Source organism: Hemiscyllium ocellatum, chromosome 37 (genome assembly GCF_020745735.1).
Source record: "Hemiscyllium ocellatum isolate sHemOce1 chromosome 37, sHemOce1.pat.X.cur, whole genome shotgun sequence".
Taxonomy (NCBI): Eukaryota; Metazoa; Chordata; class Chondrichthyes; order Orectolobiformes; family Hemiscylliidae; genus Hemiscyllium; species Hemiscyllium ocellatum.
In genome coordinates, this window is record NC_083437.1 from 13,041,191 (window position 1) to 13,156,623 (window position 115,433).

General features: G+C 46.1%; 1 protein-coding gene across 1 annotated transcript; it reads right to left on the reverse strand.

Annotated features, from left to right (window-relative positions):
• Positions 1–50,670: 50,670 nt before the first annotated feature.
• Positions 50,671–113,009, reverse strand: exosc10 (exosome component 10). The gene is made up of 25 exons (XM_060851800.1): positions 112,891–113,009; positions 110,492–110,628; positions 109,030–109,153; positions 108,417–108,521; positions 108,058–108,220; positions 99,263–99,371; positions 98,806–98,881; positions 97,751–97,861; positions 95,358–95,501; positions 92,731–92,921; positions 92,118–92,274; positions 89,956–90,104; positions 89,031–89,081; positions 85,418–85,529; positions 78,797–78,847; positions 78,484–78,559; positions 70,642–70,739; positions 69,109–69,204; positions 66,928–67,002; positions 65,413–65,515; positions 62,891–62,964; positions 59,904–60,072; positions 54,825–54,892; positions 52,131–52,201; positions 50,671–50,864 (listed from the first exon to the last, which is right to left on the reverse strand). The coding sequence occupies exons 1-25, from the start codon at positions 112,999–113,001 to the stop codon at positions 50,834–50,836; spliced, it is 2,652 nt and encodes an 883-aa protein (XP_060707783.1). The 5' UTR covers positions 113,002–113,009; the 3' UTR covers positions 50,671–50,833.
• Between the last annotated feature and the right edge of the window lie 2,424 nt (positions 113,010–115,433).

Below are 115,433 nucleotides of genomic sequence, written 5' to 3' on the forward strand. Positions count from 1 at the left end.
GTTGTGGATAGTGAGGAAGGAAGTGGTAGGTTACAGCGGGATATAGATAAGTTGCAGAGCTGGGCGGAAATGTGGCAAATGGAATTCAATGTAGCTAAGTGCGAAGTCGTTCACTTTGGTAGGAATAACAAGATGATGGATTACTGGGCTAATGGTAGGCTACTTGGTAGTGTGGATGAGCAGAGGGATCTTGGTGTCTATGTACACAGATCTCTGAAAGTTGCCACCCAGGTAAATAGTGCTGTGAGGAAGGCATATGGTGTACTGGGCTTTATTGGCAGAGGAATTGAGTTCCGGAGTCCTGAGGTCATGTTGCAGTTGTATAAGACTCTGGTGAGGCCTCATCTGGAGTATTGTGTGCAGTTTTGGTCGCCATACTATAGGAAGGATGTGGAAGCTTTAGAACGAGTGCAGAGGAGGTTTACCAGGATGTTGCCTGGAATGGTAGGAAAATCTTATGAGGAAAGGCTGAGGCACTTGGGGCTGTTCTCATTGGAGAAGAGAAGGTTTAGGGGAGATCTGATAGAAGTGTATAAGATGATTAGGGGTTTGGATAGGGTAGATACTAAGAACCTTTTACCGCTAATGGAGTCAGGTGTTACTAGGGGACATAGCTTTAAATTAAGGGGTGGTAGGTATAGGACAGATGTTAGGGGTAGATTCTTCACACAGCGGGTTGTGAGTTCATGGAATGCCCTGCCCGTATCAGTGGTGAACTCTCCTTCTTTATGGTCATTTAAGCGGGCATTGGATAGGCATTTGGAAGTTATTGGGCTAGTATAGGTTAGGTAGGATTCGGTCGGCGCAACATCGAGGGCCGAAGGGCCTGTACTGCGCTGTATCCTTCTATGTTCTATGTTCTAATGGGTGTGAGAGAGACCGAGGGGGGGAAAGGGGCAACAGTGGGTGTGTGAGAGCGAGTGGTAAGAGAGGGTTAAGGGGGAAAGAGGCAAGAGAGGGTGTGAGAGAGAGAGAGTGAGGGGAGTAACAGCGAGTGAGGGGAGAAGGGGCAAGAGTGGGTGTGAGAGAGTGTGAGGGGGAAAGGGGTGGGTGAGGGGGAAAGGGGTGGGTGAGGGGGGAAGGGGTAAGTGTGGGTGTGAGAGAGTGAGGAGGGAAAGGGGCAAGAGTGGCTGTGGGAGGGTGAGTGGGAAAGGGGCAAGAGTGGGTGTGAGAGAGAGTGAGTAGGGAAAGGTGTCGGAGTGGGTGTGAGAGAGAGAGTGAGGGGGAAAGAGGTGGAGTGGGTGTTAGAATGAGGGGGGGAAACGGGCAAGAGTGGGTATGAGGGGTAAGAGAGAGTGAGGAGAGAAGGGGCAAGAGTGGATGTGAGAGGAGGAGAAGGGGAAGCGTGGGTGTGAGAGAGAGAGGGGGAAAAGGGGCAAGAGTAGGAGCGAGGGGGAAAAGGGGCAAGAATAGGAGTGAGGGGGAAAGGGGCAAGAATAGGAGTGAGGGGGAAAGGGGCAAGAGTGGATGTGAGAGAGAGTGAGGGGGGAAGGGGCTGGAGTGAGGGGAAAGGGGCAAGAGTGGGTGTGAGAGAGAGAGGGGGGGAAGGGGCAAGAGTGGGTGTGAGAGAGAGAGTGGGGTAAAGGGACAAAAATGGGTGTTAGAGTGAAGGCGAAGGGGGCAAGATTGGGTGTGAGAGGGGGAAAGGGGCAAGAATGGGTGAGAGAGAGAGTGAGGGGGGAAAGGGGCAAGAGTGGATGTGAGAGAGAGGGGGGGAAGGGGCAAGAGTGGGTGTGTGAGAGAGAGTGGGGTAAAGGGACAAAAATGGGTGTTAGAGTGAAGGCGAAGGGGGCAAGATTGGGTGTGAGAGGGGGAAAAGGGCAAGAATGGGTGAGAGAGAGACCGAGGGGGGGAAAGGGGCAAGAGTGGGTGTGAGAGTGAGGGGGAAAGGGGCAAGAGTGGGTGTGAGAGAGAGTGAGGGGGGAAAGGGGCAAGAGTGGGTGCGAGAGAGAGTGAGGGGGAAAGGGACTAGAGTGGGTGCGAGAGAGAGTGAGGGGGGAAAGGGGCAAGAGTGGGTGTGAGAGAGAGTGAGGGGGGAAAGGGGCAAGAGTGGGTGTGAGAGAGAGGGGGGAGAAAGGGGCAAGAGTGGGTGTGTGAGAGAGAGGGGGAAAGGGGCAAGAGTGGAGGTGTGAGAGAGGGGGAGAAAGGGGCAAGAGTGAGTGTGAGAGAGCGGGGGGAAGGGGCAAGAGTAGGAGTGAGGGGGAAAGGGGCAAGAGTAGGAGTGAGGGGGGAAAGGGGCAAGAGTAGGATTGAGTGGGAAAAGGGGCAAGAATAGGAGTGGGGGGAAAAGGGGCAAGAGTGGATGTGGGAGATAGTGAGGGGGTAAGGGGCGAGAGTGAGTGGTAAGGGGCAAGAGTGGGTGTGAGAGAGAGAGAAGGGGAAAGGGGCAAGAGTGGGTGTGTGAGAGAGGAGGGGAAAGGGGCAAGAGTAGGAGTGAGGGGGAAAGGGGCAAGAGTAGGAGTGAGGGGGGAAAGGGGCAAGAATAGGAGTGAGGGGGGAAAGGGGCAAGAGTAGGAGTGAGTGGGAAAAGGGGCAAGAATAGGAGTGAGGGGGAAAAGGGACAAGCGTGGATGTGAGAGAGAGTGAGGGGGTAAGGGGCGAGAGTGAGTGGTAAGGGGCAAGAGTGGGTGTGAGAGAGAGAGAAGGGGAAAGGGGCAAGAGTGGGTGTGAGAGTGAGGGGGGAAGGGGCAAGAGTGGGTGTGAGAGAGAGTAAGAGAGAGTGATGGGGAAAGGGGCAACGGTGGGAGTGTGTGAGATAGAGGGGGGGAGAGAGAGTGAGGGGGAAAGCAGCCAGAGTGGGAGTGTGTGAGAGAGAGAGGGTGAAAGGGCAAGAATTGATGTGTGTGTGAGAGGGGGTGGGGGTGGTAAGGGGGCAAGAATGGGTGTGAGAGAGAGTGTGGGGTAAAGGGGCAAAAATGGGTGTTAGAGTGAAGGTGAAGGGGGCAAGATTGGGTGTGAGAGGGGGAAAGGGGCAAGAGTGGGCAAGATTGGGTGTGAGAGGGTGAAAGGGGCAAGAATGGGTGAGAGAGAGACCGAGGGGGGGAAAGGGGCAACAGTGGGTGTGTGAGAGCGAGTGGTAAGAGAAGGTTAAGGGGGAAAGAGGCAAGAGAGGGTGTGAGAGAGAGAGAGGGGAGTAACAGCGAGTGAGGGGAGAAGGGACAAGAGTGGGTGTGAGAGAGAGTGTGGGTGTGAGAGAGTGAGGGGGAAAGGGGCAAGAGTGGGTGTGAGGGGGGAAAGGGGTGGGTGAGGGGGGAAGGGGTAAGTGTGGGTGTGAGAGAGTGAGGAGGGAAAGGGGCAAGAGTGGCTGTGGGAGGGTGAGGGGGAAAGGGGCAAGAGTGGGTGTGAGAGAGAGTGAGGGGGAAAGAGGTGGAGTGGGTGTTAGAGAGAATGGGGGGAAACGGGCAAGAGTGGGTATGAGGGGGTAAGAGAGAGTGAGGAGAGAAGGGGCAAGAGTGGATGTGAGAGACAGTGAGGAGGTAAGAGAGAGTGAGGGGGAAAGGGGCAAGAGTAGGTGTGAGAGAGAGTGAGGGGGAAAGGGGCAAGAGTAGGTGTGAGAGAGAGTGAGGGGGGAATGGGGGAAGAATGGGTGTGAGGGGGAAAAGGGCAAGAGTGGGTGTGAGAGAGTGAGGGGGAGAGGGGCAAGAGTGGGTGTGAGAGAGTGTGAGGGGGAGAGGAGCAAAAGTGGGTGTGAGAGAGAGTGAGGGGGAGAGGAGCAAGAGTGGGTGAGAGAGAGAGAGTGAGGTGGTAAGAGAGAGTGGGTGTGAGAGGGGGAAGGGGCAAGAGTGGGTGTGAGAGGGGGAGAGGAGCAAAAGTGGGTGTGAGAGAGAGTGAGGGGGAAAGGCGCAAGAGTCGGTGTGAGAGAGAGTGTGGGCGGAAAGGAGCAAGAGTGGTTGCGTGTGTGAAAGGGGTAAGAGAGAGTGAGGGGAGAAAGGGGCAAGAATGGGTGTGAGGGGGGTAGAGGCAAGAGTCAGTGTGAGAGAGAGTGAGGGGAAAGGGGTAAGAGGGAGTGAGGGGGAAAGGGGCAAGAGTGGGAGTGAGGGGGAAAGGGGCAAGAGTGGGTGTGAGGGGGGGAAGGGGCAAGAGTGGGAGTGAGAGAGAGTGAGGGGGCAAAGGGGCAAGAGTGGGAGTGAGAGTGAGGGGGCAAAGGGGCATGAGTGGGAGTGAGAGAGTGAGGGGGCAAAGGGGCAAGAGTGGGTGTGAGAGAGTGAGGGGGCAAAGGGGCAAGAGTGGGTGTGAGAGAGAGTGAGGGGGAAAGGGGCAAGAGTGGGTGCGAGAGAGAGTGAGGGGGAAAGGGGCAAGAGTGGGTGTGAGAGAGAGTGAGGGGGGAAAGGGGCAAGAGTGGGTGTGTGAGAGAGAGGGGGAAAGGGGCAAGAGTGGGAGTGAGGGGGGAAAGGGGCAAGAGTAGGAGTGAGGGGGGAAAGGGGCAAGAGTAGGAGTGAGTGGGAAAAGGGGCAAGAATAGGAGTGAGGGGGAAAGAGGCAAGAGTAGGTGTGAGAGAGAGTGAGGGGGAAAGGGGCAAGAGTAGGTGTGAGAGAGAGTGAGGGGGAAAGGGGCAAGAGTAGGTGTGAGAGAGAGTGAGGGGGGAATGGGGGAAGAATGGGTGTGAGGGGGAAAAGGGCAAGAGTGGGTGTGAGAGGGGCAAGAGTGGGTGAGAGAGAGAGAGTGAGGTGGTAAGAGAGAGTGGGTGTGAGAGGGGGAAGGGGCAAGAGTGGGTGTGAGAGGGGGAGAGGAGCAAAAGTGGGTGTGAGAGAGAGTGAGGGGGAAAGGCGCAAGAGTCGGTGTGAGAGAGAGTGTGGGCGGAAAGGAGCAAGAGTGGTTGCGTGTGTGAAAGGGGTAAGAGAGAGTGAGGGGAGAAAGGGGCAAGAATGGGTGTGAGGGGGGTAGAGGCAAGAGTCAGTGTGAGAGAGAGTGAGGGGAAAGGGGTAAGAGGGAGTGAGGGGGAAAGGGGCAAGAGTGGGTGTGAGAGAGAGTGAGGGGGCAAAGGGGCAAGAGTGGGAGTGAGAGTGAGGGGGCAAAGGGGCATGAGTGGGAGTGAGAGAGTGAGGGGGCAAAGGGGCAAGAGTGGGTGTGAGAGAGTGAGGGGGCAAAGGGGCAAGAGTGGGTGTGAGAGAGAGTGAGGGGGCAAAGGGGCAAGAGTGGGTGTGAGAGAGAGTGAGGGGGAAAGGGGCAAGAGTGGGTGTGAGAGAGAGTGAGGGGGAAAGGGGCAAGAGTGGGTGTGAGAGAGAGTGAGGGGGGAAAGGGGCAAGAGTGGGTGTGTGAGAGAGAGGGGGAAAGGGGCAAGAGTGGAGGTGTGAGAGAGGGGGAGAAAGGGGCAAGAGTGAGTGTGTGAGAGAGCGGGGGAAAGGGGCAAGAGTAGGAGTGAGGGGGGAAAGGGGCAAGAGTAGGAGTGAGGGGGAAAGGGGCAAGAGTAGGAGTGAGTGGGAAAAGGGGCAAGAATAGGAGTGAGGGGGAAAGAGGCAAGAGTAGGTGTGAGAGAGAGTGAGGGGGAAAGGGGCAAGAGTGGGTGTGAGAGAGAGTGAGGGGGAGAGGGGCAAGAGTAGGTTGGAGAGAGAGTGAGGGGGGAATGGGGGAAGAATGGGTGTGAGGGGGAAAAGGGCAAGAGTGGGTGTGAGAGGGGCAAGAGTGGGTGTGAGAGAGTGTGAGGGGGAGAGGAGCAAAAGTGGGTGTGAGAGAGAGTGAGGGGGAGAGGAGCAAGAGTGGGTGAGAGAGAGAGAGTGAGGTGGTAAGAGAGAGTGGGTGTGAGAGGGGGAAGGGGCAAGAGTGGGTGTGAGAGGGGGAGAGGAGCAAAAGTGGGTGTGAGAGAGAGTGAGGGGGAAAGGCGCAAGAGTCGGTGTGAGAGAGAGTGTGGGCGGAAAGGGGCAAGAGTGGTTGTGTGTGTGAAAGGGGTAAGAGAGAGTGAGGGGAGAAAGGAGCAAGAATGGGTGTGAGGGGGGTAGAGGCAAGAGTCAGTGTGAGAGAGAGTGAGGGGAAAGGGGTAAGAGGGAGTGAGGGGGAAAGGGGCAAGAGTGGGTGTGAGGGGGGGGAAGGGGCAAGAGTGGGAGTGAGAGAGTGAGGGGGCAAAGGGGCAAGAGTGAGAGTGAGGGGGCAAAGGGGCAAGAGTGGGAGAGAGAGTGAGGGGGCAAAGGGGCATGAGTGGGAGTGGGAGTGAGAGTGTGAGGGGGCAAAGGGGCAAGAGTGGGTGTGAGAGAGAGTGAGGGGGCAAAGGGGCAAGAGTGGGTGTGAAGAGAGTGAGGGGGCAAAGGGGCAAGAGTGGGTGTGAAGAGAGTGAGGGGGCAAAGGGGCAAGAGTGGGTGTGAGAGAGAGGGGGAAAGGGGCAAGAGTGGGTGTGAGAGAGAGGGGGAAAGGGGCAAGAGTGGGTGTGAGAGAGAGGGGGAAAGGGGCAAGAGTGGGTGTGAGAGAGAGGGGGAAAGGGGCAAGAGTGGGTGTGAGAGAGAGGGGGGAAAGGGGCAAGAGTGGGTGTGAGGGGGGGGAAGGGGCAAGAGTGGGAGTGAGAGAGTGAGGGGGCAAAGGGGCAAGAGTGAGAGTGAGGGGGCAAAGGGGCAAGAGTGGGAGAGAGAGTGAGGGGGCAAAGGGGCATGAGTGGGAGTGGGAGTGAGAGTGTGAGGGGGCAAAGGGGCAAGAGTGGGTGTGAGAGAGAGTGAGGGGGCAAAGGGGCAAGAGTGGGTGTGAAGAGAGTGAGGGGGCAAAGGGGCAAGAGTGGGTGTGAAGAGAGTGAGGGGGCAAAGGGGCAAGAGTGGGTGTGAGAGAGAGGGGGAAAGGGGCAAGAGTGGGTGTGAGAGTGAGGGGGGGAAGGGGCAAGAGTGGGTGTGAGAGAGAGGGGGAAAGGGGCAAGAGTGGGTGTGAGAGAGAGGGGGAAAGGGGCAAGAGTGGGTGTGAGAGAGAGGGGGGAAAGGGGCAAGAGTGGGTGTGAGAGAGAGGGGGGAAAGGGGCAAGAGTGGGTGCGAGAGAGAGTGAGGGGGAGAGGAGCAAGAGTGGGTGAGAGAGAGAGAGTGAGGTGGTAAGAGAGAGTGGGTGTGAGAGGGGGAAGGGGCAAGAGTGGGTGTGAGAGGGGGAGAGGAGCAAAAGTGGGTGTGAGAGAGAGTGAGGGGGGAAGGCGCAAGAGTGGGTGTGAGAGAGAGTGAGTGTGTGAGAGAGTGTGAGTGGGCAAGGGGCGAGAGTGAGGGGCGGGTAAGGGGCAAGAGTGGGTGTGAGAGGAGGAGAAGGGCAAGCGTGGGTGTGAGAGGAGTGCGGGGGGAAAGGGGCAAGAGTGGGAGAGAGAGTGAGGGGGGTAGAGGCAAGAGTCAGTGTGAGAGAGAGAGTGAGGGGAATGGGGTAAGAGGGAGTGAGGGGGGAAAGGGGCAAGAGTGGGTGTGAGAGGGGGGAAGGGGCAAGAGTGGGAGTGAGAGAGAGTGAGGGGGCAAAGGGGCAAGAGTGGGAGTGAGAGAGTGAGGGGGCAAAGGGGCAAGAGTGGGAGTGAGAGTGAGGGGGCAAAGGGGCAAGAGTGGGTGTGAGAGTGAGGGGGTAAGGGGCAAGAGTGGGTGCGAGAGAGTGCGAGTGGGGAAGGGGCAAGAGTGGGTGTGAGAGAGTGAGGGGGGAAAGGGGCAAGAGTGGGTGTGAGAGAGTGAGGGGGAAAGGGGCAAGAGTGGGTGTGAGAGAGTGAGGGGGTCGGGACAAGAGTGGGTGTGAGAGAGAGTGAGGGAAAAGGGGCAAGAGTGGGTGTGTGAGAGAGGAGGGGAAAGGGGCAAGAGTAGGAGTGAGGGGGAAAGGGGCAAGAGTAGGAGTGAGGGGGGAAAGGGGCAAGAATAGGAGTGAGGGGGGAAAGGGGCAAGAGTAGGAGTGAGTGGGAAAAGGGGCAAGAATAGGAGTGAGGGGGAAAAGGGACAAGAATAGGAGTGAGGGGGAAAAGGGGCAAGCGTGGATGTGAGAGAGAGTGAGGGGGTAAGGGGCGAGAGTGAGTGGTAAGGGGCAAGAGTGGGTGTGAGAGAGAGAGAAGGGGAAAGGGGCAAGAGTGGGTGTGAGAGTGAGGGGGGAAGGGGCAAGAGTGGGTGTGAGAGAGAGTAAGAGAGAGTGATGGGGAAAGGGGCAACGGTGGGAGTGTGTGAGATAGAGGGGGGGAGAGAGAGTGAGGGGGAAAGCAGCCAGAGTGGGAGTGTGTGAGAGAGAGAGGGTGAAAGGGCAAGAATTGATGTGTGTGTGAGAGGGGGTGGGGGTGGTAAGGGGGCAAGAATGGGTGTGAGAGAGAGTGTGGGGTAAAGGGGCAAAAATGGGTGTTAGAGTGAAGGTGAAGGGGGCAAGATTGGGTGTGAGAGGGGGAAAGGGGCAAGAGTGGGCAAGATTGGGTGTGAGAGGGTGAAAGGGGCAAGAATGGGTGAGAGAGAGACCGAGGGGGGGAAAGGGGCAACAGTGGGTGTGTGAGAGCGAGTGGTAAGAGAAGGTTAAGGGGGAAAGAGGCAAGAGAGGGTGTGAGAGAGAGAGAGGGGAGTAACAGCGAGTGAGGGGAGAAGGGACAAGAGTGGGTGTGAGAGAGAGTGTGGGTGTGAGAGAGTGAGGGGGAAAGGGGCAAGAGTGGGTGTGAGGGGGGAAAGGGGTGGGTGAGGGGGGAAGGGGTAAGTGTGGGTGTGAGAGAGTGAGGAGGGAAAGGGGCAAGAGTGGCTGTGGGAGGGTGAGGGGGAAAGGGGCAAGAGTGGGTGTGAGAGAGAGTGAGGGGGAAAGAGGTGGAGTGGGTGTTAGAGAGAATGGGGGGGAAACGGGCAAGAGTGGGTATGAGGGGGTAAGAGAGAGTGAGGAGAGAAGGGGCAAGAGTGGATGTGAGAGACAGTGAGGAGGTAAGAGAGAGTGAGGGGGAAAGGGGCAAGAGTAGGTGTGAGAGAGAGTGAGGGGGAAAGGGGCAAGAGTAGGTGTGAGAGAGAGTGAGGGGGGAATGGGGGAAGAATGGGTGTGAGGGGGAAAAGGGCAAGAGTGGGTGTGAGAGAGTGAGGGGGAGAGGGGCAAGAGTGGGTGTGAGAGAGTGTGAGGGGGAGAGGGGCAAGAGTGGGTGTGAGAGAGTGTGAGGGGGAGAGGAGCAAAAGTGGGTGTGAGAGAGAGTGAGGGGGAGAGGAGCAAGAGTGGGTGAGAGAGAGAGAGTGAGGTGGTAAGAGAGAGTGGGTGTGAGAGGGGGAAGGGGCAAGAGTGGGTGTGAGAGGGGGAGAGGAGCAAAAGTGGGTGTGAGAGAGAGTGAGGGGGAAAGGCGCAAGAGTCGGTGTGAGAGAGAGTGTGGGCGGAAAGGAGCAAGAGTGGTTGCGTGTGTGAAAGGGGTAAGAGAGAGTGAGGGGAGAAAGGGGCAAGAATGGGTGTGAGGGGGGTAGAGGCAAGAGTCAGTGTGAGAGAGAGTGAGGGGAAAGGGGTAAGAGGGAGTGAGGGGGGAAAGGGGCAAGAGTGGGTGTGTGAGAGAGAGGGGGAAAGGGGCAAGAGTGGGTGTGTGAGAGAGGGGGAGAAAGGGGCAAGAGTGAGTGTGTGAGAGAGCGGGGGAAAGGGGCAAGAGTAGGAGTGAGGGGGGAAAGGGGCAAGAGTAGGAGTGAGTGGGAAAAGGGGCAAGAATAGGAGTGAGGGGGAAAGAGGCAAGAGTAGGTGTGAGAGAGAGTGAGGGGGAAAGGGGCAAGAGTAGGTGTGAGAGAGAGTGAGGGGGGAATGGGGGAAGAATGGGTGTGAGGGGGAAAAGGGCAAGAGTGGGTGTGAGAGGGGCAAGAGTGGGTGTGAGAGAGTGTGAGGGGGAGAGGAGCAAAAGTGGGTGTGAGAGAGAGTGAGGGGGAGAGGAGCAAGAGTGGGTGAGAGAGAGAGAGTGAGGTGGTAAGAGAGAGTGGGTGTGAGAGGGGGAAGGGGCAAGAGTGGGTGTGAGAGGGGGAGAGGAGCAAAAGTGGGTGTGAGAGAGAGTGAGGGGGAAAGGCGCAAGAGTCGGTGTGAGAGAGAGTGTGGGCGGAAAGGAGCAAGAGTGGTTGCGTGTGTGAAAGGGGTAAGAGAGAGTGAGGGGAGAAAGGGGCAAGAATGGGTGTGAGGGGGGTAGAGGCAAGAGTCAGTGTGAGAGAGAGTGAGGGGAAAGGGGTAAGAGGGAGTGAGGGGGAAAGGGGCAAGAGTGGGTGTGAGGGGGGGAAGGGGCAAGAGTGGGAGTGAGAGAGAGTGTGGGGGCAAAGGGGCAAGAGTGGGAGTGAGAGTGAGGGGGCAAAGGGGCATGAGTGGGAGTGAGAGAGTGAGGGGGCAAAGGGGCAAGAGTGGGTGTGAGAGAGTGAGGGGGCAAAGGGGCAAGAGTGGGTGTGAGAGAGTGAGGGGGCAAAGGGGCAAGAGTGGGTGTGAGAGAGAGTGAGGGGGCAAAGGGGCAAGAGTGGGTGCGAGAGAGAGTGAGGGGGAAAGGGGCAAGAGTGGGTGCGAGAGAGAGTGAGGGGGAAAGGGGCAAGAGTGGGTGCGAGAGAGAGTGAGGGGGAAAGGGGCAAGAGTGGGTGTGAGAGAGAGTGAGGGGGGAAAGGGGCAAGAGTGGGTGTGTGAGAGAGAGGGGGAAAGGGGCAAGAGTGGAGGTGTGAGAGAGGGGGAGAAAGGGGCAAGAGTGAGTGTGTGAGAGAGCGGGGGAAAGGGGCAAGAGTAGGAGTGAGGGGGGAAAGGGGCAAGAGTAGGAGTGAGGGGGAAAGGGGCAAGAGTAGGAGTGAGTGGGAAAAGGGGCAAGAATAGGAGTGAGGGGGAAAGAGGCAAGAGTAGGTGTGAGAGAGAGTGAGGGGGAAAGGGGCAAGAGTAGGTGTGAGAGAGAGTGAGGGGGAAAGGGGCAAGAGTAGGTTGGAGAGAGAGTGAGGGGGGAATGGGGGAAGAATGGGTGTGAGGGGGAAAAGGGCAAGAGTGGGTGTGAGAGGGGCAAGAGTGGGTGTGAGAGAGTGTGAGGGGGAGAGGAGCAAAAGTGGGTGTGAGAGAGAGTGAGGGGGAGAGGAGCAAGAGTGGGTGAGAGAGAGAGAGTGAGGTGGTAAGAGAGAGTGGGTGTGAGAGGGGGAAGGGGCAAGAGTGGATGTGAGAGGGGGAGAGGAGCAAAAGTGGGTGTGAGAGAGAGTGAGGGGGAAAGGCGCAAGAGTCAGTGTGAGAGAGAGTGTGGGCGGAAAGGGGCAAGAGTGGTTGTGTGTGTGAAAGGGGTAAGAGAGAGTGAGGGGAGAAAGGAGCAAGAATGGGTGTGAGGGGGGTAGAGGCAAGAGTCAGTGTGAGAGAGAGTGAGGGGAAAGGGGTAAGAGGGAGTGAGGGGGAAAGGGGCAAGAGTGGGTGTGAGGGGGGGGGAAGGGGCAAGAGTGGGAGTGAGAGAGTGAGGGGGCAAAGGGGCAAGAGTGAGAGTGAGGGGGCAAAGGGGCAAGAGTGGGAGTGGGAGTGAGAGTGTGAGGGGGCAAAGGGGCAAGAGTGGGTGTGAGAGAGAGTGAGGGGGCAAAGGGGCAAGAGTGGGTGTGAAGAGAGTGAGGGGGCAAAGGGGCAAGAGTGGGTGTGAGAGAGAGGGGGAAAGGGGCAAGAGTGGGTGTGAGAGAGAGGGGGGAAAGGGGCAAGAGTGGGTGTGAGAGAGAGGGGGGAAAGGGGCAAGAGTGGGTGCGAGAGAGAGTGAGGGGGAGAGGAGCAAGAGTGGGTGAGAGAGAGAGAGTGAGGTGGTAAGAGAGAGTGGGTGTGAGAGGGGGAAGGGGCAAGAGTGGGTGTGAGAGGGGGAGAGGAGCAAAAGTGGGTGTGAGAGAGAGTGAGGGGGAGAGGAGCAAGAGTGGGTGAGAGAGAGAGAGTGAGGTGGTAAGAGAGAGTGGGTGTGAGAGGGGGAAGGGGCAAGAGTGGGTGTGAGAGGAGAAGAGGAGCAAAAGTGGGTGTGAGAGAGAGTGAGGGGGGAAGGCGCAAGAGTGGGTGTGAGAGAGAGTGAGTGTGTGAGAGAGTGTGAGTGGGCAAGGGGCGAGAGTGAGGGGCGGGTAAGGGGCAAGAGTGGGTGTGAGAGGAGGAGAAGGGCAAGCGTGGGTGTGAGAGGAGTGCGGGGGAAAGGGGCAAGAGTGAGAGTGAGGGGGCAAAGGGGCAAGAGTGGGAGAGAGAGTGAGGGGGGTAGAGGCAAGAGTCAGTGTGAGAGAGAGAGTGAGGGGAATGGGGTAAGAGGGAGTGAGGGGGAAAGGGGCAAGAGTGGGTGTGAGAGGGGGGAAGGGGCAAGAGTGGGAGTGAGAGAGAGTGAGGGGGCAAAGGGGCAAGAGTGGGAGTGAGAGAGTGAGGGGGCAAAGGGGCAAGAGTGGGAGTGAGAGTGAGGGGGCAAAGGGGCAAGAGTGGGAGTGAGAGTGAGGGGGCAAAGGGGCAAGAGTGGGTGTGAGAGTGAGGGGGAAAGGAGCAAGAGTGGGTGCGAGAGAGTGCGAGTGGGGAAGGGGCAAGAGTGGGTGTGAGAGAGTGAGGGGGGAAGGGGCAAGAGTGGGTGTGAGAGAATGAGGGGGGAAAGGGGCAAGAGTGGGTGCGAGAGAGTGCGAGGGGGGAAGGGGCAAGAGTGGGTGTGAGAGAGTGAGTGGGGAAAGGGGCAAGAGTGGGTGTGAGAGTGAGGGGGGTAAGGGGCAAGAGTGGGTGCGAGAGAGTGCGAGTGGGGAAGGGGCAAGAGTGGGTGTGAGAGAGTGAGGGGGGTAAGGGGCAAGAGTGGGTGCGAGAGAGTGCGAGTGGGGAAGGGGCAAGAGTGGGTGTGAGAGAGTGAGGGGGGAAGGGGCAAGAGTGGGTGTGAGAGAATGAGGGGGAAAGGGGCAAGAGTGGGTGCGAGAGAGTGAGGGGGGAAAGGGGCAAGAGTGGGTGTGAGAGAGTGAGGGGGGAAAGGGGCAAGAGTGGGTGTGAGAGAGTGAGGGGGGAAAGGGGCAAGAGTGGGTGTGAGAGAGTGCGAGTGGGGAAGGGGCAAGAGTGGGTGTGAGAGAGTGAGGGGGAAGGGGCAAGAGTGGGTGTGAGAGAATGAGGGGGGAAAGGGGCAAGAGTGGGTGCGAGAGAGTGCGAGGGGGGGAAGGGGCAAGAGTGGGTGTGAGGGAGTGAGGGGGGAAAGGGGCAAGAGTGGGTGTGAGAGAGTGAGGGGGGAAAGGGGCAAGAGTGGGTGTGAGAGAATGAGGGGGAAAGGGGCAAGAGTGGGTCTGAGAGTGAGGGGAAGGGGCAAGAGTGGGTGTGAGAGAGAGTGAGGGGGGAAGGGGCAAGAGTGGGTGAGAGAGAGAGTGAGGGGGGAAGGGGCAAGAGTGGGTGAGAGAGAGAGTGAGGGGGGAAGGGGCAAGAGTGGGTGAGAGAGAGAGTGAGGGGGGAAGGGGCAAGAGTGGGTGTGAGAGTGAGGGGGGAAAGGGGCAAGAGTGGGTGCGAGAGAGTGCGAGGGGGGAAGGGGCAAGAGTGGGTGTGAGAGTGAGGGGGGGAAGGGGCAAGAGTGGGTGTGAGAGTGAGGGGGGAAGGGGCAAGAGTGGGTGTGAGAGTGAGGGGGGGAAGGGGCAAGAGTGGGTGTGAGAGTGAGGGGGAAAGGGGCAAGAGTGGGTGTGAGAGTGAGGGGGGAAAGGGGCAAGAGTGGGTGTGACAGAGTGAGGGGGAAAGGGGCAAGAGTGGGTGTGAGAGAGAGTGAGGGGGAAGGGGCAAGAGTGGGTGTGAGAGAGAGTGAGGGGGGAAGGGGCAAGAGTGGATGTGAGAGAGAGTGAGGGGGAAAGGGGCAAGAGTGGGTGTGAGAGAGAGTGAGGGGGAAAGGGGCAAGAGTGGGTGTGAGAGAGAGTGAGGGGGGAAGGGGCAAGAGTGGGTGTGAGAGTGAGGGGGAAGGGGCAAGAGTGGGTGTGAGAGTGAGGGGGGAAGGGGCAAGAGTGGGTGTGAGAGTGAGGGGGGAAGGGGCAAGAGTGGGTGTGAGAGTGAGGGGGGAAGGGGCAAGAGTGGGTGTGAGAGTGAGGGGGGAAGGGGCAAGAGTGGGTGTGAGAGTGAGGGGGGAAGGGGCAAGAGTGGGTGTGAGAGTGAGGGGGGAAGGGGCAAGAGTGGGTGTGAGAGTGAGGGGGGAAGGGGCAAGAGTGGGTGCGAGAGAGCGCGAGGGTGGAAAGGGGCAAGAGTGGGTGTGTGAGACAGGGGGGAAGGGGCAAGAGTGGGTATGAGAGTGAGGGGGCAAAGGGGCAAGGGTGGGTGTGAGAGAGCGAGGGGGAAGGGGCAACAGTGGGTGTGAGAGAGAGCGAGTTGTAAGAGAGGGTTAAGGGGGCAAGAGGCAAAAGAGGGTGTGAGAGTGAGGGTAAAGGGTCAAGAGTGGGTGTGAGAGAGAATGAGGTGAGAAAAGGCAAGAGTGGGTGTGAGAGAGAGGGGGAAAGGAGCAAGAGTGGGTGTGAGAGAGAGTGAGGGGGGAAAGGGGCACGAGTGGGTGCGAGAGAGAGTGAGGGGGGGAAAGGGGCAAGAGTGGGTGTGAGAGTGAGGGGGAAAGGGGCAAGAGTGGGTGTGAGGAGGAGAAGGGCAAGCGTGGGTGTGAGAGGAGTGCGGGGGGAAAGGGGCAAGAGTGGTTGCGTGTGTGAAATGGGTAAGAGAGTGTGAGGGGAGAAAGGGGCAAGAATGGGTGTCAGAGGGAGTAGGGGCAAGAGTCTGTGTGAGAGAGAGTGAGGGGGGAAAGGGGTAAGAGGGAGTGAGGGGGAAAGGGCCAAGAGTGAGTGTAAGAGAGAGTGAGGGCAAAAGTGGGTGTGAGAGAGTGTGAGGGGAGAAAGGTAGGGTGAGGGGGGAAAGGGATGGGTGAGGGGGGAAAGGGATGGGTGAGGGGGGAAGGGGTAAGTGTGGGTGTGAGTGAGTGAGGAGGGAAAGGGGCAAGAGTGGGTGTGAGAGAGAGTGAGGGGAGAAGAGGCAAGAGTGGGTGTGAGAGAGAGTGAGGGGAGAAGAGGCAAGAGTGGGTGTGAGAGAGAGTGAGGAGGTAAGAGAGAGTGAGGGGAGTAACAGCGAGTGGGGGGAAAGGGGCAAGTGTAGGTGTGAGGGGGAAAAGGGCAAGAGTGGGTGTGAGAGAGAGTGAGAGAGGAAAGGGGCAAGTGAGGGGGTAAGAGAGAGTAGGGGGAAAGGGGCAAGTGTGAGGGGAGAAAGGGGCAAGTGTGAGGGGAGAAAGGGGCAAGAGTGGGTGTGAGAGAGAGTGAGGGGGAAAGGGGCAAGAGTGGGTGTGAGAGAGAGTGAGGGGGAAAGGGGCAAGAGTGGGTGTGAGAGAGAGTGAGGGGGAAAGGGGCAAGAGTGGGTGTGAGAGAGAGTGAGGGGGAAAGGGGCAAGAGTGGGTGTGAGAGAGAGTGAGGGGGAAAGGGGCAAGAGTGGGTGAGAGAGAGAGTGAGGGGGGAAGGGGCAAGAGTGGGTGTGAGAGTGAGGGGGGAAAGGGGCAAGAGTGGGTGCGAGAGAGTGCGAGGGGGGAAGGGGCAAGAGTGGGTGTGAGAGTGAGGGGGGGAAGGGGCAAGAGTGGGTGTGAGAGTGAGGGGGGGAAGGGGCAAGAGTGGGTGTGAGAGTGAGGGGGGAAAGGGGCAAGAGTGGGTGTGAGAGTGAGGGGGGAAAGGGGCAAGAGTGGGTGTGAGAGTGAGGGGGGAAAGGGGCAAGAATGGGTGTGAGAGAGAGTGAGAGGGGAAGGGGCAAGAGTGGGTGTGAGAGAGAGTGAGAGGGGAAGGGGCAAGAGTGGGTGTGAGAGAGAGTAAGGGGGAAAGGGGCAAGAGTGGGTGTGAGAGAGAGTGAGGGGGAAAGGGGCAAGAGTGGGTGAGAGAGAGAGTGAGGGGGGAAGGGGCAAGAGTGGGTGTGAGAGTGAGGGGGGAAAGGGGCAAGAGTGGGTGCGAGAGAGTGCGAGGGGGGAAGGGGCAAGAGTGGGTGTGAGAGTGAGGGGGGGAAGGGGCAAGAGTGGGTGTGAGAGTGAGGGGGAAAGGGGCAAGAGTGGGTGTGAGAGTGAGGGGGAAAGGGGCAAGAGTGGGTGTGAGAGTGAGGGGGGAAAGGGGCAAGAGTGGGTGTGAGAGAGAGTGAGAGGGGAAGGGGCAAGAGTGGGTGTGAGAGAGAGTGAGAGGGGAAGGGGCAAGAGTGGGTGTGAGAGAGAGTGAGGGGGAAAGGGGCAAGAGTGGGTGTGAGAGAGAGTGAGGGGGGAAGGCAAGAGTGGGTGTGAGAGAGAGTGAGGGGGGAAGGGGCAAGAGTGGGTGTGAGAGAGAGTGAGGGGGGAAGGGGCAAGAGTGGGTGTGAGAGAGAGTGAGGGGGGAAAGGGGCAAGAGTGGGTGTGACAGAGTGAAGGGGGAAAGGGGCAAGAGTGGGTGTGACAGAGTGAGGGGGAAAGGGGCAAGAGTGGGTGTGAGAGAGAGTGAGGGGGGAAAGGGCAAGAGTGGGTGTGAGAGAGAGTGAGGGGGGAAGGGGCAAGAGTGGGTGTGAGAGAGAGTGAGGGTGAAGGGGCAAGAGTGGGTGTGAGAGAGAGTGAGAGGGGAAGGGGCAAGAGTGGGTGTGAGAGAGAGTGAGGGGGGGAAGGGGCAAGAGTGGGTGTGAGAGAGAGTGAGGGGGGAAGGCAAGAGTGGGTGTGAGAGAGAGAGAGGGGGGAAGGGGCAAGAGTGGGTGTGAGAGAGAGTGAGGGGGGAAAGGGGCAAGAGTGGGTGTGACAGAGTGAAGGGGGAAAGGGGCAAGAGTGGGTGTGAGAGAGAGTGAGGGGGGAAGGGGCAAGAGTGGGTGTGAGAGAGAGTGAGGGGGGAAGGGGCAAGAGTGGGTGTGAGAGAGAGTGAGGGGGGAAGGGGCAAGAGTGGGTGTGAGAGTGAGGGGGAAGGGGCAAGAGTGGGTGTGAGAGTGAGGGGGGAAGGGGCAAGAGTGGGTGTGAGAGTGAGGGGGGAAAGGGGCAAGAGTGGGTGCGAGAGAGCGCGAGGGTGGAAAGGGGCAACAGTGGGTGTGTGAGACAGGGGGGAAGGGGCAAAAGTGGGTATGAGAGTGAGGGGGCAAAGGGGCAAGGGTGGGTGTGAGAGAGCGAGGGGGAAGGGGCAACAGTGGGTGTGAGAGAGAGCGAGTTGTAAGAGAGGGTTAAGGGGGCAAGAGGCAAAAGAGGGTGTGAGAGTGAGGGTAAAGGGTCAAGAGTGGGTGTGAGAGAGAATGAGGTGAGAAAAGGCAAGAGTGGGTGTGAGAGAGAGGGGGAAAGGAGCAAGAGTGGGTGTGAGAGAGAGTGAGGGGGAAAGGGGCACGAGTGGGTGCGAGAGAGAGTGAGGGGGGGAAAGGGGCAAGAGTGGGTGTGAGAGTGAGGGGGAAAGGGGCAAGAGTGGGTGTGAGGAGGAGAAGGGCAAGCGTGGGTGTGAGAGGAGTGCGGGGGGAAAGGGGCAAGAGTGGTTGCGTGTGTGAAATGGGTAAGAGAGTGTGAGGGGAGAAAGGGGCAAGAATGGGTGTCAGAGGGAGTAGGGGCAAGAGTCTGTGTGAGAGAGAGTGAGGGGGGAAAGGGGTAAGAGGGAGTGAGGGGGAAAGGGCCAAGAGTGAGTGTAAGAGAGAGTGAGGGCAAAAGTGGGTGTGAGAGAGTGTGAGGGGAGAAAGGTAGGGTGAGGGGGGAAAGGGATGGGTGAGGGGGGAAAGGGATGGGTGAGGGGGGAAGGGGTAAGTGTGGGTGTGAGTGAGTGAGGAGGGAAAGGGGCAAGAGTGGGTGTGAGAGAGAGTGAGGGGAGAAGAGGCAAGAGTGGGTGTGAGAGAGAGTGAGGGGAGAAGAGGCAAGAGTGGGTGTGAGAGAGAGTGAGGAGGTAAGAGAGAGTGAGGGGAGTAACAGCGAGTGGGGGGAAGGGGCAAGAGTAGGTGTGAGGGGGAAAAGGGCAAGAGTGGGTGTGAGAGAGAGTGAGAGAGGAAAGGGGCAAGTGAGGGGGTAAGAGAGAGTAGGGGGAAAGGGGCAAGTGTGAGGGGAGAAAGGGGCAAGTGTGAGGGGAGAAAGGGGCAAGAGTGGGTGTGAGAGAGAGTGAGGGGGAAAGGGGCAAGAGTGGGTGTGAGAGAGAGTGAGGGGGAAAGGGGCAAGAGTGGGTGAGAGAGAGAGTGAGGGGGGAAGGGGCAAGAGTGGGTGTGAGAGTGAGGGGGGAAAGGGGCAAGAGTGGGTGCGAGAGAGTGCGAGGGGGGAAGGGGCAAGAGTGGGTGTGAGAGTGAGGGGGGGAAGGGGCAAGAGTGGGTGTGAGAGTGAGGGGGGGAAGGGGCAAGAGTGGGTGTGAGAGTGAGGGGGGAAAGGGGCAAGAGTGGGTGTGAGAGTGAGGGGGAAAGGGGCAAGAGTGGGTGTGAGAGTGAGGGGGGAAAGGGGCAAGAATGGGTGTGAGAGAGAGTGAGAGGGGAAGGGGCAAGAGTGGGTGTGAGAGAGAGTGAGAGGGGAAGGGGCAAGAGTGGGTGTGAGAGAGAGTAAGGGGGAAAGGGGCAAGAGTGGGTGTGAGAGAGAGTGAGGGGGAAAGGGGCAAGAGTGGGTGAGAGAGAGAGTGAGGGGGGAAGGGGCAAGAGTGGGTGTGAGAGTGAGGGGGAAAGGGGCAAGAGTGGGTGCGAGAGAGTGCGAGGGGGGAAGGGGCAAGAGTGGGTGTGAGAGTGAGGGGGGGAAGGGGCAAGAGTGGGTGTGAGAGTGAGGGGGAAAGGGGCAAGAGTGGGTGTGAGAGTGAGGGGGGAAAGGGGCAAGAGTGGGTGTGAGAGTGAGGGGGGAAAGGGGCAAGAGTGGGTGTGAGAGAGAGTGAGAGGGGAAGGGGCAAGAGTGGGTGTGAGAGAGAGTGAGAGGGGAAGGGGCAAGAGTGGGTGTGAGAGAGAGTGAGGGGGGAAAGGGGCAAGAGTGGGTGTGAGAGAGAGTGAGGGGGGAAGGCAAGAGTGGGTGTGAGAGAGAGTGAGGGGGGAAGGGGCAAGAGTGGGTGTGAGAGAGAGTGAGGGGGGAAGGGGCAAGAGTGGGTGTGAGAGAGAGTGAGGGGGGAAAGGGGCAAGAGTGGGTGTGACAGAGTGAAGGGGGAAAGGGGCAAGAGTGGGTGTGACAGAGTGAGGGGGAAAGGGGCAAGAGTGGGTGTGAGAGAGAGTGAGGGGGGAAAGGGCAAGAGTGGGTGTGAGAGAGAGTGAGGGGGGAAGGGGCAAGAGTGGGTGTGAGAGAGAGTGAGGGTGAAGGGGCAAGAGTGGGTGTGAGAGAGAGTGAGAGGGGAAGGGGCAAGAGTGGGTGTGAGAGAGAGTGAGGGGGGAAAGGGGCAAGAGTGGGTGTGAGAGAGAGTGAGGGGGGAAGGCAAGAGTGGGTGTGAGAGAGAGAGAGGGGGGAAGGGGCAAGAGTGGGTGTGAGAGAGAGTGAGGGGGGAAAGGGGCAAGAGTGGGTGTGACAGAGTGAAGGGGGAAAGGGGCAAGAGTGGGTGTGAGAGAGAGTGAGGGGGGAAGGGGCAAGAGTGGGTGTGAGAGAGAGTGAGGGGGGAAGGGGCAAGAGTGGGTGTGAGAGAGAGTGAGGGGGGAAGGGGCAAGAGTGGGTGTGAGAGTGAGGGGGGAAGGGGCAAGAGTGGGTGTGAGAGTGAGGGGGGAAGGGGCAAGAGTGGGTGTGAGAGTGAGGGGGGAAAGGGGCAAGAGTGGGTGCGAGAGAGCGCGAGGGTGGAAAGGGGCAACAGTGGGTGTGTGAGACAGGGGGGAAGGGGCAAGAGTGGGTATGAGAGTGAGGGGGCAAAGGGGCAAGGGTGGGTGTGAGAGAGCGAGGGGGAAGGGGCAACAGTGGGTGTGAGAGAGAGCGAGTTGTAAGAGAGGGTTAAGGGGGCAAGAGGCAAAAGAGGGTGTGAGAGTGAGGGTAAAGGGTCAAGAGTGGGTGTGAGAGAGAATGAGGTGAGAAAAGGCAAGAGTGGGTGTGAGAGAGAGGGGGAAAGGAGCAAGAGTGGGTGTGAGAGAGAGTGAGGGGGGAAAGGGGCACGAGTGGGTGCGAGAGAGAGTGAGGGGGGGAAAGGGGCAAGAGTGGGTGTGAGAGTGAGGGGGAAAGGGGCAAGAGTGGGTGTGAGAGTGAGGGGGAAAGGGGCAAGAGTGGGTGCGAGAGTGAGGGGGGAAGGGGCAAGAGTGGGTGTGAGAGTGAGGGGGGAAGGGGCAAGAGTGGGTGTGAGAGAGAGTGAGTGTGTGAGAGAGTGTGAGGGGGCAATGGGCGAGAGTGAGGGGTGGGCAAGGGGCAAGAGTGTGGGGGGAAGGGGCAAGAGTGGGTGTGAGGAGGAGAAGGGCAAGCGTGGGTGTGAGAGGAGTGCGGGGGGAAAGGGGCAAGAGTGGTTGCGTGTGTGAAATGGGTAAGAGAGTGTGAGGGGAGAAAGGGGCAAGAATGGGTGTCAGAGGGAGTAGGGGCAAGAGTCTGTGTGAGAGAGAGTGAGGGGGGAAAGGGGTAAGAGGGAGTGAGGGGGAAAGGGCCAAGAGTGAGTGTGAGAGTGAGGGGGAAAGCGGCCAGAGTGGGTGTAAGAGAGAGTGAGGGCAAAAGTGGGTGTGAGAGGGGGTGAGGGGAGAAAGGTAGGGTGAGGGGGGAAAGGGATGGGTGAGGGGGGAAAGGGATGGGTGAGGGGGGAAGGGGTAAGTGTGGGTGTGAGTGAGTGAGGAGGGAAAGGGGCAAGAGTGGGTGTGAGAGAGAGTGAGGGGAGAAGAGGCAAGAGTGGGTGTGAGAGAGAGTGAGGAGGTAAGAGAGAGTGAGGGGAGTAACAACGAGTGGGGGGAAAGGGGCAAGAGTAGGTGTGAGGGGGAAAAGGGCAAGAGTGGGTGTGAGAGAGAGTGAGGAGGTAAGAGAGAGTGAGGGGAGTAACAACGAGTGGGGGGAAAGGGGCAAGAGTAGGTGTGAGGGGGAAAAGGGCAAGAGTGGGTGTGAGAGAGAGTGAGAGAGGAAAGGGGTAAGAGAGAGTAGGGGGAAAGGGGCAAGTGTGAGGGGAGAAAGGGGCAAGAGTGGGTGTGAGAGAGTGAGAGGGGAAAGGGGCAAGAGTGGGTGTGAGAGAGAGTGAGGGGGGAAGGGGCAAGAGTGGGTGCGAGAGAGAGTGAGGGGGAAAGGGGCAAGAGTGGGTGTGAGAGAGAGTGAGGGGGAAAGGGGCAAGAGTGGGTGTGAGAGAGAGTGAGGGGGAAAGGGGCAAGAGTGGGTGTGAGAGAGAGTGAGGGGGAAAGGGGCAAGAGTGGGTGTGAGAGAGAGTGAGGGGGAAAGGGGCAAGAGTGGGTGAGAGAGAGAGTGAGGGGGGAAGGGGCAAGAGTGGGTGTGAGAGTGAGGGGGGAAAGGGGCAAGAGTGGGTGCGAGAGAGTGCGAGGGGGGAAGGGGCAAGAGTGGGTGTGAGAGTGAGGGGGGGAAGGGGCAAGAGTGGGTGTGAGAGTGAGGGGGGGAAGGGGCAAGAGTGGGTGTGAGAGTGAGGGGGGAAAGGGGCAAGAGTGGGTGTGAGAGTGAGGGGGGAAAGGGGCAAGAGTGGGTGTGAGAGTGAGGGGGGAAAGGGGCAAGAATGGGTGTGAGAGAGAGTGAGAGGGGAAGGGGCAAGAGTGGGTGTGAGAGAGAGTGAGAGGGGAAGGGGCAAGAGTGGGTGTGAGAGAGAGTAAGGGGGAAAGGGGCAAGAGTGGGTGTGAGAGAGAGTGAGGGGGAAAGGGGCAAGAGTGGGTGAGAGAGAGAGTGAGGGGGGAAGGGGCAAGAGTGGGTGTGAGAGTGAGGGGGGAAAGGGGCAAGAGTGGGTGCGAGAGAGTGCGAGGGGGGAAGGGGCAAGAGTGGGTGTGAGAGTGAGGGGGGGAAGGGGCAAGAGTGGGTGTGAGAGTGAGGGGGAAAGGGGCAAGAGTGGGTGTGAGAGTGAGGGGGGAAAGGGGCAAGAGTGGGTGTGAGAGTGAGGGGGGAAAGGGGCAAGAGTGGGTGTGAGAGAGAGTGAGAGGGGAAGGGGCAAGAGTGGGTGTGAGAGAGAGTGAGAGGGGAAGGGGCAAGAGTGGGTGTGAGAGAGAGTGAGGGGGGAAAGGGGCAAGAGTGGGTGTGAGAGAGAGTGAGGGGGGAAGGCAAGAGTGGGTGTGAGAGAGAGTGAGGGGGGAAGGGGCAAGAGTGGGTGTGAGAGAGAGTGAGGGGGGAAGGGGCAAGAGTGGGTGTGAGAGAGAGTGAGGGGGGAAAGGGGCAAGAGTGGGTGTGACAGAGTGAAGGGGGAAAGGGGCAAGAGTGGGTGTGACAGAGTGAGGGGGAAAGGGGCAAGAGTGGGTGTGAGAGAGAGTGAGGGGGAAAGGGCAAGAGTGGGTGTGAGAGAGAGTGAGGGGGGAAGGGGCAAGAGTGGGTGTGAGAGAGAGTGAGGGTGAAGGGGCAAGAGTGGGTGTGAGAGAGAGTGAGAGGGGAAGGGGCAAGAGTGGGTGTGAGAGAGAGTGAGGGGGGAAAGGGGCAAGAGTGGGTGTGAGAGAGAGTGAGGGGGGAAGGCAAGAGTGGGTGTGAGAGAGAGAGAGGGGGGAAGGGGCAAGAGTGGGTGTGAGAGAGAGTGAGGGGGGAAAGGGGCAAGAGTGGGTGTGACAGAGTGAAGGGGGAAAGGGGCAAGAGTGGGTGTGAGAGAGAGTGAGGGGGGAAGGGGCAAGAGTGGGTGTGAGAGAGAGTGAGGGGGGAAGGGGCAAGAGTGGGTGTGAGAGAGAGTGAGGGGGGAAGGGGCAAGAGTGGGTGTGAGAGTGAGGGGGGAAGGGGCAAGAGTGGGTGTGAGAGTGAGGGGGGAAGGGGCAAGAGTGGGTGTGAGAGTGAGGGGGGAAAGGGGCAAGAGTGGGTGCGAGAGAGCGCGAGGGTGGAAAGGGGCAACAGTGGGTGTGTGAGACAGGGGGGAAGGGGCAAGAGTGGGTATGAGAGTGAGGGGGCAAAGGGGCAAGGGTGGGTGTGAGAGAGCGAGGGGGAAGGGGCAACAGTGGGTGTGAGAGAGAGCGAGTTGTAAGAGAGGGTTAAGGGGGCAAGAGGCAAAAGAGGGTGTGAGAGTGAGGGTAAAGGGTCAAGAGTGGGTGTGAGAGAGAATGAGGTGAGAAAAGGCAAGAGTGGGTGTGAGAGAGAGGGGGAAAGGAGCAAGAGTGGGTGTGAGAGAGAGTGAGGGGGGGAAAGGGGCACGAGTGGGTGCGAGAGAGAGTGAGGGGGGGAAAGGGGCAAGAGTGGGTGTGAGAGTGAGGGGGAAAGGGGCAAGAGTGGGTGTGAGAGTGAGGGGGAAAGGGGCAAGAGTGGGTGCGAGAGTGAGGGGGGAAGGGGCAAGAGTGGGTGTGAGAGTGAGGGGGGAAGGGGCAAGAGTGGGTGTGAGAGAGAGTGAGTGTGTGAGAGAGTGTGAGGGGGCAATGGGCGAGAGTGAGGGGTGGGCAAGGGGCAAGAGTGTGGGGGGAAGGGGCAAGAGTGGGTGTGAGGAGGAGAAGGGCAAGCGTGGGTGTGAGAGGAGTGCGGGGGGAAAGGGGCAAGAGTGGTTGCGTGTGTGAAATGGGTAAGAGAGTGTGAGGGGAGAAAGGGGCAAGAATGGGTGTCAGAGGGAGTAGGGGCAAGAGTCTGTGTGAGAGAGAGTGAGGGGGGAAAGGGGTAAGAGGGAGTGAGGGGGAAAGGGCCAAGAGTGAGTGTGAGAGTGAGGGGGAAAGCGGCCAGAGTGGGTGTAAGAGAGAGTGAGGGCAAAAGTGGGTGTGAGAGGGGGTGAGGGGAGAAAGGTAGGGTGAGGGGGGAAAGGGATGGGTGAGGGGGGAAAGGGATGGGTGAGGGGGGAAGGGGTAAGTGTGGGTGTGAGTGAGTGAGGAGGGAAAGGGGCAAGAGTGGGTGTGAGAGAGAGTGAGGGGAGAAGAGGCAAGAGTGGGTGTGAGAGAGAGTGAGGAGGTAAGAGAGAGTGAGGGGAGTAACAACGAGTGGGGGGAAAGGGGCAAGAGTAGGTGTGAGGGGGAAAAGGGCAAGAGTGGGTGTGAGAGAGAGTGAGGAGGTAAGAGAGAGTGAGGGGAGTAACAACGAGTGGGGGGAAAGGGGCAAGAGTAGGTGTGAGGGGGAAAAGGGCAAGAGTGGGTGTGAGAGAGAGTGAGAGAGGAAAGGGGTAAGAGAGAGTAGGGGGAAAGGGGCAAGTGTGAGGGGAGAAAGGGGCAAGAGTGGGTGTGAGAGAGTGAGAGGGGAAAGGGGCAAGAGTGGGTGTGAGAGAGAGTGAGGGGGGAAGGGGCAAGAGTGGGTGCGAGAGAGAGTGAGGGGGGAAAGGGGCAAGAGTGGGTGTGAGAGAGAGGGGGGAATGGGGCAAGTGAGGGGGTAAGGGGCAAGAGTGGGGGTAAGAGAGAGTGAGGGGGGAAGAGGCAAGAGTGGGTGTGAGAGAGACTGAGGGGGTAAGAGAGAGTGACAGGGAAAGGGACAATGGTGGGAGTGTGTGAGATAAAGGGGGTGAGAGAGAGTGAGGGGGAAAGCAGCCAGAGTGTGTGTGAGAGAGAGAGTGAAAGGGACAAGAATGGGTGTGAGAGAGAGAGAGAGTGTGAAAGGGGCAAGAATGGGTGTGAGAGAGAGTGTGGGGGAAAGGGGCAAGAATGGGTGTGAGGGAGAGAGAGATAGAGAGAGAGTGAAAGGGGCAAGAATGGGTGTGAGAGAGAGTGAGGGGGAAAGGGGCAAGAATGGTTGTGACAGTGAGGGGGAAGGGGCAAGAGTGGGTGTGAGAGAGGGGGAAGGGGCAAGAGTGGGTGTGAGAGAGGGGGAAAAGGGGCAAGAGTGGGTGTGAGAGTGAGTGGGAAAAGGGGCAAGAGTGGGTGTGAGAGAGAGTGGTAAGAGAGGGTTAAGGGGGAAAGAGGCAAGAGAGGGTGAGAGTGTGAAGGTAAAGGGTCAAGAGTGGGTGTGAGAGAGTGTGAGGGGGGGAAGAGGCAAGAGGGGGTAAGAGAGAGTGACGGGGGAAAGGGGTAAGAGAGAGTGAGGGGGAAAGGGGTAAGAGAGCGTGAGGGAGGAAAGGGATAAGAGAGAGTGAGGGGGGAAAGGATCAAGAGTGGGTGTGAGAGAGTGAGGGGGGAAAGGGGCAAGAGTGGGTGTGAGAGTGAGGGGGTAAGAGAGTGAAGAGAAAGGGGTAAGAGTGGGTGTGAGAGAGTGGGGGTAAGAAAGAGTGAGGTGAGAAAAGGCAAGAGTGGGTGTAAGAGAGTGAGGGGGTGAGAGTGAGGGGGTAAGAGAGAGTGAGGGGGGAAAGGGGCAAGATTGGCTGTGAGAGAGAGTGAGGAGGAAAGGGGAAAGAGTGCGTGTGAGAGAGAATGAGGGGTGGAAGAGGCAAGAGTGGATGTGAGGGGGGGAGGGGCAAGAGTGGGTGTGAGGGGGTAAGAGAGAGTGACAGGGAAAGGGGCAATGGTGGGAGTGTGTGAGATAAAGGGGGTGAGAGAGAGTGAGGGGGAAAGCGGCCAGAGTGTGTGTGAGAGAGAGAGTGAAAGGGACAAGAATGGGTGTGAGAGAGAGAGAGAGGGTGTGGAAAGGGGCAAGAGTGGGTGTGAGAGAGAGTGAGGGGGGAAAGGGGCAAGAGTGGGTGTGAGAGGGAAAGAGAGAGTGAGGAGAGAAGGGGCAAGAGTGGATGTGAGAGAGTGAGGGGGTAAGAGAGTGAGAGGAGAGGGAGCAAGAGTGGGTGTGAGAGTGAGGGGAGAGGGAGCAAGAGTGGGTGTGAGAGAGATGGGGGGGAGAGAGAGTAAGGAGGTCAAAGAGAGTGAGGGGAGAAGGGGAAAGAGTGGGTGTGAGAAATAGTGAGGGGGAAAGGGGAAAGAGTGGGTGTGGGCGAGAGTGAGGGGTAAAGGGACAAGTGTGGGTATGAGAGGGTAATAGAGAGTGAGGAGGAGAGGAGCAAGAGTGGGTGTGAGAGAGTGTGAGGGGGGAAAGGGGAAAGAGTGGGTGTGAGAGAGAGTGAGGAGGAGAGAGGCAAGAGTGGGTTTGAGAGTGAGGGGGGAGGGTGAAAGAGTGGTTGTGAGAGAGAGTGACTTGGAAAGGGTCAAGAGTGGGTAAGAGAAAGCGAGTGGGGAAAGGGGCAAGAGTAGGTGTGGGCGAGAGTGAGGGGGAAAGGGGCAAGAGTGGGTGTGAGAGAGAATGAGGGGGAAAGGGGCAAGAGTGGGTGTGAGAGGGAGTGAGGGGGAAAGGGGCAAGAGTGGGTGTGAGAGGGAGTGAGGGGAGAAAGAGGCAAGAGTGGGTGTGAGAGGGAGTGAGGGGAGAAAGGGGCAAGTGTGTGTGAGTGAGAGTGAGGGGGGAAAGAGGCAAGAGTTGATGTGAGAGAGGGTGAGGGGGAAAAGGGCAAGAGTGAGGGGGAAAGGGGCAAGAGTGGGTGTGAGAGTGAGTGGGGAAAGGGGCAAGAGTGGGTGTGAGAGAGAGTGAGGGGGAAAGGGGCAAGAGTGGGTGTGAGAGAGAGTGAGAGGAGAAAGGGTGAGAGTGAGGGGGAAAGGGGCAAGAGTGGGTATGTGAGAGAGTAAGGGGGGAAAGGGGCAAGAGTGGGTGTGAGAGAGATTGATGGGGGAAGGGGCAAGAGTGGGTGTGAGAGAGTGTGAGGGGGGAAAGGGGCAACAGTGGGTGTGAGAGAGAGTGAGGGGGGTAAGGGCGAGAGTGAGGGGGAAAGGGGCAAGAGAGGGTGTGAGCGAGAGTGAGGGGGGAAAGGGGCAAGTGTGAGTGAGAGTGAGGGGGGAAAGAGGCAAGAGTGGGTGTGAGAGTGAGGGGAGAAAGGGGCAAGAGTGGATGTGAGAGAGGGGTTAAGAGAGTGAGGGGAGAGGGAGCAAGAGTGGGTGTGAGAGAGAGTGAGGGGAGAACGGTGCAAGAGTGGGTGTGAGAGAGAGGGGGCAAAGGGGCAAGAGTGGGTGTGAGGGAGTGAGGGGGGAAAGGGTGAGAGTGAGGGGGAAAGGGGCAAAAGTGGGTGAGAGAGTGTGGGGGGAAAGGGGCAAGAGTGGATGTAAGAGAGTGAGGGGGTGAGAGAGTGAGGGGAGAGGGAGCAAGAGTGGGTGTGAGAGAGAGTGAGGGGGTGAGAGAGTGAGGGGAGAAGGGGAAAGAGTGAGTGTGAGAAATAGTGAGGGGGAAAGAGGCAAGAGTGGGTGTGAGAGAGTGTGAGGGGGGAAGGGGAAAGAGTGGGTGTGAGAGAGAGTGAGGAGGAGAGGGGCAAGAGTGGGTGTAAGAGTGAGAGGGGAGAGTAAAAGATTGGGTGTGAGAGAGAGTGACTTGGAAAGGGTCAAGAGTGGGTAAGAGAAAGCGAGTGGGGAAAGGGGCAAGAGTGGGTGTGAGGGTGGGGAAAAGGGGCAAGAGTGGGTGTGAGGGAGAGTGAGGGGGAAAGGGGCAAGAGTGGGTGTGAGAGAGAATGAGGGGGAAAGGGTGAGAGTGAGGTGGAAAGGAGCAAGAGTGGGTGTGAGAGAGAGTGAGGGGGGTAAGGGCGAGAGTGAGGGGGAAAGGGGCAAGAGAGGGTGTGGGCGAGAGTGAGGGGGAAAGGGGCAAGAGAGGGTGTGAGTGAGAGTGAGGGGGGAAAGGGGCAAGTGTGAGTGAGAGTGAGGGGGGAAAGGGGCAAGAGTGGGTGTGAGAGAGAGGGGAGAAAGGGGCCAGAGTGCGTGTGAGAGGGAGTGAGGGGGGAAAGGGGCAAGAGTGGGTGTGAGAGGGTAATAGTGAGTGAGGAGAGAAGGGGCAAGAGTGGATGTGAGAGAGTGAGGGGGTAAGAGAGTGAGGGGAGAGGGAGCAAGAGTGGGTGTGAGAGAGTGTGAGGGGGGAAGGGGAAAGAGTGGGTGTGAGAGAGAGTGAGGAGGAGAGGGGCAAGAGTGGGTGTAAGAGTGAGAGGGGAGGGTAAAAGATTGGGTGTGAGAGAGAGTGACTTGGAAAGGGTCAAGAGTGGGTAAGAGAAAGCGAGTGGGGAAAGGGGCAAGAGTGGGTGTGAGGGTGGGGGAAAGGGGCAAGAGTGGGTGTGAGGGTGGGGAAAAGGGGCAAGAGTGGGTGTGAGGGAGAGTGAGGGGGGAAAGGGGCAAGAGTGGGTGTGAGAGGGTAATAGTGAGTGAGGAGAGAAGGGGCAAGAGTGGATGTGAGAGAGTGAGGGGGTAAGAGAGTGAGGGGAGAGGGAGCAAGAGTGGGTGTGAGAGAGTGAGGGGGTAAGAGAGTGAGGGGAGAGGGAGCAAGAGTGGGTGTGAGAGAGAGTGAGGGGATGAGAGAGTAAGGAGGTCAGAGAGAGTGAGGGGGAAAGGGGGGAGAGTGAAAGATTGGGTGTGAGAGAGAGTGAGGGGGAAAGGGGCAAGTGTGTGTGTGAGTGAGTGTGATGGGGGAAGGGGCAAGAGTGGGAGGTAAGAGAGAGTGGGGGGGATGTGGCAAGTGTGGGTGTGGTTGTGAGGGTTAGGAAAGGGGCAAGAGTGGGTGTGAGAGAGTGAGGGGGTGAGAGAGAGTAAGGAGGTCAGAGAGAGTGAGGGGAGAAAGGGGCGAGAGTGGGTGTGAGAGAGTGAGGGGAGAAAGGGGCAAGAGTGGGTGTGAGAGAGAGTGAGGGGGAAAGGGGCAAGAGTGGGTGTGAGAGAGTGAGGGGTAAGAGAGAGTGTGGGGTAAGAGAGAGTGAGGGGGGGATGTGGCAAGTGTGAGAGTGGGTGTGAGAGAGAGCGATGGGTGAAAGGGGCAAGAGTGGGTGTGGGCGAGTGTGAGGGGGAAAGGGGCACGAGTGGGTGTGGGCGAGTGTGAGGGGGAAAGGGGCAAGAGTGGGTGTGGGCGAGTGTGAGGGGGAAAGGGGCAAGAGTGGGTGTGGGCGAGTGTGAGGGGGAAAGGGGCAAGAGTGGGTGTGGGCAAGTGTGAGGGGGAAAGGGGCAAGAGTGGGTGTGGGCGAGTGTGAGGGGGAAAGGGGCAAGAGTGGGTGTGGGCGAGTGTGAGGGGGAAAGGGGCAAGAGTGGGTGTGGGCGAGTGTGAGGGGGAAAGGGGCACGAGTGGGTGTGGGCGAGTGTGAGGGGGAAAGGGGCACGAGGGTGTGGGCGAGTGTGAGGGGGAAAGGGGCACGAGTGGGTGTGGGCGAGTGTGAGGGGGTAAGGGGCAAGAGTGGGTGTGGGCGAGAGTGACGGGGAAAGGGGCAAGAGTGAGAGAGAGTGAGGGGGTAAGGGGCAAGAGTGGGTGTGGGTGAGAGTGAGGGGGAAAGGGGCAAGAGTGGGTGTGAGAGAGTGATGGGGAAAGGGGCAAGAGTGAGAGAGAGTGAGGGGGAAAGGGGCAAGAGTGGGTGTGAGAGAGTGAGGGGGAAGGGGCAAGAGTGTGTGAGAGAGAGTGAGGGGGGAAAGGTGGAAAGTGAGGGGGAAACGGGCAAGAGTGGGTGTGGGCGAGTGTGAGGGGGAAAAGGGCAAGAGTGGGTGTGAGAGAGTGACGGGGAAAGGGGCAAGAGTGATAGAGTGTGAGGAGGAAAGGGGCAAGAGTGGGTGTGTGAGACAGTGAGGGGGGAAATGGGCAATACTGGGTGTGAGGGGGAAAGGGGCAAGAGTGGGAGGTAAGAGAGAGTGAGGGGGGGATGTGGCAAGTGTGGGTGTGGTTGTGAGGGTTAGGAAAGGGGCAAGAGTGGGTGTGAGAGGGTGAGAGAGAGTGAGGAGAGAAGGGGCAAGAGTGGGTGTGAGAGAGTGAGGGGAGAAAGGGGCGAGAGTGGGTGTGAGAGAGTGAGGGGGTAAGAGAATGAGGGGAGAAGGGGAAAGAGTGGGTGTGAGAGAGAGTGAGGGGGAAAGGGGCAAGAGTGGGTGTGAGAGAGTGAGGGGTAAGAGAGAGTGTGGGGTAAGAGAGAGTGAGGGGGGGATGTGGCAAGTGTGAGAGTGGGTGTGAGAGAGCGATGGGTGAAAGGGGCAAGAGTGGGTGTTGGCGAGTGTGAGGGGGAAAGGGGCACGAGTGGGTGTGGGCGAGTGTGAGGGGGAAAGGGGCACGAGTGGGTGTGGGCGAGTGTGAGGGGGAAAGGGGCAAGAGTGGGTGTGGGCGAGTGTGAGGGGGAAAGGGGCAAGAGTGGGTGTGGGCGAGTGTGAGGGGGAAAGGGGCAAGAGTGGGTGTGGGCGAGTGTGAGGGGGAAAGGGGCACGAGTGGGTGTGGGCGAGTGTGAGGGGGAAAGGGGCACGAGTGGGTGTGGGCGAGAGTGACGGGGAAAGGGGCAAGAGTGAGAGAGAGTGAGGGGGTAAGGGGCAAGAGTGGGTGTGGGCGAGAGTGAGGGGGAAAGGGGCAAGAGTGGGTGTGAGAGAGTGACGGGGAAAGGGGCAAGAGTGAGAGAGAGTGAGGGGGAAAGGGGCAAGAGTGGGTGTGAGAGAGTGACGGGGAAAGGGGCAAGAGTGAGAGAGAGTGAGGGGGAAAGGGGCAAGAGTGGGTGTGAGAGAGTGAGGGGGGAAGGGGCAAGAGTGTGTGAGAGAGAGTGAGGGGGAAAGGTGGAAAGTGAGGGGGAAACGGGCAAGAGTGGGTGTGGGCGAGTGTGAGGGGGAAAAGGGCAAGAGTGGGTGTGAGAGAGTGACGGGGAAAGGGGCAAGAGTGGGTGTGAGTGAGAGTGAGGGAAAGGGGCAAGAGTGGGTGTGTGAGAGAGGGGGTGAGATAGAGTAAGGAGGTCAGAGAGAGTGAGGGGAGAAGGGGAAAGAGTGGGAATGAGGAGGGTAAGGGGCAAGTGTAGGTGTTAGAGAGTGGGGGTGAAGGGGCAAGAGTGTGCGTGAGCCAGACTGGGGGGGAAAGGGGCAAGAATGGGTGTGTGAGAGGGTAAGAGAGAGTGAGGGGAGAAAGGGCAAGAGTGGGTGTGAGAGAGTGAGGGGGTGAGAGAGGGGGAGGGGAAAGGGGTAGGAGGGGGTGACAGAGTGAGGGGGAGTGGGGCAGGAGGGATTAAGAGAGAAAGAGTGAGGGACTCAGAGAGAGTGTGAGGGAGAATGGGCAGGAGGGGTGAGAGAGAGAGTGAGGGGGAAAGGAGCAGCGGAGTAAGAGAGAGACTGAGGGGGTAAGGTGCAAGAGGGGGTGAGAGAGAGTGGGGGGGGGGAAGGGGCAGGAGGGGGTGTATTAGAGAGTGAGGGGGAAATGTGGCAGCCAGGGGTGAGAGAGTGAGGGGGAAAGGGGCAGGAGGAGAGAGAGAGTGAGGGGGAAAGGGCAGGAGGAGAGAGAGAGTGAGGGGGAAAGGGCAGGAGGAGAGAGAGAGAGTGAGGGGGGAAAGGGCAGGAGGAGAGAGAGAGAGTGAGGGGGGAAAAGGGGCAGGAGGGGATGTGAGAGAGGTAAGGGGGAAAGGGGCAGCGGAGTAAGAGAGAGAGTGAGGCGGAAACGTGCAAGAGGGGGTGAGAGAGAGAGAGTGTGGGGGGAAGGGGCAGGAGGGGGTGAGAGAGTGAGGGGGAGGGGCAGGAGGGGCTAAGAGAGAGTGAAGGGGAAAGGGGCAGGAGGATGAGAGAGAGAGTGAGGAGGAAAGGGGTAGGACGGTGAGAATGAGCGGGAAAGGGGCAGGAGGGTGAGAGTGAGGGAGAAAGGGACAGGAGAGGTAACAAAGAGGGAGGGTAGCAGAGAATGAGGGCTATGAGTTGTGAAGACGGGGGATAACAGATTGGGAGGGGCAAGGTGTAACAGAAATTGAGGGGCAAAGATAACAGATGGAGGGGTGAAAGGAAGGGGTGAGAGTGTGGGGTAAGGGGTAACAGAGAGGGGGAGTATTAGAGAGGAAGAGGTAATAGAATGGCAGCATGGGGGCAAGCAGCAGGAGGGGGCTAGACAGAGTGAGGGGGCACGGTTCAGGAGTGTTAAAGAGAGTAAGAAGGAAAGGGACAGGAGGGGGTAACAGAGTGAGGGGTAAAGGGGGCAGGAGGTGGTACAGTGAAGAGGCGCAGGGCAGGAGGGGTTACTAGAGTGAGGGAGAGAGGGGCAGAATGGTCCAACAAAGTGAGGGAGAAAGGGGCAGGAGGTGTTAATAGAGTGAACGTGAAAGGGCATGAGTGGGAACGGGGCAGGCAGGTGTATCATAGAGAGGGAAAGGGGCAGGAAGGGGTAACAAAGTGAGAGGGAAAGTGACAGGGGCGGGTCACAGGGAGGGAGCTGCGAAAGACAGGAGGAGTATCAGGGAGTGATGGGTAATGGACGGGGTAACAGAAAGGAAGGGTATCAGAGAGGGAGGGGTAGGACTGGGTAACACGGGGGTTAAAAGAGAGGGGGTGTATCAGAAAGGGAGGGGTAACAGAATGGTGGTAACAGAGAGTGGGGCAAGGAGCAGGAGGGTGTATGAGAGAGGGAGGGGTGAGGGACAGGACAAGCTAATAGGGAAGAGTAACGGAGAGGTAGCAGTGAAGGAGATAAGAGGGATGGGCAAGGGGCTGGAGAGGATAACACAGGGTGGGCAAGGGGTAAGAGACAGTGAGAGGGCAAGAGGCAGGAGGTGGTAACTGTGGGGGAAAGGGCATGAGGGCAGTAACAATGAGGGGGAAAGGGGCAAGAGGGGTTAAGAGACTGAGTCGGTAACAGAGTGAGGGGGAAAGGGGTTGGAGAGAGTAACAGAGAATGAGGGGACAAGGGCCAGGTGAGGGTAAGAGAGTGAGGGGGAAAGGGGCAGGAAGGGATAAGAGAGTGAGGGGGAAAGGGGCAGGAAGGGATAAGAGAGTGAGGGGGAAAGGGGCAGGAAGGGATAAGAGAGTGAGGGGGAAAGGGGCAGGAAGGGATAAGAGAGTGAGGGGGAAAGGGGCAAGAAACAGCTGGAAAGAATGAGGGAGAAAAGGCGTAGGAAGAGGCTAGAGAGAGGGAGGGGACAAGGGCCAGGTGGGGTAACTTTTGGGGTAAAGGGGCAGGAAGGAGTAACAGACTGAGGGAGGAAAGTGGCAGGAGGGGGGTAAGAGAGAGTGAGGGGGAAAGAGAGAGAGTGAAGGGCAAGTGGCAGAAGGGAGTGAGAGGAAAGGGGTAGGAGCAGGTAAGGGAGAGTGAGGGGGAAAGGGGCAGGAGGAGGTAATAGTCTGAGGGTGAAAGGGGCAGTAAGTGGCAATAGAGTGAGGGGGAAAGGGGCAGGAAAGAGTAAAGTGAGGGAGAAATGGGTAGGAGTGGTAAGAGGGAGTGAGGGGCAAAGGAGCAGGTGGGTGTAAATAATAATCATAATTCTACTTGTTTTAAGATTAAATTTAAACTTTTAATTGCAGTTAAGCACCTGTTAATGGGATGAGACAAAAACTTTTAGGTCACATGGAATCCAGAGAGCTCGCCATTTGGATACAAAATTGGCTTGAAGGTAGGAAACAGAGGTGGAGAGTTGCTTTTTGGACTGGACGTCAGTGACCAGTGGTGTGCCATAAGGAAAGATGCTGGCTGCAGTGCTTTTCGTCATTTATATAAATGACTGGGATATGAATATAAGAGGATTGCCTTGTAGGTTTGCAGATGACACCAAAATTGTAGGTGTTGTGGACAGTGAAGAAGGTTATCTCAGGATACAACGGGACTTTGATCAGGTAGGCCAATGGGCCAAGGAGTGGTAGGTGGATTTTAATTTAAATAAATGTAAGATGCTGCATTTTGGAAAGGCAAATCAGGGCAGAACTTATACAGTTAATGTTAGGGTCTTGGGCAATCTTGCCAAACAAGCCTTGGGATGCAGGTTCATAGAGCCATTGAGATAGACAGCATGGAAACACACCCTGAAAACTAACTCATCCATGCTGCATAGATATCCGATATGAATCTAGTCCCGTTTTAGTCTTCCCTACACCAGGGAAAAGACTTTGTCTATTTATCCTATCCATGCCCCTCATGATTTTGTAAGCCTCACTCCTCAGCCTCTGACACTCCAGGGAAAATAGCCCCAGCCCATTCAGCCTCTCCCGATAGCTCACACCCTCCAACTCTGGCAACATCCTTGTAAGTCTTTTCTGAACCCTTTCATGTTTCACAACATCCTTCCGATAGGAGGGGGACCAGAATTGCACCCAATACTCCAAAAGTGGCTGAACCAATTTCGTGTATAGCAGCAACATGACCTCCCAACTCCTATACTCAGTACACTGACCAATAAAGCATACCAAGTGCCTTCTTCACTATCTTATCTATTTGCAACTCCTGGTTAGCACAGCTGCCTCACAGCACCAGAGATTCCAGCCTCAGGCAACTGTCTTTGTGGAGTTAGCATGTTCTCTCCGTGTCTATGTCGGCTTCCTCCGGGTGCTCCCGTTTCCTCCCACGTTCTAAAGATGTGCAGGTTAGGTGAATTGGCCATGCTACATTGCCCATAGTGTTCCGGGATGTGTAGGTTAAGTGCATTAGTCAAAGGTAAATGTAGGGTAGGGGGAATGGGTCTGGGTGGGTTACTGTTTGGAAGGTTGGTGTGGACTTGTTGGGCCAAAGGGCCTGTTTCCACACAGTAGGGATTCTATGATTCCACTTTCAAGGAACAATGAATCTCTAATCCAAGGTCTTTGTTCAGCAACCCTCCCTAGATCCTTACCATGAGGTGCATAAGTCCTGCTCAGATTTGCCTTTCCAAAATGCAGCATCTCACAATTAAACTCTTACCTGCCACTCCTTGGCCCTTTGGCCCATCTGACCAAGATCCCGGTATACTCTGAGGTAATCTTCTTCGCTGTAGTTTGGTGTTATCTGCAAACTTATTAAGCATACGTCCAATGTTCCACATCCAAATCATTTACATACTTGAGAAAGAGCAGTGGACCCAGTCTGAAAAGCAACCCTCCACCTCTACCTTCGAACCAGCTCTGTATCCAAGTAGCTAGTTCTCCTTGTATTCCATATGATCTAACATTGTTTAGCAGGAGAAAGTGAGGACTGCAGATGCTGTAGGTCAGAATCAAAGTGTGTGGTCCTGATGAAAGGCTTATAATCGAAACGTCGACTCTCCGGCTCCTCGGACGCTGCCTGACTGGCTATGCTTTTCCAGCACCACACTCTTCGACTAACATTGCTAACCAGTCTACCATGAGGAATGTTGTTGAACGCCTTAATGAAGTCCATATAGATCACATCGACTGCTCTCCTCTCATCAATGATCTTTGTTACTTCTTCAAAAAGCTTAATCAAGACATGATTTCCCACACACAAAGCTATGCTGACTATCCCTAATCAGTCCAAGTACATGTAAATCCTGTCCCTCAGGATTTTCAACAACTTGCCCATCACCAATGTCAGGCTCACTAGTCCGTAGTTCCATGGCTTTGCTTTACCACCTTTCTTAAACAGTGGTACCACGTTAGCCAACCTCCAGTCTTCTGGAACCTCATCTGTGGCTATCGATGATACAATTATCCTCAGCAAGGGACCCAGCAATCGTTTCCTAGCTTCCCACAGAGTTCCAGGGTACACCTGATCAGGTCCTGGGATTTATCCACCTTTATGTATTTAAAGATATTCAACACCTCTTCTGTAATATGGATATTTTTCAAGATATTGCTATTTATTTCCCCATGTTCTATATCTTCCATATCCTCCACAGTAAACACTTGCAAAATACTTGTTTAGTATCTCCCCCATCTCCTGCAGTTCCCTATTCTCTCCTTAGTTTCTCTTTTGTCCTTAATGTATTTGTAAAACTCCTATTGGTTTTCAATTTCATGCTATTGGGGAGGTCTATAGTACAATCCCAATAAAGTGATGATCCCTTTCTTATTTCTCAGTTCTTCCCAAATAATGACTCTGGACACATTCCCAGGAATATTCTCCCTAAGTACACAGCAGTAATATTATCCTTAGTCAAAAACACCATTCCCCCTCCTCTTTTGCCCCCCTTTCTATCCATCCTGTCACACCTATACCCTGGAAAATGAAGTTGCCAGTCCCGTCTATCCCTGAGCCACATCTCTGGAATTGCTATGATATCCCAATCCCATGTTCCCAACCATGCTGTCAGTACATCTGCCTTACCTGTTAGGCCTCTTGCATTGAAATAAATGCAGTTGAGTCGATCAGCCCTACCTCGTTCTCTGCGTTGTTCCTGCCTGCCCTGACTGACTTACTAATTTTCTCAACTGTTTCAGTATCCGACAGCTCTCTTTCCTCATTGTCTCCTGTGGAGGGGAGCGCTCTCTCTCTCTCTCTCACTCACACACAAATGTACAGACATACACACACACACACAAAATAGTTTAAATCCTCCCGAGCAACTCTAGCTAATCTCTTCGCCAATATATTTGTTCCTTTCCAATAGAGGTGCAATCGTTCCTTATTGTACAAGTCACTTCCATCTGAAGAAATTACAGTGATCCAAATAAATGAACCCTTCTACCCTGCACCAGCTCCTCAGCCACACATTCATCTGCTCTATCCTCTACACCTACCTTCACTAGCGTGTGCACTGGGACTAATCTAGATACTACCACCCTCAAGGACTGCCTTTTTAAATTACTGCCTAACTTCCTATGTTCACCCTTCAGAATCTTGTCCTTACCTTTTCCTATGTCATTAGTTCCAAAGTGTACAACAACCTCCTGCTGATCCCTCACCCCTCTGAGAATATTCTGCACTCTCTGAGACATCTTTGACCCTGGCAGCAGGAAGGCAACACACCAGTCTAATGTATCATTGTCGTTCTTAGTTCCATGAAAGTAGAGTTGCAGATAGACAGGATAGTGAAGAAAGCATGTGGTTTACTTGTCTTTATTGGTCAATAAATTGAGTAAAGAAGTTGGGATCGAGAGTGTGTTGCTGGAAAAGCACAGCAGGCCAGGCAGCATCCAAGGAGCAGGAGAATCATCGTTTCAGGCAGAAGCCCTTTATCAGGATTGAAGGGCTTATGTCCGAAATATCGATTCCCCTGCTCTTTTGTTGTTGCCTGACCTACTGTGCTTTTTCAGCACCACACTTTCGACTCTGATCTCTAGCATCTGCAGTCCTCACTTTCTCCTGTAGAAGTTGGGATATCATGTTGTGGCTGTACAGGAGATTGGTTAGGCCACTTTTGGAATACTGCATTAAATTATGGTCTCCTTGCTAAAGGAACGATGTTGTTAAACTTGAAAGGGTGCAGGAAGGACTTACAAGAATATTGCTGGGGTTGGAGGGTTTGAGCTATAGGGAGAGACTGAATAGGCTGGGTTATTTTCCCTGGACTGTTGGAGGTTGAGGGCTGATCTTATAGAGGTTCATAAAATCATGAGGGGCATGGATAGGGCGAATGGCCAAGTTCTTTTTTCCAGAGTAGGGAAGTAGAAGACATGGGTTTAGTTTGAGAGGGGAAAGTTTTTTAAAAGATACCTAAGGATCATTTTTTCATGCAGAGCGTGGTGAGTGTATGGAATGAGCTGCCAGAGGAAGTGGTGGAGATTGGTACAATCACAACACTTAAAAGGCATCTGGATGAGTACATGAATAGGAAGGGTTTAGAGGGATATGGGCCAAATGTTGGCAATGGGACTAGATTAGGATATCCGATGGCATGAATGAGTTGGACTGAAGGGTCTGTATCCTTGCTCTACAACTCTGTAACTCTATGAATTTTCAAACGTTGATTGAAGTAGACTGTTCGCAGGTAAAGGGACATCTGATAAGTGGGCAGCTTTCAAAAGTATAATAATGAGAGTTCAGAGTAACTATGTTCCATTGGAGTGAAAGGTAAGGATGGTAGGATTAGAGAATAATGGATGAATAAAGATATTGAGGTCCTCGTGAAGAATTAAAAAGAATCATACATTAGATACAGACAGCAGAGTGAATCTCTTGATCAGTATAAAGAGTGTAGAGCATTCTTAAGAGGGAGATCAGGAAGGCAAAGAGAAGATATGAGGTAGTCTTGACAAATAACATTAAGGATAATCCAAGGAGATTCTACAAATTCATTACGAGCTAGAGACAGATTATGGCCTGTTAGTGATCAAAGAGGTCATCGTTGTGTTGAACCCCAGGAGATGGAAGAGATATTAAATGAATATTTCACATCAGTTTTTACTGTGGAGAAAGAAATGGAGGTTTGAGAACTCGAGGAAATAAATAATGATGTTTTGAAAACAGTTTACATTACACAGAGGAAGTTCTGGAGGTCTTAGAAAATATAAAAAGTGGATAAATCACAAATACCTGAACTAGTGTACACAAGGACGTTGTGGGAAGTTAGGGAGGAAATTGTGTGAGGTGCCGGGTGATTGGGGAGTGGCTAATGTTGTGCTTTTGTTTAAAAATGGAAGTAAGGAGAAGCCTAGGAACGATAGACCTGTGAGTTTGACTTTGGTGATGGGTTAGCTGTTGGAGGTGATTCTGAAAAACAATTTATTTGTATTGGGAGTGTTGAGGAATGATTAGAGAGAATCAGCATGGTTTTATCTGAGGGAAATTGTGTCTCACGAGCTTTTTTGAGGAAGATTAATGAGGACAGAGTGGTCGACATTGTTTACTTAGACTTTAGTAAAGCCTCTAACATGGTTCCACATGATAGACTAATTAATAAAGTTAGATCACCTGGGATTCAGGGAGACCTTGCCAATTGGATACAAATTGAATTAATGGGAGGAGATAGAGAGTGATGTTGGAGGATTATTTTTTGAACTGGATGCCTGTGACCATAGTTATAGAGATATACAGCACAGAAACAAACACTTTGGTCCAACTCGTCCATGCCGACCAGATATCTTAACCTAATCTAATCCCATTTGCCAGCACTTGGCCCATATTCCTCCAAACCCTTCCTATTCATATACCCATCCAGATGCCTTTTAAATGCTGTAATTGTACCAGCCTCCACACTTCCTCTGGCAGCTCATTCCAAACACGCATGAAAAAGATGCCCCTTCAGTCCCTTTTATACCTTTCCCTTCTCATCCTAAATTTATGCCCTCTCTGGACTCCCCCCTTCTGAGGGAAAAGACCTTGCCTACTTATCCTATCCATGCCCGTCATGATTTTATAAACCTCTGATGCTCTAGGGAAAACAGCCCCAGCCTATTTAGCTTCTCCCTGTAGCTCAAAATCCTCCAATCCTGGCAATATCCTTATAAAGCTTTTCTGAACCCTTGTAAATTTCGCAATAACTTTCCGACAGGAAGGAGACCAGAATTGCACACAACCAGTGTCCTGTACAGCCGCAACATGACCTCCTAATTCTATATTCAATGCTCTGACCAATAACGGAGAACATACCAAACACCTTCTTCATTATCCTATCTACCTGCTACTCTAAGGAACCATGAACCTGCACTCCAAGGTCTCTTCATTCAGCAACATACCCGAGGACCTTACTATTAAGTGTATAATGCCCTGATTTACCTTTCTAAAATGCAGCACCTCACATTTACCTAAATTAAACTCTGCTACTCCTCAGCCCATTGGCTATTCTGATCAAGATCCCGTTGTACTCTGAGGTAGCCTTCTTAGCTGTCCACTACACCTCCAATTTTGGTGTCCACAATGGTGCGAGATCCACTTTTGTTTGTCTTTGATATAAATGATGGAGGTGAGAATCTGGAAGGCATCGTTAGTAAATTTGTGGATAACACCAAAATTGGTGGACAGTGAAGAAGGGTATCTAAGATTACAAAAAGATTTCGATCCCTGGGTCAATGGGCTGAAGATTGGCAGATGTAATTTAAATTGTATAAATGCGAGGTATTTCATTTTGATAAAACAAACAAGGGCAGGACTTGCACAGGTAAAAGTAGGGCCTTGGGTGGTGTTGAAGGACAGTGGGACCGAGGGATTCAGGTACATAATTCTTTGAAGTTTGCATCACACACAGGTAAGGTGGTTAAGAAGGTTTTTACGACACATGCTTTCGTTGTACAGACCTTTGAGAATAGGAGTTACTTCAATGGCAACGAGAGCAAGGCATGGTCCTGAACAAATTCCCTCATAAATAGCCTTTGAGTTGGGGTAAGCATTTCTAGCATCATGCCATTATTTGGGAAGTTTGGCTTGTTTGATCCTACAGTCAAAGGCTGGGCCCAGTACGTGGAAAGAATGCGTTATTTTTTTTCTGGGCAAATAACATTGGGGCCGATGAAAAGCAATGAATAATTCTCCTGATGGCTTGTGGATGAACAGCTTTTTCAGTTATTAAGAGCCTAGCTTTCCCTTAGTTGATGGATTTAGCTATGGAATATTATGACTCTAAGCCTCCTCTAATCCTGAGATGCTATTGGTTTTACTCAGCAATTCAACAACTAGTGTAAGATTTTTGATCAAGTTAAGATGACTTGTGACTTTTGTTTAACCCTTAATGAGATGCTGAGAGACCATTTAGTATGTGCCTACTAGCTGAAACCCAACTGGACTTCAAAGAGGCACTACAACTGGCTTTCTCATTGGAAAATGTGGCAAGTGAAGCATATGATTTGCATGGTATTTTGATGGAAGTGGACACCCCTGTCAGTCTGACTGAACTTGGGGAATACCACTTGAGTGAAGGCAATTACATCGTCTCACTCAGGACATATTCTGAACAGAGGGACTCCAGGTCAGCCCCAGCAAAATGCCAAAACAAAGCTAAGCCTTGGCCAACTGGTTAAAGTTTGCTTCAGGATCTGTGGCGGTAAGCCGTTGTAATTGCTGCCAGTATGTGGACTCAGGACAGCAAAAGAGCCCCACTAGATCTCAATTGAGTCAGAGAACTCCTAGGCCGGTATCCAAGAGAGTACAACTCTGGAAAATCCACCGACATCTGGTTTGGAGCAGTTAAATTGCTTAGCAACATCCAACTTAGAACCAATCAAGATAAACATCTGGTTAAATGGTCATGCAGTTCTCATGGAGGTTGATATCGGCACATCCATTTCAGTGATCGCAGAACCTGTGTTTAACAAAATTCACTCCGGACGCCAACCTTTAGTTTGTGCAAGGCCTCGGCTAGACTGAGGAGCAACTGGTTCCGTTACCAGTGAACTATTAGGACCAAGCTAGAAGCAGTGAAATCCACCTGGGCTTGTTCAGCATTTTTCGATGAGAAAATGATTGCCTGAGTGAAGTTCTAATTAAATACCTGGAAGTTTGTCAGGAAGGTCTAAGTACTTAGATTAGATTACTTACAGTGTGGAAACAGGCCCTTCGGCCCAAGAAGTCCACACCGACCCGCCGAAGCGCAACCCACCCATACCCCTACATATACCCCTTACCTAACACTACGGGCAATTTAGCATGGCCAATTCACCTGACCCGCACATCTTTGGACTGTGGGAGGAAACCGGAGCACCCAGAGGAAACTCACACAGACACTGGGAGAACGTGCAAACTCCACACAGTCAGTTGCCTGAGGCGGGAATTGAACCCAGGTCCCTGGCGCTGTGAGGCAGCAGTGCTAACCACTGTGCCACTGTGCCATGTCAAGGAACCAAGGCTACATTGCCTGGGAAGTCACGTAGCAAATGCGAATGCATTGAGCTGTCTCCCACTGACAGATATACCATCAGTGGTACTATCACTGGAACAGTCCGTAGTAGTTTTAAATTTTCTGGACACACTTCTAGTCACAGCTGACAATATCAGATTTGGACCTGGCAAAACTGAAACAGTGACAGGGGAAACCAAAGGGCTGTCACAACCAGAACTGAAACCTTATTGGACCCGGACGGACTAGATCACAGGAGGGGACGATGCAGAGCCAGAGTGATTGTTTTGGCTGAACTTCACCAGGGTCATCCTCGGGTTTCCAAAATGGAAGTGTCGGTGAGAAGTTATATCTGGTGAGCAGGATTGGATGCAGACAGACAGACAGAACTGCATTGGTAGGGCAGTGCCCAGAGGGCCAGCAATGTCAAAAACTATCGTGAGCAGCTCATCCACATTCATGGGAATGGCTGGGTAAACTCTGGACTTGGTTACGCATCAACTATGAAAAGGTGAGGACTACAGATGCTGGAAACCAGAGTTTAGATTAGAGTGGTGCTGGAAAAGCACAGCAGGTCAGGCAGCATCCGAGGAGCAGGAAAATCGATGTTTTGGGAAGGGATTTTGCCCGAAACGTCGATTTTCCTGCTCCTCGGATGCTGCATGACCTGCTGTGCTTTTCCAGCACCACTCTAATCTAAACTATGCATCACCTATGCCAGTCCTTTCATGGGCACAATGTTCTTAGTCATTGTGGATGTCCACTTACAAAGTTGCTGGACACGCATAAAATTCATTCGTCAAACACCAAGACGACGATAGATAAAGTGCACGCATCGTTTGCAATACCTGGACTCCTGGGAGAGTTGGTTCAGATATTGCACCATTGTTTACCAGCAGGGAATTTGAGTATTTCCTAATTTCAAATAGCATTTGACATATAAGAACTGCTCAACATTATCCATCATCAAATGGTCTGGCAGAAAGAGCAATCTAAACTTTGAAGGTAGGCTTAAAGAGACAGCCTACAGCTTCACTAGATACCAAACTGTCCCAGTTCCTAATTATTTATAGGACCATTCCTCATGGAACTATAGGGATAGCTCCAGCAGAGTCACAAATGAGGAGAATTGTCTGCTTCAGGTTAAATCTGACCTTCCTGACCTAAGGCAGCATCAGGGCTGCCAATGCCGCTAAAATTCGGCTAAGGGGTCAAGTAAAGTTTGGTGTAGAAAACATGGAAATGGCCCTGCATGGTCAACATGAGGTCGATATGAGGTGGGGTCCAGCGATGGACGACGTTCAGGTAGGTGTGATAGTCCTGACCAAGCATGTGAACTATATGAATGCTGTAAACTTGCAAACGGTGCTGGAACAAAACATGCTGGGTTCCTTGACAGCCTTTTTAACTGTTTGGGAATCCGTGGGTACTCCCTTTTTGTTAAATGTTGAAGGTATCTCAGATTCTGAGGTGGACATGGTGGATGTCACCACCTTGACACCTTTACTGGCTGAAGAAGAGAATTAATTTCTTCTGAGATGCTCTGGGTGCAAGAGGCAAGCTACTGTGTGTGTTACAGGCCGCCTGTATCAGAGCCAAAGTTGGAAGAACCTGACCTGGTGCTAAAACGTCTCCGGAGGAGCTACAAAAAAAGAGAACTGGTCGATGTTTTAGGATTCCGAGGGGGAGGGATGTAGTGATTGTAACAAGGTCAGCCAGGTGGACAAATGGAGAGCTGGGTCTGAGGGTACTGGATGAGTGTCAAGGACTTTCCACACGTAAATAAAGGGTGACTGGGTGACAGGTTACCTGCCTGTATGGAGTTATTTTAGGTTACATAGTGGGAGGCAATTGAAGGTGGAAGTAAGAATTCTTTGTAACGTACAGAATGTGGGACTAGAAGCCTAAATCAAATCAGATCAACCATGCTTTTATGAAATGATGGAGCAGACTTGGGGGGCCAAGGCTGTTCTGTTCCTAATTCAGATGTTCATGTGTTTGCTTGTATGTAAACTTAGTTTGGTGTCAAATAGGTTTTCAAGGTTAGAACAGTCTGGTTCAATCCAAGATGGTGGCTGAAAGGGTCAGTGCATTGTTTATAGTCAAGATCAAGGGAGGAACTTCAATCTTCCCAATTTTTAATTAGAGGCAATTGCATTTCACGTTGGAATGGAATGGCAGACGAACAATCTTAAAACACAGAGGCATTGCCGGGTACAAGATTAAACTGGCAGAGCGGCTTCTTGTGTGAATCATGACAGCAACTTAACTTTTACGTTTTACCACTCGGAGACATACCATATTGCTGAGTTCCCTTGATTCTGATTCTGATTCTGATTCTGAAAGGGCATTCCAAATTGACACTATAATTTGGAATTCCAGTGCAACAAGGGAAGGTGGCACTATCCTTTGATGGAGATAGCTAAGACTTCCATCAGTCTCTTCCAGATAGAGTTTAAAGATCCTATGATATTTTTTAAAAAAGGCAAGCCTTCAGCTGCATTATCTAATATAACTTCATCATTCAATACCACAATTTGATAAAAATGCTCAAGTATGATTTGCTTTTCATAAATTCATATTAATTAACTTTAATTAATCAATATCCTTCTAAATCTTTACAGTTTCAATTCCTTGTGAAGTATGGCAATTTTCAACTGCTAAAGTGAGCCTTTAATAGGAGGCTTACCTATAATATTACAAAATGATTATAATGTTATTAAGTTATATAATGGATGTTCAAAACACAAGCTTAAAGTAACTTTTGAGAACAGATGTGGGAAGACCAGCTTTGTCTACTAAAATGAACAAAGCAGTGGCTTCAAAAGTCTGTTTTGTGGCCTGGATGAAAATATATCCCGGATCTTATGCTCTTTTATAGCGCCATGGGTTTTAACTTCTTTCATGATCTAAAAGATTGCTTTATCAAATTCTGAATGCATTTCAGTTTCTCTCAATGTCTGATTTTTCTTCAATTGATCTTAAATTTTTACCAGTTTAACAGGTATGCCTGCCTGTTTTGTCAGAAAAATTGGGGGAGCCACTTGAAGATCCCATCCTGGACCTTTGTAAAAACTGTCATTCATAGGTAAGGTTACATAGAATCAGTGGTAGGATTTTCCTGTATCTCATATTAGTCTTTTGGCCTTAGAGAGGTGCTGCAGAGTGTTGGCTAGTGGAGTTCAGCCTTCTGTGACCACCAAAGAAAGAAACAGTATTAATTATTCAGGGATTTCTGCTCAATTTTTGTTGTTTCTGTGCCTATGTATATAATGTGGAAATCTGATGGGGCAGGTTCATATGTGAGAACACCAATGGAATCCAAACCCAGCATGGAGTCAATATGGATAGAGGAGAAAATTGAAAATGGAAAAAAAAGGAACAATTTCAACTCCTGTCTAATATTCTTTGTCTATTGATTTTGACACACATCTGTTTTTGAGAGATGCATTCAGACAAAGGACCTCCACTTTTCCATTCACTTCAACCTTTACTGATATTTCTTTTGGTCGTAATCCTCTTTTTAAAATAACAGCTCTGATCGAAATACTTCTCTCAATCGAGTGTTCTTTAGAGTTTTTATTCTTTGCAGAACAAAGAACCCCATGCATGATCTCCAAGCAGATTGTAAAATAAAAAATAACCTGAATGGCTTACCACTGAGAAGCTTTATTGTTAAGACAGGATTTACCAGCATGCTTTCAGCCTTTGTGATGGATATACCTCAGTTCCAGCACCTTTTGAACTATATTCCTGCTATAACTCAAAGAACAAAATGCTTTTTTCTCAGCAAGCATTTATATAATCCTCCACACAAAGTCTAAAGACAAACATTTAGTGGGGAAAAAAAAGCAGAAAGCTAGAGATTGATAAGGAGATTAAAGTTATTGGATTTAACAAAGACAACAAAGCTAATTGAGCTGCACTTGGACTTGTGCACCTTAGGTTTTGTGTTCTACTTTAAGAACTGTATCAAAGCAATGGAGACGTTGAGGAAGAGTTCCAATATGTTGATAACAAAAGATCCAGGATTACAAACAAAAGCGGCTGTAGTTCTACTGACTACAGTAAAGGGTATTAAAAGGAGATCTTAATTAGGCGTTGGAAGCTATTAAAAAAATGAGAAAATGTTTTGACTCTTTGGTAACATTGATAATCAGTTTCTGTTCAGTCCAGAAATGCTTTTGGGATATTCCAGCGATGGCAGTTGTGTTCCTTTAAAGAGCCTCTGCTATGCCAGTCAGTCTTTTACTGTTTCTCCAGTAACTAAAGAGCATAAATTTAAGACAGTCATCAAAACTGTATAAAAATGAAGTGGGATAGGAATGTGTCTTGGATAAGTCTTTGGGGGAGAATTATCGAAAGTAGGATATGGTGCAGCGACAAACAAATCAATGGAGGAATAATAGGTTGAGCAGAGAGTGGTTGAAGATAAATAAATTTGGTGTTTAGAAACCTCGTAATGTTGCATTGCATAATGAAACCACATAACTGTAGACCACAATAATGGGGAGGCAGGAAATGGCAGAGGATTGAATAAATACTTTGCTTCGGTCTCCACAGTAGAGAATATTAATAGCAAATGAAAATACTACATAATAAAGGACTAATTGTAGAGGGAGAAGGAAGTGAACACAGTAACTAACTCTGGAGAAAAAAGTAGTCTGAAAACTAGTTAGCTAAACGCTGATAAGTCCCCTGGACCTGATGGGGTGTTCCCTAGAATTTTAAGGGAATTTAAGGGAAGTAACTTCAAAGATAGCAGATGCATTGGCAGTAATTTAAGTTCTGAGAGATTTGGAAAACTGCCATTGTAACCTGTTTATTCAAAATGGGAGGGAGGTAAACAAAACTGGTAACGTGGGCCAGTTATCTTAATATCTGCCATTGGGAAAAGGCTAGAGTCTTAAAAGGTAAAGTTAAAAATCACAGCACCAGGTTATATTCCAACAGGTTTATTTGGAAGCACTAGCTTTCGGAGCGCTGCTATTTCATCAGGTGGTTGTGAAGTATAAGATCGTAAGGCACAGAATTCCCCTTTACATTCACACTCACTCACACTCACACTCACACTCACACTCACACTCACACACACACTCACACACACTCACACACACACACTCACACACACACACTCACACACACACACTCACACACACACGTACGTGAATTTGTACTTGCAGAATTACATTTTATTTGCTCAAAAACTGCATGAATCCATGTAAAATTCTGTAAATCTATTTTTTAGATTAAAATTAGTCTGAACGTTGTGGCCAGACTGTCTCACAAGGGGCACCTCACACCTTAGGTGTATTATCTGGGCCAACATGACACCAGTTGTTAAAGTTCACTCGAGATTGTAACTTTCAGACGTAAATTGCAGAACTTTAAAGAACTGAAACCAACGTATTCATTATAAAAAATGAGACACTTAATAAACAATCCAGGTCTTTCTCAATATATAATTGCTGTTGCATCACACTGTAAACTTTTGCTATAAATTCTATGTCTTATGACCTTATACTCCACAACCACCTGATGAAGGAGCAGTGCTCTGAAAGCTAGTGCTTTCAAATAAAACTGTTGGGAGTATAACCTGGTGTTGTATTATTTTTAACTTTCTACACCCCAGTCCAACACTGGCATCTCCAAATCATGACTACAAGGTAAAGTTACCATAGGGCTGTTCTCTCATGAGAGAAACAGAAACAACTTGTAGTGGTTTAATCTGGGGTTACCGTGCCTCAGGTGAGGTTGAGAAGGTGAACTTTCATGGTAAACCAGGCATTACAGGAAATGAACCTGTGCTGTTGCTGACATTCTGCATCACAAAACAGCTGTCCAGCCAACTGAGCTAACCACCTGCTGCTGCTCCTGTATTTTTCATGGCATATATTACTGTCTAATATTTCATGGTCTACCTTACCTGCCACCCTACTCCTTCACTACCTTTCTCTGTCAAAGTATGGAGTATGGCACCTATTGCTATATACTAGGGTGTTAGAGATTGGTATCAGAACCAATACATTTTGCTGCTGGTTGTGCACATTACTGAACTGCAGTAGGTTGCATCAGTTAGGAAGATGATTGATTGGAAAATTCAAGCAAAGTGGCCAATCTTGTCTAGGTCAGAAAAGTGACAGTAACTAGATTACTACCGTATAGTTCCTGTCACAGGCAACAATGGCGAAATTACCTCCTACCATGCTGTAAGATTAAACTCTCTCCCTTTAAGCAATTGTTGAATGGATCTACGTACAAAACTATTTAACCTGGGAGAAAGTGAGAGCTGCAGATGCTGGAAAAGCACAGCCGGTCGGGCAGCATCCGACGAGCAGGAGAATTGATGTTTTGAGCATAAGGTCTTCATCAGGAATCCTTGAATGCTGCCTGACTGACTGTTTTTAACTTGGAGAAAATGAGGTCTGCAGATGCTGGAGATCAGAGCTGAAAAATGTGTTGCTGGAAAAGCGCAGCAGGTCAGGCAGCATCCAAGGAGGAGAATTGACGTTTCGGGCATAAGCCCTTCTTCAGGAATGAGGAAGGTGTGCCAAGCAGGCTAAGATAAAAGGTAGGGAGGAGGGACTTGGGGGAGGGGTGTTGGGAATGCGATAGGTGGAAGGAGGTTAAGGTGAGGGTGATAGGCTGGAGAGGGGGTGGGGGCGGAGAGGTTGGGAAGAAGATTTCAGGTCAAGAAGGTGGTGCTGAGTCCGAGGGTTGAGACTGAGATAAGGTGGGGGGAGGGGAAATGAGGAAGCTGGAGAAATCTGCATTCATCCCTTGTAGAGGGTTCCTAAGCGGAAGATGAGGCACTCTTCCTCCAGGTGTCGTGTTGCCATGGTCTGGCAATGGAGGAGGCCAAGAACCTGCATATCCTTGGCAGAGTGGGAAGGGGAGTTAAAGTGTGCAGCCACAGGGCGGTTGGGTTGGTTGGTGCGGGTGTCCCAGAGGTGTTCTCTGAAATGTTCCGCAAGTAGGGGAGACAGGCCGCCTAGGAACCCTCCAATTGCAGAAGACCTGCAATCTTCTTCCCGAACTCTCCGCTCCCACCCCCTCTCCGGCCTATCACCATCACCTTAACCTCCTTCCACCTATCATATTCCTAACGCCCCTCCCCCAAGTCCCTCCTCCCTACCTTTTTATCTTAGCCTGCTTGACAAACCTTCCTCATTCCTGAAGAAGGGCTTATGCCCGAAATGTCGATTCTCCTGCTCCTTGGATGGTGCCTGACCTGCTGCGCTTTTCCAGCAACACATTTTTCAGCTGTTTTTAACTTGGTCCAAAAAGTGGTCTTTTCTCGAGGTACTGTGGGAAATGGAAAATATGTTGAACTATAGAGAAAAGGAGGCATTTTTTAGTCCAGTGTCTACATAATGAGGGATCCAAAGCTGTACACATTGTCTCATACCATCTCTGTAACTCTGCATCAATTGTTTATACCTTTTTAAAGAAAAAGCAAATCATGGTCTCAGCCTCATTGAAAATGGCTCTGACAGAAGGTATCCTATATAAGTGCAGGTAGAACCAGTGCAGAATGAATACACTCACCATTTACTGGGAATGATACATAAAGCAATTGAAAAAAAATACATTGACAATGATAGACATTGTTAGAATCTAGGAGGACCTCCTTAGGTGTTTGCATCGTCAGTATTTTTCAGATCCATTCACAGAAGTGAAAGGTGCATTATAAATACAAGTCTTACTTTTTAACCTGTATCTGAACTTTATTTGACTTAGTATCAGGTGTTAAAACCATAAGACAATCGTGAGATTTAGGTGTAAAAGCAGACCATGTAGCCCATTGAAGCTGTTCTGCTATTCGCTGAGAATACTGATTTGATAATTCTCAACTCTACATTCCTGCCTCATCCAAATAACCCACATCCCTTTGTGGTTAAAAAAAATCACACATCACTACGTTCAGAAAAAAGTCTTCTCAATTTGGTCTTAAATGGGAGATCCCTCACTGAGATTAGGCTCTCCAGTCCTAGACACACTCTTTGTGGGAGAGTGTGTTCATATATATTAACACCACCAAAAATCTTACATGTATCAATACGATCTCCTCTTATTTTTCTATACTCCAATAAATAGACACAACCTACTCAACTCTCTTCATAAGAAAATCCCTCCATACCCGGGATCAGCGCTTCCAATACTAGTCTATTTTCCTTTAGATGAGGGGACTAAAATTATTCACATTATTCCAGGTGTGGTCTGACTAGTGACTTGTCCAGTTTTAGCAACACTTCCTTAGTTTTATATTCCATTCAGATTGAAATAAATTGCCTTTCTTATTATCTGGTAAACTTGCATGCTAGTTTTCGGTCCTTCATTCACTAGGATACCCAAATCCCTTAATACTACAGTTTTCCCATTTAAATAATATCCATCTCGTGTTCTTCCTATTAAATGTATAGCTCCAGATTTTTATGCATTATATTCCATTTGTCAAGTTTTTGCCCACTCACTTAACCTGTCTGTATCCCTCTGTAGATTCCTGGTGTCATCCCCACTACTCGATCTCCACCCATTGTTTCTGTCATTTGCAAACTTGACTATAGTGTCACTTACCTTACTTAAGTCACATTTATGTAAATAATTGTGATCCCAATACTGTTCCTTGTGGCCCTCCACTAGATACAGGTTATCTTTAAGAAATACCCCCTTTATACCAACTGTCTTCTATTAGTTAGTATATTAACATGATAGAGAATTGACTATCTTCAACATAATTGGCTCATATTAAGTAAACTTACACCTGGCACCTTATCAAAGGCCTTTTAGAAAATTCACATATATTGTTTCCCCTCTATCCACTGTTTGTTACCTCCTCAACAACCTGTATACTCATTCCTAGTTACCTACAGATGCACAGAGGCCAGCCTCAGACCACAATTATATTTGATTCATCCAGCCTGATTTGCACAGTCCTTTTACAGATTTTGCTGCAGTGTAAATCAACTGTATTTTTGTTAACCCAGGAAATCCGTACCCCTGTTCTCTGAGAATAACAAAGATTTGGTGTAATAAATTTATCAGGTGGGATTTCACCTCCTTAACACCATGCTAACTTCACTTGATCAGATTATAAATCTTTAAATGCTTTGCTATTACATCCTTTACAACAGAATTTAACATTCTCCACATGACAGACATCAAGCCAACTGGCCTATAGTTCTGCCAACAGACTTTGTGGTGAAAGATGTCAGCATAATTTCACATTGTACACTTTTAGCTTGGTCCAGTTGCTATTTTAGAAAATGTTTATAAATACCATCAGAGTCTGTTCGTAACAGATTTATCAAAGTACCCCTTTCCGCTCCATTTGCGATCAACTTCGTACTTCATTGCCCTTTTATGCTCTATTTTATACATTGACACCAGTTGCCATTTCAATATCCTGTGGTCAAATCTTTCAGTGGGCGGATATGCTGTCAAATCACTTTTTGATCCTGTGAGCTAGATTTCAATTGCAGCAAAATGGTTACGCAAGTAGTTCTGGTGTTTATATATCACTGCTTGCCAAGCTGTTTTAATGATAAGCTTTCTTCTATTGATAGAGGACTGGAAATTTTGTAAAATTTAAACAAAATTACTCAGCAGCTGCTAATCAGCTTTTTAACATCTCACCAATCATTGTATCGGAGAAACAAGCATTAAATGCACAGACAGCAGTTACCTGGAGGTGCCAATTCAATGCTGCAATAAAATTAATAACCAAAGAAAACTAAACAACATTTTTTAAAAGGTTTATTGTATAAAGCTTCTGTCACAGTGCAACAATGTCCAAGAAATTCTAGAAATTAAAACCAATCAAGTACATAATATTGACATGGAAATATTAATAGTCTTGACAGCAAAGGTGGTCTTGATCAGTGCAGTCTGACCTCAATGCTCTATCTCTTTGGCCAACTGTGCTTGAAGCCTCTATAGAACAGAGAATAGGAAAAATACATGAAATTAGTATGACACAATATAACTAGATTTTAAATTTCTGACCATTCAGGACAGGTGGGAGGGAATAAAATAAAGCTAGGGTGTTTACAGTGATATTATAGAACATTCCTTCTTTCCATAACTTGTGAAAATCTCTTCCAATTGAAAACTTTAAATCTGAGACTGGTAAATTTCTGTTAAGCAAGACAATTAAGATATAAGGAACCAAGAAAGGCAAATTGAAATTAATTACGTATCAGGCATGATCTAACTGTGTCCTAGGCCCAACTATCTTCAACAACTTCATCAATGACCTTCCTTCTATCATCAGGGCAGAAGTGAGGATGTTTGTTGATGTGACTGCACCATTCCTGACTTCTCAGATACTAATGCAGTAAGACTTGGACAATATTAAGTTTGGGTTGAAAAATGGCAAATAACAAACATTCACACCACGTAAAACATGAGGCAATGATTATCTCCAACCAGAGAGAATTCAACCATGCTGACATTCAATGGTGTTACTGTCACTGAATCCTCCATTATTAATTAGGGATGGACCACCACGGCTATATCTCAGAAACCGAATGGAAGAATAGTGCAGGAAACTGAGGGGTTTTCTCTTAGGAGGAGAACTAAGCCATGTGTTAAATTTGCCATTTATCATGAGTTACATACATTTTCAAATACAAATAGAAATGACGTAGAAATTCAAGTCTGGCAGTATCCACCAAGTGAGAAACAAAGAACATTTTGAGTCTGATACGACTTCTTCAAATTTGGACATTACAAATCTGTCAATGTCAGATTGAAATTTTCAACTGTCCACAGCCCCAACAGCTTTATGGAAGAGAAATTTTAATTTCACTTTGTGTGAAACACATTTTCACTTATTCATTGAGAGGAGGACACAAGCTTATGATGGGTACTTAAGTCAAATATCTGCTTTTAATTACCAGATTTCAGGCTTTTCACCAGTATTCTTGCAATTTTATTCAGTGATTCTGTTTGTTTTACCATGAATGGGGAATCTGTGGCTTCACTTAGAATCTACAAAAATAAATGCACACTTGAAAATACTGGGGTGTTTTTAACATGAAACCACTTAACCCAAGTTTCTTCTGCGTTATTGCATGTGTTGACTATACACTTGTAGCATTCAATATTACTCCATAATATAAATGCCCAGTGACCAGCAAAGCTGAACACTGCTGTAAGGACAAGACTTCAAGTGGAAGCTACTGTACAAACACTAACCTGTCGGATTTGCTATTAGTGAAAGTCATGCTTCTGTTTCCTGCAGATTGACGATTCTTCTTTCCGGTTTTCTAATATGAGAAAAGTTTAGTTAGGATAGAGTAACATTACCTAAAGCCTTCAATTTCTAAACATTGATAAAACCAAATGACTGTATATTGTGTTTCTTTAACTGGCAAAATGAGGTCAACATCACAAAAATACTAATTGCTTTTTTAAAAGTCTACTTAAAAAAAATTACTAGAAGTCATTTTATTAGGAACCATGTGGAAGTGTATTTTTCCATCTAGTTATGGAATTAATGTAACATAGGAACTTGTAAGTAAAAATGCTTGAATCTTACTGAAACAAAACCCTGGTATATGAATACATTTGGGCACAAGTTTGGACAGTTACAGTCCTGACCAATATGGCTGGCATATTTTCTCCTTCAATCTTCTCCAAATTAGTTTGAACATTGCAGTGATAAGAATCTGGTAAGTTCTGTCTCAAATAATTGGCTACCCAAATAAAATGAGGGGAGCTGATGGTGTATTGGTAATGTCAATGGGCCAGTAATCTAAAACACACACACTAATGCCCATGGGACTTTTAAGTCCGAACACTACCATCAATTGTTGCAAAAATTCATCTGCTTCACTGATGTCTTATATGGAGGAAAATCTGCCAACTTCATCAGGTTTGGCCTGTATTGACTCTCGAGTCCAGAAACATGATTAATTCTCAAAGTGCCCTCTGAAATGGCTAGCAGGCCATTCAAATTCAAAAAGCTACCCCAATACAATCTACTCCAGGGCACTGGGGATGGGCATTGACAATGACTTCCACATCCCACTCGAAAATTAAAAGAAATCAGCTGAAAATTATTTTTCTAAAATAAAGGGTTGGATAAATGCTAGAAAAATAATTATTTTAAGAGTACCCTCTTAAAAATGAGAGGGTAAATGAGGTAAATGAGACTAGGTGGACACAATTCAGAAAGCTGATGGAAATGCAATCAGCTCCTGTGCAGCAAAATTCAATGTCTCACTGAAAATCCATACAGCATCGCTTAAAATTCTGAAATATGGAACAAGCTATTGATATGTCTAGACCACGATCCGAACATAACTGAAATTGCAGCCAGGTTTAAAACAGTGATCCCACATGTGCATGAGATATTATGCATTTTTAAATAAGTAATACAGATGCCCTATTGTTGTTGATTTTGTGGTTTAAAAACTTATGCATGGGTCTGGGTGACTAGTTAATCATAGATGATGTTCAACAATTAAGGATAATAGCTCGTAATATCATAGGAGAACAAAGACAATAGGCCTCTCACATCTGAGTGCAGTTCACAGAAAAACATTTACAATGATGTAGTTTAAAATCTACATGGAAGGACAGGATCTGTCAAATATCACACGTCAATACTTTCTTATCAACTATGTCAACACACACTTGACTGAGTACATACTCAATGTCATCCATGTTACAGAAAAAATGTTTATTGTTATACAAAAGCTGTCACAATTTTAGGGTATCCTAAAATACTTTTCAAAAATCAATCAATATCTTGAAATGCAATTATTGTTAAGATCAGATTTATGCTATGAATGACAAGAGGCAGCCAATGAACGATTGCCCTGTTAAATTGTTTTGGTAGAGGGTATTCAGGGATAAATATTGGTCAGGATAATGGGAAAATTAATTGTTCTTCAAAAATGATAGTCATTTAACCCTTTCTAAAACATGAACAAGAAGTTGGGGCCTTGACTTAACAGCTAATTCAGGGAACAGCACTTCAGAATGCTATATTCCCTCAGTATAGCTCTGAAACATTAATCATGTGGTGGTTTGTAGCCTCAAACATTTTGATGAGTGTTAAAAGTCCTTAGATATGCTAAACTCTCACACCAACCACTATTAATGGTTTGAGGAGAAATATTTTGCTTTAAAATGTTCAATTATGTTTGGATATTTATTTTATTACTCAGATTCCTAATTTTATCATAAAATCTTTGAGCATATGCAGACTATGTAAAATTAAGAGCCAGCCTCTCGACTTTATGCTTAGACTTTTCTTCCTCTAATTTGATCTGTTTTGGTTCCTCTCGGTCTCTTGCTGGGATACAATGTCACTGGTATACACTGCCTCTTTGCTACTTTATCAAAATGCTTATTCTTCATGACTGACGCTGGACACCAAACCCTAAAAATTCCCTGGGGTCATGAAAGGTTGTGCAAAGTATACCGAGGAATATTTTGGGAAAGATCTCATTCCACCAAGTTTTCAATCCCCGTCCACGGCAGAAAACCAACAGGATAACTGTAGGCCTTTGCCATTCACCTGTCTGTGCTGATGCTGGAGGACAAGGTAGGACTGGCAGGATAACACCACCCCAAATCCATTCCAATACCTTCTCTGCAAGGTCAGCATGCAGGATACAGATGAATGCATGTCAGGATAAGATCCTTGCAATCACAAAGTCAAAATTGCCAATTTCCAAATAGCTTCTTTAAAATGAATAATAAGAATTTTTAAAACAAGTTTTTAACTGATCTTCAACAGGAAAGGTACAGGATTTATATGTGCCAATTCACTAAAATTAAAATGAATTGCATGAATGTGAGAGTTGGCCTTTATCTATAAGGAACAAAAGCTTGTAAAATGGTGCAATTTATGTGTCATATTCAGAACAGTAATTTTACCTTAGAATGAGGCACATCTGCTTCATAATTGGGATCAAACTGTGTGGATTCCTTAGACTTGTTGCCAGCTGGAAGGATGAAAATATTGTAACAAATGAACATTTTACATGATAAGTACATGTATCTCCTATCAGTTGAGCTGTTTTGACTATAAACTTGTTTATGTATGTTTATGGGGAAAGGAAGTTGAACAATTTGAAGTTGAACCCTTTGCAGCCCCATTACTCAAAGGCATAAGATTGCCAGGGAATAATTGGAGGATATTGGTCGGTCACTCCTCTCTCTTACCCAAAACTGCCATGCTCCAAGCACAGCCATGCACTGAATGCCAAGCTATGCAACATGGAAGGTGTCACAGCTCAGCCTATTCCTTTCCATCTGACGTGTGCAATTAGAGACAACAATCTGACAAGAATCCTTGTGTGGAGCAGAAACATGCAATGAATTTCCCCCTGCCCAGTTAAGGTGGTTGAGGCTAACCCTAATTCTCTCTCCACCCCCCCCCCCCCCCCCACTGCCTTCTCAACTGATTAAAAACTAACTTGGTAAAAACAAGACTGAATCTGAGATTTTCCTAATTTTCATTGAAATGGGAGATGGCACAGGGCAGGGCGACACTAGGCTCACAGACACACAAGATGGCCACTGAGCCATAAGTTGGCCACTTGACACACAAGATGGCCACTGCACCACAATATGGAGAGAGACAGCAGAGCAAACGCTGACACTGCCTGGGGTCACCAGAATGCCAGCACAATGCACTCACAACCTAGTTGATTAGTTTAAAGAGGGTGGGGGAGAGAATACACGAATAGCGTATACTGCCCGCCAAAGTGTCTGGGTCCAGCCAACACCTTTGATAGAAAAACTAACAGCTTGATACGGACTCACTTCAGAGTGCTTATAGCCAGGGCTGCCGTAATTGTCTTTCTCAGGAAGAGAAATTAGCGCCCATTACTACAGCAATGGACTTCCACGCAGACATTGAAACTGACAATATCTGCATTGAAACTGACAACGACCACACTGAAATTAACAAAGGCTGCACTGGAACTAACAATGACTGTATCAAAACTATCAACGATTCTGCAATGTTTACAATAAACAAACGATGTTACAAAGAACCTCATCACTAACCTATTATTTACAAAATGAGTTGGTATTATCCTACCGGTCCTATCCTGACACGTGCTCCGGGTCAAGAGAAGACTTGTAGCTGACCACTGTGCTGTTGGTGTCTTTCTCTTCCCCCCGGAGCTGCGGTATTTCCTTGTAAAATAAACTGCTGTTGCACCTGACTGACAAGAGGCTGGTGATTTTCCCCACAATGATTGGCGCTGCGAGAAGGGTTCTTATTACTGGTGCCCTGGTCGAAGGCCACGATTGGGGGACCGGGGTAAGAACCAATTTGTACCTGCAAAGGGGAAGAGTCAGACTGGGCCAAGAACACAGTTTAAAAGGTGTACCCATTGTAATGTCTAACTTGCTACAGTGCTGAGTTAAAAAGAAAAAATTAAGCGTATGTCTGTGGAGAATAAGTGTTAACTAAATTAACTATTTAAGAACTTGCTGCTTGTGATGAAACAGCCAGAGGACAGGGTAGTGCGTGTCTCAAAACACTGCCCTAAACCGGCTGTTAAGAGGAGTAGCCCTACCCACCCAGGGGTTGGGTTTGAAGTGGGAATTGAGGCGCTGAGGGCACTAGGAGTTGTGAAGCACAAGTGGTAAAGTCAGGTAACCTTGGACTCTGGAGAGGTGAACAACAGAGTCCAGTTAGAGTTTAAGTTAAAAGTTGGATGCTGTTTGTCTTTGTAATTTCCAGTGTGGTGAGGAATAGGAGCTGACCAAGAGCCAAACGTCAGTGGAGCGCACGTTATCAAGGTGGGGAGCTTGGACACTGAGTAACCGTGATATCCTTTCAGTTCGTAGTAGAATGACAGAGCTTGAATACTGGCAGTAACTGGGAGGGTAAAGAATCTCACTGGTAGAGAGCATACCAGACTAGAAGCAGGTTTCTGGGCTGATCGGGAGGTGTTGGGTCAGTCAAGGTGGCCGGGAGAATGGAGGAGTCCAGGCAGAGAGTATACCCTATTGAGCCAGCATTCCCAGCCGACCGGTAGGTACTGACTAGTGGTGGCCAGGAGGGTAGAGATGTCCCACCGGTAGAGAGCACACCTTCCTAGGAGGCTGCTACAGCTGTATGGACGGTGCTGAGACAGTATTATTGGCTAGGGGGTGGAGAAGTCCCCACAGATTAGGGGCACTTTGCTGTTGGTGGGAACTGGGGGTACACAATCTGCTAAACGGCAGATCAAAAATTTTAAGGGGTTACTGCAGATTCCCTTACTGAGAAATACATGGCAGACAGCCAAGGGTTGACAGAGCAACTGAAGAAAAGTGTTTGGGATCCATTCCAGACATTAGCACAACAGAGAGAGAGAGAGAGAGTGTGGATAGATACACAAAAACAAAATAAAACGAAAAAGATTGAGGTATTGTTAACGTACCAATCAGCAGGCCTAATTGAACAAGTGAGTGCCTCCACGTGTAGGTGGAGAAAGAAGCAGGAACAAGTTAAAGAGCTGGAGGACAGAATACAAGAGTTAGAGCAGGGAACAATGTAAAATACTGTAGCCACTGCAACAGAAGCAGTGGGGAATGCACGGGGCACCCCCAAACATTATCCGGAACACCGCGGAACCACAGGAATCCTGAGGTCAGCAGAGCTGACAACCAGCTGCCATACATTCGTGAGGGTAAGGGAGAGGGGAGAATTTATGTGCCCGCAGTAACAGGAGGGAGGAAATGTGAAATGCTGGTAGACATAGGAACGGCTGTATCCATCACAAACTTACCCTTATCCCACACAAATAAAATGATTCACTTAACTGGGGTAGGAGGGGATAAAACACCAGCTTACCTAAGCGAAACTACCCTTGTATATGTTTATTTCTACATATCTCCATGAAACTCTACGCAGGTCAAAATAATGAGGGCACCATAATGGGCAAATAATCTCATGAGAGAATATAACGTTCTAATCAGTTGAGCAAAAGGGAAATTGATTTGGCGCAGACAGGGTGGTCGAAAGCCTGATACTGGTAAACTTACAAGTCACCTTGAAACTATTAAAGTGGCTACCGTCACCAGTCGGGGCTGGGACCTTGAAAAGGGGATTCGGAGCCAGCCGTGCCTCAGTCCCTGGGGCATGGGTAGAAACAAAGTTAGATACAGGTCTAGTTAACATAGACCCAATAAGGGTTCCTGGATCGGAGCATAAGCCCCACCGACAATACCCAATAAAACCCGAAGCAGAACAAGCAATTGTGAAGATAGTGCAAGGACTAGTGAGACAGGGAACCCGGAAAGAAACCGCAAGTACAACTAATTCCCCAATGAGGCCAGTACTAAAGCCTGATGGGAGCTACAGGCTCACTATTGACTATACAGGACTAAATAAGTTCACCCCCAAATTACACCCCATTGTAGCAGACCCCTGCACTATTTTAAATGGCTTGATCCCTGAGCACAAGATTTTTACTGTTTTAGACATAGCCAACGGATTCTGGTCTATCCCTTTGCACCGAGTCTCAGAAAAGAAGATCACTTTTACAGTAAGGGACAGACTGTATACGTGCTGCCACAAGGGTGCCACAACAGGCCACTGTTTTTCACAGGGTATTGAGCGACATTCTGAAGAGAATGGATTTACCAGAGGGTAGCACTGCCCTCCAATATGTAGACGTTCCAACTGTTCTATAGGTGTACAATAATGTATCTGAGCAGATTGATTAGAAAATAATACCTTAAAGTCAAAGAGTAAGCAGATGATAGATGTTACTTGATTAATGGATTGTCTGTGAGTGCATGTAAAGAGGAGAAAGGGCATTTGTAGTGTAGTGGTAGTGGCAGCAGAAAGACTGGGTTTAAGTCCCACCTGTAGAATTCCTATAATAATGAAAAGAAGTCATTTGGCCCGTTGTGTCTGCACTGACCCTTTGAACTGCATCCTACCCAAACTCAGTCACCCTCCCTCTCTCTCAACTCTGCACACCCCTAGACACTATGGGCAATTTACCACAGCCAGTCCACCTAACCTGCACATCTTTGGACTGTGGGAGGAAACTGGAACATTCCCATGTAGACATGGGGAAGTACAAAGTGCAAACTCTACACAGTCACCAGAGGGTGAAATTGAGCCCAGTCCCTGGTGCTAACCACTGAGCCACCTGCTCCAGAGATGTGTAATAAAGTTTCTGAAAAGGTTGATTAGAAAATATTATACAAAGAGGAGACAGCTGTGACTAGGAGAAAATTGTGAACGAGTCAATAAACTGTTGCAGAGAAGGTCCATATCCCATTCATATTTAAGTTCGAAAGCTTGAGTCCATTTAACATCTACCAGTGGGAGCATATTTAAATGTTAACTGATTAAGAAATGCCTCAATACCATTGTGCAGACTTCTACTTTATGAATCAGCATTTTGCACGACACAGTGATGCAATAACAATCAATAGTGAAGGTAATGCCACAGTGGCACCATCATTCTACAGCCCACAGTTAGGGAAAGTGGGGCTGCAATAGCAAGTGAGCTTCTGATCTCAAACATGGCACATCCAAAACTGCACCTAGTCCAGATGCTTCAAAAAAAAGGGAGAGAAAACTGATACTTTTGTTTAAAAATACAACAAAGATACAACTATACAATGGATACAATTTACAGGCAGTACCCACATTAAGAATAGGTTCCGTCTGGACCTCGTTTGCGAGTAAATTTGTACGCAAGTTGGAATGCATTGCAAGACAGCCATTTGTAAATAAAGGAAATATTTTATATGACGGATCTTTAAAATTAAATCCCTGTATGGGATTCGTAAGTCATACATTTATAAATTGTGGACCTCTTGTCAAGAAAATCCTTTCTTGTGGTCAATGGAAACACACTACTTTTTGCCAAGCTTCACCTGCTGACCCATTCGAGGGGAGGGAGGAGGAGATAACATGCAATTACCAGGTGAAGGACAATCTGGTCCCAGAATAAGCGTGAGTATTAAAACTGAAGGGTAAGCCAGGCTGACCTGCAAAAACTTTGAAATCAGACTTGCTGTAATCGAACGGTTTGATGTTTTTGGGATTTTTTGGCTCCTCTGTTCCCGATTTTGACTTCTTCTTTTCTGGAGGTACTGCCTCTGTTCCTGTTCCACTCTTTGTTCGCTCCCTCTTCACCGATTGCTGTTCTGCAGCCATCTGAGAGTGGGGGTGGGTGGGTGGAGACATACTTGAGTTTGGATATACACTGGACAAAAACCCACTCCCAGCCACTTACCTTCTTCCCAAAAGTGACCTGGTCATGTAATACTTAAAGCAATCTATGAGACACAGTTTTTTGAAGATTTGAACCACAAATCAATAAGGCATTCAAAAGTAGGACACATGTTTTCTTGAAGTTTTAATATTTGATTTTTTAAATATTGAGTCTGAGATCTGAGTAGACTTGGTTTTGCTGATGGAAAGGGAACAAATGGAAGATGACACAAAAGCACCATTGATACCGTGGCCTCCAAGCTGAAGAGAAACAAAGCAAGTCAGAAACAGAGGAAGTGGATAAAAACACAACACTCTAAGGAGAGACAGAAAGCTATAGTGTGGATGACCTACCCAAACTGGTATGATTACAGTAGTTAATAAGAGAACAAACAATGCTACACATAACAATAAGAATCTATACCAGTATGAACTAATGACAACTTAACTGTCTCTAACCTGGGTAGAAGCTCCTACTGAGTATTGTAATATAAGTGGAAATGTGACAAGTGAACAACAAAAACAGAAACACAATAGATAAGTCAGGCAGCATCTGTTGAGAGCTATATTTTGAGGAAGCATCTGGAACCAAATCTTTGAGGTAGTTGTATTTTCATAGCAGATGTGGCCTGAGCTGATCAATGCCATTAGTGTGCTGTGCTGTTTCAGAATTTGCAGTTTTATGTTATTAAAATAACTTCTTGTAAAAAAATACTTCTTTGTTGTCGGTTGTACATTTTTCAGCATTAGATTCAAGGGGGTTAGTTTGGTTGTGAGCTTTAACTTCTGAGCCTTGGGTGCAGAAAAGAAGCTGAGATTGAAGAATGGTAGGAGAGAGAGAGACAGAGAGAGAGAGAGAGAGAGAGAGACAGAGAGAGAGAGAGACAGAGAGAGAGAGAGACAGAGAGAGAGAGAGAGAGACAGAGAGAGAGAGAGAGAGAGAGACAGAGAGAGAGAGAGAGAGAGAGAGAGAGACAGAGACAGAGAGAGTTGGGGTCCTACTTGGGTCCAGAGCACAAAAGCAAGTAGAAGAGACAACTCGACTTATAGAAAGTAGAAATGACAGATTGTCATAATAAGTTAAGTTCCTCTGTTACAATTGAAGCACAATGTTAGGGCTAAACAAGGATAAATCGCTATTTATGATTGCTAAACCCAAATCTCAGGAATATTGAGTGACTGAAACAAAATGCCCTATTTTGCAGGATTAAATTCCTTGTAGTGACTCCAACGGTGTTTAAAAATACACTGCAACACACCTCCTCCCTTCCCCCATCCCTACCAACCATCCAACTACTCATTTCACACATGGTTGGAGCAGCACTTTTACGCAACAATTTCATAAATATAACTCTGGTACTGATTAGTTTTAAATTGTCCCTTTTGTGCTATTGATGGGATCAATAGAGCTATTACTAAGAGACAGTGCTTAAGTACTTCATATGAAAACACTGCAAACATCAATACAGAAAATCAATTTCGGGAAAATCTGTTCGTTAGGCCTTGCTGATAGAATCTGTGCACCTTTATCAAAGCCTAATTTAACCTAAGATTGCCTCATTTTGAACTCAAATAAAGAGAAACAGTTGTGTGTAGCTATATTTTCAGTACTACCAAAGGCACCAAACCTAACATGAAAATAGATAATACATGAACAATACTCAGCAACAGTTATTATTGGTTCTGACATTAAGATTAGATTAGATTCCCTATAGTATGGAAACAGGCCCTTCGGCCCAACAAGTCCACATTGACCCTTCAAACAGCAACCCACCCAGACCCATGCCTCCACCTTAATATTTACCCCTGACTAATGCACCTAACACGATGGGCAATTTAGCATGGTCAATTCACCTGGCCCACCTGGAGGAAACCCACACAGACACGGGAAGAATGTCCAAACTCCGCACAGTCGCTTGAGACAGGAATCAAACCTGGGTCCCTGATGCTGTGGGGGAGCAGTGCTAACCACTGAGCCACTGTGCTGCCCACTAAAATGAGTAGATGCAGTATTACAGGGTGGGCACTAACTATGTGAAATGGACTGGGAAGTTCACTTTTTTTTTCAACAACAGACAAGCTGTGGAGTTGCCATCTCATTATGAGCTGCATCATTTAAAGATTTCTAAATATAATTGGTGCTGTAAATGTATTTATCTTCAGCCACATATTCTGCTCAGCATATTCTTCCTCCATACAATCACTTATTATATTAGCACATCCTACTTCAAGTAATTCTCTGCTGAAACTTGAAAATGGCACACTTTCACATTTGACCTCTTCACACAATCTACGTCCTTTCAAGCCCAAGTCTATCTCTCTTCATAACTTTTCTGCCAAACTCTTGTTATATTATGGACACTAGCTCCAAGCTTCTCAATTAAAAAAAATTCCCCAACCTTACAATATTTTCTTCAGTAGATTTTACCATGTTCCAAAAATTCTACTTGAGACATTTATTCTCTCAAAGTTAATTTTTCCCTTTCTCAGTCAAATATCTACCATTACTTAATTGTTCCATAACTCAAGTCCAGGTGGCCTAACTGACCTGATTTCTCTGCCATTATAGGCCTACCTGGGCTAGGTTTTTATTTTCCCATGGGGTCAGGAACTGAATGGTGAAGTAAAGATAGTAACAGGTGGAAGATTCATTTGTGTTGAAATCACAAAAATATCCAAATTAAAGCATCACATTTGGTTCATCTTCAAATTAAACTCAAACTAACAAAGTAGACTTAAGTAAAGAAACAAATGGACTTACAGCAGCCTGCTGTCTGACTGAAGGAATCTCTTGTACTTCAGCAATATAATCCTGTTTTATCTGTTGTCGCACAACTAAAAGGCAATGACATAGTTCTCAGATAAACATCAATAACAATGAATTTCTCTCATTCGCAGCTCCTTTTCAGGAGACTTGTTGTGTAAATTGCTATGAAACAAGATAGTGCAACTGCAATTATAGAGAACATACAACCTTTAGTCGGAAAAGTGTGTGCTGATTTTTTTTGGCCACTCACCTTAGGATGGTTTTACCAGGCAATGAGAAACACAGCAACAATAATGTTAGGGATAAAAGGGACTGTGCTGCAAAAACAGATTGGGTCGGTGTAAGTATATTTCCGATGACAAGCATGTTCAGAAGTAATCTGATTAGTTGTGAAATAAAGAGAATTGAGAGCACATGTACGGAATGGTCTTTTCCTCCAGGAAGTAAAAAGTGAGGTCTGCAGATGCTGGAGATCAGAGCTGAAAATGTGTTGCTGGTTAAAGCGCAGCAGGTCAGGCAGCATCCTAGGAACAGGAAATTCGATGTTTCAGGCCAGAGCCCTTCATCAGGAATGGGGAGAGTGTGCCAGGCAGGCTAAGATAAAAGGTAGGGAGGAGGGACTTGGGGGAGGGGCGATGGAGATGTGATAGGTGAAAGGAGGTCAAGGTGAGGGTGATAGGCTGGAATGGGGTGGGGGCGGAGAGGTCAGGAAGAAGATTGCAGGTTAGGAGGGCAGTGCTGAGTTGAGGGAACCAAATGAGACAAGGTGGGGGGAGGGGAAATGAGGAAACTGGAGAAATCTGAGTTCATTCCTTGTGGTTGGAGGGTTCCCAGGCAGAAGATGAGGCGCTCTTCCTCCAACCGTCGTGTTGTTATGTTCTGCCGATGGAGGATTCCAAGGACCTGCATGTCCTCGGTGGAGTGGGAGGGAGAGTTAAAGTGTTGAGCCACGGGGTGGTTGGGTTGGTTGGTCCGGGTGTCCCAGAGGTGTTCCCTGAAGCGTTCCGCAAGTAGGCGGCCCGTCTCCCCAATATAGAGGAGGCCACATCGGGTGCAGCGGATGCAATAGATGATGTGTGTGGAGGTGCAGGTGAATTTGTGGCGGATATGGAGAGAAGTAAGGGAGGAGGTGTGGGCGCAAGTTTTATATTTCCTGCGGTTGCAGGGGAAGGTGCCGGAAATGGAGGTTGGGTTGGTGGGGGGTGTGGACCTGACGAGGGAGTCACGAAGGGAGTGGTCTTTGCGGAACGCTGATAGGGGAGGGGAGGGAAATATATCCCTGGTGGTGGGGTCCGTTTGGAGGTGGCGGAAATGACGGCGGATGATACGCTGTATATGGAGGTTGGTGGAGTGGTAGGTGAGAACCAGTGGGGTTCTGTCTTGGTGGCGGTTGGAGGAGCGGGGCTCAAGGGCGGAGGAGCAGGAAGTGGAGGAGATGCGGTGGAGGGCATCGTCGATCACGTCTGGGGGGAATCTGCGGTCCTTGAAGAAGGAGGCCATCTGGGCTGTACGGTATTGGAACTGGTCCTCCTGGGAGCAGATGCGGCGGAGACGAAGGAATTGGGAATATGGGATGGCGTTTTTACAGGGGGCAGGGTGGGAGGAGGTGTAGTTCAGGTAGCTGTGGGAGTCAGTCGGTTTATAGCAGATGTCTGTGTTGAGTCGGTCGCCCAAGATAGAAATGGAAAGGTCTAGGGAGGGGAGAGAGGAGTCTGAGACAGTCCTCCAGGTAGCTGTGGGAGTGAGTCGGTTTATATCCAGGTAGCTGTGGGAGTCAGCACCACCCTCCTAACCTGCAATCTTCTTCCTGACCTCTCCACCCCCACCCCACACCAGCCTATCACCCTCACCTTGATCTCCTTTCACCTATCACATCTCCATCGCCCCTCCCCCAAGTCCCTCCTCCCTACCTTTTATCTTAGCCTGCCTGGCACACTCTCCTCATTCCTGATGAAGGGCTCTGGCCCGAAACGTCGAATTTCCTGTTCCTAGGATGCTGCCTGACCTGCTGTGCTTTAACCAGCAACACATTTTCAGCTTTTCCTCCAGGAATCCAGAATAAGGGGACAAAGCCCGAGAATTTAAGATAAACTAAGTGGCAAAAGAAATTTCCACATGGTAGCCAGAATAAGGAACACTGCCACCAAGTAAAATAGCTAGACTGCAAGAATATGTGAATTATCTCCATTGAAGAATTATGGAACCAAGGCAGGTAAATGGAATTAGGACACAGATCAGCCAATAATCTATTTGGAAAGAACTTAATATCTAGTCCTGTTCTTGCATTTTATCAATGGAACCAATAGATGGCTTGTCGCTTTGTGTATCAATAAATCAACCTATGTGGTGAGTTGTGGACAAAAATTGATTTACTAACTCTACAGTTCAGTACTTTCTGCTATTCTGTTGATCCAGTTTGTGATCAACTGCCAGATGAACATCAAAAAAAAGAAAACTACAGTCATAGAATTTTGATAGATATTGATTGTGTAATTGATTAAATTGTTTCTGACAACCTTCAGGCTTTGGTGTGCTCTTTGCTTCCTTGGTTTGTTCTTGCCTTTTGGTGGCCTCTTTCTGTAGGTGCTCCTGGCTCAGCAACTTCCACCTGTTGCTGACCTGAAATTACAGAAGAATATTTAGTTTAGATTGTATGATGCATACATTAGCTTTTTTTCACCAAACTGTAAGTATGAAGCATCAATGCCTGCTATTTTAAAATAAACAATGACAAACAGTTTTGGTAATTCTGTATAAACTGTCGATTATTATGTGACTGGGCTGAAGTTATAGTACAACTGATTGTGTTACTATCATTGCTATAACTCAACGAATTCAAGAAATTGTCATAAGCTATAAGATAATGCAATCTTCCCTCATTCCTTCAAATCCAAATTTGTTAGTCATAACTAGCAGAATCTTGTGGGAAAGACTCAAGTTCCTCAATCAGTTTCACTTTTAGGGGCATTTACACTGTTGGCCACTATACAATCACTGTATGACCCAGTGCAAATGATTACCCTTAAAAGCTGAGTATTATTCGCAGTCAGGAATATTAACATTTGTGTTCTGTCCTCAAAATAGCTTCCGCCTGTGTTTTACTCTTTATTTAATAACACTTAATTCCATGGATCCTGAAAGTGTGTGTTGTGGATCCCCTATAAATACTGAGAAGGTCACCAAGGATTCCTTCTATACAGCTGACAGCTTCAGGAGATTTGCTGCAAACAGCATTGTACTCTTGGGATCTCCTGTAAATACTGGCATGCTCTAAAGAGACCTGTAAAAGACAGAAACTTCCAAGGGAAAACCTGTAGAAAATGCATAATCCCAGGGGACCTCCGCCAAATATAGATACCCTCTTAGGCAACATAAGAAAGTGCACATATAAATACTCGTATATGCCCTGGGTATATCTTGTAAATAGTGAAACACTCCCTGGGGATCACATGTAGATAATGAAGCAACCTCTGGGAACTTCTTGTAAATACTGAAACACTCCCAAGGACATTCCAAGAGGACCTCCTATAAATACAGGCATATGCTGGAGTTCTCCTTTAACGTGACATATTCCCAGGTGAGTCCCCTCTAAATATTGACATTCACTTTCTCAACTTCCATTTGGAATACATTTACATAACATCTATTAATATTGATGTGAAACAGGAACCATTTCCCAGTAATAAACAGGATGATCTATTTGATGTGCAGATCTAAATGCCCATGTCCTGCTGCTAACACATTCTGCCTGCAGTGCAACCACAGTTTTCTGGTGTGCAGCTCCCAAAACAAAGATCTCATCTGGGTCAGAAAAGTAACTTATTTCCCGCAACTTCTGAAAGTGTTGCAATGTTTTTAATTTAATCCAGATCAAAGTCTCCAAATGTAACCTAACATTTGGTGTATGTGACCAAACAGACCTCCACAAACTGTGTTTTGAATATGGCTCTGTACATATGAGTTTGGCAGCAAGTTATTGCAAGTTCAATCGTTTCAATATTAACGAGCCTTTAGTTGCCAGTGGTACGTACTTCATAGATCTTGGTGGAAGGGTCAAACTTTGCTGCTTGTGAGATGTATATATTACTGTCCTTGGAAGGCAGATACTGCAAAAGAAAAGAAAGAAATCTTAACATAGAAAGACGCCATCCTGACCATCATGCCTGTGCTGGCACTCTACAAGAACAAATCACCTCTTTACAATCTCAATTTCTGTGAACCTGCAAATATTCTCTCTTCAGATGCTGTAATCATTCAATTTTACTTCAAAGTCCTCATTGAATCAGCCTCCACCACCGTTGCAGGCAGTGCATTTCAGATCCTAAAAAATGTTTTGATGGCACTCTTGCTTCTTTAGCTAATCACCTTAAATCAGTTTTCTCTGGTTCTGGATTCTTCTGCCAATGGGAATAGTTTTCAGTGCAAGCACAACAGATTTAATAGCTGCTGCCCATTCTACCTCCTTGCTTTTCATTATTCAAGGCTCCGAATATTTCTTCCAGGTGAATGTGACTAATGAAGGCAAACATGCCAAAGTCACCTTTACCACCCTGTCTACGTGCAGTTCCACTTTTAAGGAACTATGCACCCTCACCCCCAAGTCTTTTTGTTCAGATCTGGCAATCTGTTGCAATTTCAAGTGAGGGATGCACCGGTGACTCCCCAAAGCCTGAATACCATCTACAAGACACAAGTCAGGAGTACAGTGGAATATCCCCACTTGCTTGGATGAGTGGTCCCTCAACAACAATCAAAAAGCTTGACATCATCCAGGACAAAGCAGTCCGCTTGACTGGCACAACATCCACAAGCAACCACTCCCTCCACCACTGACAGTCAGTAGCAGTGTACACCATCTACAAGATGCACTTTACAAATTCAAAGATCCTCGACAACACCTTCCGAACACACGATCACTTCCATCTCGAAGGACAAGGGCAGTAGAAGTTTGAGAACACCACATTCATGTTCTCCTCCAAGCCACGAACCATCCTGACTTGGAAATACATCACTGTTCCTTCACTGTCACTGGGTCAAACTCCTGGAATTCCTCCCATAATGGCATTGTGGGTCAACCACAGCAGGTGGATTACAGCGGTTCAAGAAGGCAGCTCACCACCACCTTCTTAAGGGCAACTAAGGACGGGCAATAAATGCGGAATCAAAAAGTATGGTCCTGGAAAAGCACAGCAGGTCAGGCAGCAACTGAGGAGCAGGACAGTTGACATTTCGGACATGAAACCTTCATCAGGAAAGGGGTCAGTCAGTGACGCTCACTTTCCACAAATTAATAAAATCAATAAAATGAATAGAGTTTATAATTCCTGGCTGCTATGAATCTGTAGATACCTTAAGCTCACACTACCAGTTCTTGGTGCTGAGAATGTAACATTTACAGAGCAAGAGCAACAATAATTGCCCTTTTCAAGTCTCTACTCCCAGGGTCTTTGAAGAACACAGGGCTAGTGAGCAGGGAATTGATGCAGTTTGCAAATCCTGAACTAATCCATTCAAAAAGGTGATTAGTAATTTAGAAACAGAACTGGACTTTATAAACCAATATCAAAGTCTCCTGAGTGACTATGGCAATAATTTTCATTTTTTTTTCATTTATAGATCTTGTGTAATCTATCCGGCCATATTAAAAATATAGCAGGATAGATTACACGAGATCTATAAATGAAAAATAAATCATTGTTCACCTTACTGCATAATCTATATGTGCCAAAAGGACTCTCTCAGCACGATATGTAAGCTAGCAAAATCCAATAAATAGAATAAATAATCAATCTTTTCTCAAAACTAAGAACTCTTGATTTTTCTGCCTATGTGAGGGTTGGCACTAATTTTCAAAACAGATTATCTGAATTACCTCATTAGCAAAAGTAGGTTTTCTGTATCTACTTACTGACTCATTTTAACATTTTAAATATCTGTACTAAATCACTCCTCAATATTGCGTAGCAATCTCATTTAACATTTCATCCAGAGGATTGTACCTTCAACAATGTAGCACTTTGTTTTTGGGAGTGTCAGACAAAATTAGGTATTAACATCCACATCTAAAGACGAGTGCCCTACTTCGTAAAATGTGCTAAAACCTGATGAAAAATTTGAGTTTTAATGAACTGCTCCCATTCAATATTTCTTCACACAGCTTATGAAGTACATATAAACTTTTGAACATGCAAATTCTAGGAGTCTAAGCTTACCATTCTGAAAGGATTTTCAAATGATTCTAAAATAGTTCTCGCTTTCTGTTGTGCTGTTGTCAATGTTTCATGGTTCTTCTCATTTGCAAGAGAATCCTGAGGGGACAGAAGAGTCAGTTCACCCACACTAATGAAAAACATGGAAAGGATTCTGGACAAACAACTTAAAAAAATTAATGTTCAATTGAGACTGGTCCCATATCTAAATAGCTAACAATGCTATTGTGATCAACGTTGTTCTGATTATCAGAATAAAGCAAATCTGGGATCACATGGTAATGAGATGTGACGTGACTGCACTGACTGTCATCATCTGATTATAGCCTGAATAAAGTAAAGCAAAATATACAAGGCTATGAGCCAATGCTAGAAAATGAGATTAGAATAACTAGCTGGTTGCTTTTGAACTGTGCAGACCAAAGAATGGTTTTCTGTGTTGTTAACCTCACTGACTCTAAATATAATTAGAAATTAACCCTGGTTTAGTTTATGCATCTCTAACACAGGCGAAACAAACACATTTACTAATTTATTCAACTATCAGCAATTCCTTGCTCATTAACTGGGATGGAATGGGGTGGAATGGGCGGGTGGGGGGGAGAGAGAGAGAGGCACGAGAAAGGGGGGGTGCAAAGGGGAGAGCAAGACAGAGGGCACGAGCCCAAGAAAGAGACAGACTAATGACATTAATGGATTCAGATGACTGGCCATTTTGGTGAGGTACAGGGTGACTTCTGGTACCCATAAAACCATAACTGCATTAGGCATCACCTTCCTAAAAGTGCGCGACTGGAATTTGGATAAAGATGTGAAAAAATTCTTTGGACTGTCAAGATTGATCTTCTATTTTTCCTTGAGTCTACCACCTCTGCAGCTGTTCACAGTTATGGATTGTCTCTCTATTTTGAGATAAAGTATGGTTTTATGGTTAATGTAGCTAATAGAATTCACTCCTCAGGACCTGGGAAAAAACTCATCCCTTACTCAATCGCTTTGCTGAGTTCCACTAAACCCCACATCAAACTAATTTAAAATCAGCAACTGGAACCTTCAAAAAGTACACAAATACATTTTACTTCAGTTCAGGACACACCATTATTAAACAGAATTTAGAGTCAAAAAGTATGGTGTTGCACATATCCGATGAAGAGGCAGGCATAGCTGGGGCCCATGGCTAGTGGTAAGGTTGGCAGAAGTGGAATAAACAAAGGGTTTGGAGGCCTTCACCATGGCAGATGGATGTGTACAGGGGCTGGATGTCCACGGTACTGTTAAGGCGTTGGGGCTTGGGGAAAATGAAAGTCATGGAGGAGCAGGAGGGCATGGGTGGTAGCCTGAATGTATGTGGGGAGTTCCTGGATCAAGGGGGACAGAATGGCCATGATATGAGGAGATAAGTTTGTTGGTACAGAAGCAGGCAGAGATGATGGGTCAACTGGGGCAGTGTGGTTTGTGTGTTTTGGGTAAGGGCTAAAATTGGGCAGTGCAGGGTTCCAGCACGATGATAGGATTTAGCACAGCAGTTACACTTACGTCAAATATGGTTATGATTGCTTTGGCAGAGGTGAGTGTTAAGCTCGTATCGCCATCCTCCAAATCAGGGAACAGTTTACTGGTTTGTATCAGTGGCACTGAAAGTAAAAAGAATAGGGCACAAAGTTTACTTGTTGAACCTATGTTGGACTTGCCTTGGCGAAATCCTATCTTTTTTTTAACCTTAGATTCTTGTTTTGCATTTTGAGGAAAAGGGTTAATTTGAAAAAAAAAGCGTCAAAGGATAGGTGGAGTATGTGCAGGTTTACTGCTGCTGAATGTCTAAGCTCAGAGCTTGGGAAAACACAAGCCACGGCCAAACATTTGCATTGAGTTCAGAATGTCAGTAATTGATGTTCACAGAACATTATAGAACATTGAACATTACAGCGCAATACAGGCCCTTCGGCCCTTGATGTTGCACCGACCTGTCATACCAATCTGACTCCCATCTAATCTACACTATTCCACGTACGTCCATGTGCTTGTCCAATGACGACTTAAATGTACTTAAAGTTGGCGAATCTACTACCGTTGCAGGCAAAGCATTACATACCCTTATTACTCTCTGACTAAAGAAACTATCTCTGACATATGTTCTATATCTACCACCCCTCAATTTAAAGCTAGCCCTCTCGTCCTCATTCTTGGAAAAAGGTTCTCCCTGTCCACCCTATCTAACCCTCTGATTATCTTATATGTCTCTATTAAGTCACCTCTCAATAATCTTCTCTCTAACGAAAATAGCCTCAAGCCCCTCAGCCTTTCCTCCTAAGACCTTCCCTCCATACCAGGCAACATCCTAGTAAATCTCCTCTGCATCTTTTCCAAAGTTTCCATATCCTTCTTATAATGCAGTGACCAGAACTGTACATAATACTCCTAAGTGCAGCCACACCAGAGTTTTGTACAGCTGTAGCATAACCTCATAGTTCTGGAAATCGAACCCTCTATTAATAAAAGCTAAAACACTGTATGCCTTCTTAACAACCCTGTCAACTTGGGTGGCAACTTTCAAGGATCTGTGTACCTGGACACCGAGATCTCTCTGCTCATCTACACTACCAAGAATCTTACCAGTACTTTGCATTCCGGTTACTCTGACCAAAATGAATCACCTCACACTTGTCCGCATTAAACTCCATTTGCCACCTCTCAGCCCAGCTCTGCAGCTTATCTATGTCTCTCTGTAACCTACAACGTCCTTCATCACTATCCACAACTCCACCGATCTTAGTGTCGTCTGCAAATTTACTAACCCACCCTTCTATGCCCTCATCCAGGTCGTTTATAATAATAACGAACAGCAGTAGACCCAACACTGACCCTTGCGGTCCACCACTGGTAACTGGACTCCAGGATGAACATTTCCCATCAACCACCATACTGTCTTCTTTCAGCAAGCTAATTACTGATCCAAACTGCTATATTTCCCACAATCCCATTCTTCCGCATTTTGTACAATAGCCTACTGTTGAATGCCTTGCTGAAATCCATATACACAACAATCAACCAGTTTCCTTTCATCTACCTGTTTGGTCACCTTCTCAAAGAACTCAAAAAGGTTTGTGAGGCATGACCTACCCTTCACAAAACCGTGCTGACTATCCCTAATCAAATTATTCTTTTCTAGATGATTATAAATCCTATCTCTTATAACCTTTTCCAACACTTTACCAACAACTGAAGTAAGGCTCACAGGTCTATAATTACCAGGGTTGTCTCCACTCCCCTTCTTGTACAGGGGAACCACATTTGCTATCCTCCAGTCTTCCTGTAGACAACGACGATTTAAAGGTCAATGCCAAAGGCTTGGCAATCTCCTACGATCCTCTGGGAAGCCAGGGAGGATAAATCCCATCTGGCCCAGGGTACTTATCTATTTTCTCACACTGCAGGATTTCTAATAGCTCTTCCTTGTGAACCTCAATCACACCTAGTCCAGGAGCCTGTATCTCAGTAATCTCGACAACATTGTCGTTTTCTAGAGTGAATATTGTCGTAAAATATTCATTTAGTGCTTCCTCTATCGCCTCTGACTCTACACACAACTTCCCGTTACTATCCTTAATTGGCCCTAATCTTACTCGTCATTCTTTTATTCCTTAAATACCTATAGAAAGCCTTATGGTTTACCCTGATCCTATCTGCCAACAACTTCATATGTCTTCTCCTGGCTCTTTTGAGCCCTATCTTTAGGTCTTTCCTGGCTACCTTATAACCTTCAAGTGCCCTAACTGAGCCTTAAGCTTTCTTCTTCCTCTTGACCAGAGATTCCACTTCCATCATAAACCATGGCCCCCGCACTCTACAGCTTCCTCCCTGCCTGACAGGCACATACTTATCTAGGACAGACAGTCGCTTTTCCTTGAATAAGCTCCACATTTCTAATGTGCCCACCCCCTGTAGTTTCCTTCCCCATCCTATGTTTCCTAAATCTTGCCTAATCGCATCGTAATTGCCTTTCCCCCAGCTGTAACTCTTGCCCATCGGTATACACCTATCCCTTTCTGTCACTAAAGTAAACATAACAGAATTGTGATCACTATCACCAAAGTGCTCACACTAACACCTGACCGGCACATTACCCAGTATCAAATCTAAAGTGGCTTCGCCCCTTGTTGGCCTGTCTACATACTGTATCAGGAAGCCCTTCTGTGCACACTGGACAAAAACTGACCCAACTATAGTACTCATACTATAGTGTTCCCAGTCAATATTTGGAAAGTTGAAGTCCCCCATGACAACCACCCTGTCTCTCTCACTCCTATCAAGAATCATCTTTGCTATCCCTTCCTCTACACCTCTGGAACTATTCGGAAGCCTATAGAAAACTCCCAACAGGGTGACCTCTACTTTCCTGTTTCTAACTTCAGCCCATACTACCTCAGCTGACGAGTCCCCAAACATCCTTTCTGCAACTGTAATACTGTCCTTGACCAACAGTGCCACACCTCCCCCTCTTTTACCATCTTCTCTTTTCTTACTGAAACATGTTCATGAACAGTTCAGATACCCAATCATTTCAGCACTGTAGAAAGGAGGTAAAACCAATAAATATGAAAGCTGCAAAGCCCTGGGTGTATTTCCCATCTTAGCCTGCTCCTGAAATACTGCAGCAATTTCCATAATACTAAATCTGTTAGCTCATTTGCAATTAAGCAGGTGGATGGGTATCCAATTACTTTATCTTATCTTAAAAATTTGATCTACCTTAATATTCAACTAAACATTAAGTGCTTATTTGCTGACTTCTGTAATTTTTTATTTCTACTAGGGTTCCATACGTATGCAATTTAGGTAGCTCGAAGTGACAACATGGAATAAAATAATGTTTATGTAGAAGGCATCAGTTTAAAATCTCTTTCCTAGTATCTTACTGGAGATACTTTAAATGAGATTAACTCTAATATGGAAACAGTAAAGGAATTTATGATGAATCATAAGAATAATTCAAGCTCACATAACTTTACAGTTCATAGAATCCCTACAGTATTGAAGCAGGCCATTCGGCCCAAGGTCCATACCATCCTTCAAGAGAACCACCACCTCCTTCGCACCTCTCCCCAACCCAATAACTGTATCCCAGTAACTCTGCATTTCCCATGGCTAATCCAGCTAGCCTGTACATCCCTGGATACTATGGGCAATTTAGCATGGCCAATCCTCCTAACCTGGTGGACTGAGGACGAAAACCCACACAAGAATGGGGAGAATGTGCTAACTTCACACAGACACTCGAGGCTGGAATCGAACCTGGGTCCCTGGCATTGTAGGGCAGTGGTGCTAACCACTGAGCCACCTTAACTTTGAAAACCCTTGCAATACAGAAAAGATATAACCCTCCAAAATGTAATGTGATAGACTTGCTGAGAGGCAGGGAGACAGAGAGAGAGACAGACACAGAGAGAGAGACAGACACAGACAGAGAGACAGACAGACAGAGAGACAGACAGAGAGACAAACAGACAGAGAGACAGACAGACAGACAGAGAGACAGACAGACAGACAGACAGAGAGACAGACAGAGAGAGACAGACAGAGAGACAGACAGCGACACAACACATTATCGTGGAATAATAAATTACCAACATAAAGATTTAGACAATACTTGGAAGAGATTATCTGACTTATTCAATATCATTGCATTAAACAAGTGAATAAATAACTTCATCTTACCTGATATGACATTTGCTATTAACATTTTTACTTGTGCATATGCATTTACTTTATAGACTAACGCTGGCTAATAACACACAGGTGCTAACCATTTATGACAACACTTTTGGACCCATGTAGCAGATTGATTTAAGATGTTGGTGGACCACATGTTAGGGCAACACATTAATATGTCTTGCATGCTGAGTAATAATAAATTGTACTATCAATATTCCTTCTTTAATCAGTACTTTTCAAAAAAAACCAAATATGAGAATAGCAAAATCCTAAAACTCGTTTTAATTTGAAGAATGGCCCATAACCATCTACATGATATCAGCTGTCCCACTCCCTCTTCTATGAAGCACACACAAATTCACATTTTTAAAGACAAATTACAAGAATTTAGTATGTATAACCATGGTAATGATAGGTATCACAACTAGTTTTGAAAACAGTTTTCAGTGACAGTTGCTTCTCTACAAGATTGGAAGAAGAGCTTATGCCCGAAACGTCGATTCTCCTGCTCCTTGGATGCTGCCTGACTGCAGATCTCCAGCATCTGCAGTCCTCACTTCCTTCAAGATTGGAAGGTTAGTCCAGTATCATGAATACATTTTAGTTTGAATTGGTAGTCTATTGAAAATGGTTGCACAATCTGTTAAACACTTCAGTGTGGACATTCAGGTTCCATAGCCTTGGAAGTTGCTGTTTTCTAACTGCTTTCATAATGGTGTGCATTGGTGCGACGCAAGGTTCAACATCATTACTAGCCTTAGCTGCAGCAGATAAAGTTATTTTTATTAACCTGGCTTGGAGAAGACGCCATCTTCAGTTACATCAAAATGGTGAAAGTTGCTATCATTACCTTTAAACAAAATTGCACATACTTAGCAATTTTTTGGTTGTTTCCTACTTCACCAGATTCTTCAGAGTGTTCACTGCTTAAAACAATTCTACATTGAAGTTTTCACTGCATTTAAGCTGGCCATTTTCTTAATTTTCAGGACAGCAAACACTTTGTACACAACCTAAATCGACATGGGACAAAATTCCAATTGCCTTGGGCATCTAATCCTTTTGAAACACTAATTGATGAGGGACACTTTCACTAGCTTCCTTAAATTGCAGGCTGTGGTTGGTCTTAAGGTTGGTTTTCTAAAACTTGAAACATTAAACACCACAAATGTCAAAATATGCATGTTATTTCAAATAGAAAACTGTCGTCAGGTCAAACAAAAACTGCTCATCACCTCACCAGGTTATCCCAGTGTGTTGATGTCAAGATAACAAAGTATAAATTGCAGACAGAAACAGATCAGGAGTTTGCATGGTTGACAAAGGCAGGATGTCAATTTATATGGGGGTAAAAGTAAGTGGACACAGTCAGATAGATGTACACCAAGGAACCAGACACTTCGGTCCAACTTGTTCATGCCAACCCCAGATATCCGAAACAAATCTACTCCCAGCACCCGGCCCATATCACTCTAAACCGTTCCTATTCATATACCCATCCAAATCCTTTTTAAATGCTGTAACTGTACTAGCCTCCACCACTTACTCTGGCAGCTCATTCCTTAAATGCATACCACTGTGCATGAAAACGTTGCCCCTTCGGTCCCTTTTAAATCATTTTACTCTCATCTTAAACCTATGCGCTCTAGTTTTGGATTCCCCCACCCCAGTAAAACAAACCTTGTCTATTTACCCTATCCAAGCCCCTATTGACCTTATAAATCTCAATAAAGACACCCCTCAGCTTCCAAGACTCCAGGGAAAATTGCCCCAGTCTATTCAGCCTCTTCCTATAGATCACAACCTACAGCCCTGGCAACATCCTACATTTAAAATCTGATTGAAGATTTGTAGCTCGGGTATCCGTTGTTGTGGTTCTGCTCGCCGAGCTGGAAGTTTTTGCTGCAAACGTTTCGTTCCCTGGCTAGGGAACATCATCAGTGCTGTTGGAGCCTCGTGTGAAGCGCTGCAAGGGAACAAAATGTTTGCAGCAAAAACTTCCAGCTCGGCGAGCAGAACCACAACAACATCCTACATTGATTCAATTTTCAATTGAGAGGTCCATGTGCTTTAGATTGGTGGGTGGAGATTAATTTCTTCTGGTTATTCACTAACTAATGTTTACATTTAAAATTCAGTTAAATAACCAACATGTGCTCTGTAATTGCTATACAAATATTATGGACAGAAATATATTATTATTTGTATAGTCCTTCCCACAGTACCATGGAGTTCTAAATTGTTTTATAGCCAATTAAATACTTTGAAGTGCACAGATTATCACAATGTGGGAAAATACAGCAGCAAAGTTGCACATGGCAGCAAACTGATAATGATCAAATAATGCCTTGAGTTGTGTTGTTGATTGAAGGATAAATATTATCAAAACACTGACTATCTCCCATGTACTTCTTCAGAATAATAGAAAAGGATTATTTACGTCCATCTTAACAGAATGGACCCGACCTCAGTTTAACATCATATCCAAAAGACCTCCAAACAACAAAACTCCATCAGGCATGGACTATGACAGCCTAGATTCTTAGGCACAACTCATGTCATGTGACTTGAATCCACAAACTTCTAAATCAAGAGATAACAGTAATATTAATGACGCATGGGTGAAACCTAGTCCAAATTTCTTTACAGACCCCTGTAAAACAGTCCCTATCTTTTTAACAAAGATTAAAATGTATGAATAAATGTTCTGTAAATACATTTAAACAATGCTTCGCCAGAGAAAAACAAGTCCGTTAAGAAAATATTCTCGAAAACTCTCTGCACTGGAAGTGGAATGACAAAAGGGAAAACCTGAAATCAGCTTCAGACCGCTTACCTACTTTGGGTCATTCAAACATAGCAGGTTCTTTCTGGAATGTACTGCAATCATTACCAGTTGAAGGATAAACTATTTTAAAACTAATACTACTTTTGGTTTTGAAGACTGTTAATGTCACATAATAAACGTTAACAAGCATATCTGGAAACACTCCACTATTTCAGTCAGTGCCATAAAAGCTCTTCTTTGCTTCAAAGTACTCTGCCTCTTTGCTCTTTTGTGCAGCTTCATTTACAACATGGTCATAGCTCAGTGAATTCACCCTGCTGCTTTCATAAATTGCTTCAACCCTCTGATCAAATGGTCTCTGAGGTGAGTCCAGATGAGAAGAAAATGATTTAATTCTACCAGTAAGTGTGCAAAGTACCTCAAATCCTTTAACAAATAGTTATGAAGTACTGAGAAAAAAAAGTCTGAAAATGATTGAGAAATGTACCACTTTATGAAATGGCCTTATCCATACAGAATTGATTTACAAGAATTTTTCTTTAGCACAAAAGCCATTGGAGCAAGGCATCAGGCTACTGCTACTGAACCTGGAACAACTACCAGAGTCACGGAGAATCAGACAGGGAAAGGAGATTTCACCCAGACAGCAGAATCATGGAAGAACAGTGCCAAATTGTAGTGCAGAAACATCATTAGTTTGCTGGACAAAATGTTATATGCATCACACTAAATGAACAGAGTTTGAGGAAATGTGGATTTACTAGTTATTATCTTAATCCCGATAGACCATAGGCATTGTCAAGTGAACTGAATCTACAATGCCCTCCAGAAGCAGCAGTGATATGCACAAATAAGACCAGCTATAACCCTTGGCCTACCTGAGCCATGAACAAACTGCACGTTGCCCGACAAGTGGGAACTGTCATGAGGTCCAAACAGAAGGTTCTCAGTTTTCTGCAAAAAATGAAATACAATAATATCTCCCAATTTATCATTAATGAACATTGATTTACTATCAAGCAGCCCATTACTTACGTTTTTTAAAAAATAACTAAAGGTACCTCAAGTGAATATCACCATAATTTTTCACCATAACAGAACCTCCTTAAATAGAAGGCAGCAAGCTATAAATCATCACATTGTTAAAGCGAGTGTTAACCATCAACTAGATCAAGTGAATCGAATCCTTACATCTGCCTTTAGCAAAGTTCTTTTCTTCTGTTGCAGTTGTGCTGATTCTGTCTGGAGGAAAAGAAAGTATTAGCAAGTATGAAGTTTTTTTTGAAACGGTATACGCTGTGGAGTTTCCATTAATTTTAGGGAGATCATATTAAAGAAAATTGACATACAAATATGTTACAGTTGCTTCAGATACATAGAAATATACAGAACAAATGACTGAGGTGAGAGCAAAGTTAAAAATACACTTAATTATCAATGCAACATTACACAACTCCATCAAAATCAACAGAAGCTACCATTCCTATGAACCAAAGCACTAGATTTCCAGCAAACTCAAATATACATACACTTTAGAGTCACAGAGATGTACAGCACAGAAACAGACCTTTCAGTCCAACCAGTCCATGCAGACCAGATATCCCAACTTAATCTAGTCCTACCTGCCAGCACCCCGCACACATCCCTCCAAACCCTTCCTATTCATATACCCAACCAAATGCCTTTTAAACGTTGCAATTGTACTAGCCTCCACCACTTCCCCTGGCAGCTCATTCCATGCACGTACCACCCTCTGCGTGAAAAGGTTTCCCCTTAGGTTCCTTTTATATCTTTCCCCTCTCACCCTAAACCTATGCCCTCTAGTTCTGGACTCTCCCATCCCAGGGAAAAGACTTTGTCTATTTATCCAATCCATGCCTCTCATAATTTTGTAAATCTCTATAAGGTTACCCCTCAGCCTCTGACGCTCCAGGGAAAACAGCCCCACCCTGTTCATCCTTTCCCCCTCGCTCAAATCCTCTAAGTCTGGCAATATCCTTGTAAATCTTTTCTGAATCCTTTCAAGTTTCACAATATATTTCCAATAGGAAGGAAATCAGAACTGCATGCAATATTCCAATAGTGGCCTAACCAACGTCCTGTACAGCCACAACATGATGTCTCAACTCCTGTACAGAATACTCTGACCAATAAAAGAAAGCATACCAAACGTTTTCTTTACTATCCTATCTACCTGCCACTCCACTTTCAGGAAGCTATGAACCTGCACTCCAAGGTCTCTTTCTTCAGCAACAGTCCCTAGGACCTTACCATTAAGTGTATACGTCATGCTAAGATTTGCTTTCCCAAAATGCTGCACTTCGCATTTATCGGAATTAAACTCCATCTGCCACTTCTCAGCCCATTGGCCCATCTGATCAAGATCCTGTTGTATTCTTGAGGTAACCTTCTTTGCTGTCCACTACACCTCCAATTTTGGTGTCTTACTAACTATACCTCTTATGCTCGCATCCAAATCATTTATGTAAATGACAAAAAGTAGAGGACCCAGCACCGATCCTGTGGCACTCCACTGGTCACAGGCCTCCAGTCTGAAAAACAACCCTCCACCACCACCCTCTGTCTTCTACCTTTGAGCCAGTTCTGTATCCAAATGGCTAGTTCTCCCTGTATTCTGTGAGATCTAATCTTGCTAATCAGTCTCCCATGGGGAACCTTGTCGAACGCCTTACTGAAGTCCATATAGATCACACTTACCACTCTGCCCTCATCAATTCTTTTGTTACTTCTTCAAAAAACTCAATCAAGTTTGTGAGACATGATTTCCCATGCACAAAGCCATGCTGACTATCCCTAATCAGTCCTTGCCTTTCCAAACACATGTACATCCTGTCCCTCAGGATTCCCTCCAACAACCTGCCCACCACCGACGTCAGGCTCACTGGCCTGTAGTTCCCTGGGTCGTCCTTACTTACCCTTCTTAAAAGAGTGGCACGACTCCAGCCAAACTCCAGTCTTTAGGCACCTAATCTGTGACTATTCAGCACTTCCTCCTCTGTAATATGGACATTTTTCAAGGTGTCACCATCTATTTTGCTACTTTCTAATCTTCCATACCCTTATCCACAGTAAACACTGATGCAAAATACTCGTTTAGTATCTCCCCCATTTTCTGCGACTCCACACAAAGGCCACCTTGCTGATCTTTGAGGGGCCCTATTGTCTCCCTAGTTACCATTTTGTCCTTAATGTATTTGTAAAAACCCTTTGGATTCTCCTTAATTCTATTTGCTAAAGCTATTTCATGTCCCCTTTTTGCCCTCCTGATTTCCCTCTTAAGTATACTCCTACTGCCTTTATATTCGAAGGATTCACTCGATCTATCCTGTCTATACTTTAGATATGCTTCCTCCTTTTTCTTAACCAAACCCTCAATTTCCTGGAAATAATTTCAAGTTGGCTTATGTTGAGTTTGATAGTGAGCTATTGCTATCAGTTAGACCAGGTGACACTGCCAGGTTACCAAATTCCACAACGAGAGCTAACTTCAAGAAACTTTTTAAAAGGAGAAGGGGATAGACAGAGGGAGTTAGGAAGTGGATAATGGAGGAACACAAAGACCACATGAGCCAGAGGGCATTAAAAAAGAGATAAGGAGGAGTGATCCCTTGAAGGCATTGCAATTAATAATGATACATTAAAATCAAGAGAATAGCTTAACTAGAAGACAATGTAGGTCAGCAAACACAGGAGTTATGGGCAACTGAATCTAACAGTGAATTAAGACATGATAGAGATTGGAATAAGCTCAAGTTTGCAGAGTTTTGTTATAGATCAGATCAAACTCCCTCAAAATATATCAAGGAGATAGCATTGACCCTAACATTATTTTATTTACAGGCAAGTGTAGGGGGCTGTGTTCCAGATATAATTCAAATGGTCGAACTACTAGACTTTAAGCAAAACACACTTTATTCTTACAACAGTTTTTTTAAAAAGGCATAACTTTAACTCTATTGGAACACTTAAAATTATATTAATTAGCCACTAATCATCAACTATTCCAATAAAGCAGCATCCCATAAACATGCCCTTGGCAAAGATAAATTCAGCAAAACAGATTTTCTCATGTGCTATCTCCAGTCCAGGAGAAATAACCTCGGAATAAGTAACTTATCAGCAGAGAAAGAACTCAACATTTTAGCTGTAGCAGACAGCTGTATCGATCAGCTTCCAATTGCAACATCAACTGAAAATACCTAAACCTTTGGATTGTTTGAGCCTGACTCCACCCACAATGCTTCTTTTGTCTAATTTTTTTAAAAAAAGTACTGAAGGAGCTCAAAGCTGTTCACCCACTGCTTCTGAAGCAGACATTCCAGTATCACTGGTAACACCTCTTTGCAAAAGAAACAACACTGAACAAATTCCTTTTAAAGGCACCGTGATCACAGAATGCAGACTTTGATGATCATGAATACTACAGTAGATAACTTCAAAGAATAAAAAAAATCAGTGGGAAATTTGAGATTTTGGTATCAGGCGAGCTGAGCAGGGCTGGCTAGGTGGAAGTAGACAGTCTTGGTGATGGAGCAGATATTGGTTTGGAGGCTAAAGTCAGATGCCAGGCTTGTAAAGGTCTTGTTCAGCTTCAACAAATGATCAGGGAGATGTATAATGGTTGATAGCAAATGAATGGAGTTGCGGTGGAGGCAGATGTCATTTTTGGTCACCACAAGATACAATTTATTTTGTTCAGCCAGGGTTGAATGTCAGACAAACTCCACAATAAGTTGGAAGCAATGGCATGGTGGTGAGGCAGAGTTGGATAGAGTCAGAATCAATCTACATATGGAAGCTGACATTGTATCTTCAGATAATGTCTATGAGAAGAATAATGATGAGAAATAGAAGGTGATCAAGAATAAATTCTTGTGGCATTGCATATGTAATAGTTTATTAGCAGGAACAAAACCATGGTAGGGGATTCACTAGTTATGACCGATAAATAGGTTTGCCACCATTTGAGGACAGCCCCCACCCAACTGGATGATTGAGTAATGGTGTTAGAGAAGAATAATGAGGTCAAATACATCAAAGGGTTTAGAATGGTTGAGAAGGACAAAGAAGGATAGCCTACAATAGTGACAGTTACACAGGATAGGAAGATAAGATGCAGAAGCAGAATTAGATCTTGAGCCTGCTTTGCCATTCAGAACTGACACAGATGAATATGTAACAACTCCACAATGCCACCTGCTCCCTGAATTTCTTGTTCCTTTGATCAAAAATGTATTAATCTCAGTTTTAAATATATACAAATAATGAAGCATTCACAACTCAACAGGGGTAAAGGGTTGTCAGGAGAGTGATCAGTTATCAGATAAATGTCCCAAAGACAGTGACTTCATTTTCTCTTGTCCAATATTTTCTTGGAGACTTCCATTGTACCTTGACGGCAGTTTTTGTATAAATCCTCCCCCAACACTCGATCCAAGCCTTATCTTCAGGTGCTCTGCTTTTCATCTTTGCTATTTCCCTTGGACTTCCACTAATAGCTATTTGCATGCCCTTTGACTTTTATGTGGCACCTTACTGAATGCTTATTCAACCTTCACGGAGAAAGTGTAGGAAATCCTTATTAATCAGGAAATGGTATTGCAGAAACTGATGGGATTAAAACCTGAAAATTCCCAGGGCCTGATGCTCTGCATCCCAGAGTACTTAAGGAAGTGGCCCTCGAAATAGCAGATGTAATGGCAATCATTTTCCAGCATTGTGTAGACTCTGGAAGAGTTCCAATGGATTGCAGGATAGCTAATGTAACTCCACTTTTTTAAAAAGGAGGGAGAGAGAAAATGGGGAACTGCTGAAGTCAATTATTAAGAATGTAATAACTGAGCATTTGGAAAGCGGTGACAATTGGTCCGAATCAGCATGGGGAACCATGCTTGACAAATCTTTGAATTTTTTTTTGTGAGGATGTGTCCAGTACAGTGGACAAGTGTGAATCAGTACATCTTGTGTACCTGGACTTTCATAAGGCTTTTTACAAGGTTCATACAAAACATGACTAAGGAAAGTTAAAGCTCATGGTATCGGAGGTATTGGGTTGACATGGGTAGAGAACACATTGGCAGAGAGTTGGAATAAAGCAGTTCTCTTCAGAATGAAGGTGAGTGGGATGCCCAGGGTTTAGCGCTGGGACCTCAGTTGCTCATAACATATATTAAACGATTTGAACAAAGGAATCGAGTGCTTTATCTCCAAATTTGCAGGTGACACTTAGCTGGGTGGCAGTGTGTACTGTGAGAAGGATACTAAGAGGCTGCAGGGTGATTTGGACAGACTGGCCGAGTAGGAAAATACTTGGCATATGCAATATAATGCGGATAAACGTGAGATTATCCACTTCGGTCACAAAAACAAGAAGGCAGATGATTATCTGAAAGGTGGCGGTTTAGGAAGAAGTGAGGTGCAACAAGACCTGGATGTCAAGGTGGAACAGCCGCTGAAGGTTGGCATATAGATGCAACAGACAATGAGAAAAGCCAGTGGTATGTGCTCCTTCATATCGAAAGGATTTGAGTACTGGAGTAGGGATGTCTTGCTGCAGTTATACAGGGCCTTAGTGAAACATATTGTGCACAGTTTTGGTCTTGCTATTGAGGGAATCCAGTAAAGGTTCACCAGACTGATTTTTAGGATGGACATATGAGGAAAGACTAGATTGACTGGGCTTGTATTGAGCTGGAATTTAGAAGAATAAGGGGGGGATCTCAGGAGAAACATATAAAATCCTGATGGGACTGGATAGGCGAGATGGGGGAAGAATGTTCCTCATGTTGTGGAAGTCTGGAAATAGGGATCACAGTCTAAGATTAAGGGATAAACCATTCAGTACAGAGATGAGGAAGAATACTTCACTCCGAGTAGCGAACCTGTGGAATTCTCTCCCACAGGAGGTTATTCGGGTCAATTCATTAGATATATTCAAGAGGGAGCTGGATGTGACACTTGTGGCTAAAGGGATCAAGGGACATGAGGAGAGGGCAGGAGTGAGTTACTGAGATGCAATTATCATACTGAATGGTGGGGCAGGCTCGAAGGGCTGATTGGCCTCCTCCTGCACCTAGTTTCTATGTTTTACCTCTTTAGTGTTGTTTAGCTCTTTCAGCGCCTTTAAAAAGTGAACTCAAATGATATGTCAGATCATCCAACAATCAACCCACTTGTATTCTCTCTTTGTCTGTTTGCTTTTCCTCCCCGCTCATGAATCCACTCAGATTTTAATGTTTACTTTGGAATGGCACAACCCCAAATGTAATCCTCGGAGACATGCTGCACATATCCAGTTTTCTCAGTTTTGTTTCTCATCTAATCTAGATCCAATTCAGTAACTGCAGGACGTAAAGAAGATTTACTGTATTGTTTAGTGTGATTAAAAACCTTTTGCATGCTTTTATATTCTTGATACAAGAACAAAAGATCTCTCATATCTCATCACTCAACATAATATAGCCATAACATGTTATAGAACTGGGTAACTATTTCGAGCTTGACTGCAATCAAAATAATGTGACATGTGATAAAGAATGCAAATAATGGGCTTTCTATGCATATGTACCACTATGGTGGCAATCAGATGATGATAAATCCAACGTGAACATTTGTCAGTGTTGCTCAGATCTGTTAATCCCATTTCAGGATTCATCGACACATCTAGGAACTTCAGGTACAGGTTCCAACAACATGAAATAACTTCCACTACCCGTCTGGTAACTATCATCAATTCTTTATCAAAACAGATTACTCCATGTATCAGATGGAGTTTAAAGAAAAGGCTCTTACCTTGAGAAGAGGCATATCACGTGCCTGCTGGACCAGGAGGTGCAGTTCATTGATGTGATGGCGAACCAATGGAGGAATGGGGTTGCAGCAAGCTATGATCCCCTGAGGCTCTCTAAGGCGGTGAGGTGGAGGGAAAGAACAGAAGAAAGTTGTAACCAATCTGGACTGGAAGAATTCGGAGAGTTAGATCATTAAAATAATTGGAAGAACATGTTACAACTCAGTATGCTTCAAAAGTACTTTGTTGGCTGTAAAGTGCTTTGAGACATTCAATGGTCATGCAAAGTACTATATAAAAGTGAAGTGTTTATTTTAAGAAATTATTAAGATGTCACAAATGATTTATTTATTTTAAATACTAGAGGACAACATAATCACAGTTGTTACTGTGCAGGAGACTGCCATTTGTCCAACCATGTCTCTCTCTTCGAATGAGTATCATGATTTAGTGCCATTTTCCTTTGCCCTTTAATCCTACATATTATTTATCTATAATAATTATTCAATGCCCTCTTGAAAGTTTCACTTAAACCTACATTGCCACACATCAGGCAGTGTAATCCAGACCTGAGCCACTTGCTGTGTAAAGAAGTCTTTTCTCACCTCACACTTATTACTTTTACAGATCACTTTAAATCTATGCCCTCTTGTGCATAAACCTTTACGAGCAGGAACAGTTTCTCCCTGTCTACAGTTTCTTCAAATCTCTCATGATTTTGAGAATTCCAGCCAAATCTTGTTTAGTCACTTCCTTTCCGAGCAAGGCAGTGTCAACTTCTCCAAACTATCTTCATAACTAAAATTTGTCATCTCTGGAACCAATTCTCAAACTCGTCAGCAAACTTTCCAATGCATTCACATCCTTTCCTAAAGTGTCCCGCAAAAAACACACCTTGCAAATTTCTCAAACACAACATTTTGCGACGGAACAATTCAAAACTGAATAAGAAGGGTAAACATCAATTAAATGTAGAACAACACTACGGGAACTTGGACATCTATTATTAGCTGAACTAGATTAGCCTTAAGCAGCAATAAAACAAACAAATAAATAAATATGGCCAGTTCTGTATACCAGTACAATGAAACTTTCAACTAACTGGTTGGTTAAAAGCATTTGGTGGAACTCTCACTGGAATCCAACGGTTGTGGATTCAAGTTCCAACCCAGGACACGAGCACAAGATTCCACAGTGACACCACTCTACAAAACTGAAGGTCTACTGCACTCTGAAAGGTCAAGATTAGAGTAGTGCTGGAAAAGCACAGCAGGTCAAGCAGCATTCGTGGAGCAGAAGAATCAATGTTTTGGGCATGAGCTCTTGCCCGAAACATCAATTTTCCTGCTCCTCGGATGCTGCCTGACCTGCTGTGCTTTTCCAACACCACTCCAATCTTGACTCCCATCTCCAGCATCTACAGTTCTCACTTTCACACTGTGAAAAATGCCTACTTTCAGATGAAATGTTAAAACAGGACTTTGCAGTTGTGTTGCGAACTGAAACTTTGGAATTGTGAACTACAAAACAGCATGGCTCTGGTGGTGCCCTGGCTTGAATTATAGCAGCCAGTCTCCTGCTCAGAATGGCCTGCTCATACTGAGGTATTTATGAAGCCTTGAAATGGGTGGGAGAAAGATTGGACGCACTGTGTGGGAGTTTCTTTTTCATCTATAAATTGATTCCTGCATTTTTTACATTACAACAGCAACAATATGGTGTGTTGCTGGCTCAGTCAGCAGCTTGTGCCCATTCTCAATTGCCCTGGAGAGGTTGGTAGCGAGCTCCCTTTTTGAACCGTTGCAGTTCTTTGGGTGTATATCTACAGTGCTGGGAGAAAAGAAGTTCTAGGATTTTGACTCAGTAACAGTGAAGGAAATAGCAACACAGTTTCATTCAGAACATATGCAACTTGGAGGACTAATAGGTGTCATTGCTCTAATGCATTTATTTTTATTCATTCACAGGATGAGGGCACTGCTGTTTCGGCCAGCATTTATTGCTCATCCCTAATTGTCCAGAGGGCAATTAAGAGTCAAACACATTGCTGTGGGTCTGGAGTCACATATAGGCCAGACCAGGTGAGGATGGCAGCTTCCTTTTCTCAAGGACATTAGTGAACCAGATGGGTATTCTGACAATCAACAGTGGATTCGTGGTCATTATTAGACTCTTAATTTTGGACCTTTATTAAATTCAAATTCTACTTCTGCCATAGCAGTATTTTAACTTAGGTGCCCAGAATATTACTTGGGTCATTGGATTTACAGTCCTACGATATTACTACTAGGCTGTCACCTCCCCTTAATCTGCTGCACTTGTCCTTCTGATGGCAGACACCACGTGTTTGGAACATGCTGTCTAAGGAGACTTGACGAGTTACTGCTGTGCACCTTGTTAACGGTACATATTGTTAGTGATGAAAGGAGTGAGTACTGAATGTGGTAATTGAGGTAACAACCCAGTAGGCTGCTTTATTCTGAATAGTGTCAAACTTCTTGATTGTTGTTGGAGTTGCACTCCAACAGGCAAGTGGAGAGTATTCCATCAGCCTTTTGATTTGAGCCTTGTAGACGATAGACAGGCATTGGGGAAACCAGGAAGGGAGTTACTTGAAGTAGAATTTATTGCCTCTGACTTGCTCCTGTAGCCACAGTATTTATAAGGTTGGTCCAGTTCAGTTTCTGGTCAACGACAAACCTCAGAAGTTCAAAAGTACTTTAACAGTAGTTCACTAGCCATAGAGCTGGGATGCCAGGGGGTCTTAAAAGGTGCCATATAAATTAAAGTTTTTTAAATTTTTCTATTTAAATACTGTTGTGTTTGCTATATTTAGTGGTGATTATGTGTCAGAAATATTTAACTGATTATTATGAGCTTTGGGACATCTGATGATTGTGACAGATGCTACACATTCAAGCTTAAAACCGGTTTCCTATTTTAACTCCCAAATTATTCTGTTGATTACAATTTGCACAATATACACGTGAAACCAATTGACTGACAAGAGTACTGACTGGAAAAACTTTAGCATTCGAGTACAGGTGAAGTAAGAATTCAAACAGCTAAGAACAAAAAAAGGTATAAAATTGCGCTGGCTGTTTTGACAATTTAACAAATTTAATGACGTGATTAGTCATGTGATATTGCTTTTATATTGTGTGAGATCCATACAAGTAAAAAGTGAGGTCTGCAGATGCTGGAGATCGGAGCTGAAAATGTGTTGCTAGTTAACCAGCAACACATTTTCAGCTGAGATCCATACAGGACTGCTTCTGACATGCAGGACCAAAATTTTAGCAGCCGACTGCATTTTCACGTGAACTTGCTGGATTTGGCTACCAGGAACACCTTGCAAGACAAACTGATCTTCGTGTCTTGTAGCAGTTACATAAAACCAGAATTAACACGGCTAGCAAAGTACAACCCAATATAAAAGCAACTTTGCTAGGTCAGATGACAAGAGAATGGAATGCTTTAACAGGTTTGGCTCATAATAGATAGTACCCAACCTGAAACTGATCTCAAACAAGTATGCAGCTCACTTTTATATGAAAATGTGGTAAGCCATTTGTTGCCACACCCGGATATTATTACAATGGGGGAATAACTTACTTCGGCAGCTCCTCTGCTATTTTGATCATCATGTGATTGGGTAGCACATATCTGTTAAAAATAATAAGAAATATGAATCATTTTTCTTAAATTGTTATTTCCGCCACATTCTCTAAAAATATTTTATACAAAGTGCAATACAATGAAGCAGACAGCTGCTTCAAACCTTTGTTATGAAATGAATTGCTGCTGGGACTGGAGGGCATTTAGGGAAACAGAAGCAATAGGTTGCATTGAGATCATTAAAAACTGAGAACAGCATGTTTAAACTGCACTTCTATTCTGAAAGACTGACAGAATGAGAAATTTGGGTTTTCTTTCTGTTTCAAGTTGTGAAAGAAATGGTAATGTAGCTCGCCACTAGTGCAAGCTAGACCATGGGACATTAACGGTTTCTCGTAGATGTAACTGGAGTATCGAAAATCAAAGTTAAAAACATACGTTCAAAAACCTATTTTCAGTGATATTTGATGGGGGTCTTTATATGAATAAGAGAAAAATTGTGCAAGGGCAAATAAGAATCAATTTCCCTGCACATAAGCAAGCTTGGCTGATACCTTTTGCCCCACAAAAGCAACCAGTAAGTCTCCCAATGAAATGGAATATAGATAGTGTTTTAGAAATGCAAGGCCAAATAGAGAGCACCTATTGAACAGAAATCACTAATTATGGTAATATTTATTTAGAAATATTACACTGAGCTACACTAAAGATTTTGCATCACCTATGTGCACGTAATTCTGTACGGTTTGCAAAATACTATAAGTTTTGGTTATATGCAAGATGTATAAAAGCTATAGAACATTAACTGTTCAGAGTGAAGGACACAACCAGTAGGAGTTGATGGTGGTTAATTCTCTGAATCAATTCCACCAGCAGGCTAAGGGGCACTTCCCTTAGGTTCAATAAGCAACGTAATTAATACCCCGTGCTTTCATCCTCACGCCGTGAAGTACTGTCCCGCCAGGCATAAAATAATCGGAACGCTGTAAGTTGCTGTGTGTTCAGTTGCTTTTTCTGCTTTCTATACAGCTCCAGGTAGGATTCTTCTGTGAAAATTGGCTTGCAGTATTTCTGCCATTAATAAAAGATTACAAAAATATAACTTTATATTCTGTTTACATGTTCTAAAATGGAAGCCACGTAGAAGTCCCAATACCCAAATACATCCAAAATATCCAAGTGTACAAGTCAAATTGTTTTGCTGAAATTGAAATATCTTTGGACACATCATAGTCACAGACCTTTAAGTGCCAGATTTCTTTTATTTAAAAACTCAAGCAGCGGGGGGGTTGCAATTTTAGAAAATTAATGTCTCAGGCGCAATAAACGCTTGCTTAGCTTAAGTCATTAATTTCTCTCACTAGTAAAGGATATGTTTTAGTGAACAAAATCAAACGTTTTTCTCCGAACTGTTTTTAGTCCTGTAAGAGCAGGATGTGTTCCACTGCAGTGGAACACCAGTATGTTGAGATAAGCCAGGTTTAATACCTAACAATTTTCAAACTGAGGTACTGATATCAACCATGTGGCCATGAGAATTGCTAAATAAAAGCCAATACATCTCCTCGAAAGGGAGAGAAAGTTAAGAAACATGTGCATGACACTTGCCTTGTGCTGCTTTAAAAGGTTAAAATAACATGCCACATTTATTACCCCAGCTCACACTAGGAAAAGCCATTCTAAATATGAACTAGAGAACTAACTTCATGTACTCCAATTTAAATTCCTACCATAACAAAAAGGGAATGTATCAGAGAACAAAGAATAATACAGCACGGGAACAACCCTTTTGACCCACCAAGCCTGCACCGCCACATTTTGTCCTTCTATACTAAAACTGTCTTCACTTACAGGATCCATATCCCTCTATTCCCTTCCTATTCATGTACTTGTCCAAGTGCTTCTTGAATGCTGCTGTTGTGACTGTTTTCACCACCTTCACTGGCGATGCATTCCAAGCATTCACCACTCTGAAAAACGTAACCCCTCACATCTTGAACCAGTGTCCCCTGGTAATTGACCCTTCAACCCTGGGAAAAAGCTTCATACTTTTCACTCTTTCTCAGACTTATATAAGAATGGCAATCAAGTCACCCCTCAACCTCCTGAAAACAAACTCAGTCTATCCAACCTTTTTTCACAGCTAAAATCCCCCATACCAGGCACCATCTTGCTAGACTTTTTCTGTACTCTCCCCAAAACATTAACATCCTTCTGGTAGTGTGGTACTGTACTGTAGTGTAGAACTGTACACGATATTTCAATTGTGGCCTAACTAAAGTTCTTAAAAAGCTGCAGTATAAATGGTCTACCCTTATACTCAATGGACCTTCCAATGAACAACTTTAAAAATCACACACTACCAGGTTAGAGTCTAACATGTTTATTTGGAAGTAGCAACTTTTGGAGCACTACTCCTTAGTCAGGTAGCTAGTGATACTCTTAGTTTGATATAGACAAAGTTAACTGAAAACAAATGAACCCCATTACACAGGACTGGTTTTATTCTAAGGCAACTTGCAAGCTAAAAGGTCAACACAACTAGTCAGGAAAATCAAATGTAATCATCTGATGTGTTACCGGGCCGTGTAAGCAATTCTGGCATTGTTTAATGGAATGCAAACAGCTCCAGCGTGAACTCAATGTGAAAATTAATATTGGAGTAACTTGGCTGGAAGTGAACCTACCACCAAGCTGTGATACTATGAAACTTACTCCATGAAAAACTGTCTTCAAACTGAATTAGCTATTCATGTTCTTGTCAAGAGAACCACCTACCAAAGGATTTTAACAACTCTTATTTTAGAAATCCAAAAAAACTCATCAGAAAATGAATTCTGAAAACATACACAGTATCTATAAGCTCTACTTGTGTGAAATGCAAAGGAAATATTTCCAAAAGTATTTAAAAACACACTCAAATGCCTCAAAAATGCTTCCTGTGAAAGGAATTACTCTGAAGCATAGTGGCTGTTGCTCTGTAGCTGTACTGAGAAACAGTGATTGTTATATCCCCCAAACTCCCATCAGTTAAAATCTTTTCCATGAGTTTTTAAAACTGTCACTTATCCTATTTTAATTTACCTTAAGACAGATATCCCTGCTCTTATGCCACACCAGTTGAACGAGATTTGCCTGTTCATTTCCCTGCTCCCATAACTGATTCTTCATCTTGTCATAAATATACAACAAATAGTGAGTGTCTTCTTGGGCATATTGCAACATCTCAGCAGGCAACGGTCTGTAAATGAAGAAATTATAAAGTTGTGAAACCAAAACAAACATTTCTAAATGCCCCAATAAACTAAGTACCGATTATGAAATTCCCGTGTTCAGTTGTTCTGTGCTGTGGCAGAAAACCTTAATGGTGATGGGCAAAATGGGGGGATACAACTGGCCTCTGCATTCAAGCTCAGGTGGGCAAAGTAAAGGAAAAAAGATCTACTGCATGACAATCTAGTAGATCTAATGGAATGGTTCACCTATGGGTATATGAGACTTCATGTTACCTATTTAACATTAACTACATAAGTACCAACTAAATTATTAAATTTGACTAAAACTCAAGAAAAATGCTAATAGTTACTTCCAGTCAAATACATAACTGCAGGGGAAATCTACAGAAATCAGCAAATAACTACGAAAATTCTAATTTTAGATGAATGAATACAAGAGGTATTTCAAAGTATGCTCTTACCGTAGCCTCCAGTCAGCTAGTTGGTATCGTTTATCAGTCTGTACATTACAATACTGTTTCAAAAGGTAATCCAGTGAATGCCGCCCTAGGTTGAGAACTCTGGCAGCTTGGTGTGTATCAAACATGTTGACAACGTATAGCCCGAAATCTCTCTGCAACCATTCTATATCTGAATCGGCACCATGGAAAACCTACAAAAGCAGATTGATATCAGTCAGACAACCAGACAATCAGCCATACATTGCCTAAACCACTTATAGTTTGTTCACAAATTATTTTGAGTTGTAATCAATATAGTTAGCAATAAAGGAAGTCAACCGAGCAAGATGCGATCTTTCTCATGTGAAATCACTAGAAATTTCACCTGACAGCTTTACATTATTCATGCCTCATTCAACATTAAAAAAATGGAAGAACTACCTATTAATATGCTGCATTAAAGATGGAACTATAATGAACTAAATGGGGTAAACTAGCTAGAAGCACTGTCTAGAGACTAATATCAATTGCCATCTTTACTTTGATGATCACAGTTTTATGAGTAGTAATGCTATTCAGTTCCTTAGTATGCTCTTTACATTAAAATGACACAGTCCACCCAGGCTTTAGTAAATCAAGAGGCCAAACATCAAAGTTGTTAAGATTCAGCAATCTAATCCTGCTAAGTCAGTCATTTTTGGATCAAAAAATATGAATTAAATGATGCAGATTAGCAATTTGTTATGAACAATGAATCATCAAATTTTGAATTAAGCACTTAAATTATGAGGAGTAGTATCAGCAAGATATCTGCATTCCTAAGCTGTTAGGATAAGAGTCATTGTAGTTTTATAAAACAAATTCACTCACTTTTCATCTTTTACCCCATTCATTGCAAGTTGCTAGGCATGACATTAATAGTTTTCTTACATTATTGACTCCTGTTCAAATCTGTTTGATAAACTTGCCTTAAGTTTATAAAACAGCACCCAACTTTAATTTGGTTAAAAACATGGCATTAAAAAAATCAGAAGTAGTTTGAAACCATTTATGCAGTATAAATATTACAATATAAACATCCAAACCTTACACAGCTGGGTGACTTACGATGTATATATATTTCCCATTTCTGACATACATCCTCTATCATAATAGTCTGATTTATAAAGGAGATTTCAGCCATTGTTTACAAATCACTAATACAGCTGCTTCAAATAGGTCTCGGGGTAACAGGCTATTAATGTCAGAAGCTGTTCACCAAAAGGACCAACGAAATATCTCATGATCACAGGGATGGGTTTATAATGTAGCATCTTTGATTGTAAATCTGACAAGATACAACATACTCACTATTTTTATAAAAATCTACCAGATTTTGTTTTGATTTGGATTCGTAAAGAGCAGGTCATGTCTGATAAATCTTATTGAATTATGTAACTGTGTGGATAGAAATCTACTCATTCAAATTTGTTGATAAAGTAAAGAAAGTCAATATTGAAACCAGTGCAGTCGGAGACATAAAATTACAATTAGTAATTTGTAGATTAAATGAATATAAAAGACTGGAAAACAGATTTCAATTGAGGCCAATGCAAGGTCACACACTTTGGATCTAAAAAGAATAGAACAGAGTACATTCCTGAATTACGGAAAGTCAGAGACAGGAGAAATTCGAAGACTTTTAGAGGTCCACAAGTCCCTTTATATCAAGAGAACAGGAGGATCAATTTCATCATCCAGCTAGATAAAGTGGTTGTTGGAGCACAAGCACCTGTTGGACACCACACAGTTCAGAATTACAATAATGGTACCTGGAATCCAAAGTCTAAATTACAAGATAAAATGGCTTGTTCATATATCTCTAATTCTGAAAAGTATGGATAATTTGGTCAAAGTTTTCAAGATATTATGTAGAAGACAGGAAAGAAAAACAGAAACTACTCCTTTGGTTATGCAATCGAGGATTAGGGTGGGAGACGGTCTAAAATGTAGACTCTTTGCAAAGAGTTGTTAGTTGTCAATTAATAATGACTGACAACCTTTGAAAGAATGTCAAGCAACGGATTTTCTGATACTGCTGCCAATAACTCATCATAGAACAGGAGCAGGCCCTTTGGCCCTCCACGCCTGCGCCAATCCAGATCCTCTATCTAAACCTGTCGTCAATTTTCTAAGGATCCATATCCTTCTGCTTCCTGCCCATTCATGTATCTGTCTAGATAATCTTGAGTGACGCTACTGTGCCTGCCTCTACCACCTCCGCTGGCAACACCAGCCTCTGCATAAAGAACTTTCCACACATATCTCCCTTAAACTTTTCCCCTCTCACTTGACAGGAACTGACATGCATCTGTCGTTTCTTGCCCTTTCTTCACACTTTGATAGGATTTGTTCTATGCTAAATTCTCCTTAGTCTTGATAAATGCAGACAGACACATTCACAGTAATCAGTCAGCTTTCTGGCAAAAACAAAAAAAAATCAACATGTTAAGCTTTGATCAGGATTCTGAATGGTAGCACACGAGTAAAGTCAAAGATTTTAAAGTAAAAATGCAGAAGTGTAGACAGTCAAATATGGAATGGGACAGAAAGGAAGATGGATATATCTAGACAGAGGAATAGAGTGAAATTGAGTTAATTGAGCTGACCTTGACAATGGAGGGATCAGAGAAGACTTCATTGAGAATATACATTTCACTGCGCAGCTCAAGTGTGTCGATAACGAAATCCTCTTCCCTGGTTGATAGCTGAATTAAACAAGTTAATCCCAGGAAACTTCGATATGAATGGTGCTGGTGGGGAAAGACATCAACCATACATTGGTTTTAATTAATCTTCCGTAGAAAAATGCAATTGACTTCACCTCTTTAATATACCAAATAAACAAAACCTCCTGAAGAAGGGTCATTAGGCTTAAAACTTTAAACTCTCTTTCTCTTCACAGGTGCTGCCAGACCTGCTGAGTTTCTTCCACAAATTCTCGTTTTTGCTTGTCTGAAATCTTCAGCATTCGCAGCTCTTTGTTTTGTTTTATGAAACTTATGTAGGACAGTTTAAAAAGTGTCAGCTCAAATACTTCAACAAAATTCATGCACTCGTTCTGCTTCATTGCTACCATATGACTTTAATGTGGAAGCATAGAAATTACACATTCAAGGACCTATACAGTTTACAATCTCATTGGAGACCGTAGGTAATGAGTATTGGCAGATTATTCTATTGTAGGGGTATCTCAATTGAAAACAATCTCACTCATGTACACGTGGAATCAATACATAAACACTTTATGGAGGTAGAATTGTAGTCAATAATAGCAAACTGGCTTCTTTTTTCGATCCGATTTAAGGACTCTAAACCAAAATTATCACGAGGTACTGCCAATAAGCTAACTCAAAACATTTTGCCGATCTAACTTTTGAATGCTCAATACCATATCACCAAATGCATTTTCCCTTCATTCAATTTTTAAAAATTCAATAGTGCCTTTGAGAAAGAAACAGCATCTTTAGCAAAGCAGTAGTTGCTCATGCTTTCAAGAGGCCACTGAACAGCTAAACAGCAGAGTATTTCTGTGTTATACTGTCCCAAAGGCATTAATGGACATTTTAATGCAAAATGCCATGTGCATTTCCCCTCTCGTTCTTTGTACAGATGATTCCACTTGGATATTTGACAGTATTCTTTGAGAGTAATCTTGGCTTCTACAGCATTGACAACATTGTCTAGAACAATGAACTAAGACCCTTTTCTTTCCAAATAAATCACGTAATCTGCAAGAATTTCTAGTTGTTTTTGAGACCATCAGGCAATCTTAACTCTAGACTGAGGCTTTAAGTGCCCAACCAATGTGGTAATTAGAATAAATAAGCAGCAATAATAAAGATGTAATTATACAAAGATTAAATGGCCCTTGTACAACAAGGAAAATAGTAAATAGCTTGCTCAACCCAGTGCATAATTGGGTTTCTAAGACCAACTGAATATAAATATAATTAATTAAATAAATAAATCTATGTTTAAATTAAAAGGGAGTGTCTACAATGTTAATTCTTGAAGCTACCAAATTGTTTGTATAAAGTTCTCTCATACATCAATGTTCTTGCCTTTTCTGGTCGGGTATGTGATTCTAGACCTAGACCAAATTGGCAAACCCTTAAATGGCTTCAGAAAAGGCATAGCAAGCCATTTAGTTATACCTGCAAGACAATAAATCCAGGCTTTATCAGTGATATCCATATGCAGTGAATGAATGAAATTAAAATAAACGAGTTTTAGCTGAAAGTTGTCTTATCTAACTGGTCTTTAAAGGTTCCACACTGGCTCTCCAATTTGAACAGCTGCAATCAATTACATATCTTCTGGACAGTTACCAACCCTTCCTGAACTGGAATAACTACCAGTAAACTTCAAAAGGAACGAGCAGTCATGCTTTTAAACTGAATAAATTGCATACAGTTTGTTATCAAGCTTTTCTTTCATGCCTCGAGCCACAGGTGGCCTGGTTGCTCAATGATTAGCACTGCTGCCAGGGACCTTGGTTTGATTCTAGTCTCAGACGACTGGGAGCGTGGTGTTTAAGAGGGCCCTTTTGTGGCACAGTGGTAGTGCCCCTACCCCTGAACCAGGAGACCCAGGTTCAAGTCCCACCTGGTCCAGAGGTGTGTAATAACATCTCTGATCAGGTTGATTAGAAAAGTAGGTTAAATTAAAAAGAAAGCCTCCACTCAAAAACGAAACATGACGCATTACTTATAGTACTGATAGTTTTAAATTCTTGATATTATGCAAAGTAAGCCATTGGCAAGCTAAAACACTGTCACACAAAAAATGAGGCATTTCTGTGACAATGATGTCAAGATGAATTAGAAACTGTCTAGAGTAATTATTTAACTAAACTGAAAATTGAACTGTGCACACTGAAGTTAAAATACATCAAAGAATTTTAAAATAAGTAACTAGTAAGTGTTTCCAAGTGTTAGAGACAATACATAGGTTGTAATATTTTGGTAAATATGCATATCAGTTCACTGTTTATTCTTACCTCCAAATCCACTGCAAATTCTTTACATTTTGAGAGTTTTTCATTCAGTTCCACTAATTCATCGAAAGTTGTGATTAACTGAAAGTTGGTCTCAGACAGAGGTTTGTACATCTACAGAGGATAAAGGAGCAAATCTGAGTTCAGTGTCCTCACAGTTCTAAGACACTTCACCAGAAGTTATTTGCAGTTGTTACTAGCTTGTGTGTTCATTACTTTGTGAGTAAATAGAACAAAGAACAAAACAGCACAGGATCAGGCCCTTCAGCCTCCCAAGCCTGTGCCGACACATTTTGCCCTTTCATAATAAAACCTTCGTCTCTTACAGCATCCGTATCCCTCTATTCCCTTCCAATTCATGCATTCATTCAGGTGCTTCTTGAATGTTTATGAAAGTACAACATTTTTCATTCCATGCACCTTTTGCAACTTTAAAGAAAGCAAGTTGATCTTCTTAGTCCTCCATATCAAGCCGTGCACTGGAAATGAGAAGTGTGAGAAAACTGTAGTATGCTGTTTAAGCTTTTGTTTTACTTGTCCATTTTCTTCAGCTTTTCTCACTTAGGGTCCCCATTTAACAATCAAGAGAGCAGCTCAGAAATCCTTCAAACTATAAGACTATCTTGGATAGTTTTGCCTGTTTTCCTTGCTGCACAAAATAAAACCATGGTCTTGCCACTTATGCATGCAAGCTCTACTTGCACCATCTTCTTCATAACGGGTGGCACAGTGATTAGCACTGCTGCCTCACAGCGCCTGAGACCCAGGTTCAATTCCCGACTCAGGCGACTGACTGTGTGGAGTTTGCACGTTCTCCCCGTGTCCTCCGGGTGTTCCGTTTTCCTCCCACAGTCCAAAGATGTGCGGGTCAGGTGAATTCGCCATGCTAAATTGCCCGTAGTGTTAGGTAAGGAGTAAATGTAGGGGTATGGGTGGGTTGTGCTTTGGCGGGTCGGTGTGGACTTGTTGGGCCGAAGGGCCTGTTTCCACACTGTAAGTAATCTAATCTAATAAGTATAAAAGGCAAGATTTTCAATGTTCAGCTTTTCATCACTGACCTGTGGTTCTGTTTTAGCAAGTACAGACTCAGATGGTTCAAAATGATTCAGCTCATACTGGTATGGATGTGCAAGCCTGCAAAAGTAGAAGAACACAAAAGTTTGAAGTAAAATGAGACTAGCAGAAACTTTATATATTCCCAGCAAATCGTGGCAGAAATTAAATTTTTTTCACAAACTACTTCTTTGCCTTTGGTCTACTTATCCCACACATGTATGCCAAAGAAACATTGTTTCTAGTGTATACATACACAGCTTACAACTTGTTCATTGACATTAATCTTTTCACTATGCTACTATGACGTTATCACTTCAACACTGGTGGTGGTGGAGGAGCAAGAGCATAATTCTTCAAATCGGAGATACATCTACTCTCCCAATCCTGCCTCTCACTACCCCTTTTGGTGTCATCAGGTTAATGCTCGAGTCACAAGAGTGCATTTTAATCATCACTTACATGTCCTGCTCATTATGCTGCATTCTCTGCTGATGAATAAAGTCAGCCAATGCTGCTGGAACATCAAGATCCTCTGGGCGTTCCATTCGACTTCGTCTGTTTAAAAGTACTACCAACCCAGAAACAAGAGTGATTAAATGATCTCAGGGATAGCATATAACAAATAGAAATACATCTTGCATTAGACTCGAAACTGGTCATATTTACATTGCAAGGAGACTCAGAACACTTTTAGCATCAATGAAGCAAATACAAGAGTGATCTTCAACTCCTGGTTGCAAACGTTCTCCAATATCGGGGGATGCCCGCAGGCCATCACTGTGAGGAACCACACTAGTGATTTGCTACTTAGAGCACGTGGAGAAATCACCTGAGATGCTTCATTAGACTGAAAACAAATTTTAGAAGCACCTTATTTACACAGTTTTAAAGACACTGGAAGGACATTGGTCGAACAAAGGACAAAAGCATGTCTGAACTGATTCATTTGTGGGATATAGACATCACTAAGTAGGTCAGCACTTTATTAACCATTAGTTGTCATCAGGAAATGGTGGTTAGCCTCATAGTTTTTGAGGATAAGATACAGCGTGTTAGGAAGGATTTTGACTCAGCTTGAGTGTAAAAATTCAAAGTAAATGGATGAATTCTGATGTTTGGAAATTGGAAGCAGAGTTCTCTCATTTGCTGGAGAAAATTGGAAACTACGTTTTCTTATTTGCAACTCTTTTAGCCAAATTTCAATAATACCAGAAGAGAGGTGGCAGATGAGTGGAGGACAACCTGCATGGTACAGTTATTCTAGAAGGGAGGATAGGATAAACCAGAAAATTACAGGCCAGCCAGTCTGACCCCAGCAGAAATTATTGGAATGAATTCTGAGTGACAGAACTAATCTGCACTTGGAGAGGCTGGGATTAATCAAGTACACTCAGTGTAGTTTTGTTCAGGTGAGTTTATATTTAACAAACTTCACTGAATTTTTCGAAGAAACGAGCGTGTAGATTAAAGCAATACATTTTTCAGTTTACTTGAACTTTAGCAAGGAGTTTGAGAAGGTCCTCGTTTGAGACTGATAGCAAAAAGTTGAGGCAGAATGTCAAAGGATGTTTTTATGACTGGAAGCCTGTGTCCAGTGCGGTCTCACAGGGATCACTGTTGGGGCCCTTCCTGTTTGTGCTATATTTAAGTGATATGGCTTGAATGTAAAGGGTTGATTAGTAAGTAAATGGATGATATAAAAGTTGGCAGGTGGTAAATAGTAAGGACAGTATAGACGGGCTGCTCAGAAGAAGTGATCAGAATCTGAATGTGTGTGAGGTGCTTTTGGACTGGACAAACACAGCAAGGGAATACACAAAGAACAGTAAAATCCTGGGATCAGACATCAAGGATCAGAGGGATCTTGACTGTGCAAGCCCTCTAGTTCCTTAAGGTAGCAGGACAGGTAGAAGAAGTGGTTAAGAACACATATGGGATATTTGCCTTCATTAGCTAAGGTAGAGAGTTCAACAGCAAGAAACTTATATACACAATGCCATTAGACCAGAGCTGAAGAATTGAGCACCGTTTTGGTATCCACATGTGGGAGGGATATGACTGCACCAGAGCAGGTGCAGAGATTTATCGGGATGTTGTCTGAGTTTTGGTTGTAGAAAGATTCCATAGATTGGGTTGTTTTTCTTGGAGCAGAGGAAACTGAAGATAGATATGATTGAGATGTGTGAAATTATGGGGGGAAACACATGATTAACAGTAAGAGTTTTTTTTTTCACTTGATGGAAGCATCAATGACCAGGGACACAGATGCAAGGTAAAGGGCAGAGGGTTAGAAGGGACATGAGGAAAAATGTTTTCATCCAAAGGGTGGTGGGAATCTGGAACTCACTGTCTGAGAGATTAGTAACAGCAGAATCCCTAATAACATTTAAGTAGTATTTAGATGTGTACTTGTGATACCAAGGCATAAAAGGCTACCAGCCAAATGCTGGAAGAAGGGTTTAGAACAGATAGGTGCTTATTTTTGACTGGCTTGGGCTTGAGCAACTAGGAACATAATTTTGTTATTATTACACAATGCAGCGGAGTATTGCTACTTGACACTGTGCGCTACTTAAGGCTCACAATTTGATTTATAAATCAGTTGCAAATACTGTAGATTCCTTCACAAGGGAACCTATTGGTCAGCTTTGGCTTTCTAAAATAACTCCTGCCAGAATCATAAAATAAGTGGAATTTGGCATCTTTAATTAACACTGAAGGTTCAGGGACCTATAGATTAGTAAAATCAAAATGGAGCATTTACAACAATTACTTGTCTCTTCTGTCTGTAAAATGATTCAATACAGCCCTTTCAAAGGGTCCATCAGGCAAGTTAGTTTTCAGCCAATTCAATTTATGCAACATGATAGCAAGAAACAACTGAACATATTGGACACAGCAACAATTACAGATCCCAGCAACGTCCTGGCTATAATATTGCAGTATGTTGTTCCAGGACTCCCCAGGTCTTCTGCTAAGGTTTCCTCAGTACAACTACAACCTGGTCATCTTTCCAAAAATAGAAAACTGCCCAGGTATGTCCACAATAAACTGATTAATCCTTTCAAGCCAATAATGCCCCATTAACCTACTATGAACCACTGGCAAAGTAATGAAAGGCACCATTCAGAGTGCTGAAGAGCAGCACTTGCACGGCAATCATCTCAGCTCGAGTCCCAACAGGCTACTCAACTCCTCACTCATTTATCCAAGTATGGACCAACAGCAGAATTACAGATGAGGTTAAAGTGACTGCCCTTAACATCAAGGCATCAATTCACTGAGAGTGATGTCAAGGAGCCCTAGCAAAGCTGAAGTTAATTACAATCAGGGATACACTCTCTTGGCTGGGCATATTCTTAAAAGAGATAAAGGATCTTTTTTTCTGACTGCTGGAAGACATGCATCTCACTCACGGGACACCACTATACGAGCTTCTTGCAACAATCTCCTCAACCCAACTATCTCCAGCTCATTCATCAAAGGGGGCATTTGTCAATGATTTCAGTGTGGAGCTTTATTCACAAACTACAGAACATAAAGCAGTTTAGGCTGACACATCCTGAACAACATGCAGGCTGAGGCTGATGGGAAACAAGTCACCACATATTTGGCAGGTAATGATGATTTCCTACAAGAGTTTGCAATCAAATTGATATTCAATAGCAAATGTTTGCAAATGTAACCCCACTATTAGAGGGAAAATTGATAACCTATTATTTTAACTTCAGTAGTAGGGAAAATATTAGAATTTACAATAAAGGATACAATAAGGCAGTCAGAAAAGAATGGTGACTTTGGCTAGATTCAACATGGGAAATTTGTTGCAGTTTTTTTTTTAAGTATGTTGAGAACCAGTGCATTTTTTTATATTTGAATTTTCAGAGGCTTTTGAAAAGATCCCATGCAGAAAGTTACTAAATTAACTTGGAACAAATGGGATTGGGGAAAAATATATTATGGACTGAAAATTAGTTAACAAACAGAAAGCAGACAATAGGTTATTTCCAGGATTACAGGCTGTTACTAGTGGGGCATTGCAAGAATCAGTGTTAGGACTGCAGCTGTTCATAATTTATACAAATGATTTGAACTAAGATTTCCAAGTATGCCAATGACACCAAATTTGTGGGAATACAAGCTGAGAGGACAACTTAAGGAGGCTTCAAAAAGGACCTGGATAAGTTGTGAGTGAGATGGCAGATGGAACATAATGTGAATAATTATGAAATCATTCATTTTTATAGGAAATCCAGAAAATAAGAATATTACATAAATGGAAAGGGTTTGGGAAGTGTAGGTATGCAAACAGACTCGTGTCCCCTTGTTTATGAGTCATTTAAAAGTTAATATGTAGATGCAGCAAGCAATTAGGAAAGCAAACGGCATGTGAGCATTCATTGCTAAGAGATTTGAACACAGGAATAAAGATATATTGTGCTGTAGTTACATACAACCTTAGAGAGACCTCATTTGGAGTTGTGCATAGTTTTTGTCCCCTTTTTTAAATAGCATATAATTCTCAAAGTGCAATGCACGTTCATTAGTTTTGAGTTGGGAAGACATGTTGAGGTCATACAGGATGTTGGTGGGGCCTCTTCTGGAAAACGGTGTCCAGTTCTGGTCACGCCGTTATAGGAAGGATATTATTAAGCTGAAGGAGGTTGAAAAGTGACTTAACAGGATGTTGACAAGTATGGAGGGTTTGAGCTATAAAGAAAGGCTGGAGAGGATTTTTTTTTCACTGGAGCATAGGAGATTGAGAGATTACTTTAGAGAGATTGATAAAATCATGAGGCGCATGGACAGGGTCTATAGTAGGTACCTTTTCTCTAAGGAAGAAGGTTTTCAAAACTAGAGTCATAGAGTCTCACAGCACAGCGACAGGCCTTTTAGCTCAAACTGCTCCGTGCCAGCCAAAATGTCCATCCACGCTAACCCCATTTCCCTGTAATTGGCCGATATCCTTGTAATCCTTTCCTATCCATGTATTTGTCCAAATGCCTTTTAAATGTTGTTAATGTACCCGTCTCAACCACTTCCGCTGGCAGCTCATTCTATAAAGGTTTCCCTTTATTCTTTCCCCCTAACCTTAAACTGACGCCCTCTAGTTCTTGATTCCCTAACCCTAAGAAAAAGCCTGAGTGCATTTATTCTATCCATGTTTCTTATGAGCTTATACACCTCTATAACGTTCCCCCTCAGTTTCCTACACTATGAAGAAAAAAGCCCCAGCTTGTCCGACCTCTCCCTATAACTCATTGAATCCAGGCAACATCCTTATAAATTTCTTCTGCACTCTTTCCAGTTTAATAGCATCCTTTCGATAACAAGGTGACCAAAACTGAACACAATATTCCCCAAGTGTGGTCTCATCAATGTCCTGTACTGCAACATAACTTCCCAACTTCTATACTAAATGCCCTGACTGCTGAAGGCCAGTGTGCCAAAAGCCTTTTTCACTGCCCTGTCTACCTGTGACTTCACATTCAGAGAACTGTTAACCTGAACTCCAAGGTCCTCTGTTCCACTTCACTATTTAAGGCCTGCCACTCACCATGAAACTCCTACCTTGATTTAACTTTGCAAAATGCATGACCTTAAAACTTATCTATAGTAAACTCCATTTGCCATTTCTCAGCCCACTTTCCCCAGTTTATCCTGCAGAAATTTATGATAATCTTCCTCACTGACCACGATACCACCTATTTTAGCGTCATCTGCAAACTTACTAATCGTGCCTTGTACATTCTCTTCCAAAAGCGTTAATATAGAGAACAGTAATGGGCCAGCACCGACCCCTGGGGCACTCCACTAATCACAGGCCTCCAGTCCGACAAGCATCCTTCCACTATTACTCTCTGCTTCCTACCATCAAGCCAATTTTGTATCCAACTTGCCAGTTGTCCCAGATTCCATGCGATCCAACCTTCCGTAACAGCCTACAATGTGGAACCTTAGCAAATCCCTTACTGAAATCATACAGACTATGTCTAGCGCCCTGCCCTCGTCAACCTTCCTGTTAACTTCATCAAATGTGAGAGGAGGGATCTCCCACTCACTCACTCCCAAGCTGATTACTCGTGATCAAACCCTGTCTTTCCAAATCCATATATATCTTATCTCTCAGAATCTTCCCAAGTAACTTACCCACCACAGATGCTAAGCTTATTGGTCTTTGTTCTCAGGGTTTTCTCAGCCCTTCTTGAATAACGGCACAACATTTGCTACCCTCTCGGCTTCTGGGAGCTCACCCGTGGCTAACGATGATATAAAAGTATCAGCCAGGGCACCCGCAATTTCTTTTCTTGTCTCTTGCAGTATTCTTGCATTTATAGCTGGTTAGGACCAGGAGATTTATCCACCTTCATACATTCTAATACATCAAACAGGTCCACTACTGTGATATGGACTGTCCCCATGATATCACCACTAACTTCCCCAAGTTCTCATGTCTTCATGGCTGTCTCCATGGTAAACACAGAGGAGAAATATTCATTGAGAACTTCTCCCATCTCCCGTGGTTCCACACATACATATCCACTTTGGTGTTTGAGGCGTCCTATTCTCTCTCGTTAGTTTTTTTTCTTTAATATACTTAAAAGTACCTCGTTGGATTCACCCTAATCTTCTCGGCCAAGGTTATCTCATGCTTCCCTTTTGCCCTCCTGATTCTCTTCTTCAGTAAACTCCTGTATTCTCTAAACTCCAGCGATTCCTTTGATCCCAGCTGCCTGTTCCTGAGCCACACCTCCTCCTCCTTTCTGGTCAAAGCCTCAACATGCCTCATCATCTAGGGCTCCCTATTCCTGCCAACTTTGCCATTCACCCTCACAGGTACACACAGATCTTAAACTCTAGCTATCTCACTTTGTTGTGGTTCTGTTCGCTGAGCTGGGAATTTGTGTTGCAGACGTTTCGTCCCCTGTCTAGGTGACATCCTCAGTGCTTGGGAGCCTCCTGTGAAGCGCTTCTGTGATGTTTCCTCCGGCATTTATAGTGGTTTGTTTTTGCCGCTTCCGGTTGTCAGTTCCAGCTGTCCGCTGCAGTGGCCGGTATATTGGGTCCAGGTCGATGTGTTTGTTGATAGAATCTGTGGATGAGTGCCATGCCTCTAGGAATTCCCTGGCTGTCTTTGTTTGGCTTGTCCTATGATAGTAGTGTTGTCCCAGTCAAACTCATGTTGCTTGTCATCTGCGTGCGTGTCATCTCACTTTTAAATCCCTTCCACTTGCCAGAGGTCCCTTTGCCTGCAAACAAACTGCAGAACAACCTCCGAACTAGACAGGCAGATAATTGAGAGTTCGGATAATGGATTGTACAGACAATGGATAGCACTTTTACGGGACGTTGAGATCCTGTTCTGATAATCCGAAATTCAGATAATTGATGTTCGGATAATCAAGGTTGTTCTGTACTCCAATCAACCTCTGTAATCTCTTGTTTGAATTCCATCAAAATTTGCCTTGCCCCAATTTAGAAATTGGGACCAGAAAATTTTTAAGCTGAGAGGACAAAGATTTAGAGAAGACATGAGGGGACTTTTTCGTTTTACACAGAGGATGATTTGCATGTAAAATGAACTTCCTAAGGAAGGGATGGATTTAAGCACAATGGCAACATTTAAAGGACAATTGGATAAGTACATGAATAGGAAAGATTTGGAGTGATATGGGCCAAGAGCAGGTAGGTGGGGCTAGTTTAATTTGGGATTATGTTCCACATGGACTGTTTGGACCGAAGAGTCTGTTTCCATGCGGGATCACTCTATGATTCGTTCCTTTGAACCATAAGAATGAGAATGAGAATAAGGCTAAGGCAGACGTGTACCCATCCTCCCCTTTCCACGAAGCAGGCTGGGAGAGGAGGTAAGACATCTTACCCAAATTCCCCATTTTCCGTTAAGTCCAAGTTCAGCTAAGAGTGTGCCTCAGCAAAGGGGAAACACAAGTTCAGCATTACGTCAGCCCCAATCTTCACCCACTAATTATACAAAGCTATTTGGAAAGAAACTGTCAGGAATACTCAGAGGTTACAAAGTGAAATAGACAGGTCAAGGGAGTGGGCAACAAAATGGAAGATGGAGTATAATGTGGGAAAGTTGGAAATTTTTTTTTTAGTCAAGCAGTGAAGACCAGAATATTTTCTGAAAGGTTGAAGCTTGTAAAGGTGGATGTTCAAGATATTTGAGTGTGGTCATAAAATTACATAAAATAAATGTGCAAGTACCACAAGTAGGGCAAATGCTAGGTTGGCCTTTACTGCAAAACAGCTGGACTACAATCTTGCTACAATTGTACAGGGCTTTGACGACAACATCTAGAATACTGTGAGTAGTTGTTTTCTTCATATTTAACGAAGAATACAGGTAGTTCTCCTATAATGCTTATTTTGTTAATGTAAATGTGCTGTGACTCGATTGACCAATTGGGGACATGGTTTCGAGAGCGCAAATATTTAAAGTGTATATTATAATGCGATTCCAACCCCATTAGTTTAGATGGTGCTGCTATTACACAATTTTCTTGAAGCACAGGATTGCACGAGAATGGAACTACTGCATTATAGCAGAACAGACTGTATACTTGCATTTTAGACAGTATAGTGAAGGTTTTATAGGTTGTTTCTTAGGTGAAAGTTGTCTTATTACGACAGGCTGAAGAAATTGGCATTATGTTCTTCTAAACTCCCAGAGAATAAAGGTTGACGTAATTGAAACACAGAAGTTCCTGAAGGGGCGCGATAGTGTAGACATTAAGATTGTTTCCACCAGGTCAGGAACCTAAGCCAAAGGCAGGTGAAGAATCAGTCATCTGACAAATAATTTCAGACTGAAACAAGGAAGAACTAATCCGAAAGTTCTGAATCTTTGTTACTCTACCTCAGAGTTACAGATTATGCATTGTTGGATACATTGAAGACTGGGATAAACAGATATTTGAGCACAAATGTCAGAAATTCAAAGCTGAGGATTAAATTTTTCAACAAAATACCATAACTTATTTACTCAGAAATAATAAGCTATATACATTTTACCAACAACTGTGTTCTGAATTTTGGTTTCAATGATTTCGAGAATTGCAGTTTTAACCAGCTGTCATCCCATTTTGTAAGCACTAATTTGACCACACAAAATAAACTTTGATCTACAGATTTACTTTTAAAAAAAACCGCAGCCGAGAAATGCTTGTCAAACAACCTGAGTCAGGCCTTATTTACATCAGCATCAGGTTAGTAAGCTTACTGGGTTATACCTGCAGGGAGTGGCTTCAAGGCATTGGGTTTGATGAAGAGCTTTGGCACAAAAGGAGTGTTGGAATTGTCGACCTTCTCTTTGAACTTCACCTGAGGTCGTGGAATGTTTTTTGCATGAAACAGACGGAACGTTTCAGACTTTGATTTCTTCATTTCAGTATTCTACAAAGGGAATGCATTGAAAATATTAAGAGCTGCTTTTCACTAGTGATGTGCACTTTTACTTAATCCAATGCTTTATTCATTGAGAGAGGATTGCAAGTAGACACGTGACTGTGCCAATTCAAGTCCAGTATTTGCATACTTAGTGCCTGTACTTTTTTTGACCCATGTGCAACAGAAATCAATCCAAACTTACCTTGCGGTTCCAACTGGAGATGATGGTCTTTGGAGGTTGAAGTCCTGCTGGGAGAACTGGTTGCTGATTCTTGTTCACACCTGAAGCTTCATCCAGTAAAATACCCTAAAATGATAAATCCAACAAGAGATCAGGAAAGTTCAAATGACATGGAAGTTTAGACAGATTAAAATTCTCAAGGATATGCCGTTCATTAAAAAAAAATCCAACATTTTAGTTGTCAGAGTAAATGTGTAACAAATGTATTTTGAGTTCTATGTCTTGCTTACTCTCATCTCTCCCTCCTTCCTGTATAAAGTATAGACTGGACTCAGGAAAATACTTTGAGTAATTCATTAAAGAAACAAATAAATCACAGTATAATAAAAATGGTTTGGGTACAATTTTGAAGTGAAAATGTTAATGAGCAACTCAAATATTGTTTATTATTTACTGCAACTCATACAATATCAGTTCACTGTATCCAATCATACTTGGAAAAACTGCAACATTCACATATTCCAGCTACATTTTTCTGGATAATTCTGTTACACATTTTTCTCAGTTCATGGGTCCATATCTGCAAAAACATTAATATAAACATAAGATACAATAGCAGCTGTGTCATACATACAACTTGTTCAAGAATAACATCATTTGCATCCACCAACAAGTCAAATTTGTCCTCCAGTTCTGTCACTTTGTTACGGACTCTGACGTGGCTTCGACAGCCATGATACTGCATAAGCTGACTCATGCTGCAAAATTAAATTTTTGAAAATTAATAATCTTTCATAGTAAGTCAGTATAACAAGTTCATCCAGAGCAGAGTGAGTACAAGACTTACTAACAGCACTGATACCAAAACCCTATTGGAAAAACCCTCTTTCATTACTCGTGTGATGTTAAATTTATCACCTAAAATTACATCAATCACAGACATTACCAGATATTTCTTTAATATTATAGTTCTGCTGTCTGAAAGCGAGACTGAAGGATAAGATCAGTAACTATTCTAGTTCAGATTGATGTAGTACAAACATTTTACATTCACACCACCATATTTTACCAACGTCTGAGTGACAATTCACAATTAACCAACGAGTCTGAACACAAAAATTAGCTTAAGTACAAAAGGAACGATCTTAATGATATCTGAATATAATAAAATTTTATTGTTAAACACTAGCGAGGAAATAACATGATGGAAGGAGAATCAAATATATACATTACTGCTGAGATGCTTTCTAATACAGATCTTTTTCAGCCATGTAATAGATGAGGTATCTATCATGAAGGCTCACCTCACTTCAATTCAGAAGTAGATTATAGCACTTTTTGAAGTAGCTTATCTATTCTGGATAGTGACTACATCATCCCGTTTAACAAGGGTACCTTCAAGAGCAGCAAACTCAAAGCAGCACAAAAATTCCTGCCATACTTTTTCTCTCATTACCCCCAGCAATAATCCAGTATTGTTCTTGTAAATCCAGAAATTGATCATTAGCAGACAACTAAAGTGCAGGTTCAAAGGAAAACCCAATTCCCCTTGTCGTAAGAATATCAGAATTGGAAGCAGCAGAATGACATATGGCTCCTGAAGCCTACTCTGCCAATTATTAAGATTAACGCTGATCATTGACTTCAAGTTCTCCTCCTTACCTGATCCACAAATCTATCAACAGCCATACAGTTCAATATGTATCCATCTCAGCCTTGAAAATACTCAATGGCCAAGAGTACCAAAGCTCTGTGGAGTACAGAATTCCAAAGATTCATACATTTCTGGGTGATGAAATGCTCCAGCTCCATTATCTGATGTTCACAGATCCGACCCGTCACAGGGCAACTGTGAACCACTGTTAGCAGTATTCAATTGCATTCACTCCTTTCCAACTTTAGGAAAAATAATTGGAGCACCCAAATTGATATCTTGTCTTGTCTCAGTAAATGTGACATAAACTGGGAATTAAATCTAGAATATTCCATATCGGTATCACTAAGTGATGTTAATATCTGCTCTGACAACTACAAGTTAAAGTACACATTTTTGCACGTTCTCTTGATTAAAAAGTGCATCTGTTAGGATTTCTCACCAGCTCAGGAGTCGATCAGCTTGCGTGTCACAGAAAGATTGAAATCCAGGGAAACTCCGGTAAAAGTCAAACTCATCACCAGGTTGAGGAAGCCCATTGGAGGCTTTGGTAGTTGAAACCACTGTTCCCAAAACATGCTGCACAAAGGGGAGAGAAAAATACACTGACTGATTAGATGTTATGTCCCTAAATCACAAAGCAATCTGGTAGCCCAAAACAAAACAAGATCAAATGTGCAGTTTTGGTCTTTTTATTTAAGGAATGATGTAAGGGCAGCATGGTGGCTCAGTGATTAGCACTGCTGCCTCACAGCGCCAGGGACCGGGGATCGATTCCTGCCTCAGGTAACTGTCTCGTGGAGTTTGCACATACTCCCCATGTCTGCGTGGGTTTTCCCTGGGTGCTGTAGCTTGCTCCGGGTGCTGTAGCTTTCTCCCACAATCCAAAGATGTGCCGGTTAGGTGAATTGGCCATGCTAAATTGCCCATAGTGTTAGATGCATTAGTCAGGGGTAAATGCAGGGGAATGGGTCTGGGTGTGTTGCTCTTTGGAGGGTCATGTGGTCTTGTTGGGCTGAAGGGCCTGTTCCCATACTGTGGGGAGTCCAATCTAAAATCTAAATGTGTTGAAAGTGGGAAGAGTTATTAAACAGTTACCTTGAAGAGTAGTCTAATGAGAATAGGTTTCTTCTTGTAGGTGGGTTGAGAATTAAGTCACATTGCTTTAAAATTACAGGTTGGCCTTTAAGGATAGATGAAGAGAATGGTGGAAATGGCGGCTGATGATTCTTTGGATGCTAGTGGGACGGTAGATGAGGACAAAGGGAATCCTAACACTGTTGTGAGAGGGAACAGAGGGCATGAAGGCCAAAGTGCAGGAAATGAAGAGGGAGTGAGGGCCAAAATACGAGCAATGGGGTCCCTGAGAGCCACTGGTGAAGAAGAAGTTGGACATTTTGTGAATGCCCCCTTGTCAAAGTTGACATTATCAGAACAAATGTAATAGAGACGGAGGAACTGAAAGAATGGAATAGTCTTTACAGAAAGCAGGGTGAGAGGACATATCGTGATAGTAACCGTGGGAGTCAGTGAGTTTGTAGTGTATATTGGTGGCCAGCCTATTCCCAGAAAGGGAAGATTCAGAGATGTACCAGGTGAAGGCGTGAGCGGGGTTGAAACTGGAAGCAAAGTTGATAAACGTTTGCAATTCCAGATGAGAGAAGGAAGTAGTAGAACTGGAAAAAGGAATGTTCCACATTACCCACAGTGACAGGCATAACTGGGCTCCATGTGGGTACCCATGACCAGAGTGGTGTCCTGAAGAAAGTGAGAAGCTGCTTAAAGTGAGGTTGAGCTTGGCCAAGTGGAGAAGGGTGGTGGTGGAGGATGAGAACAGTTCAAGCTTTTTTTTCAGACGACACTGCAATCCCAAGACCATCCTGATTGGAGATGGATAAGTAAAGGGATTGTGCATATATTGGAGGAAGAAACGTCTGGAGCCCATGAAGTAGAAATTTTGAAATTAACGTAAAGTATCAAAGGAATTGTGGATGTATGTGGGAATGCGGGAAGAAAAAGTGGGAAAAAAAGTCAAGTTGAGCTAGGAAGAGATGAGTTCTGTGAGGTAAGAGCAGGCAAAAGCAATGAGTCTTCCCAGGTAATCCTGTTTGTGGATTTTGTGAAGGAGGTGGAAATGGGCTGTGCAGGTTTGTGCGACTATGAATTTAGACACAGTTGGTGGCAGTGATGGAAATCACCAGATGAAATAAGGTTAGTGACCATTGTAGATCCAACAGCTCAATGTTCGATGGTGGGGTCACAGTACAGGGGGAGAAAAGAGGCATCCGAGAGCTGGCAATCAACCTCTGCAACGTAGAGGCCAGTACACCACCCAAAAGCAGCACCACAGGCTTGATTACAAAGTCAGGATTGGAACTGAGAGCACGGATTGCAGTCAGTTCAAAGGGAGATGGGTTTGAATGGGTGACGATGGCAGAGACATTGAGGGGACCAGTGTCAGATCTCAATCCTGAGCAGCTGCCTGATCTGAAGACCTTTCATTTATGTATTGCCCACGATCATCCCTAACCCAGTAGTTGGTCAGATGGTGCCACAGTGAATACAGTCAGGGGAGCGAGGGCACATGAAATCTTGTGGCATTTGTCCAATAAAGGGCCAGGGCCAGGGCCAGGGCCAGGGCCAGGGCCAGGGCCAGGGCCACCCCGAATGACAGCCGCCCCCCCTCCCTCCCCATCACCACCCCCCCACCCCCACCCATCACCACCCCTCCTCCCCCCGGCTGATGGACCTAGCCACCACCGTCCACGTCGGTGATGAAGAACACATGAAGGAAGGTCGGGCAGCGGGGGTCCCTCCCCGCACAAACACACCACTACCAACCTTCACAAAGCTATCCGCGTCACTGAAACCCGGGATGGGGCCGTCACCGCTGAGAGGCCTCTCTCCCGGATCCGAATCCGCATCCTCCGCCGATCTCCCCCGCGCCGCCATCTTGCAGACTAACGAACCCTCGCGAGGGGGGCGGGGCGGCGAGGTTGACTCTCGCGAGAGTTGCGGGGTGTGGGTGGAGACTGACCTCAGAGGCGGAGGCAGACGGTCAGAGCGCATCACGTGAGGACAATCCTGGGCGGGCCCGATGGCGCGTCACGTGGGATCAGTCCCACTCTGGCCCACGTGCTGTGGGACCCTGGCCTCAGGCGCCAGTCTTGTGGTGGTAATGGATCCACCTCTGAATGAGGAGGCAGAGGTTCAAGTCAATCTTCCTGAGATGTGTAAAAGACAGGCTGATTGGAAAGTATCTAGGCTACTGACCTGGCTCCTACTCTTGCTCACCTATTCCTTGCCCAGATTTGCCTGGTGTCACTCTTGCAGTGCTGCAGCAGTGCTGCATTGTTGGAGATGCTAGGTTATGAACAAGAGATTCAATTGAAACCTGTCTGCCAGGTGTGAAACGTGCGGTGCTAGTGATATGAGGAGCAAGAAGGTCTCCTCAATGACACAAACAATATTTATTCCTTGGGTAACGACACAAAGATATTTGTCTGGTTAGCATGCAAAACACTACTTTACACTCTATCTCAGTACACGTGACAATAATAAATCAAATCAAACTTCAGAACTTTAAAAACTGTTCATCGATTGAAAGCATCAACAAAGATAAAATATACATGGACAGAAGCAGCAATAATGGTGTCTGGAATAAATTAAAGTCAAGAACAAATTTGTACAGGTTTGAAAGCAATTAGCTATGTCTCTGAGGAAGACTTAAAGTTTGTGGGCGGCACGGTGGCACAGTGGTTAGCACTGCTGTCTCACAGCGCCTGAGACCCGGGTTCAGTGTGGAGTTTGCACGTTCGCCCCATGTCTGCGTGGGTTTATTCCAGGTGCTCCGGTTTCCTCCCACAGTCCAAAGATGTGCGGGTCAGTTGAATTGGCCATGCTAAATTGCCCGTAGTGTTAGGTAAGGGGTAAATGTAGGGGTATGGGTGGGTTGCGCTTCGGTGGGTCGGTATGGACTTGTTGGGCCGAAGGGCCTGTTTCCACACTGTAAGTAATCTAATCTAAGTTCTCCTCAATGACACAAACAATACTTATTCCTTGGGTAATGACACAAAGGTATTTGGTTAGTAAAAAGTGAGGTCTGCAGATGCTGGAGATCAGAGCTGAAAATGTGTTGCTGGTTAAAGCACAGCAGGTTAGACAGCATCCAAGGAACAGGAAATTCGACGTTTCGGGCCAGAGCCCTTCAGGAATGAGGAGAGGGTACCAGGCAGGCTAAGATAAAAGGTAGGGAGGAGGGACTTGGGGGAGGGGCGATGGAGATGTGATAGGTGGAAGGAGGTCAAGGTGAGGGTGATAGGCCGGAGTGGGGTGGGGGCGGACAGGTCAGGAAGAGGATTGCAGGTTAGGAGGGTGGTGCTGAGTTCAAGGGAATCGACCGAGATGCAATAGCTGATGTGAGTGGAGGTGCAGGTGAATTTGTGGCAGATATGGAAGGATCCCTTGGGGCCTTGGAGAGAAGTAAGGAGGAGGTGTGGGCGCAAGTTTTGCATTTCCTACGGTTGCAGGGGAAGGTGCCGGGAGTGGAGGTTGGGTTGGTGGGGGGTGTGGACCTGACGAGGGAGTCATGAAGGGAGTGGTCTTTGCGGAACGCTGATAGGGGAGGGGAGGGAAATATATCCCTGGTGGTGGGGTCCGTTTGGAGTTGGCGGAAATGACGGCGGATGATACGCTGTATACGGAGGTTGGTGGGGTGGTAGGTGAGAACCAGTGGGGTTCTGTCTTGGTGGCGGTTGGAGGAGCGGGGCTCAAGGGCGGAGGAGTGGGAAGTGGAGGAGATGCGGTGGAGGGCATCGTCGATCACGTCTGAGGGGAGTCTGCGGTCCTTGAAGGAGGCGGCCATCTGGGCTGTACGGTATTGGAACTGGTCCTCCTGGGAGCAGATGCGGCGGAGACGAAGGAATTGGGAATATGGGATGGAGTTTTTACAGGGGGCAGGGTGGGAGGAGGTGTAGTCCAGGTAGCTGTGGGAGTCAGTCGGTTTATAGTAGATGTCTGTGTTGAGTCGGTCGCCCGAGATAGAAATGGAAAGGTCTAGGAAGGGGAGGGAGGAGTCTGAGACAGTCCAGGTGAATTTGAGGTCGGGATGGAAGGTGTTGGTAAAGTTGATGAACTGTTCAACCTCTTCGTGGGAGCACAAGGCAGCGCCAATACAGTCATCGATGTAGCGGAGGAAAAGGTGGGGGGTGGTGCCGGTGTAGTTACGGAAGATGGACTGTTCCACATATCCTACAAAGAGACAGGCATAGCTGGGGCCCATGCGGGTGCCCATGGCAACTCCTTTAGTTTGGAGGAAATGGGAGGATTGAAAAGAGAAGTTGTTCAGAGTGAGGACCAGTTCAGTCAGTCGAAGGAGGGTGTCA

What these genes read in the sequence shown, in the direction of transcription:
- exosc10 (XM_060851800.1), bottom strand. Translation starts at nt 113,001, where the DNA reads ATGGCGGCGCGGGGGAGATCGGCGGAGGATGCGGATTCGGATCCGGGA. An exon ending in GCTGATCGACTCCTGAGCTG is followed by an intron (nt 109,154 to 110,491) that starts GTGAGAAATCCT and finishes TTAATTTTGCAG; the next exon opens with CATGAGTCAGCTTATGCAGT. An exon ending in TGATTTCAAAGTTTTTGCAG is followed by an intron (nt 54,893 to 59,903) that starts GTCAGCCTGGCT and finishes TCATCCTTCCAG; the next exon opens with CTGGCAACAAGTCTAAGGAA.